Below are 140,036 nucleotides of genomic sequence, written 5' to 3' on the forward strand. Positions count from 1 at the left end.
TTATAGTCCACACTGCATGTCACACCCTGGACCTGCTACAGGACCCACCCATCCGCTTCCAGCCCTTGATGGGATTCGGGGCTTTAAGGTGTGGTCTCATGCCCTCACAGCCTCTGGGCCTTCACCGCTTGATTCCACTACCTGGGGAAGATGCATGTGAAGGATAAGGCTTTCATGTGCCTTGTGGAACTTGGTGATGTGCCATGATGTGCTTCTATGTGCCTTGGAGTTCTTCAAGGAAAACAAAGAAGAATGCTGGAGAGACTGATGGCTGAAAGCAGGTTTTGGGTTTTAGTTTGCTGAGCCCTTATAAAGGAACATTTTAACTTTTGTTTAGTTTTGCAATTCTGTACATATTCTCCAAAGAAGCTTTTTACGTATGGAATACAACCCTTCCAACCCTTCTCCTCATTCATCTGCCATTCCCTGTCCCATTCTTCATTACGATACATTTTCTTCTTTTTTAAATGGTTCTTTATTTATTGGAAAGTCAGAGTTACACAGAGCGAGGAGAGGCAGAGAGAGAGAGAGAAAGAGAGAGAGAGGGTTCCATCCGATTACTCACTCCCCTACTGGCCTAAAAAGCAAGAGTTGCACCAATCTGAAGCCAGGAGACAGAGGCTTCCTCCATGTCTCCCATGCAGGAACAGTCGGCCAAGGGCTTGGGCCATCTTGTCCTGCTCTCCAAGGCCATAACAGAGAGCTAGATTGCAAGTGGAGCAGCCAGGTCTCAAACCAGTGCCCATACGGGATGCTGGCATTTCAGGACAGGGCGTTAACCCACTGTACCACAAAAATGGCCCCTATACTACTTTTCTAAGATTTCCATATGAATTTGAAAGGTGCTGTTATGTAGAGGCACAGGGAGGGACGCATGAAGGGAGAGAGACTGAGAGAGAGAGAGAGAGAGAGAGAGAGAGAGAGAGGTTGTCCTTCCAATGGTTCACTCCCCAAATTGCCACAACACATGATCTGTGCCTATCCACATCCTTGAGCCAGAAGCTTCTTCCAGGTCTGCCATGTGTGTGCAGAGGCCCAAGGTTGCAAGCCACCTTGTCCTGCTTTCCCAGGCCATAGCAGAGAGCTGGATCGGAAGTCAAGCAGCTGGGACTTGAACCCGCGCCCATATGGGATGCCAGCACGGCAGGCGGCGGCTTTCCCTGCTCTGCCACAGTGCCGGCCCCTCCATGATGTGCTGGTATGTGCTTCCATTTCTGAAATGCAAACAAAGAAGAACGCTGGAAAGACTAAGAGTGGAAAATAGGTTTCTTTATTTGGTAAACCCTTAGAAAGGCATACTTTAATTTCCTTGGTTTAGTTTTACAGTTTTAATTTAGTTACTTTATTTCAGAGTGTCTTGGCTTTCCATGCCTGAAATACTCTCATGGGCTTTTCAGCCAGATCCGAGTGCCTTTAGGGCTGATTCTGAGGCCAGAGTGCTATTTAGGACATCCGCCATTCTATGAGTCTGCTGAGTATCTCACTTCCCATGTTGGATCACTCTCCCCTTTATTTATTCTATCGGTTAGTGTTAGCAGATACTAGACTTGTTTATGTGCTCCCTTTGACTCTTAGTCCTTTCATTATGATCAATTGTGAACTGAAATTGAGTGAGATCCCAGTGGAAAGAACAGGTCTTCAAAGAGGGAGGTGCCTTTCTCTGAAGGGAGGAGAGAAACTCCACTTTGACTATGACCTTGTCTAAACAAGATAAGAGTCGGAGAACTCAAGGGGCTTCCATAGCCTTGGAAACTCGTGACTGGTGCATAGGGAGATTACTGATGCCATAGACAGGAGTGTCAATTGGTAAAGTCAACAACAGGAGTCACTGTGCACTTACTCCTCATGTAGGATCTCTGTCCTTAATGTGCTGTACAATGAGGCTTGATGCTATAACGAGTACTCAAACAGTATATTTCACTTTGTGTTTCTATGGGGGTGCAAACGATTGAAATCTTTACTTAATGTACACTAAACTGATCTTCTGTTAAAAAAAAAAATAAAGAAACTATCAATTCCCAACTTGACTCTCACTGGGATTAAACATGACAATAGGTCTGATCTGATTTCATCGTCATTTAAAAAAAATCATCTATTATTTTTCACTTTATGTTTCTGTGTGGGAACAAACTGTTGAAATCCTTACTTAAGGTATACTAAGCTGATCTTCTGTATACTAAGATAATCGAAAATGAATCTTGATGTGGATGGAAGGGGAGAGGGAGTGGGAAAGGGGAGGGAGGTGGGTGGGAGGGACGGTATGGGGGGGAAAGCCATCATAACCCATGAGACGTGCTTTGGAAATTTATATTCATTAAATAAAAGATAAAAAAAAAATTTAGTTACTTTATTTCAAACAAGGTACACACAATCACACACACACACACAACTGTTTGAAAACACATTTCACAGTTAACTCTCCTAATGCAATTCATTCAGGACAGAGGTCCTGTGTGGGAGGTTAGTACGCTGTGATTTCAGTTGTGAGTTTAACAAACACAAACTGTGGCGATTCTGGAGGATGAAGGGCTCCTGTTCAGGAGCTTGGGATGATCACACAATGTGGTTGATGCTTCAAGACAATGGTTGATTTCCAGAGGCTCCTAGTAGGTGCAACGAAACTCCCAGGGACTGTGACAACCTGAGGTCATACATTGTGGTAAGAGAGAGGGCCATGAGGTTCGCCCTCACGATTGACTTGGAGAAATCTGTCACCAAGACTTCCATGAGAGGTGATGGAGAGGAAAGCATGAAGCAGGATTGTTTGTAGCCAAAGGAGAAGGAGGCCATTATTCCCCATCTTTCTCAGCTGCTTCAGAATTCCTTCATGAAGCAGAGAGTTCTGTGCCTCCAATCTCAACAATTGCTTAGCGACATGACACGCTGGAAAGCACACATCTCGATCCAACATTGTGGCCTCACACAAAACACAGTCTCTCACCCCTTGCAAATGCAGAAGACATAGACATTTGGTTCCAACCTAAGCTTCCAATTCACACCTAGGACAGTTCATAAGGACAAACCCTTTGCCCTTGCAAATACAAACACTTAACTCGTGCACTGTCACCCAACCACATAATCGTGAAGTCCTCTTGCACTAACGTCAGCGGAACAGCAACAACAGAGGCCTCTTTGCAGGTTTGTTCTTCCTCTTGGGAGGTTTGCTCCTTCCTCCCGGACAAGGGAGGTTGCCAGGATTCATGGCTACCTGCTGAGTGATGTGCCCAGCTGCCCCGTGCAGCAGGGCCCTTTCCTGGTCAGGATGGTGCTTCCTCATCCCTGCGGCAGATCTTGCCTGGTGAATTACGATCGCATTGCTGGGCAGCGTGGGCTCCACTGTCCTGAGGCTGAATGCACTCCTTGGTGTGTTCTGGGCTTGGAGGGATTGCCACGCATCCAAGGTCAAGTCCTGAGTTGTTTGCTCCAAGTGCTCCTCTGACTCTCCAGCTTCAAGAGGGGAAGGCCTTTCAAGCTCTCCTGGTGTATGGCCACGTGTGTTTGCAGCCTCCAAGTCGGAGGGTCCCCTGCCTGGAGACACTGTCCCATGTTCTCCTCCAACTCCACTCTTGCGGACATAAAATAGCACGTAGGCACTTTGATTCAGGACACAAGTGGTGTCACAGGCAGTGACCTTCGCATCATCCATTTTATACCAGTGGCCACTGCCAGCTTTGACATAGCAGAAGTAGTGTCCTGATTGACACCTCAAGCCAACGTGGACGAGAACCGCATAGAGAACATAGTCCAGTGGCCTCCCGTTCTGCTGAGACATGTAAGGTCTCATGTCCAGGCACTCGGGATAGTGCACTTGTCCTCCAAGTTTCTCACCCGTGAACTCAGAAAACCGTTTCAATACAAAGAGAAGCACCTTGCCAGCCGATTGCAAGGTGAGTGTCTTGGAAGCAGCTGTCTTCTGTCGGCAGGTAGCACAGTGATAGGCGTTTTCTCCAGCTAGCTCTTCAGGTTGCACCAAGTGCTGCAAAGCTTGCTCCACACTGTCGGCTGTCTTGATATCCAACGCGATCTCCAGGTAAGGGTCCAAGGTTTCTGAAATGCCTTGGCACTGGAGACATTGGATTTGAGACCTCCAGTGTCCTCCCACTATCTGCTGGGATGGAGATTGGTCCTCTTGGGGACCCACCCCGTCCGTGAGCCCAGGCAGACCTGCTGCCTTCAGGACATCCAGAGCAAACATCAGAAATTCGTGGGCGTCTTCCTGCCTGTTTGTGTGAAAGCCAGCAGCCAGCACTTGACAGGGCTGGATCACGTCGCCAGGACTGTGCAGGGCCCAGAGAAAGTGCGTTTCCACGGCACACAGAATGCAGCGATCCGAACGACGACAGCTTTGAGAATGCACCTGGGACAGCATATAGTTGGCGAGGGGTGGGGTATACGTGAGACACTGCAGGGCTGCATTCAGGTAGCAGGTGTTGCCCGTATTCTGCAGACCGGCCCCAATGCCATAAGGTCTCTTCCAGCTGCAGCTCAGAGAAGCTCCTCCACTGGGAGCCAGATGGGTCGCCCCCGAAGCCAAATCACTTTGCAGCGGGAGCTCTTTCTGAGGTGAGGGTGGTGATTTCCCTGGGAGACAAACACCACCATGAGTATCATCCCCCTCTGAGCTAGAATGGGAAAGTTGGCGTGTTGGCAAGTCATTAAAGTGGAACTCACCTTCCTTGAGAGGTGAAGCAGCCATCATGTCTCCAGGAGCCACTGTCACAAGGCAGCAAGATGCTTCCACCTCTGAGACTGGCATCCAAGGACCACCTGTTCCTCTCCCCCCTCCTTTTATAGTCCACACTGCATGCCACACCCTGGACCTGCTACAGGACCCACCCATCCGCTTCCAGCCCTTGATGGGATTAGGGGCTTTAGGGTGTGGTCTCACGCCCTCACAGCCTCTGGGCCTTCACCGCTTGATTCCACTACCTGGGGAAGATGCATGTGAAGGATAAGGCTTTCATGTGCCTTGTGGAACTTGGTGATGTGCCATGATGTGCTTCTATGTGCCTTGGAGTTCTTCAAGGAAAACAAAGAAGAATGCTGGAGAGACTGATGGCTGAAAGCAGGTTTTGGGTTTTAGTTTGCTGAGCCCTTATAAAGGAACATTTTAACTTTTGTTTAGTTTTGCAATTCTGTACATATTCTCCAAAGAAGCTTTTTACGTATGGAATACAACCCTTCCAACCCTTCTCCTCATTCATCTGCCATTCCCCGTCCCATTCTCCATTAAGATATATTTTCTTCTTTTTTAAATGGTTCTTTATTTATTGGAAAGTCAGAGTTACACAGAGCGAGGAGAGGCAGAGAGAGAGAGAGAGAAAGAGAGAGAAAGAGAGAGAGAGGGTTCCATCCGATTACTCACTCGCCTACTGGCCTAAAAAGCAAGAGTTGCACCAATCTGAAGCCAGGAGACAGAGGCTTCCTCCATGTCTCCCATGCAGGAACAGTCGGCCAAGGGCTTGGGCCATCTTGTCCTGCTCTCCAAGGCCATAACAGAGAGCTAGATTGCAAGTGGAGCAGCCGGGTCTCAAACCAGTGCCCATACGGGATGCTGGCATTTCAGGACAGGGCGTTAACCCACTGCACCACAACGATGGCCCCTATACTACTTTTCTAAGATTTCCATATGAATTTGAAAGGTGCTGTTATGTAGAGGCACAGGGAGGGACGCATGAAGGGAGAGAGACTGAGAGAGAGAGAGAGAGAGAGAGAGAGAGGTTGTCCTTCCAATGGTTCACTCCCCAAATTGCCACAACACATGATCTGTGCCTATCCACATCCTTGAGCCAGAAGCTTCTTCCAGGTCTGCCATGTGTGTGCAGAGGCCCAAGGTTGCAAGCCACCTTGTCCTGCTTTCCCAGGCCATAGCAGAGAGCTGGATCGGAAGTCAAGCAGCTGGGACTTGAACCCGCGCCCATATGGGATGCCAGCACGGCAGGCGGCGTCTTTCCCTGCTCTGCCACAGTGCTGGCCCCTCCATGATGTGCTGGTATGTGCTTCCATTTCTGAAATGCAAACAAAGAAGGACGCTGGAAAGACTAAGAGTGGAAAATAGGTTTCTTTATTTGGTAAACCCTTAGAAAGGCATACTTTAATTTCCTTGGTTTAGTTTTACAGTTTTAATTTAGTTACTTTATTTCAAACAAGGTACACACACACACACACACACACACACAACTGTTTGAAAACACATTTCACAGTTAACTCTCCTAATGCAATTCATTCAGGACAGAGGTCCTGTGTGGGAGGTTAGTACGCTGTGATTTCAGTTGTGAGTTTAAGAAACACAAACTGTGGCGATTCTGGAGGACGAAGGGCTCCTGTTCAGGAGCTTGGGATGATCACACAATGTGGTTGATGCTTCAAGACAATGGTTGATTTCCAGAGGCTCCTAGTAGGTGCAACGAAACTCCCAGGGACTGTGACAACCTGAGGTCATACATTGTGGTAAGAGAGAGGGCCATGAGGTTCGCCCTCACGATTGACTTGGAGAAATCTGTCACCAAGACTTCCATGAGAGGTGATGGAGAGGAAAGCATGAAGCAGGATTGTTTGTAGCCAAAGGAGAAGGAGGCCATTATTCCCCATCTTTCTCAGCTGCTTCAGAATTCCTTCATGAAGCAGAGAGTTCTGTGCCTCCAATCTCAACAATTGCTTAGCGACATGACACGCTGGAAAGCACACATCTCGATCCAACATTGTGGCCTCACACAAAACACAGTCTCTCACCCCTTGCAAATGCAGAAGACATAGACATTTGGTTCCAACCTAAGCTTCCAATTCACACCTAGGACAGTTCATAAGGACAAACCCTTTGCCCTTGCAAATACAAACACTTAACTCGTGCACTGTCACCCAACCACATAATCGTGAAGTCCTCTTGCACTAACGTCAGCGGAACAGCAACAACAGAGGCCTCTTTGCAGGTTTGTTCTTCCTCTTGGGAGGTTTGCTCCTTCCTCCCGGACAAGGGAGGTTGCCAGGATTCATGGCTACCTGCTGAGTGATGTGCCCAGCTGCCCCGTGCAGCAGGGCCCTTTCCTGGTCAGGATGGTGCTTCCTCATCCCTGCGGCAGATCTTGCCTGGTGAATTACGATCGCATTGCTGGGCAGCGTGGGCTCCACTGTCCTGAGGCTGAATGCACTCCTTGGTCTGCTCTGGGCTTGGAGGGCTTGCCACGCATCCAAGGTCAAGTCCTGAGTTGTTTGCTCCAAGTGCTCCTCTGACTCTCCAGCTTCAAGAGGGGAAGGCCTTTCAAGCTCTCCTGGTGTATGGCCACGTGTGTTTGCAGCCTCCAAGTCGGAGGGTCCCCTGCCTGGAGACACTGTCCCATGTTCTCCTCCAACTCCACTCTTGCGGACATAAAATAGCACGTAGGCACTTTGATTCAGGACACAAGTGGTGTCACAGGCAGTGACCTTCGCATCATCCATTTTATACCAGTGGCCATTGCCAGCTTTGACATAGCAGAAGTAGTGTCCTGATTGACACCTCAAGCCAACGTGGACGAGAACCGCATAGAGAACATAGTCCAGTGGCCTCCCGTTCTGCTGAGACATGTAAGGTCTCATGTCCAGGCACTCGGGATAGTGCACTTGTCCTCCAAGTTTCTCACCCGTGAACTCAGAAAACCGTTTCAATACAAAGAGAAGCACCTTGCCAGCCGATTGCAAGGTGAGTGTCTTGGAAGCAGCTGTCTTCTGTAGGCAGGTAGCACAGTGATAGGCGTTTTCTCCAGCTAGCTCTTCAGGTTGCACCAAGTGCTGCAAAGCTTGCTCCACACTGTCGGCTGTCTTGATATCCAACGCGATCTCCAGGTAAGGGTCCAAGGTTTCTGAAATGCCTTGGCACTGGAGACATTGGATTTGAGACCTCCAGTGTCCTCCCACTATCTGCTGGGATGGAGATTGGTCCTCTTGGGGACCCACCCCGTCCGTGAGCCCAGGCAGACCTGCTGCCTTCAGGACATCCAGAGCAAACATCAGAAATTCGTGGGCGTCTTCCTGCCTGTTTGTGTGAAAGCCAGCAGCCAGCACTTGACAGGGCTGGATCACGTCGCCAGGACTGTGGAGGGCCCAGAGAAAGTGCGTTTCCACGGCACACAGAATGCAGCGATCCGAACGACGACAGCTTTGAGAATGCACCTGGGACAGCATATAGTTGGCGAGGGGTGGGGTATACGTGAGACACTGCAGGGCTGCATTCAGGTAGCAGGTGTTGCCCGTATTCTGCAGACCGGCCCCAATGCCATAAGGTCTCTTCCAGCTGCAGCTCAGAGAAGCTCCTCCACTGGGAGCCAGATGGGTCGCCCCCGAAGCCAAATCACTTTGCAGCGGGAGCTCTTTCTGAGGTGAGGGTGGTGATTTCCCTGGGAGACAAACACCACCATGAGTATCATCCCCCTCTGAGCTAGAATGGGAAAGTTGGCGTGTTGGCAAGTCATTAAAGTGGAACTCACCTTCCTTGAGAGGTGAAGCAGCCATCATGTCTCCAGGAGCCACTGTCACAAGGCAGCAAGATGCTTCCACCTCTGAGACTGGCATCCAAGGACCACCTGTTCCTCTCCCCCCTCCTTTTATAGTCCACACTGCATGCCACACCCTGGACCTGCTACAGGACCCACCCATCCGCTTCCAGCCCTTGATGGGATTAGGGGCTTTAGGGTGTGGTCTCACGCCCTCACAGCCTCTGGGCCTTCACCGCTTGATTCCACTACCTGGGGAAGATGCATGTGAAGGATAAGGCTTTCATGTGCCTTGTGGAACTTGGTGATGTGCCATGATGTGCTTCTATGTGCCTTGGAGTTCTTCAAGGAAAACAAAGAAGAATGCTGGAGAGACTGATGGCTGAAAGCAGGTTTTGGGTTTTAGTTTGCTGAGCCCTTATAAAGGAACATTTTAACTTTTGTTTAGTTGTGCAATTCTGTACATATTCTCCAAAGAAGCTTTTTACGTATGGAATACAACCCTTCCAACCCTTCTCCTCATTCATCTGCCATTCCCCGTCCCATTCTCCATTAAGATATATTTTCTTCTTTTTTAAATGGTTCTTTATTTATTGGAAAGTCAGAGTTACACAGAGCGAGGAGAGGCAGAGAGAGAGAGAGAGAAAGAGAGAGAGAGGGTTCCATCCGATTACTCACTCCCCTACTGGCCTAAAAAGCAAGAGTTGCACCAATCTGAAGCCAGGAGACAGAGGCTTCCTCCATGTCTCCCATGCAGGAACAGTCGGCCAAGGGCTTGGGCCATCTTGTCCTGCTCTCCAAGGCCATAACAGAGAGCTAGATTGCAAGTGGAGCAGCCGGGTCTCAAACCAGTGCCCATACGGGATGCTGGCATTTCAGGACAGGGCGTTAACCCACTGCACCACAACGATGGCCCCTATACTACTTTTCTAAGATTTCCATATGAATTTGAAAGGTGCTGTTATGTAGAGGCACAGGGAGGGACGCATGAAGGGAGAGAGACTGAGAGAGAGAGAGAGAGAGAGAGAGAGAGAGAGAGAAGTTGTCCTTCCAATGGTTCACTCCCCAAATTGCCACAACACATGATCTGTGCCTATCCACATCCTTGAGCCAGAAGCTTCTTCCAGGTCTGCCATGTGTGTGCAGAGGCCCAAGGTTGCAAGCCACCTTGTCCTGCTTTCCCAGGCCATAGCAGAGAGCTGGATCGGAAGTCAAGCAGCTGGGACTTGAACCCGCGCCCATATGGGATGCCAGCACGGCAGGCGGCGTCTTCCCCTGCTCTGCCACAGTGCCGGCCCCTCCATGATGTGCTGGTATGTGCTTCCATTTCTGAAATGCAAACAAAGAAGAACGCTGGAAAGACTAAGAGTGGAAAATAGGTTTCTTTATTTGGTAAACCCTTAGAAAGGCATACTTTAATTTCCTTGGTTTAGTTTTACAGTTTTAATTTAGTTACTTTATTTCAAACAAGGTACACACACACACACACACACACACAACTGTTTGAAAACACATTTCACAGTTAACTCTCCTAATGCAATTCATTCAGGACAGAGGTCCTGTGTGGGAGGTTAGTACGCTGTGATTTCAGTTGTGAGTTTAAGAAACACAAACTGTGGCGATTCTGGAGGACGAAGGGCTCCTGTTCAGGAGCTTGGGATGATCACACAATGTGGTTGATGCTTCAAGACAATGGTTGATTTCCAGAGGCTCCTAGTAGGTGCAACGAAACTCCCAGGGACTGTGACAACCTGAGGTCATACATTGTGGTAAGAGAGAGGGCCATGAGGTTCGCCCTCACGATTGACTTGGAGAAATCTGTCACCAAGACTTCCATGAGAGGTGATGGAGAGGAAAGCATGAAGCAGGATTGTTTGTAGCCAAAGGAGAAGGAGGCCATTATTCCCCATCTTTCTCAGCTGCTTCAGAATTCCTTCATGAAGCAGAGAGTTCTGTGCCTCCAATCTCAACAATTGCTTAGCGACATGACACGCTGGAAAGCACACATCTCGATCCAACATTGTGGCCTCACACAAAACACAGTCTCTCACCCCTTGCAAATGCAGAAGACATAGACATTTGGTTCCAACCTAAGCTTCCAATTCACACCTAGGACAGTTCATAAGGACAAACCCTTTGCCCTTGCAAATACAAACACTTAACTCGTGCACTGTCACCCAACCACATAATCGTGAAGTCCTCTTGCACTAACGTCAGCGGAACAGCAACAACAGAGGCCTCTTTGCAGGTTTGTTCTTCCTCTTGGGAGGTTTGCTCCTTCCTCCCGGACAAGGGAGGTTGCCAGGATTCATGGCTACCTGCTGAGTGATGTGCCCAGCTGCCCCGTGCAGCAGGGCCCTTTCCTGGTCAGGATGGTGCTTCCTCATCCCTGCGGCAGATCTTGCCTGGTGAATTACGATCGCATTGCTGGGCAGCGTGGGCTCCACTGTCCTGAGGCTGAATGCACTCCTTGGTGTGTTCTGGGCTTGGAGGGATTGCCACGCATCCAAGGTCAAGTCCTGAGTTGTTTGCTCCAAGTGCTCCTCTGACTCTCCAGCTTCAAGAGGGGAAGGCCTTTCAAGCTCTCCTGGTGTATGGCCACGTGTGTTTGCAGCCTCCAAGTCGGAGGGTTCCCTGCCTGGAGACACTGTCCCATGTTCTCCTCCAACTCCACTCTTGCGGACATAAAATAGCACGTAGGCACTTTGATTCAGGACACAAGTGGTGTCACAGGCAGTGACCTTCGCATCATCCATTTTATACCAGTGGCCACTGCCAGCTTTGACATAGCAGAAGTAGTGTCCTGATTGACACCTCAAGCCAACGTGGACGAGAACCGCATAGAGAACATAGTCCAGTGGCCTCCCGTTCTGCTGAGACATGTAAGGTCTCATGTCCAGGCACTCGGGATAGTGCACTTGTCCTCCAAGTTTCTCACCCGTGAACTCAGAAAACCGTTTCAATACAAAGAGAAGCACCTTGCCAGCCGATTGCAAGGTGAGTGTCTTGGAAGCAGCTGTCTTCTGTCGGCAGGTAGCACAGTGATAGGCATTTTCTCCAGCCAGCTCTTCAGGTTGCACCAAGTGCTGCAAAGCTTGCTCCACACTGTCGGCTGTCTTGATATCCAACGCGATCTCCAGGTAAGGGTCCAAGGTTTCTGAAATGCCTTGGCACTGGAGACATTGGATTTGAGACCTCCAGTGTCCTCCCACTATCTGCTGGGATGGAGATTGGTCCTCTTGGGGACCCACCCCGTCCGTGAGCCCAGGCAGACCTGCTGCCTTCAGGACATCCAGAGCAAACATCAGAAATTCGTGGGCGTCTTCCTGCCTGTTTGTGTGAAAGCCAGCAGCCAGCACTTGACAGGGCTGGATCACGTCGCCAGGACTGTGCAGGGCCCAGAGAAAGTGCGTTTCCACGGCACACAGAATGCAGCGATCCGAACGACGACAGCTTTGAGAATGCACCTGGGACAGCATATAGTTGGCGAGGGGTGGGGTATACGTGAGACACTGCAGGGCTGCATTCAGGTAGCAGGTGTTGCCCGTATTCTGCAGACCGGCCCCAATGCCATAAGGTCTCTTCCAGCTGCAGCTCAGAGAAGCTCCTCCACTGGGAGCCAGATGGGTCGCCCCCGAAGCCAAATCACTTTGCAGCGGGAGCTCTTTCTGAGGTGAGGGTGGTGATTTCCCTGGGAGACAAACACCACCATGAGTATCATCCCCCTCTGAGCTAGAATGGGAAAGTTGGCGTGTTGGCAAGTCATTAAAGTGGAACTCACCTTCCTTGAGAGGTGAAGCAGCCATCATGTCTCCAGGAGCCACTGTCACAAGGCAGCAAGATGCTTCCACCTCTGAGACTGGCATCCAAGGACCACCTGTTCCTCTCCCCCCTCCTTTTATAGTCCACACTGCATGCCACACCCTGGACCTGCTACAGGACCCACCCATCCGCTTCCAGCCCTTGATGGGATTAGGGGCTTTAGGGTGTGGTCTCACGCCCTCACAGCCTCTGGGCCTTCACCGCTTGATTCCACTACCTGGGGAAGATGCATGTGAAGGATAAGGCTTTCATGTGCCTTGTGGAACTTGGTGATGTGCCATGATGTGCTTCTATGTGCCTTGGAGTTCTTCAAGGAAAACAAAGAAGAATGCTGGAGAGACTGATGGCTGAAAGCAGGTTTTGGGTTTTAGTTTGCTGAGCCCTTATAAAGGAACATTTTAACTTTTGTTTAGTTGTGCAATTCTGTACATATTCTCCAAAGAAGCTTTTTACGTATGGAATACAACCCTTCCAACCCTTCTCCTCATTCATCTGCCATTCCCCGTCCCATTCTCCATTAAGATATATTTTCTTCTTTTTTAAATGGTTCTTTATTTATTGGAAAGTCAGAGTTACACAGAGCGAGGAGAGGCAGAGAGAGAGAGAGAGAAAGAGAGAGAGAGGGTTCCATCCGATTACTCACTCCCCTACTGGCCTAAAAAGCAAGAGTTGCACCAATCTGAAGCCAGGAGACAGAGGCTTCCTCCATGTCTCCCATGCAGGAACAGTCGGCCAAGGGCTTGGGCCATCTTGTCCTGCTCTCCAAGGCCATAACAGAGAGCTAGATTGCAAGTGGAGCAGCCGGGTCTCAAACCAGTGCCCATACGGGATGCTGGCATTTCAGGACAGGGCGTTAACCCACTGCACCACAACGATGGCCCCTATACTACTTTTCTAAGATTTCCATATGAATTTGAAAGGTGCTGTTATGTAGAGGCACAGGGAGGGACGCATGAAGGGAGAGAGACTGAGAGAGAGAGAGAGAGAGAGAGAGAGGTTGTCCTTCCAATGGTTCACTCCCCAAATTGCCACAACACGTGATCTGTGCCTATCCACATCCTTGAGCCAGAAGCTTCTTCCAGGTCTGCCATGTGTGTGCAGAGGCCCAAGGTTGCAAGCCACCTTGTCCTGCTTTCCCAGGCCATAGCAGAGAGCTGGATCGGAAGTCAAGCAGCTGGGACTTGAACCCGCGCCCATATGGGATGCCAGCACGGCAGGCGGCGTCTTTCCCTGCTCTGCCACAGTGCTGGCCCCTCCATGATGTGCTGGTATGTGCTTCCATTTCTGAAATGCAAACAAAGAAGGACGCTGGAAAGACTAAGAGTGGAAAATAGGTTTCTTTATTTGGTAAACCCTTAGAAAGGCATACTTTAATTTCCTTGGTTTAGTTTTACAGTTTTAATTTAGTTACTTTATTTCAAACAAGGTACACACACACACACACACACACACAACTGTTTGAAAACACATTTCACAGTTAACTCTCCTAATGCAATTCATTCAGGACAGAGGTCCTGTGTGGGAGGTTAGTACGCTGTGATTTCAGTTGTGAGTTTAAGAAACACAAACTGTGGCGTTTCTGGAGGATGAAGGGCTCCTGTTCAGGAGCTTGGGATGATCACACAATGTGGTTGATGCTTCAAGACAATGGTTGATTTCCAGAGGCTCCTAGTAGGTGCAACGAAACTCCCAGGGACTGTGACAACCTGAGGTCATACATTGTGGTAAGAGAGAGGGCCATGAGGTTCGCCCTCACGATTGACTTGGAGAAATCTGTCACCAAGACTTCCATGAGAGGTGATGGAGAGGAAAGCATGAAGCAGGATTGTTTGTAGCCAAAGGAGAAGGAGGCCATTATTCCCCATCTTTCTCAGCTGCTTCAGAATTCCTTCATGAAGCAGAGAGTTCTGTGCCTCCAATCTCAACAATTGCTTAGCGACATGACACGCTGGAAAGCACACATCTCGATCCAACATTGTGGCCTCACACAAAACACAGTCTCTCACCCCTTGCAAATGCAGAAGACATAGACATTTGGTTCCAACCTAAGCTTCCAATTCACACCTAGGACAGTTCATAAGGACAAACCCTTTGCCCTTGCAAATACAAACACTTAACTCGTGCACTGTCACCCAACCACATAATCGTGAAGTCCTCTTGCACTAACGTCAGCGGAACAGCAACAACAGAGGCCTCTTTGCAGGTTTGTTCTTCCTCTTGGGAGGTTTGCTCCTTCCTCCCGGACAAGGGAGGTTGCCAGGATTCATGGCTACCTGCTGAGTGATGTGCCCAGCTGCCCCGTGCAGCAGGGCCCTTTCCTGGTCAGGATGGTGCTTCCTCATCCCTGCGGCAGATCTTGCCTGGTGAATTACGATCGCATTGCTGGGCAGCGTGGGCTCCACTGTCCTGAGGCTGAATGCACTCCTTGGTCTGCTCTGGGCTTGGAGGGCTTGCCACGCATCCAAGGTCAAGTCCTGAGTTGTTTGCTCCAAGTGCTCCTCTGACTCTCCAGCTTCAAGAGGGGAAGGCCTTTCAAGCTCTCCTGGTGTATGGCCACGTGTGTTTGCAGCCTCCAAGTCGGAGGGTCCCCTGCCTGGAGACACTGTCCCATGTTCTCCTCCAACTCCACTCTTGCGGACATAAAATAGCACGTAGGCACTTTGATTCAGGACACAAGTGGTGTCACAGGCAGTGACCTTCGCATCATCCATTTTATACCAGTGGCCACTGCCAGCTTTGACATAGCAGAAGTAGTGTCCTGATTGACACCTCAAGCCAACGTGGACGAGAACCGCATAGAGAACATAGTCCAGTGGCCTCCCGTTCTGCTGAGACATGTAAGGTCTCATGTCCAGGCACTCGGGATAGTGCACTTGTCCTCCAAGTTTCTCACCCGTGAACTCAGAAAACCGTTTCAATACAAAGAGAAGCACCTTGCCAGCCGATTGCAAGGTGAGTGTCTTGGAAGCAGCTGTCTTCTGTAGGCAGGTAGCACAGTGATAGGCGTTTTCTCCAGCTAGCTCTTCAGGTTGCACCAAGTGCTGCAAAGCTTGCTCCACACTGTCGGCTGTCTTGATATCCAACGCGATCTCCAGGTAAGGGTCCAAGGTTTCTGAAATGCCTTGGCACTGGAGACATTGGATTTGAGACCTCCAGTGTCCTCCCACTATCTGCTGGGATGGAGATTGGTCCTCTTGGGGACCCACCCCGTCCGTGAGCCCAGGCAGACCTGCTGCCTTCAGGACATCCAGAGCAAACATCAGAAATTCGTGGGCGTCTTCCTGCCTGTTTGTGTGAAAGCCAGCAGCCAGCACTTGACAGGGCTGGATCACGTCGCCAGGACTGTGCAGGGCCCAGAGAAAGTGCGTTTCCACGGCACACAGAATGCAGCGATCCGAACGACGACAGCTTTGAGAATGCACCTGGGACAGCATATAGTTGGCGAGGGGTGGGGTATACGTGAGACACTGCAGGGCTGCATTCAGGTAGCAGGTGTTGCCCGTATTCTGCAGACCGGCCCCAATGCCATAAGGTCTCTTCCAGCTGCAGCTCAGAGAAGCTCCTCCACTGGGAGCCAGATGGGTCGCCCCCGAAGCCAAATCACTTTGCAGCGGGAGCTCTTTCTGAGGTGAGGGTGGTGATTTCCCTGGGAGACAAACACCACCATGAGTATCATCCCCCTCTGAGCTAGAATGGGAAAGTTGGCGTGTTGGCAAGTCATTAAAGTGGAACTCACCTTCCTTGAGAGGTGAAGCAGCCATCATGTCTCCAGGAGCCACTGTCACAAGGCAGCAAGATGCTTCCACCTCTGAGACTGGCATCCAAGGACCACCTGTTCCTCTCCCCCCTCCTTTTATAGTCCACACTGCATGCCACACCCTGGACCTGCTACAGGACCCACCCATCCGCTTCCAGCCCTTGATGGGATTAGGGGCTTTAGGGTGTGGTCTCACGCCCTCACAGCCTCTGGGCCTTCACCGCTTGATTCCACTACCTGGGGAAGATGCATGTGAAGGATAAGGCTTTCATGTGCCTTGTGGAACTTGGTGATGTGCCATGATGTGCTTCTATGTGCCTTGGAGTTCTTCAAGGAAAACAAAGAAGAATGCTGGAGAGACTGATGGCTGAAAGCAGGTTTTGGGTTTTAGTTTGCTGAGCCCTTATAAAGGAACATTTTAACTTTTGTTTAGTTGTGCAATTCTGTACATATTCTCCAAAGAAGCTTTTTACGTATGGAATACAACCCTTCCAACCCTTCTCCTCATTCATCTGCCATTCCCCGTCCCATTCTCCATTAAGATATATTTTCTTCTTTTTTAAATGGTTCTTTATTTATTGGAAAGTCAGAGTTACACAGAGCGAGGAGAGGCAGAGAGAGAGAGAGAGAAAGAGAGAGAGAGGGTTCCATCCGATTACTCACTCCCCTACTGGCCTAAAAAGCAAGAGTTGCACCAATCTGAAGCCAGGAGACAGAGGCTTCCTCCATGTCTCCCATGAAGGAACAGTCGGCCAAGGGCTTGGGCCATCTTGTCCTGCTCTCCAAGGCCATAACAGAGAGCTAGATTGCAAGTGGAGCAGCCGGGTCTCAAACCAGTGCCCATACGGGATGCTGGCATTTCAGGACAGGGCGTTAACCCACTGCACCACAACGATGGCCCCTATACTACTTTTCTAAGATTTCCATATGAATTTGAAAGGTGCTGTTATGTAGAGGCACAGGGAGGGACGCATGAAGGGAGAGAGACTGAGAGAGAGAGAGAGAGAGAGAGAGAGAGAGAGAGAGAGGTTGTCCTTCCAATGGTTCACTCCCCAAATTGCCACAACACATGATCTGTGCCTATCCACATCCTTGAGCCAGAAGCTTCTTCCAGGTCTGCCATGTGTGTGCAGAGGCCCAAGGTTGCAAGCCACCTTGTCCTGCTTTCCCAGGCCATAGCAGAGAGCTGGATCGGAAGTCAAGCAGCTGGGACTTGAACCCGCGCCCATATGGGATGCCAGCACGGCAGGCGGCGTCTTCCCCTGCTCTGCCACAGTGCCGGCCCCTCCATGATGTGCTGGTATGTGCTTCCATTTCTGAAATGCAAACAAAGAAGAACGCTGGAAAGACTAAGAGTGGAAAATAGGTTTCTTTATTTGGTAAACCCTTAGAAAGGCATACTTTAATTTCCTTGGTTTAGTTTTACAGTTTTAATTTAGTTACTTTATTTCAAACAAGGTACACACACACACACACACACACACAACTGTTTGAAAACACATTTCACAGTTAACTCTCCTAATGCAATTCATTCAGGACAGAGGTCCTGTGTGGGAGGTTAGTACGCTGTGATTTCAGTTGTGAGTTTAAGAAACACAAACTGTGGCGATTCTGGAGGACGAAGGGCTCCTGTTCAGGAGCTTGGGATGATCACACAATGTGGTTGATGCTTCAAGACAATGGTTGATTTCCAGAGGCTCCTAGTAGGTGCAACGAAACTCCCAGGGACTGTGACAACCTGAGGTCATACATTGTGGTAAGAGAGAGGGCCATGAGGTTCGCCCTCACGATTGACTTGGAGAAATCTGTCACCAAGACTTCCATGAGAGGTGATGGAGAGGAAAGCATGAAGCAGGATTGTTTGTAGCCAAAGGAGAAGGAGGCCATTATTCCCCATCTTTCTCAGCTGCTTCAGAATTCCTTCATGAAGCAGAGAGTTCTGTGCCTCCAATCTCAACAATTGCTTAGCGACATGACACGCTGGAAAGCACACATCTCGATCCAACATTGTGGCCTCACACAAAACACAGTCTCTCACCCCTTGCAAATGCAGAAGACATAGACATTTGGTTCCAACCTAAGCTTCCAATTCACACCTAGGACAGTTCATAAGGACAAACCCTTTGCCCTTGCAAATACAAACACTTAACTCGTGCACTGTCACCCAACCACATAATCGTGAAGTCCTCTTGCACTAACGTCAGCGGAACAGCAACAACAGAGGCCTCTTTGCAGGTTTGTTCTTCCTCTTGGGAGGTTTGCTCCTTCCTCCCGGACAAGGGAGGTTGCCAGGATTCATGGCTACCTGCTGAGTGATGTGCCCAGCTGCCCCGTGCAGCAGGGCCCTTTCCTGGTCAGGATGGTGCTTCCTCATCCCTGCGGCAGATCTTGCCTGGTGAATTACGATCGCATTGCTGGGCAGCGTGGGCTCCACTGTCCTGAGGCTGAATGCACTCCTTGGTCTGCTCTGGGCTTGGAGGGCTTGCCACGCATCCAAGGTCAAGTCCTGAGTTGTTTGCTCCAAGTGCTCCTCTGACTCTCCAGCTTCAAGAGGGGAAGGCCTTTCAAGCTCTCCTGGTGTATGGCCACGTGTGTTTGCAGCCTCCAAGTCGGAGGGTCCCCTGCCTGGAGACACTGTCCCATGTTCTCCTCCAACTCCACTCTTGCGGACATAAAATAGCACGTAGGCACTTTGATTCAGGACACAAGTGGTGTCACAGGCAGTGACCTTCGCATCATCCATTTTATACCAGTGGCCACTGCCAGCTTTGACATAGCAGAAGTAGTGTCCTGATTGACACCTCAAGCCAACGTGGACGAGAACCGCATAGAGAACATAGTCCAGTGGCCTCCCGTTCTGCTGAGACATGTAAGGTCTCATGTCCAGGCACTCGGGATAGTGCACTTGTCCTCCAAGTTTCTCACCCGTGAACTCAGAAAACCGTTTCAATACAAAGAGAAGCACCTTGCCAGCCGATTGCAAGGTGAGTGTCTTGGAAGCAGCTGTCTTCTGTCGGCAGGTAGCACAGTGATAGGCATTTTCTCCAGCCAGCTCTTCAGGTTGCACCAAGTGCTGCAAAGCTTGCTCCACACTGTCGGCTGTCTTGATATCCAACGCGATCTCCAGGTAAGGGTCCAAGGTTTCTGAAATGCCTTGGCACTGGAGACATTGGATTTGAGACCTCCAGTGTCCTCCCACTATCTGCTGGGATGGAGATTGGTCCTCTTGGGGACCCACCCCGTCCGTGAGCCCAGGCAGACCTGCTGCCTTCAGGACATCCAGAGCAAACATCAGAAATTCGTGGGCGTCTTCCTGCCTGTTTGTGTGAAAGCCAGCAGCCAGCACTTGACAGGGCTGGATCACGTCGCCAGGACTGTGCAGGGCCCAGAGAAAGTGCGTTTCCACGGCACACAGAATGCAGCGATCCGAACGACGACAGCTTTGAGAATGCACCTGGGACAGCATATAGTTGGCGAGGGGTGGGGTATACGTGAGACACTGCAGGGCTGCATTCAGGTAGCAGGTGTTGCCCGTATTCTGCAGACCGGCCCCAATGCCATAAGGTCTCTTCCAGCTGCAGCTCAGAGAAGCTCCTCCACTGGGAGCCAGATGGGTCGCCCCCGAAGCCAAATCACTTTGCAGCGGGAGCTCTTTCTGAGGTGAGGGTGGTGATTTCCCTGGGAGACAAACACCACCATGAGTATCATCCCCCTCTGAGCTAGAATGGGAAAGTTGGCGTGTTGGCAAGTCATTAAAGTGGAACTCACCTTCCTTGAGAGGTGAAGCAGCCATCATGTCTCCAGGAGCCACTGTCACAAGGCAGCAAGATGCTTCCACCTCTGAGACTGGCATCCAAGGACCACCTGTTCCTCTCCCCCCTCCTTTTATAGTCCACACTGCATGCCACACCCTGGACCTGCTACAGGACCCACCCATCCGCTTCCAGCCCTTGATGGGATTAGGGGCTTTAGGGTGTGGTCTCACGCCCTCACAGCCTCTGGGCCTTCACCGCTTGATTCCACTACCTGGGGAAGATGCATGTGAAGGATAAGGCTTTCATGTGCCTTGTGGAACTTGGTGATGTGCCATGATGTGCTTCTATGTGCCTTGGAGTTCTTCAAGGAAAACAAAGAAGAATGCTGGAGAGACTGATGGCTGAAAGCAGGTTTTGGGTTTTAGTTTGCTGAGCCCTTATAAAGGAACATTTTAACTTTTGTTTAGTTTTGCAATTCTGTACATATTCTCCAAAGAAGCTTTTTACGTATGGAATACAACCCTTCCAACCCTTCTCCTCATTCATCTGCCATTCCCCGTCCCATTCTCCATTAAGATATATTTTCTTCTTTTTTAAATGGTTCTTTATTTATTGGAAAGTCAGAGTTACACAGAGCGAGGAGAGGCAGAGAGAGAGAGAGAGAAAGAGAGAGAGAGGGTTCCATCCGATTACTCACTCCCCTACTGGCCTAAAAAGCAAGAGTTGCACCAATCTGAAGCCAGGAGACAGAGGCTTCCTCCATGTCTCCCATGCAGGAACAGTCGGCCAAGGGCTTGGGCCATCTTGTCCTGCTCTCCAAGGCCATAACAGAGAGCTAGATTGCAAGTGGAGCAGCCGGGTCTCAAACCAGTGCCCATACGGGATGCTGGCATTTCAGGACAGGGCGTTAACCCACTGCACCACAACGATGGCCCCTATACTACTTTTCTAAGATTTCCATATGAATTTGAAAGGTGCTGTTATGTAGAGGCACAGGGAGGGACGCATGAAGGGAGAGAGACTGAGAGAGAGAGAGAGAGAGAGAGACAGAGAGAGAGAGGTTGTCCTTCCAATGGTTCACTCCCCAAATTGCCACAACACATGATCTGTGCCTATCCACATCCTTGAGCCAGAAGCTTCTTCCAGGTCTGCCATGTGTGTGCAGAGGCCCAAGGTTGCAAGCCACCTTGTCCTGCTTTCCCAGGCCATAGCAGAGAGCTGGATCGGAAGTCAAGCAGCTGGGACTTGAACCCGCGCCCATATGGGATGCCAGCACGGCAGGCGGCGTCTTTCCCTGCTCTGCCACAGTGCTGGCCCCTCCATGATGTGCTGGTATGTGCTTCCATTTCTGAAATGCAAACAAAGAAGGACGCTGGAAAGACTAAGAGTGGAAAATAGGTTTCTTTATTTGGTAAACCCTTAGAAAGGCATACTTTAATTTCCTTGGTTTAGTTTTACAGTTTTAATTTAGTTACTTTATTTCAAACAAGGTACACACACACACACACACACACACACAACTGTTTGAAAACACATTTCACAGTTAACTCTCCTAATGCAATTCATTCAGGACAGAGGTCCTGTGTGGGAGGTTAGTACGCTGTGATTTCAGTTGTGAGTTTAAGAAACACAAACTGTGGCGTTTCTGGAGGATGAAGGGCTCCTGTTCAGGAGCTTGGGATGATCACACAATGTGGTTGATGCTTCAAGACAATGGTTGATTTCCAGAGGCTCCTAGTAGGTGCAACGAAACTCCCAGGGACTGTGACAACCTGAGGTCATACATTGTGGTAAGAGAGAGGGCCATGAGGTTCGCCCTCACGATTGACTTGGAGAAATCTGTCACCAAGACTTCCATGAGAGGTGATGGAGAGGAAAGCATGAAGCAGGATTGTTTGTAGCCAAAGGAGAAGGAGGCCATTATTCCCCATCTTTCTCAGCTGCTTCAGAATTCCTTCATGAAGCAGAGAGTTCTGTGCCTCCAATCTCAACAATTGCTTAGCGACATGACACGCTGGAAAGCACACATCTCGATCCAACATTGTGGCCTCACACAAAACACAGTCTCTCACCCCTTGCAAATGCAGAAGACATAGACATTTGGTTCCAACCTAAGCTTCCAATTCACACCTAGGACACTTCATAAGGACAAACCCTTTGCCCTTGCAAATGCAAACACTTAACTCGTGCACTGTCACCCAACCACATAATCGTGAAGTCCTCTTGCACTAACGTCAGCGGAACAGCAACAACAGAGGCCTCTTTGCAGGTTTGTTCTTCCTCTTGGGAGGTTTGCTCCTTCCTCCCGGACAAGGGAGGTTGCCAGGATTCATGGCTACCTGCTGAGTGATGTGCCCAGCTGCCCCGTGCAGCAGGGCCCTTTCCTGGTCAGGATGGTGCTTCCTCATCCCTGCGGCAGATCTTGCCTGGTGAATTACCATCGCATTGCTGGGCAGCGTGGGCTCCACTGTCCTGAGGCTGAATGCACTCCTTGGTGTGTTCTGGGCTTGGAGGGATTGCCACGCATCCAAGGTCAAGTCCTGAGTTGTTTGCTCCAAGTGCTCCTCTGACTCTCCAGCTTCAAGAGGGGAAGGCCTTTCAAGCTCTCCTGGTGTATGGCCACGTGTGTTTGCAGCCTCCAAGTCGGAGGGTCCCCTGCCTGGAGACACTGTCCCATGTTCTCCTCCAACTCCACTCTTGCGGACATAAAATAGCACGTAGGCACTTTGATTCAGGACACAAGTGGTGTCACAGGCAGTGACCTTCGCATCATCCATTTTATACCAGTGGCCATTGCCAGCTTTGACATAGCAGAAGTAGTGTCCTGATTGACACCTCAAGCCAACGTGGACGAGAACCGCATAGAGAACATAGTCCAGTGGCCTCCCGTTCTGCTGAGACATGTAAGGTCTCATGTCCAGGCACTCGGGATAGTGCACTTGTCCTCCAAGTTTCTCACCCGTGAACTCAGAAAACCGTTTCAATACAAAGAGAAGCACCTTGCCAGCCGATTGCAAGGTGAGTGTCTTGGAAGCAGCTGTCTTCTGTAGGCAGGTAGCACAGTGATAGGCGTTTTCTCCAGCTAGCTCTTCAGGTTGCACCAAGTGCTGCAAAGCTTGCTCCACACTGTCGGCTGTCTTGATATCCAACGCGATCTCCAGGTAAGGGTCCAAGGTTTCTGAAATGCCTTGGCACTGGAGACATTGGATTTGAGACCTCCAGTGTCCTCCCACTATCTGCTGGGATGGAGATTGGTCCTCTTGGGGACCCACCCCGTCCGTGAGCCCAGGCAGACCTGCTGCCTTCAGGACATCCAGAGCAAACATCAGAAATTCGTGGGCGTCTTCCTGCCTGTTTGTGTGAAAGCCAGCAGCCAGCACTTGACAGGGCTGGATCACGTCGCCAGGACTGTGCAGGGCCCAGAGAAAGTGCGTTTCCACGGCACACAGAATGCAGCGATCCGAACGACGACAGCTTTGAGAATGCACCTGGGACAGCATATAGTTGGCGAGGGGTGGGGTATACGTGAGACACTGCAGGGCTGCATTCAGGTAGCAGGTGTTGCCCGTATTCTGCAGACCGGCCCCAATGCCATAAGGTCTCTTCCAGCTGCAGCTCAGAGAAGCTCCTCCACTGGGAGCCAGATGGGTCGCCCCCGAAGCCAAATCACTTTGCAGCGGGAGCTCTTTCTGAGGTGAGGGTGGTGATTTCCCTGGGAGACAAACACCACCATGAGTATCATCCCCCTCTGAGCTAGAATGGGAAAGTTGGCGTGTTGGCAAGTCATTAAAGTGGAACTCACCTTCCTTGAGAGGTGAAGCAGCCATCATGTCTCCAGGAGCCACTGTCACAAGGCAGCAAGATGCTTCCACCTCTGAGACTGGCATCCAAGGACCACCTGTTCCTCTCCCCCCTCCTTTTATAGTCCACACTGCATGCCACACCCTGGACCTGCTACAGGACCCACCCATCCGCTTCCAGCCCTTGATGGGATTAGGGGCTTTAGGGTGTGGTCTCACGCCCTCACAGCCTCTGGGCCTTCACCGCTTGATTCCACTACCTGGGGAAGATGCATGTGAAGGATAAGGCTTTCATGTGCCTTGTGGAACTTGGTGATGTGCCATGATGTGCTTCTATGTGCCTTGGAGTTCTTCAAGGAAAACAAAGAAGAATGCTGGAGAGACTGATGGCTGAAAGCAGGTTTTGGGTTTTAGTTTGCTGAGCCCTTATAAAGGAACATTTTAACTTTTGTTTAGTTTTGCAATTCTGTACATATTCTCCAAAGAAGCTTTTTACGTATGGAATACAACCCTTCCAACCCTTCTCCTCATTCATCTGCCATTCCCCGTCCCATTCTCCATTAAGATATATTTTCTTCTTTTTTAAATGGTTCTTTATTTATTGGAAAGTCAGAGTTACACAGAGCGAGGAGAGGCAGAGAGAGAGAGAGAGAAAGAGAGAGAAAGAGAGAGAAAGAGAGAGAGAGGGTTCCATCCGATTACTCACTCCCCTACTGGCCTAAAAAGCAAGAGTTGCACCAATCTGAAGCCAGGAGACAGAGGCTTCCTCCATGTCTCCCATGCAGGAACAGTCGGCCAAGGGCTTGGGCCATCTTGTCCTGCTCTCCAAGGCCATAACAGAGAGCTAGATTGCAAGTGGAGCAGCCGGGTCTCAAACCAGTGCCCATACGGGATGCTGGCATTTCAGGACAGGGCGTTAACCCACTGCACCACAACGATGGCCCCTATACTACTTTTCTAAGATTTCCATATGAATTTGAAAGGTGCTGTTATGTAGAGGCACAGGGAGGGACGCATGAAGGGAGAGAGACTGAGAGAGAGAGAGAGAGAGAGAGAGAGAGGTTGTCCTTCCAATGGTTCACTCCCCAAATTGCCACAACACATGATCTGTGCCTATCCACATCCTTGAGCCAGAAGCTTCTTCCAGGTCTGCCATGTGTGTGCAGAGGCCCAAGGTTGCAAGCCACCTTGTCCTGCTTTCCCAGGCCATAGCAGAGAGCTGGATCGGAAGTCAAGCAGCTGGGACTTGAACCGGCGCCCATATGGGATGCCAGCACGGCAGGCGGCGTCTTTCCCTGCTCTGCCACAGTGCCGGCCCCTCCATGATGTGCTGGTATGTGCTTCCATTTCTGAAATGCAAACAAAGAAGAACGCTGGAAAGACTAAGAGTGGAAAATAGGTTTCTTTATTTGGTAAACCCTTAGAAAGGCATACTTTAATTTCCTTGGTTTAGTTTTACAGTTTTAATTTAGTTACTTTATTTCAAACAAGGTACACACACACACACACACACACACAACTGTTTGAAAACACATTTCACAGTTAACTCTCCTAATGCAATTCATTCAGGACAGAGGTCCTGTGTGGGAGGTTAGTACGCTGTGATTTCAGTTGTGAGTTTAAGAAACACAAACTGTGGCGATTCTGGAGGACGAAGGGCTCCTGTTCAGGAGCTTGGGATGATCACACAATGTGGTTGATGCTTCAAGACAATGGTTGATTTCCAGAGGCTCCTAGTAGGTGCAACGAAACTCCCAGGGACTGTGACAACCTGAGGTCATACATTGTGGTAAGAGAGAGGGCCATGAGGTTCGCCCTCACGATTGACTTGGAGAAATCTGTCACCAAGACTTCCATGAGAGGTGATGGAGAGGAAAGCATGAAGCAGGATTGTTTGTAGCCAAAGGAGAAGGAGGCCATTATTCCCCATCTTTCTCAGCTGCTTCAGAATTCCTTCATGAAGCAGAGAGTTCTGTGCCTCCAATCTCAACAATTGCTTAGCGACATGACACGCTGGAAAGCACACATCTCGATCCAACATTGTGGCCTCACACAAAACACAGTCTCTCACCCCTTGCAAATGCAGAAGACATAGACATTTGGTTCCAACCTAAGCTTCCAATTCACACCTAGGACAGTTCATAAGGACAAACCCTTTGCCCTTGCAAATACAAACACTTAACTCGTGCACTGTCACCCAACCACATAATCGTGAAGTCCTCTTGCACTAACGTCAGCGGAACAGCAACAACAGAGGCCTCTTTGCAGGTTTGTTCTTCCTCTTGGGAGGTTTGCTCCTTCCTCCCGGACAAGGGAGGTTGCCAGGATTCATGGCTACCTGCTGAGTGATGTGCCCAGCTGCCCCGTGCAGCAGGGCCCTTTCCTGGTCAGGATGGTGCTTCCTCATCCCTGCGGCAGATCTTGCCTGGTGAATTACGATCGCATTGCTGGGCAGCGTGGGCTCCACTGTCCTGAGGCTGAATGCACTCCTTGGTCTGTTCTGGGCTTGGAGGGCTTGCCACGCATCCAAGGTCAAGTCCTGAGTTGTTTGCTCCAAGTGCTCCTCTGACTCTCCAGCTTCAAGAGGGGAAGGCCTTTCAAGCTCTCCTGGTGTATGGCCACGTGTGTTTGCAGCCTCCAAGTCGGAGGGTCCCCTGCCTGGAGACACTGTCCCATGTTCTCCTCCAACTCCACTCTTGCGGACATAAAATAGCACGTAGGCACTTTGATTCAGGACACAAGTGGTGTCACAGGCAGTGACCTTCGCATCATCCATTTTATACCAGTGGCCACTGCCAGCTTTGACATAGCAGAAGTAGTGTCCTGATTGACACCTCAAGCCAACGTGGACGAGAACCGCATAGAGAACATAGTCCAGTGGCCTCCCGTTCTGCTGAGACATGTAAGGTCTCATGTCCAGGCACTCGGGATAGTGCACTTGTCCTCCAAGTTTCTCACCCGTGAACTCAGAAAACCGTTTCAATACAAAGAGAAGCACCTTGCCAGCCGATTGCAAGGTGAGTGTCTTGGAAGCAGCTGTCTTCTGTCGGCAGGTAGCACAGTGATAGGCATTTTCTCCAGCCAGCTCTTCAGGTTGCACCAAGTGCTGCAAAGCTTGCTCCACACTGTCGGCTGTCTTGATATCCAACGCGATCTCCAGGTAAGGGTCCAAGGTTTCTGAAATGCCTTGGCACTGGAGACATTGGATTTGAGACCTCCAGTGTCCTCCCACTATCTGCTGGGATGGAGATTGGTCCTCTTGGGGACCCACCCCGTCCGTGAGCCCAGGCAGACCTGCTGCCTTCAGGACATCCAGAGCAAACATCAGAAATTCGTGGGCGTCTTCCTGCCTGTTTGTGTGAAAGCCAGCAGCCAGCACTTGACAGGGCTGGATCACGTCGCCAGGACTGTGCAGGGCCCAGAGAAAGTGCGTTTCCACGGCACACAGAATGCAGCGATCCGAACGACGACAGCTTTGAGAATGCACCTGGGACAGCATATAGTTGGCGAGGGGTGGGGTATACGTGAGACACTGCAGGGCTGCATTCAGGTAGCAGGTGTTGCCCGTATTCTGCAGACCGGCCCCAATGCCATAAGGTCTCTTCCAGCTGCAGCTCAGAGAAGCTCCTCCACTGGGAGCCAGATGGGTCGCCCCCGAAGCCAAATCACTTTGCAGCGGGAGCTCTTTCTGAGGTGAGGGTGGTGATTTCCCTGGGAGACAAACACCACCATGAGTATCATCCCCCTCTGAGCTAGAATGGGAAAGTTGGCGTGTTGGCAAGTCATTAAAGTGGAACTCACCTTCCTTGAGAGGTGAAGCAGCCATCATGTCTCCAGGAGCCACTGTCACAAGGCAGCAAGATGCTTCCACCTCTGAGACTGGCATCCAAGGACCACCTGTTCCTCTCCCCCCTCCTTTTATAGTCCACACTGCATGCCACACCCTGGACCTGCTACAGGACCCACCCATCCGCTTCCAGCCCTTGATGGGATTAGGGGCTTTAGGGTGTGGTCTCACGCCCTCACAGCCTCTGGGCCTTCACCGCTTGATTCCACTACCTGGGGAAGATGCATGTGAAGGATAAGGCTTTCATGTGCCTTGTGGAACTTGGTGATGTGCCATGATGTGCTTCTATGTGCCTTGGAGTTCTTCAAGGAAAACAAAGAAGAATGCTGGAGAGACTGATGGCTGAAAGCAGGTTTTGGGTTTTAGTTTGCTGAGCCCTTATAAAGGAACATTTTAACTTTTGTTTAGTTTTGCAATTCTGTACATATTCTCCAAAGAAGCTTTTTACGTATGGAATACAACCCTTCCAACCCTTCTCCTCATTCATCTGCCATTCCCCGTCCCATTCTCCATTAAGATATATTTTCTTCTTTTTTAAATGGTTCTTTATTTATTGGAAAGTCAGAGTTACACAGAGCGAGGAGAGGCAGAGAGAGAGAGAGAGAAAGAGAGAGAAAGAGAGAGAAAGAGAGAGAGAGGGTTCCATCCGATTACTCACTCCCCTACTGGCCTAAAAAGCAAGAGTTGCACCAATCTGAAGCCAGGAGACAGAGGCTTCCTCCATGTCTCCCATGCAGGAACAGTCGGCCAAGGGCTTGGGCCATCTTGTCCTGCTCTCCAAGGCCATAACAGAGAGCTAGATTGCAAGTGGAGCAGCCGGGTCTCAAACCAGTGCCCATACGGGATGCTGGCATTTCAGGACAGGGCGTTAACCCACTGCACCACAACGATGGCCCCTATACTACTTTTCTAAGATTTCCATATGAATTTGAAAGGTGCTGTTATGTAGAGGCACAGGGAGGGACGCATGAAGGGAGAGAGACTGAGAGAGAGAGAGAGAGAGAGAGAGAGGTTGTCCTTCCAATGGTTCACTCCCCAAATTGCCACAACACATGATCTGTGCCTATCCACATCCTTGAGCCAGAAGCTTCTTCCAGGTCTGCCATGTGTGTGCAGAGGCCCAAGGTTGCAAGCCACCTTGTCCTGCTTTCCCAGGCCATAGCAGAGAGCTGGATCGGAAGTCAAGCAGCTGGGACTTGAACCCGCGCCCATATGGGATGCCAGCACGGCAGGCGGCAGCTTTCCCTGCTCTGCCACAGTGCCGGCCCCTCCATGATGTGCTGGTATGTGCTTCCATTTCTGAAATGCAAACAAAGAAGAACGCTGGAAAGACTAAGAGTGGAAAATAGGTTTCTTTATTTGGTAAACCCTTAGAAAGGCATACTTTAATTTCCTTGGTTTAGTTTTACAGTTTTAATTTAGTTACTTTATTTCAAACAAGGTACACACACACACACACACACACACACACAACTGTTTGAAAACACATTTCACAGTTAACTCTCCTAATGCAATTCATTCAGGACAGAGGTCCTGTGTGGGAGGTTAGTACGCTGTGATTTCAGTTGTGAGTTTAAGAAACACAAACTGTGGCGATTCTGGAGGATGAAGGGCTCCTGTTCAGGAGCTTGGGATGATCACACAATGTGGTTGATGCTTCAAGACAATGGTTGATTTCCAGAGGCTCCTAGTAGGTGCAACGAAACTCCCAGGGACTGTGACAACCTGAGGTCATACATTGTGGTAAGAGAGAGGGCCATGAGGTTCGCCCTCACGATTGACTTGGAGAAATCTGTCACCAAGACTTCCATGAGAGGTGATGGAGAGGAAAGCATGAAGCAGGATTGTGTGTAGCCAAAGGAGAAGGAGGCCATTATTCCCCATCTTTCTCAGCTGCTTCAGAATTCCTTCATGAAGCAGAGAGTTCTGTGCCTCCAATCTCAACAATTGCTTAGCGACATGACACGCTGGAAAGCACACATCTCGATCCAACATTGTGGCCTCACACAAAACACAGTCTCTCACCCCTTGCAAATGCAGAAGACATAGACATTTGGTTCCAACCTAAGCTTCCAATTCACACCTAGGACAGTTCATAAGGACAAACCCTTTGCCCTTGCAAATACAAACACTTAACTCGTGCACTGTCACCCAACCACATAATCGTGAAGTCCTCTTGCACTAACGTCAGCGGAACAGCAACAACAGAGGCCTCTTTGCAGGTTTGTTCTTCCTCTTGGGAGGTTTGCTCCTTCCTCCCGGACAAGGGAGGTTGCCAGGATTCATGGCTACCTGCTGAGTGATGTGCCCAGCTGCCCCGTGCAGCAGGGCCCTTTCCTGGTCAGGATGGTGCTTCCTCATCCCTGCGGCAGATCTTGCCTGGTGAATTACGATCGCATTGCTGGGCAGCGTGGGCTCCACTGTCCTGAGGCTGAATGCACTCCTTGGTGTGTTCTGGGCTTGGAGGGATTGCCACGCATCCAAGGTCAAGTCCTGAGTTGTTTGCTCCAAGTGCTCCTCTGACTCTCCAGCTTCAAGAGGGGAAGGCCTTTCAAGCTCTCCTGGTGTATGGCCACGTGTGTTTGCAGCCTCCAAGTCGGAGGGTCCCCTGCCTGGAGACACTGTCCCATGTTCTCCTCCAACTCCACTCTTGCGGACATAAAATAGCACGTAGGCACTTTGATTCAGGACACAAGTGGTGTCACAGGCAGTGACCTTCGCATCATCCATTTTATACCAGTGGCCATTGCCAGCTTTGACATAGCAGAAGTAGTGTCCTGATTGACACCTCAAGCCAACGTGGACGAGAACCGCATAGAGAACATAGTCCAGTGGCCTCCCGTTCTGCTGAGACATGTAAGGTCTCATGTCCAGGCACTCGGGATAGTGCACTTGTCCTCCAAGTTTCTCACCCGTGAACTCAGAAAACCGTTTCAATACAAAGAGAAGCACCTTGCCAGCCGATTGCAAGGTGAGTGTCTTGGAAGCAGCTGTCTTCTGTAGGCAGGTAGCACAGTGATAGGCGTTTTCTCCAGCTAGCTCTTCAGGTTGCACCAAGTGCTGCAAAGCTTGCTCCACACTGTCGGCTGTCTTGATATCCAACGCGATCTCCAGGTAAGGGTCCAAGGTTTCTGAAATGCCTTGGCACTGGAGACATTGGATTTGAGACCTCCAGTGTCCTCCCACTATCTGCTGGGATGGAGATTGGTCCTCTTGGGGACCCACCCCGTCCGTGAGCCCAGGCAGACCTGCTGCCTTCAGGACATCCAGAGCAAACATCAGAAATTCGTGGGCGTCTTCCTGCCTGTTTGTGTGAAAGCCAGCAGCCAGCACTTGACAGGGCTGGATCACGTCGCCAGGACTGTGGAGGGCCCAGAGAAAGTGCGTTTCCACGGCACACAGAATGCAGCGATCCGAACGACGACAGCTTTGAGAATGCACCTGGGACAGCATATAGTTGGCGAGGGGTGGGGTATACGTGAGACACTGCAGGGCTGCATTCAGGTAGCAGGTGTTGCCCGTATTCTGCAGACCGGCCCCAATGCCATAAGGTCTCTTCCAGCTGCAGCTCAGAGAAGCTCCTCCACTGGGAGCCAGATGGGTCGCCCCCGAAGCCAAATCACTTTGCAGCGGGAGCTCTTTCTGAGGTGAGGGTGGTGATTTCCCTGGGAGACAAACACCACCATGAGTATCATCCCCCTCTGAGCTAGAATGGGAAAGTTGGCGTGTTGGCAAGTCATTAAAGTGGAACTCACCTTCCTTGAGAGGTGAAGCAGCCATCATGTCTCCAGGAGCCACTGTCACAAGGCAGCAAGATGCTTCCACCTCTGAGACTGGCATCCAAGGACCACCTGTTCCTCTCCCCCCTCCTTTTATAGTCCACACTGCATGCCACACCCTGGACCTGCTACAGGACCCACCCATCCGCTTCCAGCCCTTGATGGGATTAGGGGCTTTAGGGTGTGGTCTCACGCCCTCACAGCCTCTGGGCCTTCACCGCTTGATTCCACTACCTGGGGAAGATGCATGTGAAGGATAAGGCTTTCATGTGCCTTGTGGAACTTGGTGATGTGCCATGATGTGCTTCTATGTGCCTTGGAGTTCTTCAAGGAAAACAAAGAAGAATGCTGGAGAGACTGATGGCTGAAAGCAGGTTTTGGGTTTTAGTTTGCTGAGCCCTTATAAAGGAACATTTTAACTTTTGTTTAGTTTTGCAATTCTGTACATATTCTCCAAAGAAGCTTTTTACGTATGGAATACAACCCTTCCAACCCTTCTCCTCATTCATCTGCCATTCCCCGTCCCATTCTCCATTAAGATATATTTTCTTCTTTTTTAAATGGTTCTTTATTTATTGGAAAGTCAGAGTTACACAGAGCGAGGAGAGGCAGAGAGAGAGAGAGAGAAAGAGAGAGAAAGAGAGAGAGAGGGTTCCATCCGATTACTCACTCCCCTACTGGCCTAAAAAGCAAGAGTTGCACCAATCTGAAGCCAGGAGACAGAGGCTTCCTCCATGTCTCCCATGCAGGAACAGTCGGCCAAGGGCTTGGGCCATCTTGTCCTGCTCTCCAAGGCCATAACAGAGAGCTAGATTGCAAGTGGAGCAGCCGGGTCTCAAACCAGTGCCCATACGGGATGCTGGCATTTCAGGACAGGGCGTTAACCCACTGCACCACAACGATGGCCCCTATACTACTTTTCTAAGATTTCCATATGAATTTGAAAGGTGCTGTTATGTAGAGGCACAGGGAGGGACGCATGAAGGGAGAGAGACTGAGAGAGAGAGAGAGAGAGAGAGAGAGAGAGAGAGAGAGGTTGTCCTTCCAATGGTTCACTCCCCAAATTGCCACAACACGTGATCTGTGCCTATCCACATCCTTGAGCCAGAAGCTTCTTCCAGGTCTGCCATGTGTGTGCAGAGGCCCAAGGTTGCAAGCCACCTTGTCCTGCTTTCCCAGGCCATAGCAGAGAGCTGGATCGGAAGTCAAGCAGCTGGGACTTGAACCGGCGCCCATATGGGATGCCAGCACGGCAGGCGGCGGCTTTCCCTGCTCTGCCACAGTGCCGGCCCCTCCATGATGTGCTGGTATGTGCTTCCATTTCTGAAATGCAAACAAAGAAGAACGCTGGAAAGACTAAGAGTGGAAAATAGGTTTCTTTATTTGGTAAACCCTTAGAAAGGCATACTTTAATTTCCTTGGTTTAGTTTTACAGTTTTAATTTAGTTACTTTATTTCAAACAAGGTACACACACACACACACACACACACACACAACTGTTTGAAAACACATTTCACAGTTAACTCTCCTAATGCAATTCATTCAGGACAGAGGTCCTGTGTGGGAGGTTAGTACGCTGTGATTTCAGTTGTGAGTTTAAGAAACACAAACTGTGGCGATTCTGGAGGATGAAGGGCTCCTGTTCAGGAGCTTGGGATGATCACACAATGTGGTTGATGCTTCAAGACAATGGTTGATTTCCAGAGGCTCCTAGTAGGTGCAACGAAACTCCCAGGGACTGTGACAACCTGAGGTCATACATTGTGGTAAGAGAGAGGGCCATGAGGTTCGCCCTCACGATTGACTTGGAGAAATCTGTCACCAAGACTTCCATGAGAGGTGATGGAGAGGAAAGCATGAAGCAGGATTGTTTGTAGCCAAAGGAGAAGGAGGCCATTATTCCCCATCTTTCTCAGCTGCTTCAGAATTCCTTCATGAAGCAGAGAGTTCTGTGCCTCCAATCTCAACAATTGCTTAGCGACATGACACGCTGGAAAGCACACATCTCGATCCAACATTGTGGCCTCACACAAAACACAGTCTCTCACCCCTTGCAAATGCAGAAGACATAGACATTTGGTTCCAACCTAAGCTTCCAATTCACACCTAGGACAGTTCATAAGGACAAACCCTTTGCCCTTGCAAATGCAAACACTTAACTCGTGCACTGTCACCCAACCACATAATCGTGAAGTCCTCTTGCACTAACGTCAGCGGAACAGCAACAACAGAGGCCTCTTTGCAGGTTTGTTCTTCCTCTTGGGAGGTTTGCTCCTTCCTCCCGGACAAGGGAGGTTGCCAGGATTCATGGCTACCTGCTGAGTGATGTGCCCAGCTGCCCCGTGCAGCAGGGCCCTTTCCTGGTCAGGATGGTGCTTCCTCATCCCTGCGGCAGATCTTGCCTGGTGAATTACAATCGCATTGCTGGGCAGCGTGGGCTCCACTGTCCTGAGGCTGAATGCACTCCTTGGTGTGTTCTGGGCTTGGAGGGATTGCCACGCATCCAAGGTCAAGTCCTGAGTTGTTTGCTCCAAGTGCTCCTCTGACTCTCCAGCTTCAAGAGGGGAAGGCCTTTCAAGCTCTCCTGGTGTATGGCCATGTGTGTTTGCAGCCTCCAAGTCGGAGGGTCCCCTGCCTGGAGACACTGTCCCATGTTCTCCTCCAACTCCACTCTTGCGGACATAAAATAGCACGTAGGCACTTTGATTCAGGACACAAGTGGTGTCACAGGCAGTGACCTTCGCATCATCCATTTTATACCAGTGGCCACTGCCAGCTTTGACATAGCAGAAGTAGTGTCCTGATTGACACCTCAAGCCAACGTGGACGAGAACCGCATAGAGAACATAGTCCAGTGGCCTCCCGTTCTGCTGAGACATGTAAGGTCTCATGTCCAGGCACTCGGGATAGTGCACTTGTCCTCCAAGTTTCTCACCCGTGAACTCAGAAAACCGTTTCAATACAAAGAGAAGCACCTTGCCAGCCGATTGCAAGGTGAGTGTCTTGGAAGCAGCTGTCTTCTGTAGGCAGGTAGCACAGTGATAGGCGTTTTCTCCAGCTAGCTCTTCAGGTTGCACCAAGTGCTGCAAAGCTTGCTCCACACTGTCGGCTGTCTTGATATCCAACGCGATCTCCAGGTAAGGGTCCAAGGTTTCTGAAATGCCTTGGCACTGGAGACATTGGATTTGAGACCTCCAGTGTCCTCCCACTATCTGCTGGGATGGAGATTGGTCCTCTTGGGGACCCACCCCGTCCGTGAGCCCAGGCAGACCTGCTGCCTTCAGGACATCCAGAGCAAACATCAGAAATTCGTGGGCGTCTTCCTGCCTGTTTGTGTGAAAGCCAGCAGCCAGCACTTGACAGGGCTGGATCACGTCGCCAGGACTGTGCAGGGCCCAGAGAAAGTGCGTTTCCACGGCACACAGAATGCAGCGATCCGAACGACGACAGCTTTGAGAATGCACCTGGGACAGCATATAGTTGGCGAGGGGTGGGGTATACGTGAGACACTGCAGGGCTGCATTCAGGTAGCAGGTGTTGCCCGTATTCTGCAGACCGGCCCCAATGCCATAAGGTCTCTTCCAGCTGCAGCTCAGAGAAGCTCCTCCACTGGGAGCCAGATGGGTCGCCCCCGAAGCCAAATCACTTTGCAGCGGGAGCTCTTTCTGAGGTGAGGGTGGTGATTTCCCTGGGAGACAAACACCACCATGAGTATCATCCCCCTCTGAGCTAGAATGGGAAAGTTGGCATGTTGGCAAGTCATTAAAGTGGAACTCACCTTCCTTGAGAGGTGAAGCAGCCATCATGTCTCCAGGAGCCACTGTCACAAGGCAGCAAGATGCTTCCACCTCTGAGACTGGCATCCAAGGACCACCTGTTCCTCTCCCCCCTCCTTTTATAGTCCACACTGCATGCCACACCCTGGACCTGCTACAGGACCCACCCATCCGCTTCCAGCCCTTGATGGGATTAGGGGCTTTAGGGTGTGGTCTCACGCCCTCACAGCCTCTGGGCCTTCACCGCTTGATTCCACTACCTGGGGAAGATGCATGTGAAGGATAAGGCTTTCATGTGCCTTGTGGAACTTGGTGATGTGCCATGATGTGCTTCTATGTGCCTTGGAGTTCTTCAAGGAAAACAAAGAAGAATGCTGGAGAGACTGATGGCTGAAAGCAGGTTTTGGGTTTTAGTTTGCTGAGCCCTTATAAAGGAACATTTTAACTTTTGTTTAGTTGTGCAATTCTGTACATATTCTCCAAAGAAGCTTTTTACGTATGGAATACAACCCTTCCAACCCTTCTCCTCATTCATCTGCCATTCCCCGTCCCATTCTCCATTAAGATATATTTTCTTCTTTTTTAAATGGTTCTTTATTTATTGGAAAGTCAGAGTTACACAGAGCGAGGAGAGGCAGAGAGAGAGAGAGAGAAAGAGAGAGAGAGGGTTCCATCCGATTACTCACTCCCCTACTGGCCTAAAAAGCAAGAGTTGCACCAATCTGAAGCCAGGAGACAGAGGCTTCCTCCATGTCTCCCATGCAGGAACAGTCGGCCAAGGGCTTGGGCCATCTTGTCCTGCTCTCCAAGGCCATAACAGAGAGCTAGATTGCAAGTGGAGCAGCCGGGTCTCAAACCAGTGCCCATACGGGATGCTGGCATTTCAGGACAGGGCGTTAACCCACTGCACCACAACGATGGCCCCTATACTACTTTTCTAAGATTTCCATATGAATTTGAAAGGTGCTGTTATGTAGAGGCACAGGGAGGGACGCATGAAGGGAGAGAGACTGAGAGAGAGAGAGAGAGAGAGAGACAGAGAGAGAGAGGTTGTCCTTCCAATGGTTCACTCCCCAAATTGCCACAACACATGATCTGTGCCTATCCACATCCTTGAGCCAGAAGCTTCTTCCAGGTCTGCCATGTGTGTGCAGAGGCCCAAGGTTGCAAGCCACCTTGTCCTGCTTTCCCAGGCCATAGCAGAGAGCTGGATCGGAAGTCAAGCAGCTGGGACTTGAACCGGCGCCCATATGGGATGCCAGCACGGCAGGCGGCGGCTTTCCCTGCTCTGCCACAGTGCCGGCCCCTCCATGATGTGCTGGTATGTGCTTCCATTTCTGAAATGCAAACAAAGAAGAACGCTGGAAAGACTAAGAGTGGAAAATAGGTTTCTTTATTTGGTAAACCCTTAGAAAGGCATACTTTAATTTCCTTGGTTTAGTTTTACAGTTTTAATTTAGTTACTTTATTTCAAACAAGGTACACACACACACACACACACACAACTGTTTGAAAACACATTTCACAGTTAACTCTCCTAATGCAATTCATTCAGGACAGAGGTCCTGTGTGGGAGGTTAGTACGCTGTGATTTCAGTTGTGAGTTTAAGAAACACAAACTGTGGCGATTCTGGAGGATGAAGGGCTCCTGTTCAGGAGCTTGGGATGATCACACAATGTGGTTGATGCTTCAAGACAATGGTTGATTTCCAGAGGCTCCTAGTAGGTGCAACGAAACTCCCAGGGACTGTGACAACCTGAGGTCATACATTGTGGTAAGAGAGAGGGCCATGAGGTTCGCCCTCACGATTGACTTGGAGAAATCTGTCACCAAGACTTCCATGAGAGGTGATGGAGAGGAAAGCATGAAGCAGGATTGTGTGTAGCCAAAGGAGAAGGAGGCCATTATTCCCCATCTTTCTCAGCTGCTTCAGAATTCCTTCATGAAGCAGAGAGTTCTGTGCCTCCAATCTCAACAATTGCTTAGCGACATGACACGCTGGAAAGCACACATCTCGATCCAACATTGTGGCCTCACACAAAACACAGTCTCTCACCCCTTGCAAATGCAGAAGACATAGACATTTGGTTCCAACCTAAGCTTCCAATTCACACCTAGGACAGTTCATAAGGACAAACCCTTTGCCCTTGCAAATACAAACACTTAACTCGTGCACTGTCACCCAACCACATAATCGTGAAGTCCTCTTGCACTAACGTCAGCGGAACAGCAACAACAGAGGCCTCTTTGCAGGTTTGTTCTTCCTCTTGGGAGGTTTGCTCCTTCCTCCCGGACAAGGGAGGTTGCCAGGATTCATGGCTACCTGCTGAGTGATGTGCCCAGCTGCCCCGTGCAGCAGGGCCCTTTCCTGGTCAGGATGGTGCTTCCTCATCCCTGCGGCAGATCTTGCCTGGTGAATTACGATCGCATTGCTGGGCAGCGTGGGCTCCACTGTCCTGAGGCTGAATGCACTCCTTGGTGTGTTCTGGGCTTGGAGGGATTGCCACGCATCCAAGGTCAAGTCCTGAGTTGTTTGCTCCAAGTGCTCCTCTGACTCTCCAGCTTCAAGAGGGGAAGGCCTTTCAAGCTCTCCTGGTGTATGGCCACGTGTGTTTGCAGCCTCCAAGTCGGAGGGTCCCCTGCCTGGAGACACTGTCCCATGTTCTCCTCCAACTCCACTCTTGCGGACATAAAATAGCACGTAGGCACTTTGATTCAGGACACAAGTGGTGTCACAGGCAGTGACCTTCGCATCATCCATTTTATACCAGTGGCCATTGCCAGCTTTGACATAGCAGAAGTAGTGTCCTGATTGACACCTCAAGCCAACGTGGACGAGAACCGCATAGAGAACATAGTCCAGTGGCCTCCCGTTCTGCTGAGACATGTAAGGTCTCATGTCCAGGCACTCGGGATAGTGCACTTGTCCTCCAAGTTTCTCACCCGTGAACTCAGAAAACCGTTTCAATACAAAGAGAAGCACCTTGCCAGCCGATTGCAAGGTGAGTGTCTTGGAAGCAGCTGTCTTCTGTAGGCAGGTAGCACAGTGATAGGCGTTTTCTCCAGCTAGCTCTTCAGGTTGCACCAAGTGCTGCAAAGCTTGCTCCACACTGTCGGCTGTCTTGATATCCAACGCGATCTCCAGGTAAGGGTCCAAGGTTTCTGAAATGCCTTGGCACTGGAGACATTGGATTTGAGACCTCCAGTGTCCTCCCACTATCTGCTGGGATGGAGATTGGTCCTCTTGGGGACCCACCCCGTCCGTGAGCCCAGGCAGACCTGCTGCCTTCAGGACATCCAGAGCAAACATCAGAAATTCGTGGGCGTCTTCCTGCCTGTTTGTGTGAAAGCCAGCAGCCAGCACTTGACAGGGCTGGATCACGTCGCCAGGACTGTGGAGGGCCCAGAGAAAGTGCGTTTCCACGGCACACAGAATGCAGCGATCCGAACGACGACAGCTTTGAGAATGCACCTGGGACAGCATATAGTTGGCGAGGGGTGGGGTATACGTGAGACACTGCAGGGCTGCATTCAGGTAGCAGGTGTTGCCCGTATTCTGCAGACCGGCCCCAATGCCATAAGGTCTCTTCCAGCTGCAGCTCAGAGAAGCTCCTCCACTGGGAGCCAGATGGGTCGCCCCCGAAGCCAAATCACTTTGCAGCGGGAGCTCTTTCTGAGGTGAGGGTGGTGATTTCCCTGGGAGACAAACACCACCATGAGTATCATCCCCCTCTGAGCTAGAATGGGAAAGTTGGCGTGTTGGCAAGTCATTAAAGTGGAACTCACCTTCCTTGAGAGGTGAAGCAGCCATCATGTCTCCAGGAGCCACTGTCACAAGGCAGCAAGATGCTTCCACCTCTGAGACTGGCATCCAAGGACCACCTGTTCCTCTCCCCCCTCCTTTTATAGTCCACACTGCATGCCACACCCTGGACCTGCTACAGGACCCACCCATCCGCTTCCAGCCCTTGATGGGATTAGGGGCTTTAGGGTGTGGTCTCACGCCCTCACAGCCTCTGGGCCTTCACCGCTTGATTCCACTACCTGGGGAAGATGCATGTGAAGGATAAGGCTTTCATGTGCCTTGTGGAACTTGGTGATGTGCCATGATGTGCTTCTATGTGCCTTGGAGTTCTTCAAGGAAAACAAAGAAGAATGCTGGAGAGACTGATGGCTGAAAGCAGGTTTTGGGTTTTAGTTTGCTGAGCCCTTATAAAGGAACATTTTAACTTTTGTTTAGTTTTGCAATTCTGTACATATTCTCCAAAGAAGCTTTTTACGTATGGAATACAACCCTTCCAACCCTTCTCCTCATTCATCTGCCATTCCCCGTCCCATTCTCCATTAAGATATATTTTCTTCTTTTTTAAATGGTTCTTTATTTATTGGAAAGTCAGAGTTACACAGAGCGAGGAGAGGCAGAGAGAGAGAGAGAGAAAGAGAGAGAAAGAGAGAGAGAGGGTTCCATCCGATTACTCACTCCCCTACTGGCCTAAAAAGCAAGAGTTGCACCAATCTGAAGCCAGGAGACAGAGGCTTCCTCCATGTCTCCCATGCAGGAACAGTCGGCCAAGGGCTTGGGCCATCTTGTCCTGCTCTCCAAGGCCATAACAGAGAGCTAGATTGCAAGTGGAGCAGCCGGGTCTCAAACCAGTGCCCATACGGGATGCTGGCATTTCAGGACAGGGCGTTAACCCACTGCACCACAACGATGGCCCCTATACTACTTTTCTAAGATTTCCATATGAATTTGAAAGGTGCTGTTATGTAGAGGCACAGGGAGGGACGCATGAAGGGAGAGAGACTGAGAGAGAGAGAGAGAGAGAGAGAGAGAGAGAGAGGTTGTCCTTCCAATGGTTCACTCCCCAAATTGCCACAACACGTGATCTGTGCCTATCCACATCCTTGAGCCAGAAGCTTCTTCCAGGTCTGCCATGTGTGTGCAGAGGCCCAAGGTTGCAAGCCACCTTGTCCTGCTTTCCCAGGCCATAGCAGAGAGCTGGATCGGAAGTCAAGCAGCTGGGACTTGAACCCGCGCCCATATGGGATGCCAGCACGGCAGGCGGCGGCTTTCCCTGCTCTGCCACAGTGCCGGCCCCTCCATGATGTGCTGGTATGTGCTTCCATTTCTGAAATGCAAACAAAGAAGAACGCTGGAAAGACTAAGAGTGGAAAATAGGTTTCTTTATTTGGTAAACCCTTAGAAAGGCATACTTTAATTTCCTTGGTTTAGTTTTACAGTTTTAATTTAGTTACTTTATTTCAAACAAGGTACACACACACACACACACACACACACAACTGTTTGAAAACACATTTCACAGTTAACTCTCCTAATGCAATTCATTCAGGACAGAGGTCCTGTGTGGGAGGTTAGTACGCTGTGATTTCAGTTGTGAGTTTAAGAAACACAAACTGTGGCGATTCTGGAGGATGAAGGGCTCCTGTTCAGGAGCTTGGGATGATCACACAATGTGGTTGATGCTTCAAGACAATGGTTGATTTCCAGAGGCTCCTAGTAGGTGCAACGAAACTCCCAGGGACTGTGACAACCTGAGGTCATACATTGTGGTAAGAGAGAGGGCCATGAGGTTCGCCCTCACGATTGACTTGGAGAAATCTGTCACCAAGACTTCCATGAGAGGTGATGGAGAGGAAAGCATGAAGCAGGATTGTGTGTAGCCAAAGGAGAAGGAGGCCATTATTCCCCATCTTTCTCAGCTGCTTCAGAATTCCTTCATGAAGCAGAGAGTTCTGTGCCTCCAATCTCAACAATTGCTTAGCGACATGACACGCTGGAAAGCACACATCTCGATCCAACATTGTGGCCTCACACAAAACACAGTCTCTCACCCCTTGCAAATGCAGAAGACATAGACATTTGGTTCCAACCTAAGCTTCCAATTCACACCTAGGACAGTTCATAAGGACAAACCCTTTGCCCTTGCAAATACAAACACTTAACTCGTGCACTGTCACCCAACCACATAATCGTGAAGTCCTCTTGCACTAACGTCAGCGGAACAGCAACAACAGAGGCCTCTTTGCAGGTTTGTTCTTCCTCTTGGGAGGTTTGCTCCTTCCTCCCGGACAAGGGAGGTTGCCAGGATTCATGGCTACCTGCTGAGTGATGTGCCCAGCTGCCCCGTGCAGCAGGGCCCTTTCCTGGTCAGGATGGTGCTTCCTCATCCCTGCGGCAGATCTTGCCTGGTGAATTACGATCGCATTGCTGGGCAGCGTGGGCTCCACTGTCCTGAGGCTGAATGCACTCCTTGGTGTGTTCTGGGCTTGGAGGGATTGCCACGCATCCAAGGTCAAGTCCTGAGTTGTTTGCTCCAAGTGCTCCTCTGACTCTCCAGCTTCAAGAGGGGAAGGCCTTTCAAGCTCTCCTGGTGTATGGCCACGTGTGTTTGCAGCCTCCAAGTCGGAGGGTCCCCTGCCTGGAGACACTGTCCCATGTTCTCCTCCAACTCCACTCTTGCGGACATAAAATAGCACGTAGGCACTTTGATTCAGGACACAAGTGGTGTCACAGGCAGTGACCTTCGCATCATCCATTTTATACCAGTGGCCATTGCCAGCTTTGACATAGCAGAAGTAGTGTCCTGATTGACACCTCAAGCCAACGTGGACGAGAACCGCATAGAGAACATAGTCCAGTGGCCTCCCGTTCTGCTGAGACATGTAAGGTCTCATGTCCAGGCACTCGGGATAGTGCACTTGTCCTCCAAGTTTCTCACCCGTGAACTCAGAAAACCGTTTCAATACAAAGAGAAGCACCTTGCCAGCCGATTGCAAGGTGAGTGTCTTGGAAGCAGCTGTCTTCTGTCGGCAGGTAGCACAGTGATAGGCGTTTTCTCCAGCTAGCTCTTCAGGTTGCACCAAGTGCTGCAAAGCTTGCTCCACACTGTCGGCTGTCTTGATATCCAACGCGATCTCCAGGTAAGGGTCCAAGGTTTCTGAAATGCCTTGGCACTGGAGACATTGGATTTGAGACCTCCAGTGTCCTCCCACTATCTGCTGGGATGGAGATTGGTCCTCTTGGGGACCCACCCCGTCCGTGAGCCCAGGCAGACCTGCTGCCTTCAGGACATCCAGAGCAAACATCAGAAATTCGTGGGCGTCTTCCTGCCTGTTTGTGTGAAAGCCAGCAGCCAGCACTTGACAGGGCTGGATCACGTCGCCAGGACTGTGCAGGGCCCAGAGAAAGTGCGTTTCCACGGCACACAGAATGCAGCGATCCGAACGACGACAGCTTTGAGAATGCACCTGGGACAGCATATAGTTGGCGAGGGGTGGGGTATACGTGAGACACTGCAGGGCTGCATTCAGGTAGCAGGTGTTGCCCGTATTCTGCAGACCGGCCCCAATGCCATAAGGTCTCTTCCAGCTGCAGCTCAGAGAAGCTCCTCCACTGGGAGCCAGATGGGTCGCCCCCGAAGCCAAATCACTTTGCAGCGGGAGCTCTTTCTGAGGTGAGGGTGGTGATTTCCCTGGGAGACAAACACCACCATGAGTATCATCCCCCTCTGAGCTAGAATGGGAAAGTTGGCGTGTTGGCAAGTCATTAAAGTGGAACTCACCTTCCTTGAGAGGTGAAGCAGCCATCATGTCTCCAGGAGCCACTGTCACAAGGCAGCAAGATGCTTCCACCTCTGAGACTGGCATCCAAGGACCACCTGTTCCTCTCCCCCCTCCTTTTATAGTCCACACTGCATGCCACACCCTGGACCTGCTACAGGACCCACCCATCCGCTTCCAGCCCTTGATGGGATTAGGGGCTTTAGGGTGTGGTCTCACGCCCTCACAGCCTCTGGGCCTTCACCGCTTGATTCCACTACCTGGGGAAGATGCATGTGAAGGATAAGGCTTTCATGTGCCTTGTGGAACTTGGTGATGTGCCATGATGTGCTTCTATGTGCCTTGGAGTTCTTCAAGGAAAACAAAGAAGAATGCTGGAGAGACTGATGGCTGAAAGCAGGTTTTGGGTTTTAGTTTGCTGAGCCCTTATAAAGGAACATTTTAACTTTTGTTTAGTTTTGCAATTCTGTACATATTCTCCAAAGAAGCTTTTTACGTATGGAATACAACCCTTCCAACCCTTCTCCTCATTCATCTGCCATTCCCCGTCCCATTCTCCATTAAGATATATTTTCTTCTTTTTTAAATGGTTCTTTATTTATTGGAAAGTCAGAGTTACACAGAGCGAGGAGAGGCAGAGAGAGAGAGAGAGAAAGAGAGAGAAAGAGAGAGAGAGGGTTCCATCCGATTACTCACTCCCCTACTGGCCTAAAAAGCAAGAGTTGCACCAATCTGAAGCCAGGAGACAGAGGCTTCCTCCATGTCTCCCATGCAGGAACAGTCGGCCAAGGGCTTGGGCCATCTTGTCCTGCTCTCCAAGGCCATAACAGAGAGCTAGATTGCAAGTGGAGCAGCCGGGTCTCAAACCAGTGCCCATACGGGATGCTGGCATTTCAGGACAGGGCGTTAACCCACTGCACCACAACGATGGCCCCTATACTACTTTTCTAAGATTTCCATATGAATTTGAAAGGTGCTGTTATGTAGAGGCACAGGGAGGGACGCATGAAGGGAGAGAGACTGAGAGAGAGAGAGAGAGAGAGAGAGAGAGAGAGAGAGAGAGAGAGGTTGTCCTTCCAATGGTTCACTCCCCAAATTGCCACAACACGTGATCTGTGCCTATCCACATCCTTGAGCCAGAAGCTTCTTCCAGGTCTGCCATGTGTGTGCAGAGGCCCAAGGTTGCAAGCCACCTTGTCCTGCTTTCCCAGGCCATAGCAGAGAGCTGGATCGGAAGTCAAGCAGCTGGGACTTGAACCCGCGCCCATATGGGATGCCAGCACGGCAGGCGGCGGCTTTCCCTGCTCTGCCACAGTGCCGGCCCCTCCATGATGTGCTGGTATGTGCTTCCATTTCTGAAATGCAAACAAAGAAGAACGCTGGAAAGACTAAGAGTGGAAAATAGGTTTCTTTATTTGGTAAACCCTTAGAAAGGCATACTTTAATTTCCTTGGTTTAGTTTTACAGTTTTAATTTAGTTACTTTATTTCAAACAAGGTACACACACACACACACACACACACACACACAACTGTTTGAAAACACATTTCACAGTTAACTCTCCTAATGCAATTCATTCAGGACAGAGGTCCTGTGTGGGAGGTTAGTACGCTGTGATTTCAGTTGTGAGTTTAAGAAACACAAACTGTGGCGATTCTGGAGGATGAAGGGCTCCTGTTCAGGAGCTTGGGATGATCACACAATGTGGTTGATGCTTCAAGACAATGGTTGATTTCCAGAGGCTCCTAGTAGGTGCAACGAAACTCCCAGGGACTGTGACAACCTGAGGTCATACATTGTGGTAAGAGAGAGGGCCATGAGGTTCGCCCTCACGATTGACTTGGAGAAATCTGTCACCAAGACTTCCATGAGAGGTGATGGAGAGGAAAGCATGAAGCAGGATTGTTTGTAGCCAAAGGAGAAGGAGGCCATTATTCCCCATCTTTCTCAGCTGCTTCAGAATTCCTTCATGAAGCAGAGAGTTCTGTGCCTCCAATCTCAACAATTGCTTAGCGACATGACACGCTGGAAAGCACACATCTCGATCCAACATTGTGGCCTCACACAAAACACAGTCTCTCACCCCTTGCAAATGCAGAAGACATAGACATTTGGTTCCAACCTAAGCTTCCAATTCACACCTAGGACAGTTCATAAGGACAAACCCTTTGCCCTTGCAAATGCAAACACTTAACTCGTGCACTGTCACCCAACCACATAATCGTGAAGTCCTCTTGCACTAACGTCAGCGGAACAGCAACAACAGAGGCCTCTTTGCAGGTTTGTTCTTCCTCTTGGGAGGTTTGCTCCTTCCTCCCGGACAAGGGAGGTTGCCAGGATTCATGGCTACCTGCTGAGTGATGTGCCCAGCTGCCCCGTGCAGCAGGGCCCTTTCCTGGTCAGGATGGTGCTTCCTCATCCCTGCGGCAGATCTTGCCTGGTGAATTACAATCGCATTGCTGGGCAGCGTGGGCTCCACTGTCCTGAGGCTGAATGCACTCCTTGGTGTGTTCTGGGCTTGGAGGGATTGCCACGCATCCAAGGTCAAGTCCTGAGTTGTTTGCTCCAAGTGCTCCTCTGACTCTCCAGCTTCAAGAGGGGAAGGCCTTTCAAGCTCTCCTGGTGTATGGCCATGTGTGTTTGCAGCCTCCAAGTCGGAGGGTCCCCTGCCTGGAGACACTGTCCCATGTTCTCCTCCAACTCCACTCTTGCGGACATAAAATAGCACGTAGGCACTTTGATTCAGGACACAAGTGGTGTCACAGGCAGTGACCTTCGCATCATCCATTTTATACCAGTGGCCACTGCCAGCTTTGACATAGCAGAAGTAGTGTCCTGATTGACACCTCAAGCCAACGTGGACGAGAACCGCATAGAGAACATAGTCCAGTGGCCTCCCGTTCTGCTGAGACATGTAAGGTCTCATGTCCAGGCACTCGGGATAGTGCACTTGTCCTCCGAGTTTCTCACCCGTGAACTCAGAAAACCGTTTCAATACAAAGAGAAGCACCTTGCCAGCCGATTGCAAGGTGAGTGTCTTGGAAGCAGCTGTCTTCTGTCGGCAGGTAGCACAGTGATAGGCATTTTCTCCAGCCAGCTCTTCAGGTTGCACCAAGTGCTGCAAAGCTTGCTCCACACTGTCGGCTGTCTTGATATCCAACGCGATCTCCAGGTAAGGGTCCAAGGTTTCTGAAATGCCTTGGCACTGGAGACATTGGATTTGAGACCTCCAGTGTCCTCCCACTATCTGCTGGGATGGAGATTGGTCCTCTTGGGGACCCACCCCATCCGTGAGCCCAGGCAGACCTGCTGCCTTCAGGACATCCAGAGCAAACATCAGAAATTCGTGGGCGTCTTCCTGCCTGTTTGGGTGAAAGCCAGCAGCCAGCACTTGACAGGGCTGGATCACGTCGCCAGGACTGTGCAGGGCCCAGAGAAAGTGCGTTTCCACGGCACACAGAATGCAGCGATCCGAACGACGACAGCTTTGAGAATGCACCTGGGACAGCATATAGTTGGCGAGGGGTGGGGTATACGTGAGACACTGCAGGGCTGCATTCAGGTAGCAGGTGTTGCCCGTATTCTGCAGACCGGCCCCAATGCCATAAGGTCTCTTCCAGCTGCAGCTCAGAGAAGCTCCTCCACTGGGAGCCAGATGGGTCGCCCCCGAAGCCAAATCACTTTGCAGCGGGAGCTCTTTCTGAGGTGAGGGTGGTGATTTCCCTGGGAGACAAACACCACCATGAGTATCATCCCCCTCTGAGCTAGAATGGGAAAGTTGGCGTGTTGGCAAGTCATTAAAGTGGAACTCACCTTCCTTGAGAGGTGAAGCAGCCATCATGTCTCCAGGAGCCACTGTCACAAGGCAGCAAGATGCTTCCACCTCTGAGACTGGCATCCAAGGACCACCTGTTCCTCTCCCCCCTCCTTTTATAGTCCACACTGCATGCCACACCCTGGACCTGCTACAGGACCCACCCATCCGCTTCCAGCCCTTGATGGGATTAGGGGCTTTAGGGTGTGGTCTCACGCCCTCACAGCCTCTGGGCCTTCACCGCTTGATTCCACTACCTGGGGAAGATGCATGTGAAGGATAAGGCTTTCATGTGCCTTGTGGAACTTGGTGATGTGCCATGATGTGCTTCTATGTGCCTTGGAGTTCTTCAAGGAAAACAAAGAAGAATGCTGGAGAGACTGATGGCTGAAAGCAGGTTTTGGGTTTTAGTTTGCTGAGCCCTTATAAAGGAACATTTTAACTTTTGTTTAGTTTTGCAATTCTGTACATATTCTCCAAAGAAGCTTTTTACGTATGGAATACAACCCTTCCAACCCTTCTCCTCATTCATCTGCCATTCCCCGTCCCATTCTCCATTAAGATATATTTTCTTCTTTTTTAAATGGTTCTTTATTTATTGGAAAGTCAGAGTTACACAGAGCGAGGAGAGGCAGAGAGAGAGAGAGAGAAAGAGAGAGAAAGAGAGAGAGAGGGTTCCATCCGATTACTCACTCCCCTACTGGCCTAAAAAGCAAGAGTTGCACCAATCTGAAGCCAGGAGACAGAGGCTTCCTCCATGTCTCCCATGCAGGAACAGTCGGCCAAGGGCTTGGGCCATCTTGTCCTGCTCTCCAAGGCCATAACAGAGAGCTAGATTGCAAGTGGAGCAGCCGGGTCTCAAACCAGTGCCCATAGGGGATGCTGGCATTTCAGGACAGGGCGTTAACCCACTGCACCACAACGATGGCCCCTATACTACTTTTCTAAGATTTCCATATGAATTTGAAAGGTGCTGTTATGTAGAGGCACAGGGAGGGACGCATGAAGGGAGAGAGACTGAGAGAGAGAGAGAGAGAGAGAGAGAGAGAGAGGTTGTCCTTCCAATGGTTCACTCCCCAAATTGCCACAACACATGATCTGTGCCTATCCACATCCTTGAGCCAGAAGCTTCTTCCAGGTCTGCCATGTGTGTGCAGAGGCCCAAGGTTGCAAGCCACCTTGTCCTGCTTTCCCAGGCCATAGCAGAGAGCTGGATCAGAAGTCAAGCAGCTGGGACTTGAACCCGCGCCCATATGGGATGCCAGCACGGCAGGCGGCGGCTTTCCCTGCTCTGCCACAGTGCCGGCCCCTCCATGATGTGCTGGTATGTGCTTCCATTTCTGAAATGCAAACAAAGAAGAACGCTGGAAAGACTAAGAGTGGAAAATAGGTTTCTTTATTTGGTAAACCCTTAGAAAGGCATACTTTAATTTCCTTGGTTTAGTTTTACAGTTTTAATTTAGTTACTTTATTTCAAACAAGGTACACACACACACACACACACACACAACTGTTTGAAAACACATTTCACAGTTAACTCTCCTAATGCAATTCATTCAGGACAGAGGTCCTGTGTGGGAGGTTAGTACGCTGTGATTTCAGTTGTGAGTTTAAGAAACACAAACTGTGGCGATTCTGGAGGATGAAGGGCTCCTGTTCAGGAGCTTGGGATGATCACACAATGTGGTTGATGCTTCAAGACAATGGTTGATTTCCAGAGGCTCCTAGTAGGTGCAACGAAACTCCCAGGGACTGTGACAACCTGAGGTCATACATTGTGGTAAGAGAGAGGGCCATGAGGTTCGCCCTCACGATTGACTTGGAGAAATCTGTCACCAAGACTTCCATGAGAGGTGATGGAGAGGAAAGCATGAAGCAGGATTGTGTGTAGCCAAAGGAGAAGGAGGCCATTATTCCCCATCTTTCTCAGCTGCTTCAGAATTCCTTCATGAAGCAGAGAGTTCTGTGCCTCCAATCTCAACAATTGCTTAGCGACATGACACGCTGGAAAGCACACATCTCGATCCAACATTGTGGCCTCACACAAAACACAGTCTCTCACCCCTTGCAAATGCAGAAGACATAGACATTTGGTTCCAACCTAAGCTTCCAATTCACACCTAGGACAGTTCATAAGGACAAACCCTTTGCCCTTGCAAATACAAACACTTAACTCGTGCACTGTCACCCAACCACATAATCGTGAAGTCCTCTTGCACTAACGTCAGCGGAACAGCAACAACAGAGGCCTCTTTGCAGGTTTGTTCTTCCTCTTGGGAGGTTTGCTCCTTCCTCCCGGACAAGGGAGGTTGCCAGGATTCATGGCTACCTGCTGAGTGATGTGCCCAGCTGCCCCGTGCAGCAGGGCCCTTTCCTGGTCAGGATGGTGCTTCCTCATCCCTGCGGCAGATCTTGCCTGGTGAATTACGATCGCATTGCTGGGCAGCGTGGGCTCCACTGTCCTGAGGCTGAATGCACTCCTTGGTGTGTTCTGGGCTTGGAGGGCTTGCCACGCATCCAAGGTCAAGTCCTGAGTTGTTTGCTCCAAGTGCTCCTCTGACTCTCCAGCTTCAAGAGGGGAAGGCCTTTCAAGCTCTCCTGGTGTATGGCCACGTGTGTTTGCAGCCTCCAAGTCGGAGGGTCCCCTGCCTGGAGACACTGTCCCATGTTCTCCTCCAACTCCACTCTTGCGGACATAAAATAGCACGTAGGCACTTTGATTCAGGACACAAGTGGTGTCACAGGCAGTGACCTTCGCATCATCCATTTTATACCAGTGGCCACTGCCAGCTTTGACATAGCAGAAGTAGTGTCCTGATTGACACCTCAAGCCAACGTGGACGAGAACCGCATAGAGAACATAGTCCAGTGGCCTCCCGTTCTGCTGAGACATGTAAGGTCTCATGTCCAGGCACTCGGGATAGTGCACTTGTCCTCCAAGTTTCTCACCCGTGAACTCAGAAAACCGTTTCAATACAAAGAGAAGCACCTTGCCAGCCGATTGCAAGGTGAGTGTCTTGGAAGCAGCTGTCTTCTGTCGGCAGGTAGCACAGTGATAGGCATTTTCTCCAGCCAGCTCTTCAGGTTGCACCAAGTGCTGCAAAGCTTGCTCCACACTGTCGGCTGTCTTGATATCCAACGCGATCTCCAGGTAAGGGTCCAAGGTTTCTGAAATGCCTTGGCACTGGAGACATTGGATTTGAGACCTCCAGTGTCCTCCCACTATCTGCTGGGATGGAGATTGGTCCTCTTGGGGACCCACCCCGTCCGTGAGCCCAGGCAGACCTGCTGCCTTCAGGACATCCAGAGCAAACATCAGAAATTCGTGGGCATCTTCCTGCCTGTTTGGGTGAAAGCCAGCAGCCAGCACTTGACAGGGCTGGATCACGTCGCCAGGACTGTGCAGGGCCCAGAGAAAGTGCGTTTCCACGGCACACAGAATGCAGCGATCCGAACGACGACAGCTTTGAGAATGCACCTGGGACAGCATATAGTTGGCGAGGGGTGGGGTATACGTGAGACACTGCAGGGCTGCATTCAGGTAGCAGGTGTTGCCCGTATTCTGCAGACCGGCCCCAATGCCATAAGGTCTCTTCCAGCTGCAGCTCAGAGAAGCTCCTCCACTGGGAGCCAGATGGGTCGCCCCCGAAGCCAAATCACTTTGCAGCGGGAGCTCTTTCTGAGGTGAGGGTGGTGATTTCCCTGGGAGACAAACACCACCATGAGTATCATCCCCCTCTGAGCTAGAATGGGAAAGTTGGCGTGTTGGCAAGTCATTAAAGTGGAACTCACCTTCCTTGAGAGGTGAAGCAGCCATCATGTCTCCAGGAGCCACTGTCACAAGGCAGCAAGATGCTTCCACCTCTGAGACTGGCATCCAAGGACCACCTGTTCCTCTCCCCCCTCCTTTTATAGTCCACACTGCATGCCACACCCTGGACCTGCTACAGGACCCACCCATCCGCTTCCAGCCCTTGATGGGATTAGGGGCTTTAGGGTGTGGTCTCACGCCCTCACAGCCTCTGGGCCTTCACCGCTTGATTCCACTACCTGGGGAAGATGCATGTGAAGGATAAGGCTTTCATGTGCCTTGTGGAACTTGGTGATGTGCCATGATGTGCTTCTATGTGCCTTGGAGTTCTTCAAGGAAAACAAAGAAGAATGCTGGAGAGACTGATGGCTGAAAGCAGGTTTTGGGTTTTAGTTTGCTGAGCCCTTATAAAGGAACATTTTAACTTTTGTTTAGTTGTGCAATTCTGTACATATTCTCCAAAGAAGCTTTTTACGTATGGAATACAACCCTTCCAACCCTTCTCCTCATTCATCTGCCATTCCCCGTCCCATTCTCCATTAAGATATATTTTCTTCTTTTTTAAATGGTTCTTTATTTATTGGAAAGTCAGAGTTACACAGAGCGAGGAGAGGCAGAGAGAGAGAGAGAAAGAGAGAGAAAGAGAGAGAGAGGGTTCCATCCGATTACTCACTCCCCTACTGGCCTAAAAAGCAAGAGTTGCACCAATCTGAAGCCAGGAGACAGAGGCTTCCTCCATGTCTCCCATGCAGGAACAGTCGGCCAAGGGCTTGGGCCATCTTGTCCTGCTCTCCAAGGCCATAACAGAGAGCTAGATTGCAAGTGGAGCAGCCGGGTCTCAAACCAGTGCCCATACGGGATGCTGGCATTTCAGGACAGGGCGTTAACCCACTGCACCACAACGATGGCCCCTATACTACTTTTCTAAGATTTCCATATGAATTTGAAAGGTGCTGTTATGTAGAGGCACAGGGAGGGACGCATGAAGGGAGAGAGACTGAGAGAGAGAGAGAGAGAGAGAGAGAGAGAGAGAGAGAGGTTGTCCTTCCAATGGTTCACTCCCCAAATTGCCACAACACATGATCTGTGCCTATCCACATCCTTGAGCCAGAAGCTTCTTCCAGGTCTGCCATGTGTGTGCAGAGGCCCAAGGTTGCAAGCCACCTTGTCCTGCTTTCCCAGGCCATAGCAGAGAGCTGGATCGGAAGTCAAGCAGCTGGGACTTGAACCCGCGCCCATATGGGATGCCAGCACGGCAGGCGGCGGCTTTCCCTGCTCTGCCACAGTGCCGGCCCCTCCATGATGTGCTGGTATGTGCTTCCATTTCTGAAATGCAAACAAAGAAGAACGCTGGAAAGACTAAGAGTGGAAAATAGGTTTCTTTATTTGGTAAACCCTTAGAAAGGCATACTTTAATTTCCTTGGTTTAGTTTTACAGTTTTAATTTAGTTACTTTATTTCAAACAAGGTACACACACACACACACACACACACACAACTGTTTGAAAACACATTTCACAGTTAACTCTCCTAATGCAATTCATTCAGGACAGAGGTCCTGTGTGGGAGGTTAGTACGCTGTGATTTCAGTTGTGAGTTTAAGAAACACAAACTGTGGCGATTCTGGAGGATGAAGGGCTCCTGTTCAGGAGCTTGGGATGATCACACAATGTGGTTGATGCTTCAAGACAATGGTTGATTTCCAGAGGCTCCTAGTAGGTGCAACGAAACTCCCAGGGACTGTGACAACCTGAGGTCATACATTGTGGTAAGAGAGAGGGCCATGAGGTTCGCCCTCACGATTGACTTGGAGAAATCTGTCACCAAGACTTCCATGAGAGGTGATGGAGAGGAAAGCATGAAGCAGGATTGTGTGTAGCCAAAGGAGAAGGAGGCCATTATTCCCCATCTTTCTCAGCTGCTTCAGAATTCCTTCATGAAGCAGAGAGTTCTGTGCCTCCAATCTCAACAATTGCTTAGCGACATGACACGCTGGAAAGCACACATTTCGATCCAACATTGTGGCCTCACACAAAACACAGTCTCTCACCCCTTGCAAATGCAGAAGACATAGACATTTGGTTCCAACCTAAGCTTCCAATTCACACCTAGGACAGTTCATAAGGACAAACCCTTTGCCCTTGCAAATGCAAACACTTAACTCGTGCACTGTCACCCAACCACATAATCGTGAAGTCCTCTTGCACTAACGTCAGCGGAACAGCAACAACAGAGGCCTCTTTGCAGGTTTGTTCTTCCTCTTGGGAGGTTTGCTCCTTCCTCCCGGACAAGGGAGGTTGCCAGGATTCATGGCTACCTGCTGAGTGATGTGCCCAGCTGCCCCGTGCAGCAGGGCCCTTTCCTGGTCAGGATGGTGCTTCCTCATCCCTGCGGCAGATCTTGCCTGGTGAATTACGATCGCATTGCTGGGCAGCGTGGGCTCCACTGTCCTGAGGCTGAATGCACTCCTTGGTGTGTTCTGGGCTTGGAGGGCTTGCCACGCATCCAAGGTCAAGTCCTGAGTTGTTTGCTCCAAGTGCTCCTCTGACTCTCCAGCTTCAAGAGGGGAAGGCCTTTCAAGCTCTCCTGGTGTATGGCCACGTGTGTTTGCAGCCTCCAAGTCGGAGGGTCCCCTGCCTGGAGACACTGTCCCATGTTCTCCTCCAACTCCACTCTTGCGGACATAAAATAGCACGTAGGCACTTTGATTCAGGACACAAGTGGTGTCACAGGCAGTGACCTTCGCATCATCCATTTTATACCAGTGGCCACTGCCAGCTTTGACATAGCAGAAGTAGTGTCCTGATTGACACCTCAAGCCAACGTGGACGAGAACCGCATAGAGAACATAGTCCAGTGGCCTCCCGTTCTGCTGAGACATGTAAGGTCTCATGTCCAGGCACTCGGGATAGTGCACTTGTCCTCCAAGTTTCTCACCCGTGAACTCAGAAAACCGTTTCAATACAAAGAGAAGCACCTTGCCAGCCGATTGCAAGGTGAGTGTCTTGGAAGCAGCTGTCTTCTGTCGGCAGGTAGCACAGTGATAGGCATTTTCTCCAGCCAGCTCTTCAGGTTGCACCAAGTGCTGCAAAGCTTGCTCCACACTGTCGGCTGTCTTGATATCCAACGCGATCTCCAGGTAAGGGTCCAAGGTTTCTGAAATGCCTTGGCACTGGAGACATTGGATTTGAGACCTCCAGTGTCCTCCCACTATCTGCTGGGATGGAGATTGGTCCTCTTGGGGACCCACCCCGTCCGTGAGCCCAGGCAGACCTGCTGCCTTCAGGACATCCAGAGCAAACATCAGAAATTCGTGGGCGTCTTCCTGCCTGTTTGTGTGAAAGCCAGCAGCCAGCACTTGACAGGGCTGGATCACGTCGCCAGGACTGTGCAGGGCCCAGAGAAAGTGCGTTTCCACGGCACACAGAATGCAGCGATCCGAACGACGACAGCTTTGAGAATGCACCTGGGACAGCATATAGTTGGCGAGGGGTGGGGTATACGTGAGACACTGCAGGGCTGCATTCAGGTAGCAGGTGTTGCCCGTATTCTGCAGACCGGCCCCAATGCCATAAGGTCTCTTCCAGCTGCAGCTCAGAGAAGCTCCTCCACTGGGAGCCAGATGGGTCGCCCCCGAAGCCAAATCACTTTGCAGCGGGAGCTCTTTCTGAGGTGAGGGTGGTGATTTCCCTGGGAGACAAACACCACCATGAGTATCATCCCCCTCTGAGCTAGAATGGGAAAGTTGGCGTGTTGGCAAGTCATTAAAGTGGAACTCACCTTCCTTGAGAGGTGAAGCAGCCATCATGTCTCCAGGAGCCACTGTCACAAGGCAGCAAGATGCTTCCACCTCTGAGACTGGCATCCAAGGACCACCTGTTCCTCTCCCCCCTCCTTTTATATTCCACACTGCATGCCACACCCTGGACCTGCTACAGGACCCACCCATCCGCTTCCAGCCCTTGATGGGATTAGGGGCTTTAGGGTATGGTCTCATGCCCTCACAGCCTCTGGGCCTTCACCGCTTGATTCCACTACCTGGGGAAGATGCATGTGAAGGATAAGGCTTTCATGTGCCTTGTGAAACTTGGTGATGTGCCATGATGTGCTTCTATGTGCCTTGGAGTTCTTCAAGGAAAACAAAGAAGAATGCTGGAGAGACTGATGGCTGAAAGCAGGTTTTGGGTTTTAGTTTGCTGAGCCCTTATAAAGGAACATTTTAACTTTTGTTTAGTTTTGCAATTCTGTACATATTCTCCAAAGAAGCTTTTTACGTATGGAATACAACCCTTCCAACCCTTCTCCTCATTCATCTGCCATTCCCCGTCCCATTCTCCATTAAGATATATTTTCTTCTTTTTTAAATGGTTCTTTATTTATTGGAAAGTCAGAGTTACACAGAGCGAGGAGAGGCAGAGAGAGAGAGAGAGAAAGAGAGAGAAAGAGAGAGAGAGGGTTCCATCCAATTACTCACTCCCCTACTGGCCTAAAAAGCAAGAGTTGCACCAATCTGAAGCCAGGAGACAGAGGCTTCCTCCATGTCTCCCATGCAGGAACAGTCGGCCAAGGGCTTGGGCCATCTTGTCCTGCTCTCCAAGGCCATAACAGAGAGCTAGATTGCAAGTGGAGCAGCCGGGTCTCAAACCAGTGCCCATACGGGATGCTGGCATTTCAGGACAGGGCGTTAACCCACTGCACCACAACGATGGCCCCTATACTACTTTTCTAAGATTTCCATATGAATTTGAAAGGTGCTGTTATGTAGAGGCACAGGGAGGGACGCATGAAGGGAGAGAGACTGAGAGAGAGAGAGAGAGAGAGAGAGAGAGAGAGAGGTTGTCCTTCCAATGGTTCACTCCCCAAATTGCCACAACACATGATCTGTGCCTATCCACATCCTTGAGCCAGAAGCTTCTTCCAGGTCTGCCATGTGTGTCCAGGGGCCCAAGGTTGCAAGCCACCTTGTCCTGCTTTCCCAGGCCATAGCAGAGAGCTGGATCGGAAGTCAAGCAGCTGGGACTTGAACCCGCGCCCATATGGGATGCCAGCACGGCAGGCGGCGGCTTTCCCTGCTCTGCCACAGTGCCGGCCCCTCCATGATGTGCTGGTATGTGCTTCCATTTCTGAAATGCAAACAAAGAAGAACGCTGGAAAGACTAAGAGTGGAAAATAGGTTTCTTTATTTGGTAAACCCTTAGAAAGGCATACTTTAATTTCCTTGGTTTAGTTTTTTTTTATCTTTTTATTTAATGAATATAAATTTCCAAAGTACGACTCATGGATTACAATGGCTTCCCCCCCCCATACCGTCCCTCCCACCCACAACCCTCCCCTTTCACATTCCCTCTCCCCTTCCATTCACCTCAAGATTCATTTTCGATTATCTTAATATACAGAAGATCAGCTTAGTATACATTAAGTAATGATTTCAACAGTTTGCTCCCACTCAGTAACATAAAGTGAAAAATAATAGATGATATTTTTTTAAATGATGATGAAATCAGATCAGACCTATTGTCATGTTTAATCCCAGTGAGAGTCAAGTTGGGAATTGATTGTTTCTTTTTTTTTCTTTTTTTCTTTTTTTTACAGAAGATCAGTTTAGTGTACATTAAGTAAAGATTTCAACCGTTTGCACCCCCATAGAAACACAAAGTGAAATATACTATTTGAGTACTCATTATAGCATTAAGCCTCAGTGTACACACATTAAGGACAGAGATCCTACATGAGGAGTAAGTGCACAGTGACTCCTGTTGTTGACTTTACTAATTGACACTCCTGTTCATGGCATCAGTAATCTCCCTATGCACCAGTCATGAGTTTCCAAGGCTATGGAAGCCCCTTGAGTTCTCCGACTCTTATCTTGTTTAGACACGGTCATAGTCAAAGTGGAGGTTCTCTCCTCCCTTCAGAGAAAGGCACCTCCCTCTTTGAAGACCTGTTCTTTCCACTGGGATCTCACTCACAGAGATCTTTTTGCCAGAGTGTCTTGGCTTTCCATGCCTGAAATACTCTCATGGGCTTTTCAGCCAGATCAGAATGTCTTTAGGGCTGATTCTGAGGCCAGAGTGCTGTTTAGGACATCCGCCATTCTATGAGTCTGCTGAGTATCTCACTTCCCATGTTGGATCACTCTCCCCTTTATTTATTGTATTGGTTAGTGTTAGCAGGTACTAGACTTGTTTATGTGCTCCCTTTGACTCTTAGTCCTTTCATTATGATCAATTGTGAACTGAAATTGATCACTTGGACTAGTGAGATGGCATTGGCACATGCCACCTTGATGGGATTGAACTGGAATCCCCTTGTATGTTTCCAACTCTACCAATTGGGGCAAGTCAGCCCGAGCATGCCCCAAATTATACATCTCTTCCCTCTCTTATTCCCACTCTTATGTTTAACAGGGATCACATTTCAGTTAATTTTCAACACTTAAGAATAACTGTGTGATAATTACAGAATTAAACCAGTCATATTAAGTAGAACAGACAAAAAAATACTAAGAGGGATAATGTATTAAGTTGTCCCTTAACAGTCAGGGCTATGCTGATCAAGTCACCATTTCTCATAGTGTCCATTTCACTTCAGGAGGTTTCCTTTTTGGTGTTCAGTCAGTTGTCACCGATCAGGGAGAACATATGGTATTTGTCCCTTTGGGACTGGCTTAATTCACTCAGCATGATGTGTTCCAGATTCCTCCATTTTGTTGCAAATGACTGGATTTCGTTGTTTCTTACTGCGGTATAGTATTCTAAAGAGTACATATCCCATATTTTCTTTATCCAGTCTACCGTTGATGGGCATTTAGGTTGGTTCCAGGTCTTGGCTGTTGTGAATTGTGCTGCGATAAACATTAGGGTGCAGACCGCTTTTTTGTTTGTCAATTTAAACTCCTTTGGGTAAATTCCAAGGAGTGGGATGGCTGGGTCGAACGGTAGGGTTATATTCAGGTTTCTGAGGAATCTCCAGACTGATTTCCATAGTGGCTTGACCAGTTTGCATTCCCACCAACAGTGGGTTAGTGTCCCTTTTTCCCCACATCCTTGCCAGCATCTGTTGTTGGTAGATTTCTGTATGTGAGCCATTCTAACTGGGGTGAGGTGAAACCTCATCGTGGTTTTGATTTGCATTTCCCTGATTGCTAGTGACCTTGAACATTTTTTCACGTGCCTGTTGGCCATTTGGATTTCCTCTTTTGAGAAATGTCTATTGAAGTCCTTGGCCCATCTCTTAAGTGGGTTGTTGGTTTTGTTTTTGTGGAGTTTCTTGATCTCTTTGTAGATTCTGGTTATTAACTCTTTATCTGTTGCATAGTTTGCAAATATTTTTTCCCATTCTGACGGTTGTCTCTTCACTCTCCTGACTGTTTCTTTTGCAGTACAGAAACTTCTCAATTTGATGCAATCCCAATAGTTGATTTTGGCTTTGACTGCCTGTGCCTCCCAGGTCTTTTCCAGAAATTCTTTGCCTGTGCCAATATCTTGAAGGGTTTCTCCAATGTTCTCTAATAACTTAATGGTGTCAGGACGTAGATTTAGGTCTTTAATCCACGTTGAGTGGATTTTTGTGTAAGGTGTAAGGTAGGGGTCTTGCTTCATGCTTCTGCACGTGGAAATCCAGTTTTCCCAGCACCATTTATTGAATAGACTGTCCTTGCTCCAGGGATTAGTTTTAGATCCTTGATCAAATATAAGTTGGCTGTAGATGTTTGGATTGATTTCTGGCGTTTCAATTCTGTTCCATTGGTCTATCCATCTGTTTCTGTACCAGTACCATGCTGTTTTGATTACAACTGCCCTGTAGTATGTCCTGAAATCTGGTATTGTGATGCCTCCGGCTTTGTTTTTGTTGTACAAGATTGCTTTAGCTATTCGAGGTCTCTTGTGCCTCCATATGAATTTCAGCATCATTTTTTCTAGATCTGAGAAGAATGTGTTTGGAATCTTGATTGGGATTGCATTGAATCTATAAATTGCTTTTGGGAGAATGGACATTTTGATGATGTTGATTCTTCCAATCCATGAGCATGGAAGATTTTTCCATTTTTTGGTATCCTCTTCTATTTCTTTCTTTAAGATTTTGTAATTCTCATCGTAGAGATCTTTAACATCCTTGGTTACGTTTATTCCAAGGTATTTGATTGTTTTTGTAGCTATTGTGAATGGGATTGATCTTAGCAGTTCTTTCTCAGTCATGGCATTGCTTGTGTATACAAAGGCTGTTGATTTTTGTGCATTGATTTTATATCCTGCCACTTTGCCAAACTCCTCTATGAGTTCCAATAGTCTCTTAGTAGAGTTCTTTGGATCCTCTAAGTACAGAATCATATCGTCTGCAAAGAGGGATAGTTTGACTTCTTCCTTCTTGATTTGTATTCCTTTGATTTCTTTTTCTTGTCTGATGGCTCTGGCTAAAACTTCCAGAACTATGTTAAATAGCAGTGGTGAGAGTGGGCATCCCTGCCTGGTGCCAGATTTCAGTGGAAATGCTTCCAACTTTTCCCCATTCAATAGGATGCTGGCCGTGGGTTTTTTATAAATTGCTTTGATTATATTGAGGAATGTTCCTTCTACACCCAATTTGCTTAGAGTTTTCATCATGAAAGGGTGTTGAATTTTATCAAATGCTTTCTCTGCATCAATTGAGATAATCATATGGTTTTTGTTTTGCAGTCTGTTAATGTGGTGAATCACATTGATTGATTTGCGAATGTTGAACCATCCCTGCATACCAGGGATGAATCCCACTTGGTCTGGGTGGATGATTTTCCTGATGTGTTGTTGTACTCTATTGGCCAGAATTTTATTGAGGATTTTTGCGTCTATGTTCATCAGGGATATTGGTCTGTAATTTTCTTTCAGTGCTGCATCTTTCTCTGGCTTAGGGATTAAGGTGATGCTGGCTTCCTAGAAAGAATTTGGGAGGATTCCCTCTTTTTTGATTGTTCTGAATAGTTTGAGAAGAAATGGGATTAGTTCTTCTTTAAATGTCTGGTAGAATTCAGCAGTGAATCCATCTGGTCCTGGGCTTTTCTTTGTTGGGAGGGCCTTTATTACTGTTTCAATTTCTGTTTCAGTTATGGGTCTCTTTAGGTTTTCGATGTCTTCATGGTTCAATTTTGGTAGATTGCATGTGTCCAGGAATCTATCCATTTCTGATAGGTTTTCCTGTTTGCTGGCATACAGGTCCTTGTAGTAATTTCTGATGACTCTTTTTATTTCTGTGGTGTCTGTTGTTACGTTTCCTTTTTCATCTCTGATTTTATTGATTTGGGTCTTTTCTCTTCTTTTTTTAGTTAGTTGGGCCAATGGGGTGTCAATTTTGTTTATTTTTTCAAAAAACCAGCTTCTCGCTTGGCTGATTTTTTGTAGTGTTTTTTTTTGGATTCAATCCTGTTAATTTCTTCTCTGGTTTTAATTATTTCTCTTCTCCTACTAGATTTGGGTTTGGTTTGCTGCAGTTTTTCTAGGTCCTTGAGATAGGCTGAAACCTCATTTATTTGGTACCTTTCCAATTTCTTGATATAGGCACCTATTGCTATAAATTTGCCTCTCAATACTGCTTTTGCTGTATCCCATAAGTTTTGATATGTTGTGTTGTTGTCTTCATTTACTTCCAGAAAGTTTTTGATTTCTCTTTTGATTTCTTGAATGACCCAGTGTGCATTCAGGAGCATGTTGTTCAGTCTCCATGTGTTTGCATACTTTCTGGGGTTTCCTGAGTTGCTAATTTCCAGCTTCATTCCGCTGTGGTCTGAGAAGCTGCATGGTATGATTCTAATTCTTTTAAATTTGCTGAGACTTGCTTTATGGCCTAGTATGTGATCAATCCTGGAGAAGGTTCCATGCGCTGCTGAGAAGAATGTGAAGTCTGTAGATGTAGGGTTGAAAGTTCTGTAGATATCTGTTAGATCCATTTGGGCAATAGTGTCAATTAAATCTGCTGTTTCCTTGTTGATCTTCTGTCCGGATGATCTGTCTATTTCTGAGAGTGGAGTATTGAAGTCCCCCAGTACTATTGTATTGGAATCTAAATCTCCCTTTAAGTCCCTTAACATATCTTTTAAATAGACTGGTGCCCTGTAATTAGGTGCATATACATTTATAATAGTTACATCTTCCTGTTGAATTGAACCCTTAATCATTATATAGTGTCCCTCTTTGTCTCTCTTAACAGTTTTTGTATTAAAGTTTATTTTGTCTGATATTAATATGGCTACACCTGCTTTTTTTTTGGTTTCTGTTGGCATGGAATATCTTTTTCCAACCTTTCACTTTCAGTCTGCTTGCCTCTTTGTTAGAGAGATGTGTTTCTTGTAGGCAACAAATAGTTGGGTTGTGTTCTTTGAGCCAGTCAGCCAAACGGTGTCTTTTACCTGAAGAATTCAGACCATTAATGTTCAATGTGACTATTGATACGTAGTGACTTTGCCCTGCCATTTTCCCGGAGATATTTTCTAGTATATGCTTTGAGCTTCCCATGCTCTTTTACTGGTAGGTGTTCTTCCTTTCCCTTCTTTCATATTGATGGCCGTGTTTCTGTGTTTCTGAGTGTAGCACATCTTTAAGTATCTTTTGCAGGGCCGGACGAGTGGCCACAAAGTCCTCCAATTTCTGTTTGCTATGAAAGGTCTTTATTTCACCTTCATTCACAAATGAGAGCATGGCAGGATAGAATATTCTGGGCTGGCAATTTTTTTCTCTTAGCACCTGTGCTATGTCTCGCCATTCCCTCCTAGCCTGTAGTGTTTCTGATGAGAAGTCTGCTGTGAGTCTGATTGGAGATCCTCTGAGAGTAATCTGACGTTTCTCTCTTGCACATTTTAGGATCTTTTCTTTATGTTTCACTGTGGTAAGTTTAATTACCACGTGTCGTGGTGAGGATCTCTTTTGGTCATGTTTATTGGGGGTTCTATGAGCTTCCTGTACTAGGATGTCTCTGTCCTTCTCCAAACCTGGAAAGTTCTCTGCTAGTATCTCACTAAAAAGGCCTTCTAATCCTTTCTCTCTCTCCATGCCTTCAGGAACTCCTAGAACTCGAATGTTGGTTTTTTTAATAGTATCCTGTAGATTCCCAACAATATTTTTTAGATTTCTAATTTCCTCTTCTTTTCTTTGGTTTGACTGTATGTTTTCCTGTGCTCTATCTTCTAAGTCCGATATTATCTCTTCTGCTTCACCCATTCTGTTTTTAAGGCTTTCTAATGTGTTTGTCATTCGCTCTATTGAGCTCTTCATTTCATTTTGATTTCTCTTCACTATCACACTTTCCTGTTCTACTAGTTTCTGAGTTTCATTTTGACTCTTCCTTAAAATTTCATTTTCACGAGAGAGATTTTCAATCTTGTCCAATAAGCATTTCTGTAGTTCAAGGATTTGCTTTTGAAAACTTCTAAATGTTCTTATCATAAATTTTTTGAAATCCGTATCTTGCATTTCTTCTATCTCATCATCTTCATAATCTTGGCTTGGGGACTTTTGCTTATTTGGAGGCATCATAGTGTCATCGTTGATCTTGTTCCCTCTATTTCTGTGTTTGTTACTCGGCATAGTTAATTCTTCTTGCGTCACTGTGCGTTTTTTTTTTTTTTTACTGTGTCCGTGTTAAGTGGACTGCCTGCTGATGGAGGAGCCTTGTAGGCTTGAGATGGGTGCTGCCTGAGAGCTCTGCCTGGTTCTTCCTGGTTAAGGGTGTGCAAAGGTGACACCCTCAGGCTATGCGTGGTAATCTCTCTCTTTTTATTTATTTATGTATTTTATTTATTCAGGGGGTAAGTAACACCGCAGGGCTTCCAGTTTTGGCTTCTACCCGCAGAGTTCCAGAGTCCCTTAGGCTCCTCTGGAGTCCCACTGGGTTGCCTAGGCTACTGAATTGTAGTGACTCAGTTCCTTAGCTCTCCCCCATTGGTATGTAAATCCAGAGAGGGGGCCTGCTCTTTGTCTCTTGGGAATTCTTCAAGCCTTGCAGCCTTGTAACCTTTGCAAGGTTAGGGGGAAGAGAAACCCGGAAGCTTTTTTTCCTTCTTTCCGGTAGTGAGTTTGCTGCACTTTCCGGCCCCCCTCTAGATTCTGACCCCCCGTTTCCCCACCAATGTCTCGGGTTATTGAGCTCACCTCCCCTTCCAGCGCCGATGTGAGGACTCGGAGCCCTGAACATCCCAAGTCTCCCCGCTGTTGTGTGTGTGGCATGCACTCCCCTTCGAGCACTGGCGCGCAGACCCTGCTCGGTCCCGCGGCTTGGCTTCCACGCGGTGGGCGACCTTGTTCTCCCAGTAGATCCTCCGATTCACGGCCACTGGATCCAGAAGAGTTTCCCCTGCAACATTTTCCTGGTTCTTTTTTCTGAGGCTACCGTAACTCCCCTTTTATTAAACTAAATTTTCCCGGACTATCGATGCGCGCCCTCACTATTCCGCCATCTTGGCTCCACCCCCTACTTGGTTTAGTTTAGCCTTGGCACTGGAGACATTGGATTTGAGACCTCCAGTGTCCTCCCACTATCTGCTGGGATGGAGATTGGTCCTCTTGGGGACCCACCCCGTCCGTGAGCCCAGGCAGATCTGCTGCCTTCAGGACATCCAGAGCAAACATCAGAAATTCGTGGGCGTCTTCCTGCCTGTTTGTGTGAAAGCCAGCAGCCAGCACTTGACAGGGCTGGATCACGTCGCCAGGACTGTGGAGGGCCCAGAGAAAGTGCGTTTCCATGGCACACAGAATGCAGCGATCCGAACGACGACAGCTTTGAGAATGCACCTGGGACAGCATATAGTTGGCGAGGGGTGGGGTATACGTGAGACACTGCAGGGCTGCATTCAGGTAGCAGGTGTTGCCCGTATTCTGCAGACCGGCCCCAATGCCATAAGGTCTCTTCCAGCTGCAGCTCAGAGAAGCTCCTCCACTGGGAGCCAGATGGGTCGCCCCCGAAGCCAAATCACTTTGCAGCGGGAGCTCTTTCTGAGGTGAGGGTGGTGATTTCCCTGGGAGACAAACACCACCATGAGTATCATCCCCCTCTGAGCTAGAATGGGAAAGTTGGCGTGTTGGCAAGTCATTAAAGTGGAACTCACCTTCCTTGAGAGGTGAAGCAGCCATCATGTCTCCAGGAGCCACTGTCACAAGGCAGCAAGATGCTTCCACCTCTGAGACTGGCATCCAAGGACCACCTACCTGTTCCTCTCCCCCCTCCTTTTATATTCCACACTGCATGTCACACCCTGGACCTGCTACAGGACCCTCCCATCCGCTTCCAGCCCTTGATGGGATTAGGGGCTTTAGGGTGTGGTCTCACGCCCTCACAGCCTCTGGGCCTTCACCGCTTGATTCCACTACCTGGGGAAGATGCATGTGAAGGATAAGGCTTTCATGTGCCTTGTGGAACTTGGTGATGTGCCATGATGTGCTTCTATGTGCCTTGGAGTTCTTCAAGGAAAACAAAGAAGAATGCTGGAGAGACTGATGGCTGAAAGCAGGTTTTGGGTTTTAGTTTGCTGAGCCCTTATAAAGGAACATTTTAACTTTTGTTTAGTTTTGCAATTCTGTACATATTCTCCAAAGAAGCTTTTTACGTATGGAATACAACCCTTCCAACCCTTCTCCTCATTCATCTGCCATTCCCCGTCCCATTCTCCATTAAGATATATTTTCTTCTTTTTTAAATGGTTCTTTATTTATTGGAAAGTCAGAGTTACACAGAGCGAGGAGAGGCAGAGAGAGAGAGAGAGAAAGAGAGAGAAAGAGAGAGAGAGGGTTCCATCCGATTACTCACTCCCCTACTGGCCTAAAAAGCAAGAGTTGCACCAATCTGAAGCCAGGAGACAGAGGCTTCCTCCATGTCTCCCATGCAGGAACAGTCGGCCAAGGGCTTGGGCCATCTTGTCCTGCTCTCCAAGGCCATAACAGAGAGCTAGATTGCAAGTGGAGCAGCCGGGTCTCAAACCAGTGCCCATACGGGATGCTGGCATTTCAGGACAGGGCGTTAACCCACTGCACCACAACGATGGCCCCTATACTACTTTTCTAAGATTTCCATATGAATTTGAAAGGTGCTGTTATGTAGAGGCACAGGGAGGGACGCATGAAGGGAGAGAGACTGAGAGAGAGAGAGAGAGAGAGAGAGAGTGAGAGAGAGAGAGGTTGTCCTTCCAATGGTTCACTCCCCAAATTGCCACAACACGTGATCTGTGCCTATCCACATCCCTGAGCCAGAAGCTTCTTCCAGGTCTGCCATGTGTGTGCAGAGGCCCAAGGTTGCAAGCCACCTTGTCCTGCTTTCCCAGGCCATAGCAGAGAGCTGGATCGGAAGTCAAGCAGCTGGGACTTGAACCCGCGCCCATATGGGATGCCAGCACGGCAGGCGGCGGCTTTCCCTGCTCTGTCACAGTGCCGGCCCCTCCATGATGTGCTGGTATGTGCTTCCATTTCTGAAATGCAAACAAAGAAGAACGCTGGAAAGACTAAGAGTGGAAAATAGGTTTCTTTATTTGGTAAACCCTTAGAAAGGCATACTTTAATTTCCTTGGTTTAGTTTTACAGTTTTAATTTAGTTACTTTATTTCAAACAAGGTACACACACACACACACACACACACAACTGTTTGAAAACACATTGTGGGGAGCAATCTGGACTGGACTAAGTTACTGGAATTAAGATTTATTCTATGCATCTGCTCTCCCACAATATGGCGCTGGGAGAGAAGTAAACAGCTTCCGCACAGCTGCCTCCAGTTCAACTAATAAACTGTAGGACTTGCTCCTGATTGGAGGAGAGCAGCGTACTCGGCGTGTGGGCAGCCGAGTTAGGATTGGCGGAGGAGGACTATAAAGGAGGAGAGAGACGGCATGCACCGGGGAACATCTATGGGGAACATCTAAGGGAACCCGTGCAGCCCCCGAGAGAACCGGCCGGCGGTGTGCCGCTCCCCTGCGGAAGTGGGGAATGTGGCCAGGGGGAACTGCCCTTCCACGGAGGTGGAAGGGATAGTAGCCAACCCGGGAAGAACCAGCAGCAAACCCGGGAAGGGCCGAGCAGACGAAAGAACAGCGCAGGGTCCTGTGTTGCTCCTCCACGAAGAGGGGGAGCGACATAATGGTGCCGTGACTCAGATATGAAGCCTAGGCAGGGTTTAGTGTTGCTCCTCCATGAAGAGGGGGAGCGACATAATGGTGCCGTGACTTGGATATGAAGCCTAGGCAGGGTTTAGTGTCGTTCCTCCACGAAGAGTGGGAGCGACATAATGGTGCCGTGACTCGGATAGGAAACCTAGGACGGATAGAAAACTTAGGAGGGAAGAAACGTGACTCGGATAGGAAACCTAGCTCGCATAGGAAACTTAGGACGGATATGAAACCTAGGATGGAAGAAACGGGAAGAAACGGGAAGAAATGGGAAATTACCGGAGAGAGAGACTAGCAAACAGCCTAGGGAAAAGCCGGACGAAAAAGGTGCCGGAGGAAGCTGTTGAAAGCCTAGGCATAGACTCGGATACGGACTACGGGGGGAAGCTGGGAGAAATCTCTAAGGTCGAAAGCGAAAGTGAAAGCTAGAACAAACAGACTCGGATGCGGACTGTGGGGAGAGGCCAGGAGAAATGAGGGAGGAGTATTGTTGGAGGAAAGTTTGGGGAAACATACCGGGTAGAGAAAAATGTTAGGGAAATTGAAGCCGCGGGGGGCAGGCTGAGGCGGAAACGGAAGCCACTTTGGGGTTCTCAAGTTAGCCCGGGAATAGGGGGCGAAAAGTTGAAACCAGAAGCTGAAACGTGAGCCAGGTTGGGATCCGTCTGATTAGCCCGGGGAGCAAAGGACGGGAAGCCAAACCGTGGGGCGGAGACGTACGCTGGGTTGAATTCGCCAAGCTAGCCCGGGGAACTTAGATTGAATGCTAGTGGCGGACACGTAAGCTACACGCTGTGTGACTCGCGGAGGCTGCCGTGCGCAGAGAGAGCGTGCGGGGCACAAGTAGATAGGGAACGGGGCTGGCGTAGGCCGTGGTGCAGACGCGAAGGGCGTGGAGACCGCGGAGCGCACGAAGCCAAGCCGCGCAAAGCCGGGAAGCTGCGCAGATGAGAGAGGCGCGGGCTGAAGCGGCTTAGCCGGGAAGCCGCCGAGAAGTAGCCTCGGGGCGGGCAGCGGGAAGCTGCGGGGATAAGAGAAACAGAAGTTTGGAAGTGGAGTGAGAGAAATGGGAATGTTGGCAGATAGAAGTAAAATGGGAGAAATAGGAATGCCCGGAGATAGAGAAATAGAGAAATAGAAAGGCCTCCCTACAACACTGCAATGTGAGAGCTTGGATTCGGTCTGCCTGATTAAGTGAGGCGATGAGCACGATGAGCACCTGCGGCGGCTAGCAGCTTATGCGCCGCAGGTCACCGAAGACAGGCACGAATTAACATCAGTAAAGCTTCCCCACAATGCAACAATTAGGAGGCTTGGATTCGGTCTGCCTGATTTAAGGCGGTAAGCGCCAGCAAGCAGCTCGACCAGAGTATGAGCTGCAGGTCACCGAAGATAGGCACAAACCAACACTAATAAGTCTCCCCCACAATACGGCAATGAGAAGGCTTGGATTCGGTTTGCCTGATAGGTTTTGTAAACACCTGCAGGCAGTTCTAGCAGAGCAGAGCATGCGCTGCAGGGCACCGAACACAGGCACGCATCAGCGCCTAAAAACCTCCTCACAATGGCGAAGAGAGGACCCGGATTAGGTTTTCCTGATTGATAGGACTTGTAAGAGCCTGTGGCAACTCTAGCAAGTAGAGCAGAGTGTGTGCCGCGGGACACCGAAGACAGGCGCGTATCAACGCCAAAAAATAAAAAGAAAGGGGGATCTGTGGGGAGCAATCCGGACTGGACTAAGTTACTGGAATTAAGATTTATTCTATGCATCTGCTCTCCCACAATATGGCGCTGGGAGAGAAGTAAACAGCTTCCGCACAGCTGCCTCCAGTTCAACTAATAAACTGTAGGACTTGCTCCTGATTGGAGGAGAGCAGCGTACTCGGCGTGTGGGCAGCCGAGTTAGGATTGGCGGAGGAGGACTATAAAGGAGGAGAGAGACGGCATGCACCGGGGAACATCTATGGGGAACATCTAAGGGAACCCGTGCAGCCCCCGAGAGAACCGGCCGGCGGTGTGCCGCTCCCCTGCGGAAGTGGGGAATGTGGCCAGGGGGAACTGCCCTTCCACGGAGGTGGAAGGGATAGTAGCCAACCCGGGAAGAACCAGCAGCAAACCCGGGAAGGGCCGAGCAGACGAAAGAACAGCGCAGGGTCCTGTGTTGCTCCTCCACGAAGAGGGGGAGCGACATAATGGTGCCGTGACTCGGATATGAAGCCTAGGCAGGGTTTAGTGTTGCTCCTCCACGAAGAGGGGGAGCGACATAATGGTGCCGTGACTCGGATATGAAGCCTAGGCAGGGTTTAGTGTCGTTCCTCCATGAAGAGGGGGAGCGACATAATGGTGCCGTGACTCGGATATGAAGCCTAGGCAGGGTTTAGTGTCGTTCCTCCACGAAGAGGGGGAGCGACACACATTTCACAGTTAACTCTCCTAATGCCATTCATTCAGGACAGAGGTCCTGTGTGGGAGGTTAGTACGCTGTGATTTCAGTTGTGAGTTTAAGAAACACAAACTGTGGCGATTCTGGAGGATGAAGGGCTCCTGTTCAGGAGCTTGGGATGATCACACAATGTGGTTGATGCTTCAAGACAATGGTTGATTTCCAGAGGCTCCTAGTAGGTGCAACGAAACTCCCAGGGACTGTGACAACCTGAGGTCATACATTGTGGTAAGAGAGAGGGCCATGAGGTTCGCCCTCACGATTGACTTGGAGAAATCTGTCACCAAGACTTCCATGAGAGGTGATGGAGAGGAAAGCATGAAGCAGGATTGTTTGTAGCCAAAGGAGAAGGAGGCCATTATTCCCCATCTTTCTCAGCTGCTTCAGAATTCCTTCATGAGGCAGAGAGTTCTGTGCCTCCAATCTCAACAATTGCTTAGCGACATGACACGCTGGAAAGCACACATCTCGATCCAACATTGTGGCCTCACACAAAACACAGTCTCTCACCTCTTGCAAATGCAGAAGACATAGACATTTGGTTCCAACCTAAGCTTCCAATTCACACCTAGGACAGTTCATAAGGACAAACCCTTTGCCCTTGCAAATACAAACACTTAACTCGTGCACTGTCACCCAACCACATAATCGTGAAGTCCTCTTGCACTAACGTCAGCGGAACAGCAACAACAGAGGCCTCTTTGCAGGTTTGTTCTTCCTCTTGGGAGGTTTGCTCCTTCCTCCCGGACAAGGGAGGTTGCCAGGATTCATGGCTACCTGCTGAGTGATGTGCCCAGCTGCCCCGTGCAGCAGGGCCCTTTCCTGGTCAGGATGGTGTTTCCTCATCCCTCCTGGAGATCTTGACTGGTGAGCTAAGATCGCATTGTAAGGTAGCGTTTGCTCCATGTTCCTGAGGTTGTATGCACTCTTTGGTCACCCATCCTTTTATGTTTTACACTTTCTGCCACATCCTTGAAGAGGTACAAAATCCACCAGTCAACTGCAAGCCCTTAATTGGATTGCGGGTCTTAGGGTTGGTCTCAATCCCTGATATCCTCCGGGTATGTAATGCTTTAGTACAACACCTGTGGAAGATGCATTGATCAGGATAAGGCTTACATCTACCTATTGTGGAACTTGGTTGGTATGATGCTTTTATGTGTGCCTTTGATTTCTCAAATGGAAATAAAGAAGAATGCTGGAAAGACTGAAGGCTGAAAATAGAGGATTTTATCTGGTAAAACCTTCTAAAGGCATACTTTATTTTTCTTTTTTTAGTTTTACAATTTTTTTATTTATTTTCCCCAAAGAAACCTCTTATTTAATGAATATAAATGTTACAAGTACAACTTTAGGAATAGTGTGATTATTCCTAATATACCCGCCCTCCTGCCCACACTTCCACCCCTTAACCTCCTCATTCTCTTCTTCCCAGTCTCATTCTCCATTAAGATTCATTTTCTATTTACTATGTATACAGAAGTCCAACTCTATACGCAGCAAAGATCTCAACACTTTGTACACGCACACACACACACACACACACACACAAGCTCTTTGAAAACCAGTTTTACAGTTGACTCAAATAATACAATTCACTAAGGACAGAGGTCCTCTATGCAAAGGTAGTGCACAGTGATGTCTTTTGTTAATTAACAATTAACTCTCTTTTTTATTTTTTATTTATTTGAGAGTTAGAGATACAGACAGTGAGAGGGAAAACAGAGAGAAAGATCTTCCTTCCATTGGTTCACTCCCCAGATGACTACAATGGTGGGAGCTGGGCCAATCCAAAGCCAGGACCTGGGTGCTTCTTCCATGTCTACCATGTGGGTACAGGGGCCCCAGCACCTGGGCCATCTTCTATTGCTTTCCCAGTCCATAGCAGAGAGCTGGATTGGAAGAGGGGCAGCCAGGACAAGAACCAGAGCCCATATGGGATGCCGGTGCCGCAGCTGGAGGATAAACTCACTGTGCCACGGACCCAGCCCCAACAATTAATACACTCTTACTTATCATGTCAGTGACCACTCAAGGCTCTTGACAGGAGCTCCCTAGGCTACGGAAGCCTTTCAAATAAACAAATTGCATCAATATTTCGGCAACACATTTGAGTGTGTTCCTCTGTGAGTAAGTACGATGCTTCAGGCATGAACATTTCCAATGGTTTCTTGTAGCTCAAATAATGTCACTGGTAATTATTAAAATGTCCTTGCTAGTCAGATCCACTTTATTTCAAAATATTTTACTTATTTATTTGAGAAGTAGTTACAGTCAGAGAAAAAGTTCTTCCAGTGCCTTGTTCACTCCTGAGATGACCACAGGAGAACGAGCTGCAACCATCCCAAGCCAGGATCCAGGAACTTTTTCCAGGCCTCCCTCACTGCTGCAGGGTCTGAAATACTTGACCATCTTCCACTGCTTTCCCAGGCAATAGCAGAGAGCTAGATCAGCAGAGGAACTGCTGGGAAATAAGCTGCTGCCCATATGGGATTCCAGCACCCCAAGTCGGGGCTTAGCCCACGACTCCACATTACTGGCCTCCAGTCAGACCAAGTAAACAGGAATGAGAAACATTTTAATTCTTTCCTTCTTTTTATGATTTTTACTTTTTTGAAAATCAGAATTGAGGTAGAGAGAGATAAAGAAAGTGTAAAATTTTTGTTATAGCAAAAATATTCATAGTAACCCTTTAAAAACTTTCTCCCTAGAAAAGTAGGATTCTATTTTTTTAGAAAAAATTTTGTCTATTTATTTGGGAGGTAGTTACAGACAGAGTGAGTGAGAGGCAGAGAGCAAAGTTTCCATCTGCTGGTTCCCTCCTCAAATGGCCACAATGGCTGGAGCTTGGTGGATCTGAAGCCTGGACGCAGAATCTTCTTCTGGGCAATCTTCTACTGTATTCCCAGTCCACAGCAGAGAGCTGGATGGGAAGAGGAAGAACATGAAAATCTAAAGACTTATTAGAATTCCTAGTTCATAGCATGGTCTGTTGCAAAAATAGACCTTTGGTGCTCTGGTCTGCTACTAAGTAGAAACTGAGGTGGCCTTGTAGATGAGTTCACCAGCTGTCAGGTGCCATTCCAGAATGGCAGCACCTCCTTTTTCAAAGACGTAGGCAACTGAATACACTGGATAATGACACGGTGCAGAGTGAATTTTTTCCTTAGGGAAAAGAAATATTCTGAAGGCAATTAATTGGTAGACAGTAGAGTGCATGGCTTTACAGAGGTAACTGCATGAAGCCTGATTGGATTGGAGATGATCAGATTGGATGACAGGTGTAATCCTGCCTCCTAGAAGCCCTATAAAAGCCAGCCTGGAATCCCTCCTCCCTCCCTGCATTGCCTCAGTTGTCTTGGGAGCCTCATTCTCTCCAGTGTTCTTTCTGCAGCATCCACCCACCTGAGTCCCTGCAGACAGGCAGGAGGAGCACAGCTGGAGTGCAGGTGGGTTTCTTTTCAGAATTTTGTTCTACAGGTATCACTCAAGAAAAATAAAATGCAGGATAAGTGACACCTGGGGATAAGGCATTAGTTGTTTGGGATGGATTCTTTCCTGCATTTTTTAGTACAGAGAAGGATAAAATACATCAATGTAAATATTGTTTATTACCCGGAATTCTAAGGGTAATATACTCCAGTATCCTACTTTGTTTGTGGTAGTGAATGAGTAGTTATGGTAATTGACTAGCGTTTCATTATTTTAAGGTTAACACATTTCATATATTTTATATATACACATTCAAGAGCAGATACCTCCCACCCTAGCATCCATCTGCCTGCACCACCAACTTCATTCCACTTTTCTTCATTTTTCTTTCTTTAATTTCTTATAAGATTCATTTATTTATTTGAAAGTCAGATTTGCACATATAGAGGAGAATCAGAGAGAGCAAGTGAGAGAGAGAGAGAGAGAGAGAGAGGGAGAGAGAGGTCTTCCATCCTCTGGTTCACTCTCCAATCTGCTGCAAGGGCAGGAGCTGTACAGATCCAAAGCCAGGAGCCAGGAGACTCTTCTGCATCTCCCACATGGGTCTAGGGGCCCAAGGACTTGGGCCAGCCTCCACTGCTTTCTCAGAGGTCACAGCAGAGAGCTGGATTTGAAGAAGAGCAGCCAGGACTGCAGTAGCCGGCTTTACCAGCTATGCCACAGTGCTGGCTCCCTCCAGCCCCCTTTCTTTAATTCTTTTTTTTTTTGACAGGCAGAGTGGACAGTGAGAGAGAGAGACAGAGAGAAAGGTCTTCCTTTGCCATTGGTTCACCCTCCAATGGCTGCCGCGGCCGGCACGCTGCGGCTGGCACACCACGCTGATCCGATGGCAGGAGCCAGGTGCCTGCCTCCCCCTGGTCTCCCATGGGGTGCAGGGCCCAAGCACTCGGGCCATCCTCCACTGCACTCCCTGGCCACAGCAGAGAGCTGGCCTGGAAGAGGGACAACCGGCACAGAATCTGGCGCCCCAACCGGGACTAGAACCCGGTGTGCCGGCACCACAAGGCGGAGGATTAGCCTACTGAGCCGCGGTGCCGGCTGCCTTTCTTTAATTTTTAAAATCACCTCTTTTCAGGTTATTTATTTAGATGTGATTAACCATACATAAGTAAAGAACTCAACAAAGAGTGTGAAGAAAAAAAACAGAACAACTTTTTATCATGGGCCATTAACACTGAAATATTAAGGGTGTTTAAATATTTCATAGAAAACTACACTTTTTGGGAACCTTGTTGTGTGATTCCCTCAACACTCAGTACAGAGGTACATAAAGGAATTCTCTTTGTGTATAATTTTAAAATTCATTTAAAATTTTTTTTTTATTTGACAGGTAGAGTTAGACAGTGAGAGCGAGAGACAGAGAGAAAGGTCTTCCTTCCATTGGTTCACCCCCTAAATGGCCACCACAGCTAGAGCTATGCCGATCCGAAGCCAGGAGCCAGGTGCTTCCTCCTGGTCTCCCATGCAGGTACAGGCACCCAAGCACTTGGGCCATCCTCCACTGCCCTCCCAGGCCACAGCAGAGAGTTGGACTGGAAGAGGAGCAGCCAAGACCAGAACCTGGTGCCCACATGGGACACCAGCCCCGCAGGCAGAGGAATAATGAAGTGAGCCACTGCTCCAGCCCCTCAAAATTCATTTTTCTTCGAACAAAAAATCAACATCTGAGGAAAACTGATTTCCAAAACTTCCAGCTGAATGACAGATCACTATCCAGAGCATCTGACCCATGAGGTTCTTAAATCCCAGACATGAGAAAGCAACTAAGGGGACCAGTTTGTCTGAGGGTGCCCCCAAAAGGAGGAGAATCCCAAGGTACGCAGAGGTTGGGATCTGGTGGCACTCAAGTATCCTTCTTCATTCGCTCACTGGATAGGGACACGGAAAATTCTGCCTCTGTAACTTAAAGGACCATTTCCATCTTGTGTTATCCTGACCTGAGACATCCTCAGGAGATCTCTGTGCCATTCAGGATCATGGGGAGACCTTACGTCTCATTTACTGACATGTCCGAAAACATACTTCTGGTGAAACCTGGTCCTTTACCTTCTCTTGTGGAATCTCCTGTCCTTTAATCTAATATCCCTCCCTAATACAGGCTTTGGGTCCTAAGATATTTCTGAAATGTCTCACAAGTAATGAGATGCATTTCTAGGTTTGTATTCTAAGTGAACATTATATGAAGAATTAAAAATCAGTGTTTATATTTATCTGTAAAATATTACACATGCAAATTTGGTAATCAGATTAAAAAATCTTTTTTAAAAACTTTTATTTAGTAAATATAAATTTCCAACGTACAGTTTAAGGATTACAATGGCTTTATCCCCCCCATAACTTCCCTCCCACCCGCAACCCTCCCACCTCCTGCTCTCTCTCCCATTCCATTCACATCAAGATTCATTTTCAATTATCTTTATATACAGAAGATCGATTTAGTATACATTAAGTAAAGATTTCATCAATTTGCACCCACACAGAACATAAAGTGTAAAATACTGTTTCAGTACTAGCTATAGCATTAATTCACATTGGACAACACATTAAGGACAGAGATCCCACATAAGGAGTAAGTACACAGTGACTCCTGTTGTTGACTTAACAAATTGACACTCTTGTTTATGATATCAGAAATCTCCTTAGGCTCTAATCATGAGTTTCCAAGGCTATGGAAGCCTCTTGAGTTCGCTGATTTTGATCTTATTTAGACAAGGTCATAGTCAAAGTGGAAGTTCTCTCCTCCCTTCAGAGAAAGGTACCTCCTCCTTTGATGGCCTGTTCTTTCTACTGGGATCTCACTCACAGAGATCTTTCATTTAGGGTTTGTTTTTTTTTTTTTTTTTTTGCCAGAGTGTCTTGGCTTTCCATGCCTAAAATACCCCCATGGCTCTTCAGCCAGACCCGAATGCCTTAAGGGCTGATTCAGAGGTCAGAGTGCTGTTCAGGACATCTGCAATTCTATGAGTCTGCTGTGTATCCCGCTTCCCATGTTGGATCCTTCTCTCCCTTTTTGATTCTTTTTGTTTGTTTGTTTGTTTTTTGACAGGCAGCGTGGACAGTGAGAGAGAGACAGAGAGAAAGGTCTTCCTTTGCCGTTGCTTCACCCTCCAATGGCTGCCGTGGCCAGCGCGCTGCAGCCAGCACACTGCGCTGATCCGAAGGCAGGAGATAGGTGCTTCTCCTGGTCTCCCATGGGGTGCAGGGCCCAAGTACTTGGGCCATCCTCCACTGCACTCCCTGGCCACAGCAGAGAGCTGGCCTGGAAGAGGAGCAACTGGGACAGAATCCGGCGCCCCAACCAGGACTAGAACCCAGTGTGCTGGCGCCGCAAGGCAGAGGATTAGCCTATTGAGCCGCGGTGCCGGCCCCTTTTTGATTCTATCAGTTAGTATTAGCAGACACTACTCTTGTTTGTGTGATCCCTTTGGCTCTTAGACATATCAGTGTGATCAATTGTGAACTGAAATTGATCACTTGGACTAGTGAGATGGCATTGGTACATGCCACCTTGATGCGATTGTATTGGAATGCCCTGGCACATTTCTAATTTCACCATTTCAGGCAAGTCAGCTTGAGCATGTCCCAAATTGTACCTCTCCTCTCTCTGTTATTCCCACTCTTATATTTAACAGGGATCACTTTTCAGTTAAATTTCAACACCTAAGAATAAATGTGTATTAATTATAGAGTTCAACCAACAGTATTAACTAGAACAAAAAAACTACTAAAAGGGATAAAGTATTAAATTGTACATCAACAGTCAGGACAAGAGCTGATCAAGTCACTGTTTCTCATAGTGTCCATTTCACTTCAACACGTTTCATTTTTTGTGGTTGGTTAGTTGTCACTGGTCAGGGAGAACACATGTTATTTGTCCCTTTGGGAATAGCTTAACTCACTCACCATGATGTTTTCCAGATTCCTCCATTTTGTTGCAAATGACTGGATTTCATTGGTTTTTACTGCTGTATAGTATTCTATAGAGTACAATAGAATGCACCAACACATCAGAAAGATCATCCACCCAGACCAAGTGAGATTTATCCCTGGTGTGCAGGGAGGGTTCAATATTCACAAAGAATCAATGTGATACACCACATTAACAGACTTCAGAAGAAAAACCATATGATTACCTCAATAGACGCCAAGAAAGCATTTGATAAAATACAACACCCTTTCATGATGAAAACTCTAAGCAAACTGGGTATGGAAGGAACATTCCTCAATACAATCAAAGCAATTTATGAAAAACCCATGGCCAGCATCGTATTGAATGGGGGAAAAGTTGGAAACATTTCCACTGAGATCTGGTACCAGACAGGGATGCCCACTCTCACCACTGCTATTCAATATAGTTCTGGAAGTTTTAGCCAGACCTATTAGGCAAGAAAAAGAAATTAAAGGGATACAAATTGGGAAGGAAGAAATCTCTTTTCTAATCACAGGTGAAGTGCAAGGATTGTGGGATCTTTGGTCACAAGACAAACAGCAGGAAGTGCCCAATCAGGTGCTGGGATGGGTCCCAGACTTTGCAGCCCTTGGGCCCAAATAAAGAGAACCTGGGTCCCCAGAACCCGCAGTATCCCATGAATCCAGGACTATTTAAGAAGACAGAGCAACAGAAGGAAGAGAATTAAAGGTGAGTCATGTGAAAGTCATTGAAAGTCATTCTGCGCACTGAAATGTAGAGAGGAGGGACCACAACTGTGGCCCACCAGGTTAATGCACTGGCCTGAGACGCAGACATCTCATATAGGCACTGGTTCTAGACTGGCTGCTCCACCTTAGATCCAGCTCTCTGCTTTGGCCTGGGAGAGCGGTGGAGGATGGCCCCAGTCCTTGGCTCCCTGTGCCCGCATGGGAGATCCAGTGGAATCTTCTGGCTCCTGGCTTTGGATCAGAGCAGCTCCAGCCATTGTGGACAATTTAGGAGTGAACCATCGATTGGAAGACCTCTCTTTCTGCCTCTCCTCTCTGTAACTCTGACATTCAAATAAATAAATAAATCTTAAAAAAAAAAAAAGAAAAAGAGGCTGCGCTCACTTGGCTATCCTCCGCCTGCAGTGCCGGCACCCTGGGTTCTAGTCCCATTTGGGGTGCCGGGTACTACTCTGGGTTGCTCCTCTTCCAGTCCAGCTCTCTGCTGTGGCCCAGGAGGGCAGAGGAGGATGGCCCAAGTGCTTGGGTCCCTGCACCCGCATGGGAGACCAGGAGGAAGCACCCGGCTCCTGGCTTCGGATTGGCACAGCACCAACCATAGCGGCCATTAGGGGAGTGAACCAACGGAAGGAAGACCTTTCTCTTTGCCTCTCTCTCACTGTCTATAACTCTATCTGTGTCTCTCTCTCTCACTAACTCTGCCTGTGAAAAAAATTTAAAAAATTTTTTTAAAAAGAAAAAGAATAAGAAATGTAGAGAGGAGATGAATCTTCACTTTTTTTTGACCTTTTTTTTTTTACTTTTATTTAATGAATATAAATTTCCAAAGTACAGCTTATGGATTACAATGGCTTCCCCCCTATAATGTCCCTCCCACCCGCAACCCTCCCCTTTCCCACTCCCTCTCCCCTTCCATTCACATCAAGATTCATTTTCAATTATCTTTATATACAGAAGATCAGTTTAGCATACATTAAGTAAAGATTTCAACAGTTTGCTGTCACACAGAAACACAAAGTGAAAAATACTGTTTCAGTACTAGTTACAGCATTAAACCACAATGTACAGCACATTAAGGACAAAGATCCTACATGAGGAGTAAGTGCACAGTGACTCCCGTTGTTGACTTAACAAATTGACACTCTTGTTTATGGCATCAGTAATCACCTTAGGCTCTTGTCATGAGCTGCCAAGGCTATGGAAGCCCCCTGGGTTCACTGACTCTGATAATACTTAGACAAGGCCATGGTCAAATTGGAAGTTCTCTCCTCCCTTCAGAGAAAGGTACCTCCTTCTTTGATGACCCATTCTTTCCACTGGGATCTCACTCGCGGAGATCTTTCATTTAGGTTTTTTTTTTTCCCCCAGAGTGTCTTAGCTTTCCATGCCTGAAATAGTCTCATGGGCTTTTCAGCCGGATCCACATGCCTTAAGGGCTGATTCTGAGGCCAGAGTGCTGTTTAGGACATCTGCCATTCTATGGGGCTGCTGTGTATCTCACTTCCCATGTTGGATCATTCTCTCCTTTTTTATTCTATCAGCTAGTATTTGCAGACACTATTCTTGTTTATGTGATCCCTTTGGTTCTTAGTCCTATGACTAAGAACTTATGATCAATTGTGAACAGAAATTGATCACTGGGACTAGTGAGATGGCATTGGTACATGCCACCTTGATGGGATTGAATTGGAATCCCCTGGTATGTTTCTAACTCTACCATTTGGGGCAAGTCAGCTTGAGCATGTCCCGAATTGCACATCTCTTCCCTCTCTTATTCCCACTCTTACATTTAACAGCGATCATTTTTCAGTTACGTTTCAGCACTTAAGAAGAATTGTGTATTGGAGAAACAGAAAGAGCCCCACTTCATACAGGTCTCCAGACCATGGAGCTCTGCCTATTTCTGACACATCACTAAGTTGTAGGAGCAGAGTACATCTTGGAATTTCATCATGACAGACAGAGAAGTAATGAAACCTAGAAGAAAGTAAGTAGTGGAAAATTTGCAGGGCAATCTGAATTTAGGGGAAAGCCTTGACTGGAAGAGAAGTTCAGAATCAGTGCAGCCCATGGTGCTGTTCAATGTGATTGGAGGTAGTGGTGGACAGGAAATGAACACAAGTAAACTTGCTATTTTTTTTTCTGCAGGCGAGATGAACTGCAAAGCAAGGCTGTCCTCCAGAGAATTCCTAGGAACCTCCAAGGGAGGCAGCAGCACAGCTGGAAGGATGTGACCGAGTCCTGTGAGGATCTGAGTGTGAGTTTCTTGGCTGCCCATGCTCTGCTTCTCTAGGATAGCCTTGGTTTTCTTGACTCTCATGGCCCCTAATGCATGATTTCCTTTGATTTGTTTTCATTTTCACTTCATGGAAAGAAATATTGTAGTTATTCTTATATATGTTCATCTCTTCCTATAGCAATCAAGTAGGCCTCTCTCTATCCACCTAGCCAAGAAGAAAACTGTCTTGGATCCTGTCCTCCCAAGTCAGCCACCTGTGCAGAGATCTGCCATGAGACCCAGTATCTCTTCACCTCCCAAAAAAACACTTGAACTGGGAAACTTCTTACGTTTTAGCCAAAGGATGGTCAGAACGAGGATATCCCTGACAATAGGCAGCCTGCAGTGAAGCACAATGTCTGGGAAGCAGACAGATCACAGGCCTGATGATAACACATTTATGGTTCCCCAGGAAGCTTTCAGAACACATGGCTGAGACAAAACCTTCAGATCTCAGAAACAATACACATTTTCTGATGTGCACCTACAGCCCAGTCTACAGCCTGAAACACCAAGAGTCGATCCAGACTCCAAACACATCAACAAGACTGCAGGCAAGAGATCTGCCCAGATCCCCTACTATGCTTGGCAGAATCAGCAAAGAGACCAAGACTCAGCCCTTTGCAAAACCTGCAGAAGACCTCTGAGACCTCTGGGCAGGGGACTCATGAGGCTCTGCAGGAACTGCCAACTACAACAGGACTAGGAAGAAAAATCTCACTTCATGTGACCTGGAGGATACCCGCTCCAAAGATCAGCACTGATCAGCAGCCACTAAACAACAGACCTCACCTGAATCCTGTCCAGGCCTGTACCACCTCTGATCACCTACCCCCTAGCTGTGTTCCAGGCCAGTCTCTCAGAGTGGTCTTCAAAATATTAGACAGTAACTGGTGGAGCTCTTAGGCTCATGACAGCCCCCTCATATCATTCTCCTGAGAAATCAAGTCCTCCTCCTCTGAAACCTCTGTCCCAGAGTCCACAGAAGGACTCTGTCCCCAGGTTCCACTGGGTGTCCTACAGGGAAATGTCAGCCTCTAGCCTCAGGTGACCTGGGGATGGTGGTTGGACTGTGGAGGGGAGAGATGCAGGGAGCAGGTTGTGCCTGTTTACTCAGAATGTCCTCAGGTGTTGAGCAAGAGCATCCTGGCAGCAAGAGATAATTCTAGGATAAGACATTTATATTACCTATTTGAATTATGTCAATTACATTTTATTTCCATTGGAATTTAATGGCTAATAATGGGTTTCACTTCATGGTTATTATATAATTGAGTTTACATTGAGGTGTGCTATGAATCTATAACACAAATATTAAACAGTTTATCTGCATTTATTGTTCAGATATCTGTATTTTGGGGTACTCTGGCTATTCCTTGGGTTTTGCATCTGAGAAGCAGTGCTCAGCCCTGGGAAGAGTTCATGGTTCTGGTCCTGTCTGAGGAAATCACTATGCTGAATGTCCTCCAGACCATGTATATTTCAGCTATTCTTTCTTCATATGTATTTATTTTTATTTTTTTGACAGAGTGGACAGTGAGAGAGACAGACAGACAGAAAGGTCTTCCTTTGCCATTGCTTCACCCTCCAATGGCTGCCGTGGCTGGTGTGCTGTGGCCAGCACACCGCGCTGATCCGAAGGCAGGAGCCAGGTGCTTCTCCTGGTCTCCCATGGGGTGCAGGGCCCAAGCACTTGGGCAATCCTCCACTGCACTCCCAGGCCACAACAGAGAGCTGGCCTGGAAGAGGGGCAACCGGGACAGAATCTGGCGCCCCAACCAGGACTAGAACCCAGTGTGCCGGCGCCGCAAGGTGGAGGATTAGCCTAGTGAGCCGCGGCACTGGCCGTGCACATGTATTTTTAAAACTTCTTTCAGTGTCAATGAAATTATCTGAACATTGCATCTTGTGTCCAGTTTTCACTACTTAGCAATGTAAAGCACTTTATAATGTTTTGTATTCCACACAGTTTATATAAGAGCATCAAAGTCCTTGGCCCATTTGGGTGCTGGTTTGAGTCCCAGCTGCTCCCCTTCCAATCCAGCTCTCTGCTGTGGCCTGGGAAAGCAGCAGAAGATGTCCAAAAGCCTTTGGGCCCCTGCACACATGTGGGAGACCTGGCTTGGGATCAGCACAGCTCTTATCATTGCAGCCAACTAGGGAGTGAACCATCATATGGAAGACATGTCTCTCTCTCTTTCTCTGTCTCTCCTCTCTATGTGTATCTGACATTCAAATAAATAAATAAAACTTAAAAAAAAAAGAATTGAATGTGGACTGATACTCAATTTGTGTCACATTGGAGTCACCTGTGTGTATAAAGATCATCTGTGCAGAATCAAGTTTATTCTCATTATTCTCTTTTTTAAAGTTTATTTGACAGGTAGAGTTATAGATAGTGAGAGAGAGAGACAGAGAGAAAGGTCCTCCTTCCATTGGTTCACTCCCAAAATTGCCACTATGGCCAGTGCTGCACTGATTCTAAGCCCACAGCCAGGTGCTTCTCCCTGGTCTCCTATGTGGGTGCATGGGCCCAAGCACCTGGGCCATCCTTCACTGCCCTCCTAGGCCACAGCAGAGCACTGGACTGGATGAGGGGAAACAGGGACTAGAAACCCATGCCCATATGGGATGCTGGCTCTTCAGGCAGATGATTAACCAAGTGAGCCACTGCACCACCCCCTCATTATTCTCTTTAAAACTCTCTCTTTGTGATTCTAATAGGCACCAAAAATTGGGAATCATGGAATTACTGGGCAAAGGGAACAAAGTGCTAATATGCTATTTCCATTTCACTACTTTGCGTAACCTCTTGTTAGGAACAACAAAAACAGTGTGGTTCCTTGGGTGAAGGGCATTTTGAGTACGAAAATATCTGCTTCCTAGCCTTGGTGTATAATTTCTGCTGTGATGGTACTCCTTGAAAGTACCCATCTATTCCAAAATGGGAAACTGGCCTGAGAACCATTTACCAAACATTTTGTCTGGAACCTCAATGTGCCTACCAACTTCTAGGAGATCCATGGTTCTAATCTTGAAAATAGTGTGCCTACAAATTTCAAACAATACATAAGTTTATTTATTTATTTTTCTGCTTCATGTCTTTATTGGGTCTGGCACTGTGGTGGAGTGTTCTAAACCTCTGCCTGCAGTGCCAGCATCCACTTTGTTCACGGGTTTGTATCCCACCTGTCATCTTTGGGTCCAGCTCTCTACTATGGCCTAGAAAAGCAATAGAAGATGGCCCATAGTGCTTGGTTCCCTGCACCCATGTGAGAGACCAGGAAGAAACTACAGGATTCTGGCTTTTGATCAGCCCAGCTCTGGTCATTGCAGCTATTTGAGGGAGTGAGCCAGCAGTTGAAAGACTTTCTCTCTCCTCCTCTCTCTGTACCTCTACCTCTCAAGTAAATAAGCTCTTCCCAAAACTGGGGGGACAGGGTGGACCTGCGAGGAGGACTCAGATGCCTGAGGTGCAGGACACCAGCAGGAGTGTGTACGCACCAGCACTGGAAGCTGAGGTGAGACGTGGTGCTCGTCCAGCACCACAGCAACAGCCGCCGCCGCCCCTCCCCCAACCCACCCTGGGATGGACACTGAGACACTCACGACTGAGTGGGGGAGGAAATAGAAAATGGAACAGAGTGAGTGGCACCTGCGGAAAGAGTGCGCGATTCAGGGGTACTAATTGAGAGACTGAGTAAGCCAGTATCTCTTGGCGCCTCCTCAGAGCTGCAGCAGGTGGGAAGCAGCCATTTTGTCTGTTTACATTTGGGCTTAAAGGAGAACTGTCTTTGCCTCGGCACTAACCTTCAGAGGCAGAGCCCAAAGGTGGAGCAGAGCAACAGGACACTTCTTGTGCAGGGGCAGACATCGAGGGAGGGCAGCTCAAAGCCCTGACACCCGTCTACTCAAGTTACAAGAAAAAAAAAATTGAATAGCGCCTGTGGGAAAAGGGCAGGATCCAGAACTTAGGGACCAACAGGAGCTGCCCAACCCATAATCAGAGCTGCAGCAGACAGAGAGCAGCCATCCTGTCTGTTTATGTTCGGGCTGTGTAGAGCAGCCTGCTTACACTGGATATTGGTACAGACTCACAGCAGCCTATAGCAGAGGGAAATCAACCTGAAAAACCACCCAGTTGGAATGCCAAAAAACAAAACAAAAACCCACAATAAGAATATAGAAGAACATATAAACTTGCCAATGGAGCAGGCTAAACCAACCATAACAGAGGTTGAAGAAGAAGTTGAAACCATGCCAGAAAAAGAATTCAGAAAATTAATAATCAGAATACTTAGAAATAATGAGAAACAGTGTCAAGGGCTGAATGAAAAACAAGCCCAAGGATTAGAGATCCTAAAGAGAAGCCAGAATGAAATACTAGAACTGAAAAACTCAATTGACCATATAAAAAACACCGTGGAATCCCTCGGAAATCGAACAGATGAAATAGAAGACCGAATATCAGAATTCGAAGACAAACTTCCAGAAATAATACAGTCAGTTCAAACGCAGGAAGAAGAAATTAAAAAATATGGTTGGAGACCTACAAGATTCAATCAAACGGTGTAATGTTCGGATAATAGGAGTCCCTGAGGGGGTGGAAAGAGAGAATGGATTGGAAGGTGTCTTCAACTAAATAATATCAGAAAAATTCAAACAAAGGCAGCTGGATAACAACACACAAATACAACAGATAGCCAGGACTCCAAACAGAGTAGACCAGAAGAGAAATTCACCATGACACATTGTGGCAACACTCAGCTCAGTGACACACAAAGAACAAATCCTAAAATGTGCCAGAGAAAAGCGACAAATCACATTCAAGGGTAAGTCAATCAGACTCACCCTAGACTTCTCATCACAAACACTACAGGCAAGGAGACAATGGCATGATATATTTCAAGTTTTAAAAGACAAACAATGCCAACCTAGAATACTATACCCTGCAAAGCTATCATTTATGAATGAAGGGGAGGCCGGCGCCGCGGCTCACTAGGCTAATCCTCCGCCTAGCGGCGCCGGCACCCCGGGTTCTAGTCCCGGTCGGGGCGCCAGATTCTGTCCCGGTTGCCCCTCTTCCAGGCCAGCTCTCTGCTGTGGCCAGAGAGTGCAGTGGAGGATGGCCCAGGTGCTTGGGCCCTGCACCCCATGGGAGACCAGGAAAAGCACCTGGCTCCTGGCTCCTGCCATCGGATCAGCGCGGTGCGCCGGCCGCAGCGCGCCAGCCGCGGCGGCCATTGGAGGGTGAACCAACGGCAAAGGAAGACCTTTCTCTCTGTCTCTCTCTCTCACTGTCCACTCTGCCTGTCAAAAAAAAAAAAAAAAAAGAATGAAGGGGAAATAAAGATCTTCCACGACAAACAGAAACTGAAAGAATTTGTATCCACGTGTCCAACCCTACAACACTTGCTCAAAGACGTGCTGCACACAGAAATACAAAAACAAGAACTTCACTACAAAAAAAAAAAACGAATGTAGAGTAACCCACAAATAAAGTTCAAAATACATAAACAGCTCATTTCAGGAAACATGAATGGGAAAAGACAGTACTTAACAGTAATCACACTGAATGTGAATGGTCTTAATTCCACTACAAAGAGACATAGACTAGCTGATTGGATCAAGAAAGAGAATCCATCTATATGCTGCCTTCAGGAGACACACCTTATCAGCAAAGATGCATGCAGACTGAAAGTGAAAGGATGGAAAAAGACACTCCAAGTTAACGGAAATAAAAAAAGAGCTGGTGTAGCCATCCTAATATCAGACAAAATAGACTTTAACATAAAAACTATTAAAAGAGACAGAGAAGGGCACTATATAATGATTAAAGGATCTATCCAACAGGAAGACATTACTATTTTAAATGCATATGCACCTAATTACAGAGTGCCTGGCTACCTGAAAAAATTACTAAAGGATTTAAAGGGATATATAGACTCAAATACAATAGTAACAGGGGACTTCAATACCCCACTCTCACCAATGGACAGATCAACCAGACCAAAATTCAACAAGGAAACAACAGAGCTAATTGACGCCATAGACCAAATAGACCTAATAGATATCTTCAGAACCTTCCACCCCACAGACACAGAGTTCACGTATTTCTCCCCAGTACATGGAACATTCTCTAGGATTGAACATATGCTAGGCCATAAAGGGAGCCTCAACAAATTCAAAAAAATTGAAACTATACCATGCAGCTTCTCAGACCATAGCACAGTAAAACTCGAAATCAACAACCCAAGAATCTCTACAACATATGCAAATATATGGAGAATGGACAACATGATCCTAAATGAACAGTGGGTCATCAAAGAAATTAAAATAGAAATCAAAAGATTTCTAGAAACAAATGAAAATGATAACACAACCTATCAAAACCTGTGATACACAGCAAAAGCAGTGCTAAGAGGAAAGTTTATAGCAATTAGTGCCTACATCAAGAAGCTGGAAAGTAACCAAACAAATGAACTCTCCATGCACCTCAAGGACTTAGAAAAACAGCAGCAAATCAAGCCCAAATCCAAAAGGAGGAAAGAAATACTAAAGATCAGAGAAGAAATAAACAGAATTGAAACCAAAAAAAAAATACAAAAGATCAACAAAACCAGGAGCTGGTTCTTTAAAAAAATAAACAAAATCGACACACCATTGGCCCAACTAACCAAAAAAAAAAAAAAGAGAGAGAAGAACCAAATCTGTAAAATCAAAGATAGTAATGGAAATGTAACAAAGACACAACAGAAATAAAAAGAATCATCAGAAACTACTACAAAGAGATGTATGCTAACAAACTGGAGAACCTGGAAAAAATGGATAGATTCCTGGACAAATACAACCTTCCTCAACTGAGCCGTGAAGATATAGAAAATCTAAACAGACCCATAACCATGGAAAAAATTGAATCAGTAATAAACACACTACCGAAAAAGAGCCCAGGACCGGATGGCTTCACTGCCAAATTTTACCAGACATTTAGAAAACAACTAACCCCAGTTCTTCTCAAATTATTCAAAACGATTGAAAGAGAGGGAATCCTTCCAAATTCTTTCTACGAAGCCAATATCACCTTAATTCCTAAGCCCCGGAAAAGACACAAATGAAAGAAAACTACAGACCTATCTCCCTGATGAACATAGATGCAAAAATACTCAACAAAATTCTGGCAAACCGAATCCAACTACACATCAGAAAGATCATTCACCCGGACCAAGTGGGATTTATCCCTGGTATGCAGGGATGGTTCAATATTCAAAAGTCAATCAATGTAATACATCACATTAATAAATTGAGAAACAAAAATCATATGGTTATCTCAATAGATGCAGAGAAAGCATTTGACAAAATACAACACCCTTTCATGATGAAAACCCTAAGCAAATTGGGGTTAGAAGGAACATTCCTCAACACAGTTAAGGCAGTCTATGATAAACCAAAGGCCAGCATCATATTGAATGGGGAAAAGTTGGAGGCATTTCCATTGAAAACTGGCACCAGACAGGGATGCCCACTCTCACCATTGCTATTCAATATAGTCCTAGAAGTCTTAGCCAGAGCCATCAGGCAAGAAAAAGAAATTAAAGGGATACAAATGGGAAAGGAGGAAGTTAAACTATCCCTATTTGCAGATGACATGATACTATATATAGGGGACCTGATAAACTCCTATAAGAGACTACTGGAACTCATAGAAGAGTTTGGTAAAGTAGCAGGATACAAAGTCAATGGTCAGAAATCAACAGCCTTTGTATACACAGACAATGCCAGGGCTGAGGAAGAACTACTAAGATGGATCAATTCCATTCATGATAGCCACAAAAACAATAAAGTACCTTGGAATAAATTTAACCAATGAGGTCAAAGACCTCTATGATGAAAATTACAAAACACTAAAGAAAGAAATAGAAGACGACACAAAAAAATGGAAAAACCTGCCCTGCTCATGGATTGGAAGAATCAATATCATCAAAATGTCCATTCTCCCAAAAGCAATTTACAAGTTCAATGCAATACCAATCAAAATACCGAAGTCATTCTTCAAAGACCTAGAAAAAACGATGCTGAAATTCATATGGAGAAACAGGAGACCTAGAATAGCTAAAGCAATCCTTTACAATAAAAACAAGACCGGAGGCATCACAAATCCAGACTTCAAGGCATACTACAGGGCAGTTATAATCAAAACAGCCTGGTACTGGTACAAAAACAGATGGATAGACCAATGGAACAGAATAGAAACACCGGAGATCAATCCAAACATCTATAACCAACTCATATTCAACAAAGGACCTAAAACCAACCCCTGGAACAAGGACAGCCTCTTCAACAAATGGTGCTGGGAAAACTGGATATCCACATGTTGCAGTATGAAGCAAGACCCCTACCTTACACCTTATACAAAAATCCACTCAACATGGATCAAAGAACTAGAGATGCGCCACGACAGCATGGAACTAATTGAGAGCACAGGGGAAACCCTTCAAGATATCGGAATAGGCGAAGAATTCCTGGAGACGACCCCACAGGCATGGGTAATCAAAGATAAAATAAACAAGTGGGATTACCTCAAATTGAAGAGTTTCTTAACAGCAAAGGAAACAGTCAGGAAAGCGAAGAGGCAACCAACAGAATGGGAGCTGTTATTCGCAAACCACACAACAGATAAAGGATTAACAACTAGAATCTACACAATGATCAAACACCACAGAATCAAAACAAACAACCCAATAAAAAAATGGGCCAAGGACCTTAATAGACATTTTTCAAAAGAAGAAATCCAAATGGCCAACAGGCACATGAAAAAATGCTCAGGATCCCTAGCCATCAGGGAAACGTAGATCAAAACCACAATGAGATTCCACCTCACTCCGGTTAGATTGGCTTACATACAGAAATCAACCAACAACAGATGCTGGTGAGGATGTGGAGAAAAAGGGACACTAATCCACTGTTGGTGGGAATACAAACTGGTAAAGCCACTATGGAAGACAGTCTGGAGAATCCTCAGAAACCTGAATATAGTACTATCACAGGACCCAGCCATCCCACTCCTTGGAATTTACCCAAATGGAATTAAAGGGGAGAAAAAGCCATTTGCACCTCAATATTTGTTGCAGCTCAATTCACAATAGCTAAGACATGGAATCAACCTAAATGCCCATCAACGGATGACTGGATAAAGAAACTATGGGATATGTACTCTATGGAACACTATACAGCAGTAAAAAACAATGAAATCCGGGCATTTACAACAAAATGGAGGAAGCTGGAAAACATCATGCTGAGTGAAATAAGCCAGTCCAAAAGGGACAAATATCACATGTTCTCCCTGATTGATGGCAACTAAACGAGCACCTAAAATGATACCCATTGAAGTGAAATGGACACTATGAGAGACAATGACATGAGCAGCCCTTGTCTAGACTGTTGAGGAACAACTTACTATTTTTTTCCTTTAGTATTTTTGTTGTTGTTGTTGTTGTTGATCAGTTTGCTCTACACAAGACCACTGGTTGAACTCTGCAATCAATGCACGACCATTCTTAAGCGTTTAAAATTTAACAGAAAATTGATCGCTGTGAAACATAGGAGTGGGAATAAGAGAGGGAGGAGATATATAGGACAGCACATACTCACTCAGACCTACCTCCAATGTTGGAACTAGAAATGTGCCAGGGGATTTCAACTCAACCTTACCAAGGAGGCAGGTACCAATGCCAGCACACTTGGTAAAGTGATAGGTATAAATACACAACTGATCAAAAAGATAGGGTAAGTGTCGAAGAGATTACACAAATAAGACTAGTGTAAGCAAATAATGAAGGATAGAATCAAAAGGGAGAGAATGATCCTGCGGGGGAAGCAGGACACACAGCAGACTCATGGAATGGCAAATGCCCAAAACAGCACTCCTGCCTCAGAATCAACCCTTGGGACATTCGGATCTGACTAAAAGGTCCATGAGAGTCTCACAGGCGTGGAAAGACATGACACGGTGGCAAAAAAACAATCTAAATGAAAGATCCTGGTGAACAAGACCCCAGCAAAAGGATCAGGCCATCAAGGAGAGAGGCGCCTTTCTCTGAAGGGAGGAAGGAACCTCCACTGTGATATGGCCTTGACTAAACAAATTCAGAGTTGCTGAACTCAAGGGGCTTCCATAGCCTAGACAGATCATAGCAAGAGTCTCGGGTAATTGCTGACATCATAAATAAGAGTGCCAATTGTTAAATCAACAACGGGAGTCACTGGGTTCATGCTCCCCACACAGGATCTCTGTCCTTAATGTATTTAACTATGAAACTCAAAAACAACACTACTAGTTGAACAATACCCTATACCTGGTTCGGTTGTGTGAGTGCAGCCTGTTGAAATCCCTGCTTAGTATATACTAAGTTGATCTTCAGTATATGAAGGTAATTGAAAATGAAACGTGATGAAGGAGGGGATGGGAGAGAGAGTGGGTGAGGGGAGGGCCACGGGAGGGAGGGAGGTCGGGGGGGAAGCCACAACAATACAAAAGATACATTTTATATTCTACTTAAAACTATTGGTTGAACTCTGTAATTAATACACAATTGCTCTTAGGTGTTTAATTAATGCTATAACTAGTACTCAAATAGTATTTTACACTTTGTGTTTCTGTGTGGGAGCAAAATGTGGAAATCTTTACTTAATATACACTAAATTGATCTTCTGTATATAAAGATAATTGAAAATTAATAAAAAAAATTGATTAGTGTATCCAGTGGTGGGAATGGACCTAGTAAAGGTGGTAGGGTGGCTTTGGGGTTGATGCCTTTAAATTGATTGGCCGAAGCATAGGGTCCGAGCTGCTGGGGTGTACATGCAGAACTGTAGGGTCTTGGGAAGCTATCAATCGCCTTATCTGCCCTGAGAAGACACCAGGAACTCTAGGTGTTTCTCTGTTATCTGCTAATCTGCTGATGCTAGGAGAGTTCATCGCAAACGGAGTTCACTTATTTACTTTTAGGAGCTTCTGGATCAGGGTTTAGGGCCTGGTCAGGCCCAAGTTACAAGATGGAGGCCTAATTTAAAATAGTATCTGAACCCTCCTTCAGGCTCAGGTCTTACACTTAGTAGTGGGATTCCTGGATCACATGGACACTCTATTTTGAGTGTATTAAGGAATCTTCAAACTGCTTTCCACAGTGACTGTACATTCTCACCAACAGTGAGAAAATGTGTTAGGGGTACTGGTGCTACAGACCAGGGCTTTAACCTACTGTGCCACAGCATTGGTCCCAACATTGAAAAAAGTTTTAAAAATGTGTGTTCATGTGGCATAGAACAGTTGAAAATGTATGGCCTAGAGGCCCTATGGCAGAGTGATTTCCTCTGAAACATATCCAGAATCAAGAACTCTCAAGGCTGAGCACTACTTCACAGATACAGAACCAAAAAATAACCCAAGTGTCCTAAATACAATTATCTGAACAACAAATATAGATGAATTTCATAGTTCAACATTGATGTTACACATTCACACCTACTGCTCCATGTCAGCTCAATGTTGTAATAACATTCAGGTAAAAGCCAGTATTAGCAGGTTAAATTTCAATGGATATACAATTTCAATGGATACACTTCTAAGAAGTAATGGAATGTGTTCAAGAAGTACCTGGGGACCTCAGGCCAAGTGTGGCTAAACACCCTTTGATGAGCTGGACTTGTTTAAGCATAAGCAGACACGGCTGTGGGCACCACTTGGAGTCTCTCTCGAGGACATGGTTATGCAGGAGTAGTGAGATGTGACTTCCTCTGTGATCTATGTTCCTGAGTAAGGGAAACACTGATGCTCACAACTGCAGCAACAGCCATTAAGGACCTGGAGGGACCTGGAGACAAGTACACTTTTGGGTGAGGTCTAATCTTCCACCCACCACCAGAACTTTGCCAGAGTATCTGAACCCTCCTTCATGCCCATTCCCTTCCTCTTCAGATCCCGAGTCTCTTCCTTCCAGTCCTATTGCCACACTGCTTATCAGTGTGCTGAGCTGCTTCCACCTGTGAGTTAAAAGTGTCATGGATCACAAAGTAGAAGTAACCAAGGAGTACTGGTGCCTCTTTCATGGAATGGGGAGAGGTTCCTTCCCAATAGCATGAACACGGCTGAATGCATTCATCGTGCATGGCATCCCCTGCATCAATGGATATGTTTGTACCTTTTGATCTTAGCCAGAGTCAGCCAGGGTGGTGGGCAGATCAGGAATATCTGTGGAGTTCTCAGAAAGAACAGATTATGGTACAAACTACAAAGTTTGAAGAACAGGTTGGTTGTGTGGGACGGGTACTTTCACTCCAGTGACTGCAGCTCCCAGGTTCCACCTCCAATGCCCATTTTCAGATCAGCTCTCCCACAAAGTCACAAAGGAAAAGAGGGAGACACAGCAATGTGGGAATGAAAATGAGGAAGAGAGATGGAAAGGAAGAGGAAGGACAATGGAAAGCATATTGTGATTTGGGTGGATGCCCACTGGTAGATGGCTTTCATGTGCAAATGCAGACACCCTTTTCAGTCTACCAACCATTTCTAACAAAGGAACTTCAGATGACATCCATGCAGATTCTCATGCTGATGACTTGGCACAGTCACTACCTATGGCCCCTTGGGATTCCACACAAATAATTGGATAAATGGTCCTCAGATGAGTTCCTTTAAAGACTAGAACCATAGAAATTATACACCAAAGAGGAACAGTCATGTTTATTCAACATGATTTTCTCAGGAAGAGCCACACCATTTTTGGAGATTCTAATAAGAGATTATATCAATGATGGAATGGAAATAGCATATGGGCGCTAGTGGCATTAGCCCAGCAATTCAGTGATTCTCAATTTTTGGCCCCTATCAGACTCACTAGGAGAGTGTTTTAAAATCCCAGTGCCTATAGTTGAAGTATTAAATTATTTTCCTATGAAAAGGGACTCATATGTTAGAGTGGTTTACCTTTTCTGATGAATTATTTCATGAAATGAAATATATGTTAAATACATATGTGTCTGTTTAAAGAGATTAATGAGAATGAACATGAATGCACTAATAAAATATTTGACCATGCAGAGGAGTTCAGTGTAAGGCAAATTGAGTTCCAGTCTGCATTCAGTATTTATCAAACATTCATTTGCATGAAATATTCACTTGGATACATTACTATTATACACATTTTACTGCAGTGGAGCTGGTCTTAGCTTGAGAATCTATATTTCATTGTCTATATTTTAATTTATGTCTTTGAGAGGCACAGAGAAGGGAGAGATATAGAGACCTTCCATCCTCTACTTCAGTTCACAAAATTCCTTAAATTATTAGAGCTTGATCTCCACGATATCTGCTACATAGATGCTAGGAGCATGATCATGTGAGGGATCTTGGAAAATTCTCAGGCTCAGCATTAGCAGAAAGGTGCAGGCAGTGGTGAAACATTACTATCAAACCAAGCATGTAAAGTGAGCATCTTAATTCTTCAACTCAACCTTAAGCTTAGGATTCTGTGTTTTACATAAGTGTAAGATATGTTCAAGGGCTTCAATGGTCTAAGAAAAACTGTGGTGAATACAAATAATTATAAAGTGTTTACACTGCTAAGAAGTGAAAACAGCACAACATGTCATATTTGACATCACTTTTTGACACTGAAATTGCTTTTGTTAATACATGTTCTTGTGGAAATACAATAACTGAAAAATACAAGGTCTAGAGGACATTCAGCTTAGTGATTCCCTCTGAAACCTGTCGCTCCCCCTCTTCGTGGAGGAACGACACTAAGCCCTGCCTAGGCTTCATATCCGAGTCACGGCACCATTATGTCGCTCCCCCTCTTCGCGGAGGAACGACACAGGACCCTGCGCTGTTCTTTCGTCTGCTCGGCCCTCCCCGGGTTTGCTGCTGGTTCTTCCCGGGTTGGCTACTGTCCCTTCCACCTCCGTGGAAGGGCAGTTCCCCCTGGCCACATTCCCCACTTCCGCAGGGGAGTGGCACACCGCCGGCCGGCTCTTCTCGGGGGCTGCACAGGTGTTCCTTCAGCTAGATGTTCCCCTTAGATGTTCCTGGTGCATGCCGTCTCTCTCCTCCTTTATAGTCCTCCTCTGCCAATCCTAACTCGGCTGCCCACACGCCGAGTACGCTGCTCTCCTCCAATCAGGAGCAAGTCCTACAGTTTATTAGCTGAACTGGAGGCAGCTGTGTAGAAGCTGTTTACTTCTCTCCCAGCGCCATATTGTGGGAGAGCAGATGCATAGAATAAGTCTTAATTCCAGTAACTTAGTCCAGTCCGGGCTGCTCACCACAGATCCCCCTTTCTTTTTATTTTTGGCGTTGATACGCGCCTGTCTTCGGTGTCCCGTGGCACACACTCTGCTCTACTTGCTAGAGTTGCCACAGGTTCTTACAAGTCCTATCAATCAGGCAAACCGAATCTGGGTCCTCTCTTCGCCATGTTGTGAGGAGGTTTTTAGGCGCTGATGCATGCCTGTGTTCGGTGACCTGCGGCTCACACTCTGGTTGAGCCACTTGCTGGTGCTTACCGCCTTAATCAGGCAGACCGAATCCAAGCCTCCTAATTGTTGTATTGTGGGGAAGACTTATTAGTGTTGGTTCGTGCCTATCTTCGGTGACCTGCAGCTCATACTCTGGTCGAGCTGCTTGCTGGTGCTTACCGCCTTAATCAGGCAGACCGAATCCAAGCTTTCTCATTGCCGTATTGTGGGGGAGACTTATTAGTGTTTCGGGCAGACCGAATCCAAGCTTTCTCATTGCCATGTTGAGGGGAGGCCTTTCTATTTCTCTATTTCTCTATCTCCGGGCATTCCTATTTCTCCCATTTTACTTCTATCTTCCAGCATTCCTATTTCTCTCATTTTACTTCTAAACTTTTGTTTCTCTTATCCCTGCGGCTTTCCGGTGCCCGCCCCGAGGCTGCTTCCCGGCTCTGAGCCGCTTCAGCCCGTGCCTCTCTCATCTGCGCGGCTTCCCGGCTTTGCGCGGCTTGGCTTCATGCGCTCCGCGGTCTCCACGCCCTTCGCGTCTGCACCACGGCCTCGCGCCAGCCCCGTTCCCTATCTACTTGTGCCCCGCACGCTCTCTCTGTGCACGGCAGCCTCCGCGAGTCACACAGCATAGCTTACGTGTCTGCCACTAGCATTCAATCTAAGTTCCCCGGGCTAGCCTGGCGAATTCAACCCAGCTTACGTCTCCGCCCCACGGTTTGGCTTCCCATCCTTTGCTCCCCGGGCTAATCAGACGGATCCCAATCTGGCTTACGTTTCAGCTTCTGGTTTCAACTTTTTGCCCCCCTATTCCCGGGCTAACTTGAGAATCCCAAAGTGGCTTTCGTTTCCGCCTTGGCCTGTCCCCCGCGGCTTCAATTTCCCTAACATTTTTCTCTACCCGGTATGTTTCCCTAAGCTTTCTTCCAACAATATTCCTCCCTCATTTCTCCTGGCCTCTCCCCACAGTCCGCATCTGAGTCTGTTTGTTCTAGCTTTCGCTTTCGCTTTCGACCTTAGAGATTTCTCCCAGCTTCCCCCCGTAGTCCGTATCTAAGTCTATGCCTAGGCTTTTCAATAGCTTCTTCCGGCACCTTTTTCGTCCGGCTTTTCCCTAGGCTGTTTGCTAGTCTCTCTTTCCGATATTTTCCCTAGGCTGTTTGCTAGTCTCTCTCTCCGATATTTTCCCAGTTCTTCCCGTTTCTTCCCTCCTAGGTTTCCTATCCGAGTCACGGCACCATTATGTCGCTCCCCCTCTTCGTGGAGGAACGACACTAAGCCCTGCCTAGGCTTCGTATCCGAGTCACGGCACCATTATGTCGCTCCCCCTCTTCGCGGAGGAACGACACAGGACCCTGCGCTGTTCTTTCGTCTGCTCGGCCCTCCCCGGGTTTGCTGCTGGTTCTTCCCGGGTTGGCTACTGTCCCTTCCACCTCCGTGGAAGGGCAGTTCCCCCTGGCCACATTCCCCACTTCCGCAGGGGAGTGGCACACCGCCGGCCGGCTCTTCTCGGGGGCTGCACAGGTGTTCCTTCAGCTAGATGTTCCCCTTAGATGTTCCTGGTGCATGCCGTCTCTCTCCTCCTTTATAGTCCTCCTCTGCCAATCCTAACTCGGCTGCCCACACGCCGAGTACGCTGCTCTCCTCCAATCAGGAGCAAGTCCTACAGTTTATTAGCTGAACTGGAGGCAGCTGTGTAGAAGCTGTTTACTTCTCTCCCAGCGCCATATTGTGGGAGAGCAGATGCATAGAATAAGTCTTAATTCCAGTAACTTAGTCCAGTCCGGGCTGCTCCCCACAGATCCCCCTTTCTTTTTATTTTTTTCTCAGGGGCTGCACAGGTGTTCCTTCAGCTAGATGTTCCCCTTAGATGTTCCTGGTGCATGCCGTCTCTCTCCTCCTTTATAGTCCTCCTCTGCCAATCCTAACTCGGCTGCCCACACGCCGAGTACGCTGCTCTCCTCCAATCAGGAGCAAGTCCTACAGTTTATTAGCTGAACTGGAGGCAGCTGTGTAGAAGCTGTTTACTTCTCTCCCAGCGCCATATTGTGGGAGAGCAGATGCATAGAATAAGTCTTAATTCCAGTAACTTAGTCCAGTCCGGGCTGCTCCCCACAGAAACCCATTCAGAGTCAGTAGTTCTGCTCTCAGGGCTGAGCATTGCTTCAAAGATGCAAAACTCAAAGAATAACCAGCATGTCCCAAAATATAGTTATCTGAGCAACAAATGAACAATTTAATATTTAAAATAAAACTTCACACCTATTCTGCCACATCAACTCAATTATATAATAAACTTCATATAAAAGCCTTAATTATCCAGTTAAATTCCAATGGAAATACAGTATAACTGACATATTTCAAAGAGTAATAGGTGTTGGCTTCCAGCATGTTCTCTGGCTGCCAGGGTGCTCTTGCCGATCATCTGAGGACATTCTGAGTACACTGGCACAGCTGCTCCCTGAATCTTTCCCTTCTCGAATACAACCACCACCCACAAGTCATCTGAGGAGGGAAGGTGAGCATTTCCCTTCCAATGGACATCTCACTCCCAGTCACTGTCCTCAGAGGAGGAGGAGATCTGAAGGGACTCATAGAGCAGGCTCAGTGGAGATTTCAGACAGGGTTTCTCTGTCCCTTGAGGATAGGAGGTTTCAGAGAGGAGGAGTTGGCTTCTCATGGGGCTGAGACAAGGGAGTTGTCATGAAGCTGCCACTCATCCAGTTATTGCCTAATCCTCTGAAGACCATTCTGAGGGACCGGCCTGGAACAAAGCTAGGAGGTGGGTGACAGGAGGTAGTGGAGGCCTGGACAGTTTTCACGGGAGCTCTGTGACTTGTTGGCTGCAGGTCAGTGTTGCGCTCTGGAGCTGCTGGACTCTGGGTCATGTGGAGTGACATTTTTCTTCCTAGGCATGATATAGCTGGCAGTTCCTGTACAGTCATGTGATTCTCATGCATAGGTGTTTGAGTGGTATTCTGTAGGTTTTAGAATGATTTCTCTCTCTCTGCTGGATTCTTTGAGGAATGATGGTGCATCTGGACAGATCTCTTGCCTGGAGTTCCATTTTTGAATTTGGATTGGGGACCCATTCTCAAAGCCTCAGGGTGTTTACTGGGCTGAGGGTCCTCATCTGAAAATCTAAGGATTGGTCTAGGTCATGTGTTTTGGATGCCTTCTTGGGAAATTTAAAAGCAAACAAATCAGGCCTGCAGTGTCTCTGCTTCACAATGAAGATACAGTCCCAGCCATGACACTTGAATGAAGGCTAGGTGGTATCAGGGCTGTCCACTTCCTGACCTTTTTTTAACTAAAACTCAAGTAACCCAGTTCACATATTTTGATGGAAGGTGAAGAGATTTCTGTATGGGTGGCTGGCTTGTGAAGTCAGGATGCCTGTGTAGACTGGCATGGGTATACCTGGTTATAGTAGGAAAAGCAAGCACATATAATAACTTTAATAATTAATTACCATAAAATTAACATGAAAACAATCAAATAAAATTAGAAGAATCAGCTGGCACCGTGGCTTAATAGGCTAATCCTCTGCCTGCGGTGCCAGCACCCCGGGTTCTAGTCCCGGTCGGGGCGCCGGAATCTATTCAGGTTGCTCCTCTTCCAGTCCAGCTCTCTAGTCTGGCCTGGGAGTGCAGTGCAGGATGGCCCAAGTCTTTGGGCCCTGCACCCACATGGGAGACCAGGAGAAGAACCTGGCTTCTAGCTTTGGATCAGCGCAGTGCGACGGCCACAGTGGCCATTGGGGGTGAACCAACAGAAAAGGAAGACCTTTCTCTCTGTTTCTCTCTCACTGTCCAATCTGTCAAAAATAAAAAAATTAAAAGATTCAACACATTAAATTTTGTCACATTATAATGAGAAACAGCTGTTTGAAGTAAGAATCTTCATCTGACCTCTGTGATGATCAGAATAAACAAATTAAGCAATCAATTTGAATTCCCTGGGATATCAACAGCTCAAGGAAATATGGAACATGAATATATAGCAAATTTTGATGCAACTTCTTAAATTACTGCACATTTTTTCTAAATTGTCATTTCCATTTTATTGAAGGTATACTCATTTTGTGTCACCCTGAGAAATATAGTTCTTCAGATGAAAAAAAAATAGTGGTTAATGTGTTGCATGCTACAGGGAGAGGGAGAAGCAGAGAAGAGAGTAGTGGAGGAGACACTCTAGGTTGAGACTTGAAGAGAAAAACACCCAGGGAAGCCCCGCAGGAGGAGGGGTATCAGCGTTAACCTCCATGGTGAGTGCTGATGTGTAGCCAGAGAGTGTGGAGATTTGGAGTTGGCATTTTTTGAGATGGGGCAAGGGGCAGAGAAAGGCATGCGATCTTAGTGGAAGTGGAGGGGGACAGTCAATTCACAACAATCATATCAAAACAAAACCTGCGATTTGGCTGAGAAAGGGTGGTTACCATTTTAACACAGGGTAAAAGTATGCAAGCCTACAGGTGCCCACATACCAGCTCACTGGGATGGGATACCTGAAAGCTGCACTGGCATCAGCCAGTGACCCCAGTGTGTGTGATGCAGAGCTTTATGTGAAGGGAAAAGCCTGCAGCAGCAACTCCAGAGCTGGGAAGTGGCTGGGCAGCTAAGATGGGCAAATGATGCCTGCACCACCAGCAGCCTCTGGACTCAGTGACTGTGGGAGTCATATGCTGAGACCTTGGGGCCTCACTGGCTACATGAAAAGGTGTAGGGAGTAGCTAGGTATTGAGTTCTGCCAAGCCCAACTTGGGTGTTACACTGGAAACTCAACCCACCCTAGAGGGTTGACCAGAGGACCAAGTCACACCCACTACACACTTCCTGATATTAACTGAAAGGACCAACATTCCACAAAGCTATAGAAGCATAGCCCCAAAGATAAAAGCCAACAGAAGAAAAAAACTAAAAGCCTTGTCCAAAAATGCTGAAATATGAGAACATAAATTCCAGAAACAAACAGAAGAAAGTCACCATGAACCTCCCAGAGGTACATGACATTTCAATATTAGAATGCAAAGATGAGGAGATCAAGGAAATGCCAGGAATTGAATTTAGAAAATTAGTCAAAGTTTTACTTTAAACAAAATCAGAAGAAAATCCATGAACTAAAGAAACCCATACATAACATGATCACAATTTTTTCCCAGGAAATTGAGAATTTAAAGAGAAATCAAAATGAAATTTTTTAAAAATGAAGGGTTCAGTAGATCAAATTAAAAATGCACTGGAAAGCCTTAACAACAGATTTGATGAGGCAGAAGAAAGAGTATCTCAACCAGAAGAAAAATTTTTAGAAATCTTACAGTGAGAAAAAAAATAACAAGCAGAAAGCAGAAAACCTAAAACAGTGTTGGAGATCTCTGGGATACTATCAAATGATCCAACATATGGATCTTAGGAGTTAATGAAAGATTGGAAAGAGAGAAGGGAACAGAAAGCTTATTTAGGGAAATTATTACAGAAAAGTTCCCCAACATGGAGAAAGAAATGGAATTCAAGTATTTTTTTTTCTGTTGGGATTGCTAAGGTGGTAGAATTTATTTTTTTTAACTTTTATTTAATGAATATAAATTTCCAAAGTACGACTTATGGATTACAATGGCTTCCCCCCATACCGTCCCTCCCATCAACAACCCTCCCCTTTCCCACTCCCTCTCCCCTTCCATTCACATCAAGATTCATTTTCGATTATCTTAATATACAGAAGATCAGCTTAGTATACATTAAGTAAGGATTTCAACAGTTTGCTCCCACACAGAAACATAAAGTGAAAAATAATAGATGATTTTTTTTAAATGATGATGAAATCAGATCAGACCTATTGTCATGTTTAGCCCAATGAGAGTCAAGTTGGGAATTGATAATTTCTTTCTTTTTTTGTTACAGAAGATCAGTTTAGTATACATTAAGTAAAGATTTCAACAGTTTGCACCCCCATAGAAACACAAAGTGAAATATACTGTTTGAGTACTCGTTATAGCATTAAGCCTCAATGTACAGCACATTAAGGACAGAGATCCTACATGAGGAGTAAGTGCACCGTGACTCCTGTTGTTGACTTTACAAATTGACACTCTTGTTTATGGCCTCAGTAATCTCCCTATGCTCCAGTCATGAGTTTCCAAGGCTATGGAAGCCCTTTGAGTTCTCTGACTCTTATCTTGTTTAGACAAGGTCATAGTCAAAGTGGAGGTTCTCTCCTCCCTTCAGAGAAAGGTACCTCCCTCTTTGAAGATCTGTTCTTTCCACTGGGATCTCACTCACAGAGATCTTTTGCCAGAGTGTCTTGGCTTTCTATGCCTGAAATACTCTCATGGGCTTTTCAGCCAGATCCGAATGCCTTTAGGGCTGATTCTGAGGCCAGAGTGCTATTTAGGACATCCCCCATTCTATGAGTCTGCTGAGTATCTCACTTCCCATGTTGGATCACTCTCCCCTTTATTTATTCTATTGGTTAGTGTTAGCAGGTACTAGACTTGTTTATGTGCTCCCTTTGACTCTTAGTCCTTTCATTATGATCAATTGTGAACTGAAATTGATCACTTGGACTAGTGAGATGGCATTGGTACATGCCACCTTGATGGGATTGAATTGGAATCCCCTGGTATGTTTCTAACTCTACCATTTGGGGCAAGTCAGCTTGAGCATGTCCCAAATTGTACATCTCTTCCCTCTCTTATTCCCACTCTTATGTTTAACAGGGATCACATTTCAGTTAATTTTCAACACTTAAGAATAAATGTGTGATAATTACAGAATTAAACCAGTCATATTAAGTAGAACAGACAAAAATTACTAAGAGGGATAATGTATTAAGTTGTTCATTAACAGTCAGGGCTATGCTGATCAAGTCACCATTTCTCATAGTGTCCATTTCACTTCAGGAGGTTTCCTTTTTGGTGTTCAGTCAGTTGTCACCGATCAGGGAGAACATATGGTATTTGTCTTTTTGGGACTGGCTTACTTCACTCAGCATGATGTGTTCCAGATTCCTCCATTTTGTTGCAAATGACTGGATTTCGTTGTTTCTTACTGCGGTATAGTATTCTAAAGAGTACATATCCCATAATTTCTTTATCCAGTCTACCGTTGATGGGCATTTAGGTTGGTTCCAGGTCTTGGCTATTGTGAATTGTGCTGCGATAAACATTAGGGTGCAGACCGCTTTTTTGTTTGTCAATTTAAACTCCTTTGGGTAAATTCCAAGGAGTGGGATGGCTGGGTCGAACGGTAGGGTTATATTCAGGTTTCTGAGGAATCTCCAGACTGATTTCCATAGTGGCTTGACCAGTTTGCATTCCCACCAACAGTGGGTTAGTGTCCCTTTTTCCCCACATCCTCGCAAGCATCTGTTGTTGGTAGATTTCTGTATGTGAGCCATTCTAACCGGGGTGACGTGAAACCTCATTGTGGTATTGATTTGCATTTCCCTGATTGCTAGCGACCTTGAACATTTTTTCATGTGCCTGTTGGCCATTTGGATTTCCTCTTTGGAAAAATGTCTATTGAGGTCCTTGGCCCATCTCTGAAGTGGGTTGTTGGTTTTGTTTTTGTGGAGTTTCTTGATCTCTTTGTAGATTCTGGTTATTAACCCTTTATCTGTTGCATAGTTTGCAAATATTTTTTCCCATTCTGTCGGTTGTCTCTTCACTCTCCTGACTGTTTCTTTTGCAGTACAGAAACTTCTCAATTTGATGCAATCCCAATAGTTGATTTTGGCTTTGACTGCCTGTGCCTCCTGGGTCTTTTCCAGAAATTCTTTGCCTGTGCCAATATCTTGAAGGGTTTCTCTAATGTTCTCTAATAACTTGATGGTGTCAGGATGTAGATTTAGGTCTCTAATCCACGTTGCGTTGATTTTTGTGTAAGGTGTAAGGTAGTGGTCTTGCTTCATGCTTCTGCATGTGGAAATCCAGTTTTCCCAGCACCATTTATTGAATAGACTGTCCTTGCTCCAGGAATTGGTTTTAGATCCTTGATCAAATATAAGTTGGCTGTAGATGTTTGGGTTGATTTCTGGTGTTTCAATTCTGTTCCATTGGTCTATCCATCTGTTTCTGTACCAGTACCATGCTGTTTTGATAACAGCTGCCCTGTAGTATGTCCTGAAATCTGGTATTGTGATGCCTCCGGCTTTGTTTTTGTTGTACAAGATTGCTTTAGCTATTCGAGGTCTCTTGTGCCTCCATATGAATTTCAGCATCATTTTTTCTAGATCTGAGAAGAATGTCTTTGGTATCTTGATTGGGATTGCATTGAATCTATAAATTGCTTTTGGGAGAATGGACATTTTGATGATGTTGATTCTTCCAATCCATGAGCATGGAAGATTTTTCCGTTTTTTGGTATCCTCTTCTATTTCTTTCTTTAAGATTTTGTAATTCTCATCGTAGAGATCTTTAACGTCCTTGGTTACGTTTATTCCAAGGTATTTGATTGTTTTTGTAGCTATTGTGAATGGGATTGATCTTAGCAGTTCTTTCTCAGTCATGGCATTGCTTGTGTATACAAAGGCTGTTGACTTTTGTGTATTGATTTTATATCCTGCCACTTTGCCAAACTCCTCTATGAGTTCCAATAGTCTCTTAGTAGAGTTCTTTGGGTCCCCTAAATAAAGAATCATATCATCTACAAAGAGGGATAGTTTGAGTTCTTCCTTCCCAATTTGTATCCCTTTAATTTCTTTTTCTTGCCTAATAGCTCTGGCTAGAACCTCCAGAACTATATTGAATAGCAGTGGTGAGAGTGGGCATCCCTGTCTGGTACCAGATCTCAGTGGAAATGCTTCCAACTTTTCCCCATTCAATAGAATGTTGGCTGTGGGTTTTTCATAGATTGCTTTGATTGTATTGAGGAATGTTCCTTCCAAACCCAATTTGCTTAGAGCTTTCATCATGAACGGGTGTTGTATTTTATCAAATGCTTTCTCGGCATCTATTGAGATAATCATATGGTTTTTCTTCTGCAGTCTATTAATGTGGTGTATCACATTGATTGTCTTGTGCACATTAAACCATCCCTGCATACCAGGGATAAATCCCACTTGGTCTGGGTGTATGATCTTTCTGATGCATTGTTGCACTCTATTGGCCAGAATTTTATTGAGGATTTTTGCATCTATGTTCATCAGGGATATTGGTCTGTAATTTTCTTTCAGTGCTGCATCTTTCTTTGGCTTAGGGATTAAGGTGATGCTGGCTTCATAGAAAGAATTTGGGAGGATTCCCTCTTTCTCGATTGTTCTGAATAGTTTGAGAAGAAATGGGATTAGTTCTTCTTTAAATGTCTGGTAGAATTCAGCAGTGAATCCATCTGGTCCTGGGCTTTTCTTTGTTGGGAGGGCCTTTATTACTGTTTCAATTTCTGTTTCATTTATGGGTCTATTTAGGTTTTCTATGTCTTCATGGTTCAATTTTGGTAGATTGCATGTGTCCAGGAATCTATCCATTTCTGATAGGTTTTCCTGTTTGCTGGCATACAGGTCCTTGTAGTAATTTCTTATGATTCTTTTTATTTCTGTGGTGTCTGTTGTTATGTTTCCTTTTTCATCTCTGATTTTATTGATTTGGGTCTTTTCTCTTCTTTTTTTAGTTAGTTGGGTCAATGGGGTTGTCAATTTTGTTTATTTTTTCAAAAAACCAGCTTCTCGCTTGGCTGATTTTTTGTAGTGTTTTTTTGGATTCAATCCTGTTAATTTCTTCTCTGGTTTTAATTATTTCTCTTCTCCTACTAGATTTGGGTTTGGTTTACTGCAGTTTTTCTAGGTCCTTGAGATGCGCTGAAAGCTCATTTATTTGGTGTCTTTCCAATTTCTTGATATAGGCACCTATTGCTATAAATTTGCCTCTCAATACTGCTTTTGCTGTATCCCATAAGTTTTGATATGTTGTGTTGTTGTCTTCATTTACTTCCAGAAAGTTTTTGATTTCTCTTTTGATTTCTTGAATGACCCAGTGTCCATTCAGGAGCATGTTGTTCAGTCTCCATGTGTTTGCATACTTTCTGGGGTTTCCTGAGTTGCTAATTTCCAGCTTCATTCCGCTGTTGTCTGAGAAACTGCATGGTATGATTCTAATTCTTTTAAATTTGCTGAGACTTGCTTTATGGCCTAGAATGTGATCAATCCTAGAGAAGGTTCCATGCACTGCTGAGAAGAATGTGAAATCTGTAGATGTAGGGTTGAAAGTTCTGTAGATATCTGTTAGATCCATTTGGGCAATAGTGTCAATTAAATCTGCTGTTTCCTTGTTGATCTTCTGTCCGGATAATCTGTCTATTTCTGAGAGTGGAGTATTGAAGTCCCCCAGTACTATTGTATGGGAATCTAAATCTCCCTTTAAGTCCCTTAACATATCTTTTAAATAGACCGGTGCCCTGTAATTAGGTGCATATACATTTATAATAGTTACATCTTCCTGTTGAATTGAACCCTGAATCATTATATAGTGTCCCTCTTTGTCTCTCTTAACAGATTTGTATTACAGTTTATTTTGTCTGATATTAATATGGCTACACCTGCTTTTTTTTTGGTTTCTGTTGGCATGGAATATCTTTTTCCAACCTTTCACTTTCAGTCTGCTTGCCTCTTTGTTAGAGAGATGTGTTTCTTGTTCGCAACAAATAGTTGGGTTGTGTTCTTTGAGCCAGTCAGCTAAACGGTGTCTTTTAACTGAATAATTCAGACCATTAATGTTCAATGTGACTATTGATACGTAGTGACTTTGCCCTGCCATTTTCCCGGAAATATTTTCTAGTATATGCTTTGAGCTTCCCATGCTCTTTTACTGGTAGGTGTTCTTCCTTTCTCTTCTTTCATATTGATGGCCATGTTTCTGTGTTTCTGAGTGTAGCACATCTTTAAGTATCTTTTGCAGGGCCGGACGAGTGGCCACAAAGTCTTTCAATTTCTGTTTGCTATGAAAGGTCTTTATTTCACCTTCATTCACAAATGAGAGCTTGGCAGGATATAATATTCTGGGCTGGCAATTTTTCTCTCTTAGCACCTGTGCTATGTCTCGCCATTCCCTCCTAGCCTGTAGTGTTTCTGATGAGAAGTCTGCTGTGAGTCTGATTGGAGATCCTCTGAGAGTAATCTGACGTTTCTCTCTTGCACATTTTAGGATCTTTTCTTTATGTTTCACTGTGGTAAGTTTAATTACCACGTGTCGTGGTGAGGATCTCTTTTGGTCATGTTTATTGGGGGTTCTATGAGCTTCCTGTACTAGGATGTCTCTGTCCTTCTCCAAACCTGGAAAGTTCTCTGCTAGTATCCCACTTAAAAGGCCTTCTAATCCTTTCTCTCTCTCCATGCCTTCAGGGACTCCTAGAACTCGAATGTTGGTTTTTTTTAATAGTATCCTGTAGATTCCCAACAATATTTTTTAGATTTCTAATTTCCTCTTCTTTTCTTTGGTTTGACTGTATGTTTTCCTGTGCTCTATCTTCTAAGTCCGATATTCTCTCTTCTGCTTCACCCATTCTGTTTTTAAGGCTTTCTAATGTGTTTGTCATTTGATCTATTGAGCTCTTCATTTCATTTTGATTTCTCTTCACTATCACACTTTCCTGTTCTACTAGTTTCTGAGTTTCATTTTGACTCTTCCTTAAAATTTCATTTTCACGAGAGAGATTTTCAATCTTGTCCAATAAGGATTTCTGTAGTTCAAGGATTTGCTTTTGAAAACTTCTAAATGTTCTTATCATAAAATTTTTGAAATCCGTATCTTGCATTTCTTCTATCTCTTCATCTTCATAATCTTGTTTTTGGTGTTTTGTTTATTTGGAGGCATCATAGTGTCATCGTTGATCTTGTTCCCTCGATTTCTGTGTTTGTTACTTGGCATAGTTAATTCTTCTTGCGTCACTGTGCTTTTTTTTTTATACTATGTCCATGTTAAGTGGACTGCCTGCTGTTGGAGGAGCCTTGGATGCTTGAGATGGGTGCGGCCTGAGAGCTCTGCTTGGTTCTTCCTGGTTAAGGGTGTGCAAAGGTGACACCCTCAGGTTATGCGTGGTAAATATCTCTCTTTTTATTTATTTATGTATTTTATTTATTCAGGGGGTAAGTAACACCGCATGGCAATGCTGTGCAGAATTGATGGTATTTAGCTTCCAGTCTGGCTTCTACCCACAGAGTCTGTTTAGGCTCCTCTGGACTCCCACTGGGTTGCCTAGGCTACTGAATTGTAATGACTCAGTTCCTTAGCTCTCCCCCATTGATGTGTAAATCCAGAGAGGGGGCCTGCTCTTTGTCTCTTGCAAATTCTTCAAGCCTTGCAGCTTTGCAACCTTTGCAAGGTTAGGGGGAAAGAGAAACCCCGAAGCTTTTTTTCCTTCTTTCTGGTAGTGAGTTTGCTGCACTTTCCAGCCCCCATCTAGATTCTGACCCCCGTTTCCCCACCAATGTCTCGGGTTATTGAGCTCACCTCCCCTTCCAGCTCCGATGTGTGGACTCGGAGCCCTGGACATCCCAAGTCTCCCCGCTGTTGTCTGTGTGGCATGCACTCCCCTTGGAGCACTGGCACGCAGACCCTGCGGCTTCCGTGGCTCGGTCCCGCGGCTCGGCTTCCACGTGGTGGGCGACCTTGTTCCGGAATTCAAGTATAAGAAGCACATAAAACTCCTAACAACATGACCAGAAAAGATCTTCACCATGAAAAATTGTAATCAATCTTGCCACAGGAAAACAAACAAAAGATTCTAAAATGTTCATGGCAGAAATACCAGATAAAAAAATGAAGATGACAACACATCATATCTAAACCTAAGGAATACAGCAAAAGCAGTGTTAACAGGAAAGTACAGGGGCTGGAGCTGTCGTATAGAGGGTAGCCTCCTGGCCTGAAGCACTGGCATCTCATATGGGTGTCAGTTCAAGACCCAGCTTCTCTACTTCCAATCCAGCTCTCTGCTCTGAACTTAGAAAGCAGTGGAAGATGGCCCAAGACTTGGGCCCCTGCACCCACATGGGAGACCCGTAAAAACCTCCTGATTGCTGGCTTCAGATTAGCACATCCCCGGCCGTTACAGACAACTGGGGAGTGAACCATCAGATGGAAGAACACCCCCCCTGCTCTCTCTGTTTCTCCTATCTCTGTGTAACTCTTTCAAATTAAAAAAGTATTAAAAAAAAAACAGGGAGGTACACAGCAATCAATGCCTTCATAAAGAAACTGGAAAGGAACCACACAAATTATCTATTAGTGCATCTCACTGATCTATAATATCAATGACAAGCCAAATCCAAACCTAATAAGAGTTGGCTGGTGCCGCGGCTCACTAGGCTAATCCTCCACCTGCAGCGCGGATACCCCAGGTGCTGGTATCGGTTGGGGCACCAGATTCTGTCCTGGTTGCTCCTCTTCCAGTCCAGCTCTCTGCTGTGGCAAGGGAAGCAGTGGAGGATAGCCCAAGAGCTTGGGCCCTGCACCCAAATGGGAGACCAGGATGTAGCACCAGGCTCCAGTCTTCAGATCAGTGAAGTGTGGTGGCCATAGTGGCCATTTAGGGGGTGAAACAACATAAAATAAGACCTTTCTCTCTGTGTCTTTGTCACTGTATAACTCTGCTTGTCAAAAAAAAAAACTAAAAAGACAAGAAAATATTAAAATTAAGGAACAATAAACAAAATTGAAATCAAATTATAAAAAAGATCCTTTAAATGAAAACCTGGTCTTTTGAAAAATAAACAATATTGGCATACCATTTGAACAACTAACAAAAAAAGGGAAAAGAATAAATCAGTAAAATCAAATATGGAAAAGGACATGAAACAACAAATACCACAAATATAAAATTAATCATTAGAAATTATTAAAAATAGCTGCACACCAGCAAACTAGGAAACTAAAAGACATGAATAGATTCCTAGACACATAAAACTATCAAAATTGAGGCATTTAGGACACTTAAACAAACCTGTAACCTAAATAGTGTTTGAATCAGTAACAAAGACCCTCCCAACAAAGAAAACCACAGGAGCAGACGGCTTCACTGGTGAAATATAACAGACACATTGGCCCAACTAACTAAAAAAAAAAGAAGAGAAAAGACCCAAATCAATAAAATCAGAGATGAAAAAGGAAACATAACAACAGACACCACAGAAATAAAAAGAATCATAAGGAATTACTACAAGGACCTGTATGACAGCAAACAGGGAAACCTATCAGAAATGAATAGATTCCTGGACACATGCAAAACACCTAAATTGAACCAGGAAGACATAGAAAAGCTAAACAGACCCATAACTGACACAGAAATTGAAACAGTAATAAAGGCCCTCCCAACAAAGAAAAGCCCAGGACCAGATGGATTCACTCCTGAATTCTACCAGACATTTAAAGAAGAACTGACTCCAATTCTTCTCACACTATTCAGAACAATCGAAAAAGATAGAATCCTACCAAATTCTTTCTATGAAGCCAGCATCACCTGCATTCCTAAGCTGGGAAAAGATGCAGCATTGAAAGAGAATTACAGAGTAATTTCCCTCATGAACATAGATGCAAAAATCCTCAATAAAATTATCTCCAATAGAATGCAACAACACATCAGAAAGATCATACACCCAGACCAAGTGGGATTTATCCCTGGTATGCAAGGATGGTTCATTGTGCGAAAAACAATCAATGTGATACACCACATTAACAGACTGCAGAAGATAAACCAATGATTATCTCAATAGACGTCGAGAAGGCATTTGATAAAATACAACACCCTTTCATGATGAAAACTCTAAGCAAACTGGGTATGGAAGGAACATTCATCAATACAATCAAAGCAAATATGAAAAACCCACGGCCAACATCCTATTGAATGGGGAAAAGTTGGAAGCATTTCCACTGAGATCTGGTACCAGACAGGGATGCCCACTCTCACCAATGCTATTCAGTATAGTTCTGGAAGTTTTAACCAGACCTATTAGGCAAGAAAAAGAAATTAAAGGGATACAAATTGGTAAGGAAGAACTCAAACCATCCCTCTTTGCAGATGATATGATTCTTTATTTAGGGGACCCAAAGAACTCTACTAAGAGACTATTGGAAATCATAGAGGAGTTTGGCAAAGTGGAAGGAAATAAAATCAAAAAAAAAATAAAAATAAAATCAATGCACAAAAATCAACAACCTTTGTATACATAGGTATACCTTATGGCATTGGGCCCAGTCTGCAGAATACGGGCAACACCTGCTACCTGAATGCAGCCCTGCAGTGTCTCACGTATACCCCACCCCTCGCCAACTATATGCTGTCCCAGGTGCATTCTCAAAGCTGTGGTCATTCGGATCGCTGCATTCTGTGTGCCGTGGAAACGCACTTTCTCTGGGCCCTGCACAGTCCTGGCGACGTGATCCAGCCCTGTCAAGTGCTGGCTGCTGGCTTTCACACAAACAGGCAGGAAGACGCCCACGAATTTCTGATGTTTGCTCTGGATGTCCTGAAGGCAGCAGGTCTGCCTGGGCTCACGGACGGGGTGGGTCCCCAAGAGGACCAATCTCCATCCCAGAAGATAGTGGGAGGACACTGGAGGTCTCAAATCCAATGTCTCCAGTGCCAAGGCATTTCAGAAACCTTGGACCCTTACCTGGAGATCGCGTTGGATATCAAGACAGCCGACAGTGTGGAGCAAGCTTTGCAGCACTTGGTGCAACCTGAAGAGCTGGCTGGAGAAAACGCCTATCACTGTGCTACCTGCCTACAGAAGACAGCTGCTTCCAAGACACTCACCTTGCAATCGGCTGGCAAGGTGCTTCTCTTTGTATTGAAACAGTTTTCTGATTTCACGGGTGAGAAACTTGGTGTAAAAGTGCACTATCCCGATTGCCTGACATGAGACCTTACATGTCTCAGCAGAACGGGAGGCCACTGGACTATGTTCTCTATGCGGTTCTCGTCCACGTTGGCTTGAGGTGTCAATCAGGACACTACTTCTGCTATGTCAAAGCTGGCAGTGGCCACTGGTATAAAATGGATGATGCGAAAGTAACTGCCTGTGACACCACTTGTGTCCTGAATCAAAGTGCCTACGTGCTATTTTATGTCCGCAAGAGTGGAGTTGGAGGAGAACATGGGACAGTGTCTCCAGGCAGGGGACCCTCCGACTTGGAGGCTGCAAACACACGTGGCCATACACCAGGAGAGCTTGAAAGGCCTTCCCCTCTTGAAGCTGGAGAGTCAGAGGAGCACTTGGAGCAAACAACTCAGGACTTGACCTTGGATGCGTGGCAAGCCCTCCAAGCCCAGAACACACCAAGGAGTGCATTCAGCCTCAGGACAGTGGAGCCCACGCTGCCCAGCAATGCGATCGTAATTCACCAGGCAAGATCTGCCGCAGGGATGAGGAAGCACCATCCTGACCAGGAAAGGGCCCTGCTGCACGGGGCAGCTGGGCACATCACTGAGCAGGTTGCCATGAATCCTGGCAACCTCCCTTGTCCGGGAGGAAGGAGCAAACCTCCCAAGAGGAAGAACAAACCTGCAAAGAGGCCTCTGTTGTTGCTGTTCCGCTGACGTTAGTGCAAGAGGACTTCACGATTATGTGGTTGGGTGACAGTGCACGAGTGAAGTGTTTGTATTTGCAAGGGCAAAGGGTTTGTCCTTATGAACTGTCCTAGGTGTGAATTGGAATCAGGTTGGAACCAAATGTCTACGTCGTCTGCATTTGCAAGGGGTGAGAGACTGTGTTTTGTGTGAGGCCACAATGTTGGATCGAGATGTGTGCTTTCCAGCGTGTCATGTCGCTAAGCAATTGTTGAGATTGGAGGCACAGAACTCTCTGCTTCATGAAGGGATTCTGAAGCAGCTGAGAAAGATGGGGAATAATGGCCTCCTTCTCCTTTGGCTACACACAATCCTGCTTCATGCTTTCCTCTCCATCACCTCTCATGGAAGTCTTGGTGACAGATTTCTCCAAGTCAATCGTGAGGGCGAGCCTCATGGCCCTCTCTCTTACCACAATGTATGACCTCAGGTTGTCACAGTCCCTGGGAGTTTCGTTGCACCTACTTGGAGCCTCTGGAAATTAACCATTGTCTTGAAGCATCAACCACATTGTGTGATCATCCCAAGCTCCTGAACAGGAGCCCTTCATCCTCCAGAATCGCCACAGTTTGTGTTTGTTAAACTCACAACTGAAATCACAGCGTACTAACCTCCCACACAGGACCTCTGTCCTGAATGAATTGCATTAGGAGAGTTAACTGTGAAATGTGTTTTCAAACAGTTGTGTGTGTGTGTGTGTGTGTGTATACCATGTTTGAAATAAAGTAATTAAATAAAAACTTTAAAACTAGACATAAGCAGGGCACTGGGTCAGAAGTGAGCAGCTGCGTTTCACACCAGCACCTATATGAAATACTAGCTTTGCAGGTGGTGGTCTTACCCAGTACACCACAACGCAGTCCCCAGAAAGAAAGTCTTCATGCTAATTTGGTTTGTGTATTATTTACAATTAATCAATATAAATGGAGCTGGATAAATGTAGCATTGTTAAAACATAATGAGACTAGAGGCAAGAAGACGGAATAGGAAGGGAGCACACTGATAGTCCAGGGAGACAGTTTAATAAAAGTGGAGATACTGCAGATTCAAGGAAGAGTAGGGGAGGAAACAGCAGAAGATACTCTTCCAGAATGCATGATTCACAGTGGACCTGCGTGGAGAGCATGGGAGCCCAAAGTTTGGGACACCAGCGGCAGACTGAACACACCAGCACTGGAATGCGAGGTGAGCCATACCTCAATAGCCCGAGACACCGGCAGGCAAGCGGAGAGAGGAGACTAGAGGGAACGACCCCTGGGGGGGAAAAGTTCACCAGGCTAACTAGAAGAGAGAGAGAGAGAAAAAAAGGTGACTGGTACGGACACGGGTTTCTCTCTCTCCGCTCACCTCTCAAGGGCGAGCAAGACAAAGAGCAGGTGCCATCTTGGACATACGTCATAAGCAGAGCGACCTCAGGTCTGCACCAGCCCTGAGCCTAGCAGAAAAACCTGACTCTGGGCGGGGCGAATTAACAGGAGGTTAGGACCTAGTAAATTTGTGGTGCTACTGAACTGAGACTGTGAAAAAAGAGATGGTGGGGGAGAGAACTCACAGAATTCAAGTGAGTACTCTCCAGAGACACTACAATTCCGTAACTTTGGCAACCAGTGGGAGACTAAAGGAGAATCTGAGCCCACCCTTAGGGCAGAACAGATTCCCTGTGTGGTCCTTGGGAAAGAGCTTCTGATCTCTGGATCCTGTGGGTATATCATTTGCCTGCTAACTACCTCCAATTTCGTTCAGCTGTGCGGATTTACTTCCCTTTTGAATCCAAAAAAGAGAGAGAGAGAGATCTACCACACCTAACCTGGGAGTGTCACCTTTGGCACACCAAACAGAGCTCTCAGGCCACACCCATCTCAAGCCTCTAAGGCTCCAAAAAAAAACAGAAGTCCACTTAATCTAGAGTCATAGTATAACAAGAAAAAGCACCACAGTGAAGAAACCAAATATCTCCAATATGCCAAATAACAAACGCAAAAACCAAGGTAATAAAAACAAGGAAGTCACCATGAAGCCCTCAAATGAAAAAGACACCCCAATTCAAGATTATGAAGATGATGACATAGAAGAAATGCAAGAAGCAGATCTCAAAAAATTGATAAGAACATTAAGAAGTTCTCAACAACAAATTCTTGAATTACAGAAATCCTTAATGGACAAGATAGAAAATCTCTCTCGTGAAAATGAAATATTAAGGAGGAATCAAAATGAAACAAAACAACTAGTACAACAGGAAACTGTGATAGTGACGAGAAATCATAATGAAGTAAAGAATTCAATAGATCAAATCAAAAACACAATAGAGAGCCTTACTAACAGAATGGGTGAAGCAGAAGAGAGAATATCGGACTTAGAAGACAGAGAACAGGAAAGGATACAGTCAGACCAAAGAAAAGAAGAGGAAATTAGAAATCTAAAACATATTGTCAGGAATCTGCAGGATACTATTAAAAAACCCAACATTCGGGTTCTAGGAGTTCCTGAAGCCATGGAGAGGGAGAAAGGATTAGAAGGCCTTTTAAGTGAGATACTAGCAGAAAATTTCCCAGGTTTGGAGAAGGACAGAGAAATCCTAGTACAGGAAGCTCACAGAACCCCTAATAAACATGACCAAAAGAGATCCTCACCACGACACGTGGTAATTAAATTCTCCACAGTGAAACATAAAGAAAAGATCCTAAAATGTGCAAGAGAGAAACATCAGATTACTCTCAGAGGATCTCCAATCAGACTCACAGCTGACCTCTCATCAGAAACCCTACAAGCTAGGAGGGAATGGAGAGATATAGCCCAGGTACTAAGAGAGAAAAACTGCCAGCCCAGAATATATCCTGCAAAGCTCTCATTTGTGAATGAAGGTGAAATAAAGACTTTTCATAGCAAACAGAAATTGAAAGAATTTGTTGCCACTTGTCCAGCCCTACAAAAGATGCTTAAAGATGGGTTACACACAGAAACACAGAAACACGGTCATCAATATGAAAGAAGGTAAAGGAAGGAAACCAAGGAAGGAAACCTCAGAGCAAAAGATCACAGGGAATTCAAAGCATATATTAGAACTTATCTTTGGCAAATGGCAGGGCAAATTACCACTTATCACTAGTCACATTGAACGTGAATGGCCTGAACTGTCCAGTTAAAAGACACCGATTGGCTGATTGGGTTAAGGAACAAAACCCATCTATTTGCTGCTTACGAGAAACACATCTTTCCAACAAAGATCCATACAGACTGAAAGTGAAAGGCTGGAAAAAGATATACCATGCCAACAGAAATGAAAAAAGAGCGGGCATAGCCATCTTAATATCGGACAACATAAACTTTACCAAAAAAACCGTTAAGAGAGACAAAGAGGGGCACTATATAATGATTAAGGGATCAATACAACAAGAAGATATAACAATTATCAATGTATATGCACCTAACTACAGGGCACCAGTTTATCTAAAAGATTTGTTAACGGACTTAAAGGGAGACTTAGTCCCCAATACAATAGTACTGGGGGACTTCAATACTCCACTCTCAGAAATAGACAGATCAACAGGACAGAAGACCAACAAGGATACAGTAGATTTAAACGACACTATAGCCCAAATGGATCTAACAGATATATACAGAACTTTCAATCCTACAGCTAAAGATTTTACATTCTTCTCAGCAGTACATGGAAGCTTCTCTAGGATTGACCACATACTAGGCCATAAAGCAAGCCTCAGCAAATTCAAAAGAATTAGAATCATACCATGCAGCTTCTCAGACCATAAAGGAATGAAGTTGGAAATTAGCAACTCAGGAATCCCTAGAGCATACGCAAACACATGGAGATTGAACAACATGCTCCTGAATGAACAATGGGTCATAGAAGAAATCCAAAGAGAAATCAAAAACTTTCTGGAAGTAAATGAGGATAACAGCACAACATACCAAAACTTATGGGATGCAGCAAAAGCAGTGTTAAGAGGAAAGTTTATATCAATAGGTGCCTACATCAAGAAATTGGAAAGGCACCAAATAGATGAGCTTTCAATTCACCTCAAGGATCTAGAAAACCTACAGCAAACCAGACCCAAATCTAGTAGGAGAAGAGAAATAATTAAAATCAGAGAAGAAATCAACAGGATTGAATCAAGAAAAACATTCCAAAAAATCAGCCAAACTAGGAGCTGGTTTTTTGAAAAAATAAACAAAATTGACACCCCATTGGCCCAACTAACTAAAAAAAGAAGAGAAAAGACCCAAATCAATAAAATCAGAGATGAAAAAGGAAACATAACAACAGACACCCCAGAAATAAAGAGAATCATCAGAAATTACTACAAGGAATTGTATGCCAGCAAACAGGGAAACCTATCAGAAATGGATAGATTCCTGGACACATGCAACCTACCTAAATTGAACCAGGAAGACATCGAAAACCTAAACAGACCCATAACTGAGACAGAAATTGAAACAGTAATAAAGGCCCTCCCAACAAAGAAAAGCCCAGGACCAGATGGATTCACTGCTGAATTCTACCAGACATTTAAAGAAGAACTAACTCCAATTCTTCTCAAACTATTCAGAACAATCGAAGAAGAGGGAATCCTCCCAAATTCTTTCTATGAAGCCAGCATCACCTTAATTCCTAAGCCGGAAAAAGATGCAGCACTGAAAGAGAATTACAGACCAATATCCCTGATGAACATAGATGCAAAAATCCTCAATAAAATTCTGGCCAATAGAATGCAACAACACATCAGAAAGATCATACACCCAGACCAAGTGGGATTTATCCCTGGTATGCAAGGATGGTTTAATGTGCGCAAGACAATCAATGTGATACACCACATTAACAGACTGCAGAAGAAAAACCATATGATTATCTCAATAGATGCCGAGAAAGCATTTGATAAAATACAACACCCGTTCATGATGAAAACTCTTAGCAAACTGGGATTGGAAGGAACATTCATCAATACAATCAAAGCAATCTATGAAAAACCCACAGCCAACATCCTATTGAATGGGGAAAAGTTGGAAGCATTTCCACTGAGATCTGGTACCAGACAGGGATGTCCACTCTCACCACTGCTATTCAATATAGTTCTGGAGGTTCTAGCCAGAGCTATTAGGCAACAAAAAGAAATTAAAGGGATACAAATTGGGAAGGAAGAACTCAAACTATCCCTCTTTGCAGATGACATGATTCTTTATTTAGGGGACCCAAAGAACTCTACCAAGAGAATATTGGAACTCATAGAAGAGTTTGGCAAAGTAGCAGGATATAAAATCAATGCACAAAAATCAACAGCCTTTGTATACACAGACAATGCCATGGCTGAGGAAGAACTTCTAAGATCAATCCCATTCACAATAGCTACAAAAACAATCAAATACCTTGGAATAAACTTAACCAAGGACGTTAAAGATCTCTACGATGAAAATTACAAAACCTTAAAGAAAGAAGTAGAAGAGGATACCAAGAAATGGAAAAATCTTCCATGCTCATGGATTGGAAGAATCAATATCATCAAAATGTCCATTCTCCCAAAAGCAATTTACAGATTCAATGCAATACCAATCAAGATACCGAAGACCTTCTTCTCAGATCTGGAAAAATTGGTGCTGAAATTTATATGGAGGCACAAGAGACCTCGAGTAGATAAAGCAAGCTTGTACAACAAAAACAAAGCTGGAGACATCACAATACCAGATTTCAGGACATACTACAGGGCAGTTGTAATCAAAACAGCATGGTACTGGTACAGAAACAGATGCATAGACCAATGGAACAGAATTGAAATACCAGAAATCAATCCAAACATCTACAGCCAACTTATATTTGATCAAGGATCTAAAACTAATTCCTGGAGCAAGGACAGTCTATTCAATAAATGGTGTTGGGAAAATTGGATTTCCACGTGCAGAATCATGAAGCAAGACCCCTACCTTTCACCTTACACAAAAATCCACTCAACATGGATTAAAGACTTAAATCTACGACCTGACACCATCAAGTTACTAGAGAACATTGGAGAAAGCCTTCAAGATATTGGCACAGGCAAAGAGTTTCTGGAAAAGACCCGGGAGGCACAGGCAGTCAAAGCCAAAATTAACTATTTTTCAAATTGAGAAGTTTTTGTACTGCAAAAAAACAGTCAGGAGAGTGAAGAGACAACCGACAGAATGGGAAAAAATATTTGCAAACTATACAACAGATAAAGGGTTAATAACCAGAATCTACAAAGAGATCAAGAAACTCCACAAAAACAAAACCAACAACCCACTTCAGAGATGGGCCAAGGACCTCAATAGACATTTTTCCAAAGAGGAAATCCAAATGGCCAACAGACACATGAAAAAATGTTCAAGGTCATTAGCAATCAGGGAAATGCAAATCTAAACCACAATGAGGTTTCACCTCACCCTGGTTAGAATGGCTCACATGCAGAAATCTACCAACAACAGATGCTGGCGAGGATGTGGGGAAAAAGGGACACTAACCCACTGTTGGTGGGAATGCAAACTGGTCAAGCCACTATGGAAGTCAGTCTGGAGATTCCTCAGAAACCTGAAGATAACCCTACCATTTGACCCAGCCATCCCACTCCTTGGAATTTACCCAAAGGAATTTAAATTGGCAAACACAAAAGCGGTCTGCACCCTAATGTTTATTGCAGCTCAATTCACAATAGCTAAGACCTGGAACCGACCTAAATGCCCATCAACGGTAGACTGGATAAAGAAATTATGGGATATGTACTCTTTAGAATACTATACCGCAGTAAGAAACAACGAAATCCAGTCATTTGCAACAAAATGGAGGAATCTGGAACACATCATGCTGAGTGAAATAAACCAGTCCCAAAGGGACAAATACCATATGTTCTCCCTGATCAGTGACAACTGACTAAACACCAAAAAGGAAACCTCCTGAAGTGAAATGGACACTATGGGAAATGGTGACTTGATCAGCATAGCCCTGACTGTTAATGAACAACTTAATACATTATCCCTCTTAGTAGTTTTTTTGTCTGTTCTACTTAATATGACTGGTTTAATTCTGTAATTAATACACAGTTATTCTTATGTGTTAAAAATTAACTGAAATGTGATCCCTGTTAAACATAAGAGTGGGAATAAGAGAGGGAAGAGATGTATAATTTGGGACATGCTCAAGCTGACTTGCCCCAAATGGTAGAGTTAAAAACATACCAGGGGATTCCAATTCAATCCCATCAAGGTGGCATGTACCAATGCCATCTCACCAATCCAAGTGATCAATTTCAGTTCACAATTGATCATAATGAAAGGACTAAGAGTCAAAGGGAGCACATAAACAAGTCTAGTACCTGCTAACACTAACCAATAGAATAAATAAAGGGGAGAGTGATCCAACATGGGAAGTGAGATACTCAGCAGACTCATAGAATGGCAGATGTCCTAAGTAGCACTCTGGCCTCAGAATCAGCCCTAAAGGCATTCGGATCTGGCTGAAAAGCCCATGAGAGTATTTCAGGCATGGAAAGCCAAGACACTCTGGCAAAAGATCTCTGCGAGTGAAATCCCAGTAGAAAGAACAGGTCATAAAAGAAGGAGGTGCCTTTCTCGGAAGGGAGGAGAGAACCTCCACTTTGACTATGACCTTGTCTAAACAAGATAAGAGTTGGAGAACTCAGAGTGCTTCCATAGCCTTGGAAACTCATGACTGGAGCCTAGGGAGACTACTGATGCCATAGACAGGAGTGTCAATTGGTAAAGTCAACAACAGGAGTCACTGTGCACTTATTCCTCATGTAGGATCTCTGTCCTTAATGTGCTGTGTATTGAGATTTAAAGCTATAAAGAGTACTCAAACAATATATTTCACTTTGTGTTTCGATGAGGGTACAAACTGTTGAAATCTTTACTTAATGTATACTAAACTAATCCTCTGTAAAAAAAAAAAAAAATGAAAAGAAAAGAAAAGAAATTATCACCTCCCAACTTGACTCTAACTGGGATTAAACATGACAATAGGTCTGATCTGATTTCATCATCATTTAAAAAAAATCATCTATTATTTTTCACTTTATGTTCTGTGTGGGAGCAAACTGTTGAAATCCTTACTTAATGTATACTAAGCTGATATTCTGTATATTAAGATAATCGAAAATGAATCTTGATGTGAATGGAAGGGGAGAGGGAGGGGGAAAGGGGAGGGTAGAGGGTGGGAGGGACGGTATGTGGGGGAAGCCATTGTAATCCATAAATCGTACTTTGGAAATTTATATTCATTAAATAAAAGTTAAAAAAAAACTGTACAACTAAACCAAGGAAATTAAATTATGCCTTTCTAAGGGTTTACCAAATAAAGAAACCTTTTTTCCACTATTAGTCTTTCCAGGGTTCTTCTTTGTTTGCATTTCAGAAATGGAAGCACATACCAGCACATCATGGAGGGGCCGGCACTGTGGCAGAGCAGGGAAAGCCGCCGCCTGCCGTGCTGGCATCCCATATGGGCGCGGGTTCAAGTCCCAGCTGCTTGACTTCCGATCCAGCTCTCTGCTATGGCCTGGGAAAGCAGGACAAGGTGGCTTGCAACCTTGGGCCTCTGCACACACATGGCAGACCTGGAAGAAGCTCCTGGCTCAAGGATGTGGATAGGCACAGATCACGTGTTGTGGCAATTTGGGGAGTGAACCATTGGAAGGACAACCTCTCTCTTCTCTCTCTCTCTCAGTCTCTCTCCCTTCATGCGTCCCTCCCTGTGCCTCTACATAACAGCACCTTTCAAATTCATATGGAAATCTTAGAAAAGTAGTATAGGGGCCATCGCTGTGGTGCAGTGGGTTAACGCCCTGTTCTGAAATGCCAGCATCCCCTATGGGCACTGGTTTGAGACCCGGCTGCTCCACTTGCAATCTAGCTCTCTGTTATGGCCTTGGAGAGCAGGACAAGATGGCCCAAGCCCTTGGCCGACTGTTCCTGCATGGGAGACATGGAGGAAGCCTCTGTCTCCTGGCTTCAGATTGGTGCAACTCTTGCTTTTTAGGCCAGTAGGGGAGTGAGTAATCGGATGGAACCCTCTCTCTCTCTTTCTCTCTCTCTCTCTCTCTCTCTCTCTCTCTCTGCCTCTCCTCGCTCTGTGTAACTCTGACTTTCCAATAAATAAAGAACCATTTAAAAAAGAAGAAAATATATCTTAATGGAGAATGGGACGGGGAATGGCAGATGAATGAGGAGAAGGGTTGAAAGGGTTGTATTCCATACGTAAAAAGCTTCTTTGGAGAATATGTACAGAATTGCAAAACTAAACAAAAGTTAAAGTGTTCCTTTATAAGGGCTCACCAAGCTAAAAACCAAAACCTGCTTTCAGCCATCAGTCTCTCCAGCATTCTTCTTTGTTTTCCTTGAAGAACTCCAAGGCACATAGAAGCACATCATGGCACATCACCAAGTTCCACAAGGCACATGAAAGCCTTATCCTTCACATGCATCTTCCCCAGGTAGTGGAATCAAGCGGTGAAGGCCCAGAGGCTGTGAGGGCGTGAGACTACACCCTGAAGCCCCTAATCCCATCAAGGGCTGGAAGGGGATGGGTGGGTCCTGTAGCAGGTCCAGGGTGTGGCGTGCAGTGTGGACTATAAAAGGAGGGGGGAGAGGAACAGGTGGTCCTTGGATGCCAGTCTCAGTGGTGGAAGCATCTTGCTGCCTTGTGACAGTGGCTCCTGGAGACATGATGGCTGCTTCACCTCTCAAGGAAGGTGAGTTCCACTTTAATGACTTGCCAACACGCCAACTTTCCCATTCTAGCTCAGAGGGGGAGGAAACTCATGGTGGTGTTTGTCTCCCAGGGAAATCACCACCCTCACCTCAGAAAGAGCTCCCGCTGTAAAGTGATTTGGCTTCGGGGGCGACCCATCTGGCTCCCAGTGGAGGAGCTTCTCTGAGCTGCAGCTGGAAGAGACCTTATGGCATTGGGGCCGGTCTGCAGAATACGGGCAACACCTGCTACCTGAATGCAGCCCTGCAGTGTCTCACGTATACCCCTCGCCAACTATATGCTGTCCCAGGTGCATTCTCAAAGCTGTCGTCGTTCGGATCGCTGCATTCTGTGTGCCGTGGAAACGCACTTTCTCTGGGCCCTGCACAGTCCTGGCGACGTGATCCAGCCCTGTCAAGTGCTGGCTGCTGGCTTTCACACAAACAGGCAGGAAGACGCCCACGAATTTCTGATGTTTGCTCTGGATGTCCTGAAGGCAGCAGGTCTGCCTGGGCTCACGGACGGGGTGGGTCCCCAAGAGGACCAATCTCCATCCCAGAAGATAGTGGGAGGACACTGGAGGTCTCAAATCCAATGTCTCCAGTGCCAAGGCATTTCAGAAACCTTGGACCCTTACCTGGAGATCGCGTTGGATATCAAGACAGCCGACAGTGTGGAGCAAGCTTTGCAGCACTTGGTGCACCCTGAAGAGCTGGCTGGAGAAAACGCCTATCACTGTGCTACCTGCCTACAGAAGACAGCTGCTTCCAAGACACTCACCTTGCAATCGGCTGGCAAGGTGCTTCTCTTTGTATTGAAACGGTTTTCTGAGTTCACGGGTGAGAAACTTGGAGGACAAGTGCACTATCCCGAGTGCCTGGACATGAGACCTTACATGTCTCAGCAGAACGGGAGGCCACTGGACTATGTTCTCTATGCGGTTCTCGTCCACGTTGGCTTGAGGTGTCAATCAGGACACTACTTCTGCTATGTCAAAGCTGGCAGTGGCCACTGGTATAAAATGGATGATGCGAAGGTCACTGCCTGTGACACCACTTGTGTCCTGAATCAAAGTGCCTACGTGCTATTTTATGTCCGCAAGTGTGGAGTTGGAGGAGAATATGGGACAATGTCTCCAGGCAGGGGACCCTCCGACTTGGAGGCTGCAAACACACATGGCCATACACCAGGAGAGCTTGAAAGGCCTTCCCCTCTTGAAGCTGGAGAGTCAGAGGAGCACTTGGAGCAAACAACTCAGGACTTGACCTTGGATGCGTGGCAATCCCTCCAAGCCCAGAACACACCAAGGAGTGCATTCAGCCTCAGGACAGTGGAGCCCATGCTGCCCAGCAATGTGATCGTAATTCACCAGGCAAGATCTGCCGCAGGGATGAGGAAGCACCATCCTGACCAGGAAAGGGCCCTGCTGCACGGGGCAGCTGGGCACATCACTCAGCAGGTAGCCATGAATCCTGGCAACCTCCCTTGTCCGGGAGGAAGGAGCAAACCTCCCAAGAGGAAGAACAAACCTGCAAAGAGGCCTCTGTTGTTGCTGTTCCGCTGACGTTAGTGCAAGAGGACTTCACGATTATGTGGTTGGGTGACAGTGCACGAGTTAAGTGTTTGTATTTGCAAGGGCAAAGGGTTTGTCCTTATGAACTGTCCTAGGTGTGAATTGGAAGCTTAGGTTGGAACCAAATGTCTATGTCTTCTGCATTTGCAAGGGGTGAGAGACTGTGTTTTGTTGAGGCCACAATGTTGGATCGAGATGTGTGCTTTCCAGCGTGTCATGTCGCTAAGCAATTGTTGAGATTGGAGGCACAGAACTCTCTGCTTCATGAAGGGATTCTGAAGCAGCTGAGAAAGATGGGGAATAATGGCCTCCTTCTCCTTTGGCTACACATAATCCTGCTTCATGCTTTCCTCTCCATCACCTCTCATGGAAGTCTTGGTGACAGATTTCTCCAAGTCAATCGTGAGGGCGAACCTCATGGCCCTCTCTCTTACCACAATGTATGACCTCAGGTTGTCACAGTCCCTGGGAGTTTCGTTGCACCTACTAGGAGCCTCTGGAAATCAACCATTGTCTTGAAGCATCAACCACATTGTGTGATCATCCCAAGCTCCTGAACAGGAGCCCTTCATCCTCCAGAATCGCCACAGTTTGTGTTTCTTAAACTCACAACTGAAATCACAGCGTACTAACCTCCCACACAGGACCTCTGTCCTGAATGAATTGCATTAGGAGAGTTAACTGTGAAATGTGTTTTCAAACAGTTGTGTGTGTGTGTGTGTGGGTGTACAAAGTTTTAAAATCGTTACTTCATATAGAGTTGGACTTATATGCACAAAGTTAATAGAAAATAAATCATATGTTCTCCCTGTTCGGTGACAACTAACCGAGCACCAAAAAGGAAATCTGTTAAAGTGAAATGAACAGTATGAGAAATGGTGACTTGATCAGCCCTTGCCCTGACTGTTGATGAACAACTTAATACGTTATCCCTCTAAGTATTTTTTGTTTGTTCTACTAATACTATTGGTTTAATTCTGTAATTAATACACATTTATTCTTAAGTGTTGAAACTTAACTGAAAAGTGATCCCTGTTAAATATAAGAGTGGGAATAAGAGAGGGAAGAGATGTACAATTTGAGACATGCTAAAATTGACTTGCCCCAAATGGTAGAGTTAGAAACATACCAGGGAATTCCAATTCAATCCCATCAAGGTGGCATGTACCAATGCCATCTCACTAGTCCAAGTGATCAATTTCTGTTCACAATTAGTCATAATGATAGGACTAAGTGTCAAAGGGATCACATAAACAAGACTTGTGTCTGCAAATATTAACTGATAGAATAAAAAAGGGAGAGAACTATCCAACATGGGAAGCGGGATACACAGCAGACTCATAGAATGGCAGATGTCCTAAACAGCACTCTGTCCTCAGGCAGAGGCCCTTAAGGCATGTGGATCTGGCTGAAAAGCACATGAGAGTATTTCAGTCATGGAAAGTGAAGACCCTCTGGCCAAAAAAAAAGTGACCTAAATGAAAGATCTCTGCGAGTGAGATCCCAGTGGAAAGAATGGGTCATCAAAGAAGGAGGTACCTTTCTCTGAAGGGAGGAGAGAACTTCCACTTTGACTATGACCCTGTCTAAATATGATCAGCGTCGGTGAACTCAAAAGGCTTCTATAGCCTTGGCAACTCATGACAAGAACCTAGGGAGATTACTGATACCATAAACAAGAGTGTCAATTTATTAAGTCAACAACAGGAGTCACTGTGCACTTACTCCTCATGTAGGATCTCTGTCCTTAATGTGCTGTACATTGTGGTTTAATGCTGTAACTAGTACTGAAACAGTATTTTTCACTTTGTGTTTCTGTGTGCAAACTGTTGAAATCTTTACTTAATATATACTAAACTGATCTTCTGTATATAAAGATAATAAAGATCCTAAAATGTGCAAGAGAGAAACGTCAGATTACTCTCAGAGGATCTCCAATCAGACTCACAGCTGACTTCTCATCAGAAACTCTAAAACCTAGGAGGGAATGGCGAGATATAGCCCAGGTACTAAGAGAGAACAACTGCCAGCCCAGAATATTATATCCTGCAAAGCTATCATTTGTGAATGAAGGTGAAATAAAGACTTTTCATTGCAAACAGAAATTGAAAGAATTTGTTGCCACTCGTCCAGCCCTGCAAAAGATGCTTAAAGATGTGTTAAACACAGAAACACAGAAACACGGTCATCAATATGAAAGAAGGTAAAGGAAGGAAACCAAGGAAGGAAACCTCACAGCAAAAGATCACAGGGAATTCAAAGCATATATTAGAACTTATCTTTGGCAAATGGCAGGGCAAAGTTACCACTTATCATTAGTCACTTTGAACGTGAATGGCCTGAACTGTCCAGTTAAAAGACACCAATTGGCTGATTGGGTTAAGGAACAAAACCCATCTATTTGCTGCTTACAAGAAACACATCTTTCCAACAAAGATCCATACAGACTGAAAGTGAAAGGCTGGAAAAAGATATACCATGCCAACAGAAATGAAAAAAGAGCGGGCATAGCCATCTTAATATCGGACAACATAAACTTTACCACAAAAACTGTTAAGAGAGACAAAGAGGGACACTATATCATGATTAAGGGATCAATTCAACAGGAAGATATAACAATTATCAATGTATATGCACCTAACTACAGGGCACCAGTTTATCTAAAAGATTTATTAACGGACTTAAAGGGAGACTTAGACCCCAATACAGTAGTACTGGGGGACTTCAATACTCCACTCTCAGAAATAGACAGATCATCTGGTCAGAAGACCAACAAGGATACAGTAGATTTAAACGACACTATAGCCCAAATGGATCTAACAGATATATACAGAACTTTCAATCCTACAGCTAAAGATTTTACATTCTTCTCAGCAGTACATGGAAGCTTCTCTAGGATTGACCACATACTAGGCCATAAAGCAAGCCTCAGCAAATTCAAAAGAATTAGAATCATACCATGCAGCTTCTCAGACCATAAAGGAATGAAGTTGGAAATTAGTAACTCAGGAATCCCTAGAGCATACGCAAACACATGGAGATTGAACAACATGCTCCTGAATGAACAATGGGTCATAGAAGAAATCAAAAGAGAAATCAAAAACTTTCTGGAAGTAAATGAGGATAACAGCACAACATACCAAAACTTATGGGACACAGCAAAAGCAGTGTTAAGAGGAAAGTTTATATCAATAGGTGCCTACATCAAGAAATTGGAAAGACACCAAATAGATGAGCTTTCAATTCACCTCAAGGATCTAGAAAACCTACAGCAAATCAGACCCAAATCTAGTAGGAGAAGAGAAATAATTAAAATCAGAGAAGAAATTAACAGGATTGAATCAAGAAAAACATTACAAAAAATCAGCCAAACGAAGAGCTGGTTTTTTGAAAAAATAAACAAAATTGACACCCCATTGGCCCAACTAACTAAAAAAAGAAGAGAAAAGACCCAAATCAATAAAATCAGAGATGAAAACGGAAATGTAAAAACAGACACCACAGAAATAAAAAGAATCATCAGAAATTACTACAAGGACTTGTATGCCAGCAAACAGGGAAACCTATCAGAAATGGATAGATTCCTGGACACATGCAACCTACCTAAATTGAACCAGGAAGACATCGAAAACCTAAACAGACCCATAACTGAGACAGAAATTGAAACAGTAATAAAGGCCCTCCCAACAAAGAAAAGCCCAGGACCAGATGGATTCACTGCTGAATTCTACCAGACGTTTAAAGAAGAACTAACTCCAATTCTTCTCAAACTATTCAGAACAATCGAAGAAGAGGGAGTCCTCCCAAATTCTTTCTATGAAGCCAGCATCACCTTAATTCCTAAGCCGGAAAAAGATGCAGCACTGAAAGAGAATTACAGACCAATATCCCTGATGAACATAGATGCAAAAATCCTCAATAAAATTCTGGCCAATAGAATGCAACAACACATCAGAAAGATCATCCACCCAGACCAAGTGGGATTTATCCCTGGTATGCAGGGATGGTTTAATGTGCGCAAGACAATCAATGTGATACACCACATTAACAGACTGCAGAAGAAAAACCATATGATTATCTCAATAGATGCCGAGAAAGCATTTGATAAAATACAACACCCATTCATGATGAAAACTCTAAGCAAACTGGGTTTGGAAGGAACATTCCTCAATACAATCAAAGCAATCTATGAAAAACCCACAGCCAACATCCTATTGAATGGGGAAAAGTTGGAAGCATTTCCACTGAGATCTGGAACCAGACAGGGATGCCCACTCTCACCACTGCTATTCAATATAGTTCTGGAGGTTCTAGCCAGAGCTATTAGGCAAGAAAAAGAAATTAAAGGGATACAAATTGGGAAGGAAGAACTCAAACTATCCCTCTTTGCAGATGACATGATTCTGTATTTAGGGGACCCAAAGAACTCTACTAAGAGACTATTGGAACTCATAGAAGAGTTTGGCAAAGTAGCAGGGTATAAAATCAATGCACAAAAATCAACAGCCTTTGTATACACAGACAACGCCATGGCTGAGGAAGAACTTCTAAGATCAATCCCATTCACAATAGCTACAAAAACAATCAAATACCTTGGAGTAAACTTAACCAAAGACGTTAAAGATCTCTACGATGAAAATTACAAAACCTTAAAGAAAGAAATAGAAGAGGATACCAAGAAATGGAAAAATCTTCCATGCTCATGGATTGGAAGAATCAATATCATCAAAATGTCCATTCTCCCAAAAGCAATTTACAGATTCAATGCAATCCCAATCAAGATACCGAAGACCTTCTTCTCAGATCTGGAAAAAATGGTGCTGAAATTTATATGGAGGCACAAGAGACCTCGAATAGCTAAAGCAATCTTGTACAACAAAAACAAAGCCGGAGGCATCACAATACCAGATTTCAGGACATACTACAGGGCAGTTGTAATTAAAACAACATGGTACTGGTACAGAAACAGATGGATAGACCAATGGAACAGAATTGAAACACCAGAAATCAACCCAAACATCTACAGCCAACTTATATTTGATCAAGGATCTAAAACTAATCCCTGGAGTAAGGACAGTCTATTCAATAAATGGTGCTGGGAAAATTGGATTTCCACGTGCAGAAGCATGAAGCAAGACCCCTACCTTACACCTTACACAAAAATCCACTCAACATGGATTAAAGACCTAAATCTACGACCTGACACCATCAAGTTACTAGAGAACATTGGAGAAACCCTTCAAGATATTGGCACAGGCAAAGAATTTCTGGAAAAGACCCGAGAGGCACAGGCAGTCAAAGCCAAAATCAACTATTGGGATTGCATCAAATTGAGAAGTTTCTGTACTGCAAAAGAAACAGTCAGGAGAGTGAAAAGACAACCGACAGAATGAAAATGAATCTTGATGTGAATGTAAGAGGAAAGGGAGTGTGAAAGGGGAGGGTTGCGGGTGGGAGGGAAGTTATCGTGGGGGGGAAGCCATTGTACTCCATAAGCTGTACTTTGGAAATTTATATTCATTAAATAGAAGTTAAAAAAAAAGATTTATTTATTTCCTTGAAAGCAGAGTTATAGAGAGCCAGAGAGAGAGAGAGAGAGAGACAGAGAGAGAGAGAGAGTCTCTGGCCTCAGAATCAGCCTTTAATGTACTCAGATCTGGCTAAAAAGACCATAAGAATATTCCAGTCATGGAAAGCCAAGACACTGTGGCAAAAAAATGACCTAAATGAAAAATCTCTGTGAGTGAGATTCTGGTGGAAAGAAGGGGTCATCACAAATGGAGATACCTTTCTCTGAAGGGAGGAGTGAATCTCCACTTTTATTATGGCCCTGCCTAAATTATGTCGAGGTTTGTGGAATCAAGAGGCTTCCACAGCTTTGGTAGCTTAGGACAAGAGCCTCGGGTGATTACTGATGTCACAAACAAGAATGTCAATTGATAAATCAACAGCAGGAGTCACTATGTAATTACTCCCCATGTAGGACTTCTGTCCTTAATGAGTTACACTATGAGAATTAACGGTAAAACTAGTCTTCAGATGGTACTTTATACTTTGTGTGTCTGTGTCAGTAGCAACTGTTAAAATCTTTATTTAGTATAGAATTGATCTTCTGTGTATAAAGATAATTGAAAAGGAAACTTAATGAAGAATGGGATAGGAGAGGGAGTAGGAGATGGGATGGTTTTGGCGTGGGCAGGAGGGTATGGGGGGAAGAACCACTGTAATCCCATGTTGTACTTATAAAATTTATATTTAATAAATAAAAGCTTTCTATAAAAGAGAGAGAGTGTGTGTGTGTGTCTTCCATCCGTCATGTCTGTGTTCTCCCTAGGAGGTGGGTTCTCAGTTCTCGTGGGCAATGTCAGCCTGGTATACCCTGCACCTGCCTTGGGGTCTTGCAGACCCTAATGCTCTCTTCCGCGCTGATTAACTCGAGATGCCAAGACTCGAACAGATGCTCAGAATGGATGCCAGCATGGCAGGCTGTAGCTTAACCTGCTGTATCATGAAGCCAGATAGCAAAGGGGTTTGTAGTGTAACTCATCTGCAATCTTAGAGACCTATGTCCTGATCTCTCATTTCCATAAGCTCTTCCCAGACTGAAAGTAATCATAATGAAATTAAATACACATTAAATATAAATAAGTAATTTCCCTGGGAGACAAACACCACAATGAGCATCATCCCCATCTGGGTTAGAATGTGAAAGTTGGAGTTTTTGAAAGACATTAAAGTGAAACTCACCTTCCTTGGGAAGTGAAGCAGCCATCATGTCTCCAGGAGCCAGTGTCGCAAAGCTTCTCTCCTTGGAAGCAAAATGCTTCGGTCTCTGAGACTGCCATTATATGTAGGATTTATTCCTTCCTCTGCAAACCTTCTTGTTCCTCGAATACCCGGGGGAGGTGTTCTTTGAACAGGAAGTGATTCTTAGAAAGCAGTTAACCTGAAATATTGAGTGTGTTCTCCCTTCATTAGGAGATAAGTGTTCTGGTAATTTCTCAGAGGAATCTGGACAGCAACCTGGCAATGCACACTACAGCCCCCTACGTCTGCGGTGCTTGCACCCTGTCTGCTGCACGGGAGTCTGGCGTGAGGTCACTTGATATTCGCTCAGTGGAGAGTGCTGGCGCCCTGAAGACGGTATCTAATTTGGCATATGAGGCCATCTGCCAGCGGCTGTCCACCCCAAGCACAATGTGGTGTTGCGCTGCCTTCCTCACCTTTCACTCCTGCATTGCTGTGTCTCCTCATTTCCTCTGTGGCTTTGTAGGAGAATTGGTCTGCAAGTGGGGATTGGACCTGGAACCTGGGTGTGTGAAAGTGCACGTTCTGCATGGCCAGCTTGTGGTTCTCACTTCACAGTGTTCTCCATAAATAACCTATTCTTTCTGTGAGCCCAACATGTTGCCCACCACCATGGCTGACTAAAGTCATGAGGTAGAACCAAGTCTGCTGGACTTAAGGGTCACAGTGCAAGTTGGGTTCAGCCATTCTCATGTTACTGGGAAGGGACCATCTCCATTTCATGCAGAGGCCAGAACACCATCATTATTTATTTATTTATTTATTTATTTTTGACAGGCAGAGTGGACAGTGAGAGAGAGACAGAGAGAAAGGTCTTCCTTTGCTGTTGGTTCACCCTGCAATGGCCGGCTGGTGCACTGCGGCCGGCTCACCGTGCTGATCTGATGGCAGGAGCCAGGTACTTCTCCTGGTCTCCCATGGGGTGCAGGGCCCAAGTACTTGGGCCATCCTCCACTGCATTCCCTGGCCACAGCAGAGAGCTGGCCTGGAAGAGGGGCAACCGGGACAGAATCCAGTGCCCCGACCGGGACTAGAACCCGGTGTGCCGGCACCGCAAGGTGGAAGATTAGCCCAGTGAGCCACGGCACCGGCCACTTTCTTATTGCTTGAAGTACCTGACATCTTTAACTCACATTTTGTAGCTGCTCAACCCCACTGCCAAGCAGTGTGGCCAGGGGACTGGAAAGAAAATTCTTGGGATCTGAAGATGAAGTGAATGGGGATGGGGGGATGGTTCAGACACTGGTGAAAAGCTCTGTGGGCTGGAATAATTCAGGGTCTTACCACAGATGAATCCCTGCCTGCAGGACCCTCCAGAGTTTGAAGCTTCTGGCCAAATGGGAAAGTGGATGTTGGTGCTGGAGTGAGCATCAGTATTTCCTGGCAACACCGAATTTCTCTGCCTCCCTCGTCCTGTGCTGCTTACTCGGGGACAGGGATTACAGCAGACGTCACGTCCTGCAACTCTTGCACAACTTAGGCTTGCAATCTCCCCAAGCAGGGCTCCATGGAACGTCTGACTCCATCTCTTCATCTCATCTCATCCACCGGACATCCTGTCATGACCTTCCTCGTGTCCAATTCCTTTTAAGATCTCTGCACCGGGAGATCTCCACTGTCAAACTATGTGACTCCATCTTTACACCTTCTCTCCATCCACAAAGCCCTCTTGTGCCTTTCCCACTTGGAGTAGACTATCACCCTCACGGTGTTCATGGGCAGTGCGGGGACTCCTTACCTTGCACATGGCCTTGGTAATAGTTGCAGACTTGGTTGTGGTTCAAGGTGTACACTGCACTCCTGAATTCCAACATTATCTTTATGCAGGGAAAGGAAGACAGACGGGTTGTGATAGATATATGCAGATGGGGCCCTGAGAAACTTGGCAGGGTGGATCATTCTGTGACTATAATGGTGTGGATGGAGATACATGATAAGATGTTGGAGAGAAGACAGAATTAAGAGATGCATATATATGGAAAGTGCTTTGGGAGAAAGGGGAGACGCACATAGAGGGACCTAGTCTCATACACGTGACCAAGAAGGCAGACTAAAATCTATCTATGCATTTAAGACAGCATGAGAAAACATAAACTTAGTCAACATATTAGGTTTTCAGGAGCATGTTCTACTATTTAAACTACTGAAATTACTAAACTATTGCTGTTTTGTGTAATGTTGTATGAAAGTCGACAATCAATGTATCCATATATAACATATCTATTTCCAATTATATATTCCATAGATTTTTTCAAGAATAGTTATTTTTTCAAAGTTTCAAATTACTCATTGAATTGTGTATTTATTTACATGAATTTTCTTTTTCTTTGTTTTGTGTTTTTTTTTAAAGTTTTATTTATTTGAAAGACAAAAAAATATAGAGGTAGAACCAGAGAGAGAGGGAGGTCTTCCATCCACTGATTCACTCCATACATGACCACAGTAGTCAGAATTGAGCTGAACCAAATCCAGGAGTCAGGAGCTTCCTCTGGGTCTCCTCCTCAGGTGTAGGGGCCCAGGCACTTGGACCATATTCCACCGCTTTCCCAGGCCATAACAGAGAGCCGATTGGAAGTGGAGCAGCCGGGAATTAAATCACAGCCCATATGCAATGCTGGCACTATAAGCTTGGGCTTTAAAACTGAGCCACAGTGCCGGCCCCAATGAATTTTTTTTCTAAACTCAATATTGTGATATGAAATGTAAAGTCACTGCATGTGGTTTTAGCTTGTCTTCAATGAGAGATACATTTGTGTTGATTAAGAAATGAATGATCCTTAAGACTTTCCTTTGTTCAAAACATTTATTCAATCATTGCTTCATGATGAATTATTGATTTGCATCCAAGGCAAATTCTTCTTATTCACAGCTTATTTTTCCAATGTATTTTCTTTTATATTTGAAAACTTTATTTATTTATTTATTTGAAAGTCAGAGTTACACAGAGAAAGAAGAAGAGGCAGAGAGAGCGAGAGAGAGGTCTTCCAGCCACTGGTTCATTCCCCAGTTGGCTGCAACAGCCAGAGCTGCGCTGATCCGAAGCCAGGAGCTGCTTCTAGGTCTCCCACACGGGTGCAGGGGCCCAAGGATTTGGGCCATCTTCTACTTCTTTCCCAGGCCACAGCAGAGAGCTGGTTTGAAGTGGAGCAGCCGGGACTTAAACCAGCGCCCATACGGGATGCCAACACTGCAGGTGATGGCTTTACCTGCTATGCCATAGCGCTGGTGCCACAATGGATTTTGTTACAGACACTTAACTTAGTGCTTGACTGAATAGTTGTTCATAATGTTTCCCAACCCAGGAGATCTCCCAAGCGAAATTTACTCAAGCCATTTGTCATCACTTATAAATTAAATTGAAATCACATATCTTGTGATTCTCCCCTGTGCAAGCCTGCTAATGTGTGTAGATTTGTGAGCTGTGGCTGAAGACTTTTATGTTAATTATATTGACAGTTTGAATTCTATGTTCAGTACACTGGCTGCAGGTGTACCTCATAGATATGAAACACAGATATTGTATTCCATATAAATATATGTACTAACTGAGATGCAATGGTGATGGGAATCCTCCACACTGCTTCAATGTGTAAATTCTACTCTGTGTTTAAGTATATTTATTTATGTGAATTTTATTTTTTATGTTTTGTTTTCTTAAAGTTTTTTTTATTTATTTGAAAGAGAGAGTTATGTACAAAGGTAGAGCCAGAGAGAGAGAGAAGTCTTGCATCGGCTTGTTCACTTCCTAAATGATCACAATGGTCAGAGATGAGCTGATCTGAAGCCAGAGTCAACAGTTTCCTCTGTGTCTCCTCTTCAGCTGCAAGAGCCCAAGCACTTGGGCCATCATCTACTGCTTTCCCAGGCCATAGCAGGGAGCTGGATCATAAGTGGAGTAGCCGAGACATGAACCAGAGCCCATATAGGATACCAGCACTGCAGTCTGGGGTTTAACCTGCTGTGCCACAAAGCCAGCATCAATGAATTTTCATTTACTAAGCTCAATATTGTGATATAAAATGTAAAGTTAATGCATTTGGTTTTAGGATGTCTTCAATGAGAGATACATTTGTGTTGACCAAAAATAAATGATCCTCAAGTCTTTCCTTTGTTCACAACACTTATTAAATCATTGGTTCACTATTAATTATTTGATTTGTATCCAAGGAAAATTCTTATTTCTTCTTTACAGCTTATTCTTCCAATGGATTTTCTTACAGACACTTAACTTAGTGCTTGACTGAATGGTTGTTCATGGTGTTTCCAAACCCAGGAGATCTCCCAAGTGAAATTTACTCATGCCACTTGGCATTATTGTAAATTAAATTGAACTCAACTGCATTATAAATATTGGGAGTCTCCCCTGAGCAAGCCTACTAATGTGTGTAGATTTGTGAGCTGTGGCTGAAGACTTTTATGTTATTTATATTGACAGTTTGAATTCACTGTTGTTTCCTATGTTCAGCACACTGGCTTCAGGTGTTGCCACATAGAAATGATACACATATATTGTATTCTGTATAAAATATGTATACTAACTGAGATTTAATGGTGGCAAGAATCCTCTGCATTGCTTCAATGTGCGAATTCTACTCTGTGTTTAAGTATAGTACAGTTTAAGTCTCTTCCACATTGATTGTATTCAATATTACCATGACATATCAGATTAGAATATTTATTGAAGGCTTCTAAAATATTTTACTTTGTATGGGATCCCCCATGCCATATAAGGGAAGAATTGTGACTGTAAGCTTTTCCACACAGATGGCCCCTATAAGGTTGCTCATAACTGTGGGTTCCCTGATGCTGTTTAATGGCATTTATATGGTTGCTCTCTGGTGTGAATTCCCTTATGCTTATTAGGGGAAGAACTTTGACTGAAGGCTTTCTCACAGAGAAAACATGCATGTGGCTTATCTCCAGCGTGGATTTTCTCTTGCTGGCTGAGGCCTGAGCTCTGATTGAATGCCTTCCCACATTGCTGACATTTATCAAGTTTCTCTTCATCGTGTATTCTCTCATTTTTTCTAAGCTTAGTAGTTTGACTAAAGGTTCTCCCTCATAGGTGGCATCCATAAAGTTCCTCTCTAGTGTGAACTGTTTTGTGTTGTCTAAGCTTCAAACAATTATTAGATGCTTCCTCACACATGTAGTATTCATCTGATTTGTGTTTTTTGCAACTTTCCTTATGTTGATTAGTGGATGGCTGATGACTGATTGATTTTTCCACTGATTCCTTACATTGGTGTTCTTTCCCAAGTGACATAACAAATGTTTAGTCAATGTAGGCCTATACACGAAGTCTTTTCTAAAACCATTCCATTCAAGGGATTCTTTTTGAGTGTGAGATTTCTGCAAGGGGCAAGGAGTTGAAAGACTGTTAATTATTTATTCACATACAAACAAACATTAATTTCTCTGAATCATCCTAAGAGATGATTGGCTGGGTTTTCCAGGTTCTTGTCTTCAAAAAGAAGTATTCAAAGAGGAGACATAGATAAAAGTGAGCAGCAAAGTTCAACATGGGGGAACAGACTCAGACATACTGGATATTTGTATTGGGCACAGATTCTAAATAGCAAAACCCAGGCTGTTGTTACATTCACAGCAGGGAGTGGGGTTTTCATGGGGCCCAGAGAACTGCAGCTCCTCTATAACAGCTGCATCCCTACATACATCAAGGAATATGAGATTAATATCGAAGACCTCAATATGTTTCAAAGATCAGGCAGATAAATAGTGCTTATCAAATTCTCCTTATTTTAAGATCTCAGATGTGGTTTTCAGATCATATTAATTTCTACACTAAATGCAAAGTCTCCAAAAGTTTTTGCTTAGAAAGTATCTAATTAAAACTTAATTACAGTCTGAATACTGAGTTACATTACTGACTTATCCACTGCCATGTCTTTAATTTGGGTGCCCAGGGTTCACACCTATGAAACTCATCACAGCATTGAGGGTGGATGGTTGCTTCCTTCTGATATGTTGTATGGATGTCACTTTCAGGTTTTTAAGGCCACTTGACTTACCCATAGTGATTCAAACGATTGAATTGTCATAATGGCATTGGCAGAATGAAAATATTAAAAAGTTTCACAGACCATATGGATATGTTACTTTTTGTCTATTAGCACTTGGATGAGAACGTGCATCAGATAAAAGGATACCCCCAGTAAGGACAGTTACACTACAGAGTATCACCAAAGGATACTCTATAGTGAATGTGAAAAAAATAAATGGATAACATGTTGTGTTGGTAAAGAGTGAGAAAATCTTCAAAGGAAAAGATCTGAACAGCAATAATTATGTAAAAATTTACTACCAGCAAATATACTAATATATTTTTCTTTAAAGCGAAAGACAGTTTCAGAGACTCATAAACTGTAACCAGGATGTCCTTATCTCCATTTAAAAATGCTCACTTAATGGCGTCCTCACTTGATATTTCCAATGACACAGTTATTCACTAAGCAGGCTCTGTTCTATGGTGAAGCAGGGTTCCTTATGCTCACCTCCACTTTTATTTTGGAGAAATCTTCTTTCCTTCCACAACTCTTCTCCTTGCTGCAACTGGGAAATCACATCTGATTTGCAGAGCTGGTTTGTGAAGAAAACAGCTACATAGACATTACGTTTTGTGCTACTAACTTGTTTCATCATATTCCATGTCAGGCTACTGAGAGAGATTAAGAATGATGAGTATCAACACAGAGAACAACACATTGAACTGAGTAAGCATTAGCTGTCCATCACCAGATCAGGAAGAAAACCAGACTATGTCCCATCCATAAATTGAATACAAACATATTTAATCAAGTTTTTAAAAATCGAAGATTTTTTTTAAAAAAAAGTGAAGATCTTTTCTGTTTGCAGATTGGAAGAATTACTATTGTTAAACTGTACATACTAGCTAAAGTGATTTATGGATTCATTGCACTCTATTTCAAACTACCAACAACATTGTTCACTGCTGATTCAGCTCCAAATGTCTGCAGTAGGTGGGCCAGTGCTGGGCCATTCTAATATTACAAGCAGGAATGCAGTTCAGGTATCCCGATCTGTGGCTGGTACCCAATTACTTGCATATGCACTAGCAGAGAGTTGGAGTCAGGCACCAGAGCCAGGCTAAACCTAGCTATTCCACTGTAGGATGAAGGGTTTTAAAGGCTTAGCAAACAATTTTTCCCTTAAAAGATATTGTCAGCAAATAAAACTTAATTAATACATCCTTTTTCCACTATATACATTTCACATGCCCTTTGCATATCCAACTAAGGAGTTTCTACACAGCAGAGGAAACAGTCATCTGAGTGAAGAGAAAGCCGACAAAGTAGAAAGAAGTTATTCATCTTATAAAAGATTAACTTCCAGGAAAATATGTAAATCAAAGACCTCAGTAACAAAGAAAAAATAATCCAGTTTGAAAATGCAAATGAGAAGATGTTTGGTGTTGTAGTTAAGTTGCCACTTGGGATGCCTATACCCCACATCAGAATGCCCATCTCATGGTCTAGCCACTCAACTTATGCTGGTGTACTTCCTAGGAGGTGGCAGATAATGGCTCAAGTACTTGAGTCTCTGCCAACCACATGGGCAACCTGGCTTCTGTCTGGCCCTGTCTTGGATGATGCATATATTTGGGGAGTAAATCAGGGAATAGAAGATTGCTCCTCCCTATCTCTCACTCTCCCTCTCTCTCTCCCTCCTCCCCTAAGTCCCTGTCTCTCTTTTTCTCACTGTCTTTCAAATAAGAAAGTGGAAAAAATAAAATGGGGAAATTATATGAACAAACTTCACAAAAAAAGAAATGCAAATGGTAATCCTTGTACAATTTAAGAAGCTCTTCCTAGAATCTTCTTTCTGAGGCTCTGGAGTCAGGTCTCCCTCTTCCTTAGGAGCAGCACATGTATTCTGCCCTTGGATGTTGCATGTACCTACCACTGCAGTAGCTACTCGTATTTCCTTTGAATAAAAATTAAATTCTCAGGTAAACACACAGGATAATATCTCCAATAAGTATTAGCAGTTGATATATTTTCAAAAAAAAATTTGGAATACTCATAGTAATTAATTTAAATACTACAATAGAATTTAAACAGTGATCCAAATGAGCAATAAGCATAATGAGTATCTGTAAAAAGATATTCAACATCATTTGCCAGTAGGGAAATACAAATCAAAACTACAATGACATATTATCTCAGTGCAGTGTGAATGCGTATTATCAAAATAAATAGTATAAAATGTTGATGAGGATTTAAAGAAAAGGGAACACTTACAAACTGCTTCTAAGAGTTTAAAATAATACAGCCAATATTGAGAACTGGATACAATTCTTCAAATCATCATTCTACTGTGCAGATATTTAATTTCTCCTTCTCCACAGTGGAATAATGATTTTCAAATGGCATCCAGTAGTTAGTGAGTAAATATTTTTTTTTTAATTCTATTATTTTTCCATTACAATTTCAACCACAAGATGGTTACTAAAGCAAAGTAATTATTTAGAGATAATGAATCGGTTTATGGGCTGAAAATATTTATTGATTTCCAGTTCTTGTTTGAATGTTATAGACTGAGTTGCCAGAGATGAAATTGTGGTCAGGATTACAGTACAAAGACCTGACAAACTAAATGTAGGTAAAATGCACAATGACTTGCAACAGCCAGAGCTGAGCCGATTTGAATCCAGGAGCTGCAAACTTCTCCCACGTCACCCACTTGCTGGCAGGGGCCCAAGTGCTTGGGCCATCTTCTACTGCTTTCCCAGGCCATTCCAGAGAGCTGGATTGGAAGTAAAGCAGCCATGACTTGAATGGACACGTATATGGGATGACAGCACTGCAGGTGGTGGCTTTACCTGCTATGCCACAGCACTTGCCCAAGATCTGTCTTTTTGTTTTAGATATTTTTTTATCTATTTGAAAGGCAGAGTTACAGATAGAGGAAAGGAGAGGCAGAGAGAGAGAGAGGTCTTCCATCTGCTGCTTCACTCCCCAACTGGCTGCAATGCCTGGAGCTGCACCGATCTGAAGTCAGGAGCCAAGAGCTTCCTTCAGGTCTTCCCACGAGGGTTCAGGGGCCCAAGGACTCTGGCCATTTTCCACTGCTTTCCCAGGCCATAGCTGAAAGCTGGATCAGAAGTGGAGCAGCTGGGACTCGAACTGGCATCCATAGGGGATGCCGGCACTGCAGATGACTGCTTCACCCATTATGACACAGTGTTGGCCCCATGATCTGCTTTTAAAGTTCAAGATGGAGGGGCCAGTGCTGTGGCATAGTTGGCCCCATATGGGCACCAGTTCGTGTTCCAGCAGCTCTACTACGGATCCAACTCTCTGCTAAGGCCTGGGAGAGTAATAGAAGATGGTCCAAAAGCTTGAGCCCCTGCACTCACATTGGAGTCCCAGAAGAGGCTCCTGGCTTCAGATTCGCTCAATCCTGGCCGTTGCAACCATTTGGGGGGTGAACCAGTGGATGGACGACCTTTTTTTCTGACTCTCCCTCTCTCTGTCTGTAATTCTACCTCTCAAATAAATAATAAATTATTTTTAGAAAGTTCAAATGGACCCTGAATACAAATGATTTCTGTATTAGGGTAGAGTGAGATACCATTTTTTAAAAAGAGCAATCTAGGTACTGGCACTGTGGCTTAGAGGTTAAAGCCGTCAGCTGTGGTGGCGACATCCCATATGTTCACTGCTTCAAGTCATGGATGCTCCACTTCCAATCAGGTTCTCTGCTGTGGCCTGTGAAAACGGTAGAAGATGGCCCCAGCTTGGGCCCCTGAACTCTCCTGAAACACCCAGAAGAAGTCTCTGGTGCTTGGCTTTGGTTTGGTGCAACTCTGGTCATTGCAGCCATCTGCTGAGTGAACCAGCAAATGGAAGACCTCTCTCTCTCTCTCTTCCTCTCTCTCTTTCTCTCTACCTCTGCCTCTCTGTAACTCTGCCTTTCAAGCAACTAAATAAATCTTTAAAACAGTAAAAACATAAAAATAAAAGAGAAATCTAAAACATCCTTATACACAATGACAAATAATAGAAAATAATGACAACCAAAGAAGATACCAACAGAGGATGGGAATATGGGGAGATTCTCTCCTTAAAATATTTGGCAGATTTTTAATGTATCTCATAGTATGTACTTATACTTGAATAAACTATATGAAATCCCTTGGAAGAAAGCTAAAACAATATTCAAAGAAAAATTATTTTCTTACTTTAAAAATAATATAAGAATGACATAAACAACACCAAGACGTAAATGTAATAAAACTTTAAAAGCATACATAATGAAAATGAAATTAATAGACAACTAGAAAATAGATTTATAAAGCCACAGACAAGTATAATGTGATGTAAGATGTCCAACAGAGTGCCCCTGTGCACCTTCAGTGATGTGGGAAAAGCTCTGTATCTGTGTCATCCAGCAGAACAGCTGTCAGATATGCTTGCCTACAAAACCTCAACATTTGGCTGTTGCCACTGTGAACCAAGTTTGCTCATTTAATTCTATTAAATAAATGGTATTTACTTACATTGATGATAGTGGAATTTAGCTTGTCTACACACTAGTCACTAGCAGTCATTAGCTGAACACATCTAGAATCATTGAAGATGAATTCACATTAATAAAACAAATGTAAAACAAAATGTAAAAGGTACAATCGTGATTGAAATAGGAAATTATCAAGGTGAAATAACTATTGATAACAATACAATTTGAAAATTATAATATGCATCTTTAACATGGTGAACATTACGAGATAGATTCTATTCATATAGCTGTAAGGCAAGGAAGAAGGTTGACATCTGGTTTTTGGGTAGAACTCACCAGACACAAAATGTTGGTGGTGAGAGCGAAGGCAACTAGATTCTGAGCAGATTGTTGAGCCACACCGCAGGTTGTCTTTTCAACATCCTGAACTCTGAAGTTCTTTCTGTCACAAATGCATTCTTATACTTGGCCCATTTATATAGGCCAATCAATAAACCTAATCATGGCTATAGCCTAGGAGACACACGCTAATCAGGGATTTGTAGGACATACACAGTGCTGTTTGATGAGATTTTCCAGGCAACTACAAACTCTTAACAGTGGTGGGGAATAAAGAGGTAAAACCGTTTTAGAGCTGGGAACTGATGCAATAGTGATCTAAGTACAGAATTGTTGCCCTGCAGGGAAACAGGATTTGTGAAAAATTAACTAGAAATGGGGGCCAGCGCTGTGGTGCAGTGGGTTAAAGCCCTGGCCTGAAGCACCAGCATCCCATATGGTTCAAGTCCCGGCTACTCCTCTTCCAGTTCAGCTCTCTGCTATGGCCTGGGATAGCAATGGAAGATGGCCCAAGTCCTTGGGCCCCTGCACCCATGTGGAAGACCTGAAAGAAGCTCCTGGCTTAGGATCACCGCAGCTCCGGCCACTGCAGCCATCTGGGAGTTAACCAGCTGATGGAAGACCTCTCTCTCTGTCTTTATATCTCTCTGTAATTCTGTCCTTCTAAGAAATATAAAAAAAAAACTAACTTGAAGATTATTTAAAAAACTATTTCTGATCCCAACTGGAGACATAAGGGTCCTTCTTGTTGTTAGGGAAAAGCCTAAGTCTCTGTCCCTCCTAAGACTGCATACATTTTTCTAAGCTACCTGAGGGCCAGTAATCTCAATGTTTCTTGAAAGGTTGGAGAGGGCTTGCTGCTGACACATTCTATGGCAGAATGTGCTATTTCCAATCAGGAAATCAGGAACCCACAGTGTTCAAACATGTACCAGGACAACTTCACCCAGGTTTGCAGAGATAAAGGGAGTGTATAAAACTATCTTGCGTGATTATGTTAAATAATCCCTCTTCTAATTTATGTGAGCCTTCATTCTTTTATAGGTTGAAGATAGATGTTAGTTCTCTTTTTTTAAAAAAGTATTTATTTATTTGCAAGTCAGTTACACAGAGAGAGAAGGAGAGGCAGAGTGATATAATATAAAGTTTTAGTCTTATGGAGAAGAAATATTCTGAAAGCAATTAATTGGTAGACAACAGAGTGCATTGTTTCCCAGAGATAACTGCATGAAGCCTGATTGGATTGGAGATTATCAGATTGGATGACAGGTGTGATCTCACTTCCCAGAAGCCCTATAAAGCCAGCTTGGAATCCATCCCTCCCTGCATTGCCTCAGGTGTCCTGAGAGCCTCCTCCTTTCCAGTGTTCTTTGTGCAGCATCTGCCCACTCGAGCACCTGCAGACAGTCAGAAGGAGCACAGAGAGCATTCTGTCTGCCTTTCCATCTCTCTGTCTGTAACTAACTTGCAAATAAATAAATAAAATATTTAGAAATAAAGTTGGTCTGACTGGGAAGAACATTTAATAACTACCAGTGACGGTATTTATTTGCTTGAGGTTCTGTATTCCATTTTCTATACTTTAATTTAAGCCTTTGTGAGGCACAGAGAAGGGAGATAATAAATAGAGACCTCCCATCCTCTAGCTGACTTCACAAATTCCCTGCATTACCAGGGGATGGGATCTTAACCAGGTCAGGTAGACATAGAATAGCTGAAAAATACATTCAGCATAGTGTTTTCCTCTAAAACACGTCTAGAGTCAAGAGCTCTGCTCTCAGGGCTGAACATTGCTTCACAGTTTCAGAAAC

The 140,036-nt window shown here is 46.0% G+C and overlaps 15 protein-coding genes across 15 annotated transcripts; 1 reads left to right on the top strand and 14 right to left on the bottom strand.

The window, feature by feature from the left end:
- Positions 1–3,103: 3,103 nt before the first annotated feature.
- Positions 3,104–4,696, bottom strand: LOC138843331 (ubiquitin carboxyl-terminal hydrolase 17-like protein 13). The gene is made up of 2 exons (XM_070047137.1): positions 4,672–4,696; positions 3,104–4,581 (listed from the first exon to the last, which is right to left on the bottom strand). Exons 1-2 carry the CDS (start codon positions 4,694–4,696, stop codon positions 3,104–3,106), a joined length of 1,503 nt encoding a protein of 500 aa, XP_069903238.1.
- A 2,198-nt stretch (positions 4,697–6,894) lies between these two features.
- On the bottom strand, positions 6,895–8,487 carry LOC138843332 (ubiquitin carboxyl-terminal hydrolase 17-like protein 6). The gene is made up of 2 exons (XM_070047138.1): positions 8,463–8,487; positions 6,895–8,372 (listed from the first exon to the last, which is right to left on the bottom strand). Exons 1-2 carry the CDS (start codon positions 8,485–8,487, stop codon positions 6,895–6,897), a joined length of 1,503 nt encoding a protein of 500 aa, XP_069903239.1.
- A 2,194-nt stretch (positions 8,488–10,681) lies between these two features.
- Positions 10,682–12,274, bottom strand: LOC138843333 (ubiquitin carboxyl-terminal hydrolase 17-like protein 13). The gene is made up of 2 exons (XM_070047139.1): positions 12,250–12,274; positions 10,682–12,159 (listed from the first exon to the last, which is right to left on the bottom strand). Exons 1-2 carry the CDS (start codon positions 12,272–12,274, stop codon positions 10,682–10,684), a joined length of 1,503 nt encoding a protein of 500 aa, XP_069903240.1.
- A 2,184-nt stretch (positions 12,275–14,458) lies between these two features.
- Positions 14,459–16,051, bottom strand: LOC138843334 (ubiquitin carboxyl-terminal hydrolase 17-like protein 6). The gene is made up of 2 exons (XM_070047140.1): positions 16,027–16,051; positions 14,459–15,936 (listed from the first exon to the last, which is right to left on the bottom strand). Exons 1-2 carry the CDS (start codon positions 16,049–16,051, stop codon positions 14,459–14,461), a joined length of 1,503 nt encoding a protein of 500 aa, XP_069903241.1.
- A 2,196-nt stretch (positions 16,052–18,247) lies between these two features.
- Positions 18,248–19,840, bottom strand: LOC138843335 (ubiquitin carboxyl-terminal hydrolase 17-like protein 13). The gene is made up of 2 exons (XM_070047141.1): positions 19,816–19,840; positions 18,248–19,725 (listed from the first exon to the last, which is right to left on the bottom strand). Exons 1-2 carry the CDS (start codon positions 19,838–19,840, stop codon positions 18,248–18,250), a joined length of 1,503 nt encoding a protein of 500 aa, XP_069903242.1.
- Positions 19,841–22,036: 2,196 nt separating this feature from the next.
- Positions 22,037–23,629, bottom strand: LOC138843336 (ubiquitin carboxyl-terminal hydrolase 17-like protein 6). Its single transcript, XM_070047142.1, has 2 exons — positions 23,605–23,629; positions 22,037–23,514 (listed from the first exon to the last, which is right to left on the bottom strand). The coding sequence occupies exons 1-2, from the start codon at positions 23,627–23,629 to the stop codon at positions 22,037–22,039; spliced, it is 1,503 nt and encodes a 500-aa protein (XP_069903243.1).
- Positions 23,630–25,835: 2,206 nt separating this feature from the next.
- On the bottom strand, positions 25,836–27,428 carry LOC138843337 (ubiquitin carboxyl-terminal hydrolase 17-like protein 13). The gene is made up of 2 exons (XM_070047143.1): positions 27,404–27,428; positions 25,836–27,313 (listed from the first exon to the last, which is right to left on the bottom strand). The coding sequence occupies exons 1-2, from the start codon at positions 27,426–27,428 to the stop codon at positions 25,836–25,838; spliced, it is 1,503 nt and encodes a 500-aa protein (XP_069903244.1).
- A 2,208-nt stretch (positions 27,429–29,636) lies between these two features.
- Positions 29,637–31,229, bottom strand: LOC138843338 (ubiquitin carboxyl-terminal hydrolase 17-like protein 6). Its single transcript, XM_070047144.1, has 2 exons — positions 31,205–31,229; positions 29,637–31,114 (listed from the first exon to the last, which is right to left on the bottom strand). The coding sequence occupies exons 1-2, from the start codon at positions 31,227–31,229 to the stop codon at positions 29,637–29,639; spliced, it is 1,503 nt and encodes a 500-aa protein (XP_069903245.1).
- A 2,210-nt stretch (positions 31,230–33,439) lies between these two features.
- On the bottom strand, positions 33,440–35,032 carry LOC138843339 (ubiquitin carboxyl-terminal hydrolase 17-like protein 6). The gene is made up of 2 exons (XM_070047145.1): positions 35,008–35,032; positions 33,440–34,917 (listed from the first exon to the last, which is right to left on the bottom strand). Exons 1-2 carry the CDS (start codon positions 35,030–35,032, stop codon positions 33,440–33,442), a joined length of 1,503 nt encoding a protein of 500 aa, XP_069903246.1.
- Positions 35,033–37,224: 2,192 nt separating this feature from the next.
- On the bottom strand, positions 37,225–38,817 carry LOC138843340 (ubiquitin carboxyl-terminal hydrolase 17-like protein 6). The gene is made up of 2 exons (XM_070047146.1): positions 38,793–38,817; positions 37,225–38,702 (listed from the first exon to the last, which is right to left on the bottom strand). The coding sequence occupies exons 1-2, from the start codon at positions 38,815–38,817 to the stop codon at positions 37,225–37,227; spliced, it is 1,503 nt and encodes a 500-aa protein (XP_069903247.1).
- A 2,204-nt stretch (positions 38,818–41,021) lies between these two features.
- Positions 41,022–42,614, bottom strand: LOC138843341 (ubiquitin carboxyl-terminal hydrolase 17-like protein 13). Its single transcript, XM_070047147.1, has 2 exons — positions 42,590–42,614; positions 41,022–42,499 (listed from the first exon to the last, which is right to left on the bottom strand). Exons 1-2 carry the CDS (start codon positions 42,612–42,614, stop codon positions 41,022–41,024), a joined length of 1,503 nt encoding a protein of 500 aa, XP_069903248.1.
- Positions 42,615–44,832: 2,218 nt separating this feature from the next.
- Positions 44,833–46,425, bottom strand: LOC138843342 (ubiquitin carboxyl-terminal hydrolase 17-like protein 6). The gene is made up of 2 exons (XM_070047148.1): positions 46,401–46,425; positions 44,833–46,310 (listed from the first exon to the last, which is right to left on the bottom strand). The coding sequence occupies exons 1-2, from the start codon at positions 46,423–46,425 to the stop codon at positions 44,833–44,835; spliced, it is 1,503 nt and encodes a 500-aa protein (XP_069903249.1).
- A 2,200-nt stretch (positions 46,426–48,625) lies between these two features.
- On the bottom strand, positions 48,626–50,218 carry LOC138843343 (ubiquitin carboxyl-terminal hydrolase 17-like protein 13). Its single transcript, XM_070047149.1, has 2 exons — positions 50,194–50,218; positions 48,626–50,103 (listed from the first exon to the last, which is right to left on the bottom strand). The coding sequence occupies exons 1-2, from the start codon at positions 50,216–50,218 to the stop codon at positions 48,626–48,628; spliced, it is 1,503 nt and encodes a 500-aa protein (XP_069903250.1).
- Positions 50,219–52,424: 2,206 nt separating this feature from the next.
- Positions 52,425–54,017, bottom strand: LOC138843344 (ubiquitin carboxyl-terminal hydrolase 17-like protein 13). Its single transcript, XM_070047150.1, has 2 exons — positions 53,993–54,017; positions 52,425–53,902 (listed from the first exon to the last, which is right to left on the bottom strand). Exons 1-2 carry the CDS (start codon positions 54,015–54,017, stop codon positions 52,425–52,427), a joined length of 1,503 nt encoding a protein of 500 aa, XP_069903251.1.
- Positions 54,018–109,557: 55,540 nt separating this feature from the next.
- LOC100338199 (ubiquitin carboxyl-terminal hydrolase 17-like protein 6) lies at positions 109,558–120,567 on the top strand. The gene is given in 4 exon segments (XM_070047151.1): positions 109,558–109,656; positions 118,657–118,787; positions 119,138–119,290; positions 119,292–120,567. Coding segments are annotated over 4 exon segments (1,659 nt in total).
- Positions 120,568–140,036: the final 19,469 nt, after the last annotated feature.

This window comes from Oryctolagus cuniculus, chromosome 8, assembly GCF_964237555.1.
Source record: "Oryctolagus cuniculus chromosome 8, mOryCun1.1, whole genome shotgun sequence".
NCBI lineage: Eukaryota > Metazoa > Chordata > Mammalia > Lagomorpha > Leporidae > Oryctolagus > Oryctolagus cuniculus.

Bases quoted from the DNA above. Each gene is read 5' to 3' on its own strand.
- LOC138843331 (XM_070047137.1), bottom strand. From the start codon at position 4,696: ATGGCTGCTTCACCTCTCAAGGAAG. The intron at 4,582-4,671 runs GTGAGTTCCACT...TTTGTCTCCCAG, and splicing joins TGCTTCACCTCTCAAGGAAG to GGAAATCACCACCCTCACCT.
- LOC138843332 (XM_070047138.1), bottom strand. From the start codon at position 8,487: ATGGCTGCTTCACCTCTCAAGGAAG. The intron at 8,373-8,462 runs GTGAGTTCCACT...TTTGTCTCCCAG, and splicing joins TGCTTCACCTCTCAAGGAAG to GGAAATCACCACCCTCACCT.
- LOC138843333 (XM_070047139.1), bottom strand. From the start codon at position 12,274: ATGGCTGCTTCACCTCTCAAGGAAG. The intron at 12,160-12,249 runs GTGAGTTCCACT...TTTGTCTCCCAG, and splicing joins TGCTTCACCTCTCAAGGAAG to GGAAATCACCACCCTCACCT.
- LOC138843334 (XM_070047140.1), bottom strand. From the start codon at position 16,051: ATGGCTGCTTCACCTCTCAAGGAAG. The intron at 15,937-16,026 runs GTGAGTTCCACT...TTTGTCTCCCAG, and splicing joins TGCTTCACCTCTCAAGGAAG to GGAAATCACCACCCTCACCT.
- LOC138843335 (XM_070047141.1), bottom strand. From the start codon at position 19,840: ATGGCTGCTTCACCTCTCAAGGAAG. The intron at 19,726-19,815 runs GTGAGTTCCACT...TTTGTCTCCCAG, and splicing joins TGCTTCACCTCTCAAGGAAG to GGAAATCACCACCCTCACCT.
- LOC138843336 (XM_070047142.1), bottom strand. From the start codon at position 23,629: ATGGCTGCTTCACCTCTCAAGGAAG. The intron at 23,515-23,604 runs GTGAGTTCCACT...TTTGTCTCCCAG, and splicing joins TGCTTCACCTCTCAAGGAAG to GGAAATCACCACCCTCACCT.
- LOC138843337 (XM_070047143.1), bottom strand. From the start codon at position 27,428: ATGGCTGCTTCACCTCTCAAGGAAG. The intron at 27,314-27,403 runs GTGAGTTCCACT...TTTGTCTCCCAG, and splicing joins TGCTTCACCTCTCAAGGAAG to GGAAATCACCACCCTCACCT.
- LOC138843338 (XM_070047144.1), bottom strand. From the start codon at position 31,229: ATGGCTGCTTCACCTCTCAAGGAAG. The intron at 31,115-31,204 runs GTGAGTTCCACT...TTTGTCTCCCAG, and splicing joins TGCTTCACCTCTCAAGGAAG to GGAAATCACCACCCTCACCT.
- LOC138843339 (XM_070047145.1), bottom strand. From the start codon at position 35,032: ATGGCTGCTTCACCTCTCAAGGAAG. The intron at 34,918-35,007 runs GTGAGTTCCACT...TTTGTCTCCCAG, and splicing joins TGCTTCACCTCTCAAGGAAG to GGAAATCACCACCCTCACCT.
- LOC138843340 (XM_070047146.1), bottom strand. From the start codon at position 38,817: ATGGCTGCTTCACCTCTCAAGGAAG. The intron at 38,703-38,792 runs GTGAGTTCCACT...TTTGTCTCCCAG, and splicing joins TGCTTCACCTCTCAAGGAAG to GGAAATCACCACCCTCACCT.
- LOC138843341 (XM_070047147.1), bottom strand. From the start codon at position 42,614: ATGGCTGCTTCACCTCTCAAGGAAG. The intron at 42,500-42,589 runs GTGAGTTCCACT...TTTGTCTCCCAG, and splicing joins TGCTTCACCTCTCAAGGAAG to GGAAATCACCACCCTCACCT.
- LOC138843342 (XM_070047148.1), bottom strand. From the start codon at position 46,425: ATGGCTGCTTCACCTCTCAAGGAAG. The intron at 46,311-46,400 runs GTGAGTTCCACT...TTTGTCTCCCAG, and splicing joins TGCTTCACCTCTCAAGGAAG to GGAAATCACCACCCTCACCT.
- LOC138843343 (XM_070047149.1), bottom strand. From the start codon at position 50,218: ATGGCTGCTTCACCTCTCAAGGAAG. The intron at 50,104-50,193 runs GTGAGTTCCACT...TTTGTCTCCCAG, and splicing joins TGCTTCACCTCTCAAGGAAG to GGAAATCACCACCCTCACCT.
- LOC138843344 (XM_070047150.1), bottom strand. From the start codon at position 54,017: ATGGCTGCTTCACCTCTCAAGGAAG. The intron at 53,903-53,992 runs GTGAGTTCCACT...TTTGTCTCCCAG, and splicing joins TGCTTCACCTCTCAAGGAAG to GGAAATCACCACCCTCACCT.